The sequence below is a fragment of the Ursus maritimus genome, unplaced genomic scaffold (genome assembly GCF_017311325.1).
Source record: "Ursus maritimus isolate PB19 unplaced genomic scaffold, ASM1731132v1 scaffold_20, whole genome shotgun sequence".
NCBI classification, from domain to species: Eukaryota; Metazoa; Chordata; class Mammalia; order Carnivora; family Ursidae; genus Ursus; species Ursus maritimus.
Window position 1 is genome coordinate 41,601,996 of NW_024424453.1, and position 139,197 is coordinate 41,741,192.

General features: G+C 42.7%; 1 protein-coding gene across 4 annotated transcripts; it reads left to right on the forward strand.

Annotated features, from left to right (window-relative positions):
• Positions 1–20,488: 20,488 nt before the first annotated feature.
• LRRC3B (leucine rich repeat containing 3B) lies at positions 20,489–111,103 on the forward strand. Of its 4 annotated transcripts, none has more exons than XM_008709390.2 (3): positions 20,489–20,586; positions 71,106–71,312; positions 109,844–111,103. In XM_008709390.2, exon 3 carries the CDS (start codon positions 110,008–110,010, stop codon positions 110,785–110,787), a length of 780 nt encoding a protein of 259 aa, XP_008707612.1. In that variant the 5' UTR covers positions 20,489–20,586; positions 71,106–71,312; positions 109,844–110,007; the 3' UTR covers positions 110,788–111,103. The 4 variants fall into 4 exon arrangements, with proteins under 4 accessions (XP_008707612.1, XP_008707597.1, XP_008707619.1 ...); XM_008709397.1 differs by lacking the exon at positions 20,489–20,586 and adding an exon at positions 22,069–22,875; XM_008709375.2 differs by lacking the exon at positions 71,106–71,312 and having other exon boundaries at positions 20,491–20,586.
• The last annotated feature ends 28,094 nt before the right edge of the window (positions 111,104–139,197 follow it).

The following is a 139,197-nucleotide window of genomic DNA, read 5'->3' on the forward strand; positions in this document are numbered from 1 at the left end:
GAGAGGGAGGGAAGAAAGAAAGAAAAGAAAGAAAGAAAGAAAGAAAGAAAGAAAGAAAGAAAGAAAGGAAGAGAGAAAGAAAGAAAGAAAGAGAGAAAGAAAAAGAAAAGAAAGAAAGAAAGAAAGAAAGAAAAGAAAGAAAGAGAGAGGGAGGGAGGGAGGGAGAGAGAAAAAGAAAGAAAGAAAGAAAGAAAGAAAGAAAGAAAGAAAGAAAGAAAGAAAAAGAAAGAAAGAAAGGAAGGAAGAAAGAAAAAAAGACAGCGAGAGTTCTGGTGAAAGATGGTAAGCATGAACACATGCACAGTGGAGAGAGAGGATGAATCTGAGACATATTTACAAGGTACCACTGACAGCAGCTGATGACTGATTGAATGTAGTCAGTGAGACAGAAGTAGTTGAAGATCATGTCGAAGTTTTTGTCTAAGGCAGTTGGATAGTTGTTGATGGCATTGACAGCCTTTATGGAGACAGCAAGACTTTGCGAAGAAAAACAGTTGGACGTATTATGGTGTGATGTGTTAGCACTGAGATGCCCGTGAGGCATCAGTTCTGCTATAACACTCATTTTGAAACCTTGACTTTGTTCCAGTGATAGTAATATAGGAAGGAACAATTTGAGCATAACAAGAATTTTGTGTTTGCTCCTGTGTGATTTCAACCACAAGAAGCACTCTGTGAATGCAGAAAACTCTACCCCCCTGAACCGAGCCACACAGGGATACCAACCTCCCCCCACGCACACCTCACCCATCTACCAGCTGCCATGGGCTAAACCATGTGTGTCCTGAGTCACACCTATCTGCACCTGGTGTTACAGCTTTCTGAGTAATCCCACAACCCTCTTTCTACCACTTTGCTGTAACTCACAAAGTATAGTGGTTCCAAACACCTTTTTACAGGCAAACTTCAAGTATTTTTCAATATTCCATGTAGTATTTGTGTGTTTCTTAACCATTTAACATGTATAAATTGTGACACAATTTTTATTAGGTTCCAACCTTTTGCTGTGTCCCTGATGAAGTTTTGGACTCTTGTTCTTCTAACTCCATTTTTCTCCATAAGCCTTGTTGTTTTTATTGTGTAATTTTGCGTAATGTTGCATGACAGTACCCTTAATCAGAGATCAGCAAACAATGGCCCATGGCCCAAATCTGGCCCAACAGCTGCTGCTGCTGCTTCTTCTTCTTCTTCTTCTTTTGTAAATATAACACTATTGGAACAGAGCCATGTCAGTTTCTTTACGTACTGTCTATGGCTGCTTTTGAACGACAGTGGCAGAATTGACTATCTGTGATTGAGACCCACCCCGTGGCCCACACAGCCTAATTCATTTACTATCTAGCCCTTTCAAGAAAAAGTCTGCTGGTGTCTGCCCTAGATCAAAAGCAACATGGAAGGTACAAATGAGGGGATCTAACCAGGGTTAGGAGAGTAAAGCAAAGTTTTCCAGTCCAGGATCAAGGTCAAGATCACTGATTCAATACCAACATGTTTGCAGGAAGATGAACACACTCAGAGTTATCAGTATGAGATCCACAGTAGCCAAGCTAACATTGGTCAGAAAATGTAATATTAGGTGTTTCAAAAAAAAAGCATCAGTAGCATCATGGGAAAAAATTATGACTTTCTTGGGGTTTCCTAAATTTCATATTTTTCTATCATTTTAATTTAAATTGCATATGGCGTGTGGCAGCAACTCTTCCATGCCTATGCCCTCTAAGGTTTTAATTTAAGAAAGAAATGTGCTTCCAGGACTGCACTTCAGAGGCGGGTCAACAAGGGGTTGGCAGCGGATTGTGACTATGGTTCTTGGTGTGTTCCCCTCCTCTAATCACCAGCTGTCCTTGAAGATGCTGACCTGGTTCTTCTATTTTCTAGTAGACCTTTTCAGTATAAATTCCAACACCACCATTTTCTGTTCTTTGGGGGAAATTGCTTCACCTTTCTCTTCTCCTACTTCTCATCTATAAATTAAGTCGATACACTAGTATCTATTCAGAAGATAATTCATATAAACTTGTTAGAATAGTATCTGGTACACATGTAAACATTCAGAAAAGGTTAGTTATTGTAAATACTTGCTTAAATTTTCAATATACTTTCCCCAAAGAATATTCAGTAAAAACTGATAGAGGACAAGTGGGAATGTCATCTTTTACAATTAGAAGGAATTAGGTCTTTTTTCTCTCTCAAACTTCGATCTTTGAAGTGGAACCATACTTCGTGTCCTAATTCATATAAAGTGATCCTTTTATCGCTCTTCTACCCATAAGAATGCAAAAATACTTTTTTGATGATTTTTTTATTTATTAGAGAAAGAGAGAGAAAGAACAGGGGCAGAGAGGCAGAGGGGAGAGAATCCCAAGCCGACTTGGCGCTAAGCTCAGAGCAGGACTTGGGGGGCTTGATCTCACAATAGGGAGATCATGACCTGAGCCAAAACCAAGAGGCAGAGGCTTAACCAACTGAGCCACCCAGGTGCCCCTCAAAAACATTTTGAAAGTTTTTAGTCCAGAAGGAAAGGAAGAGAACTACATACACACTGGCCAGTGTGCCGTGTTCTGTGCCATACTGCTGTTTTTCATTGAAATCATTATAGCTGTCCCGTAAGCTAGGTATTTTTCTCATTTCACATACAATTAAAACAAGATTTAGAATAACTTTCTAAAAAACTTGCTCAAGACACATAGTCTATGGCCCTGCCATGATTCCAAAGATTATCCTGAGTTTCTTTGGCTTTACCAATGGTTCTCAAGTGGGAGTGATTTTGCCCCTAGGGGACATTTGGCAATGTGAGGGGTAGAAGGGGATCAGGGACGCCACTGACATCCAGTTGGTAGAAGCCAGGATGCTGGTAAACATCCTACAATGCACAAAAAAGCCCCATATTCTCTGTCCCAACATGTAAATAGTGCTAAGATTGAGAACCCTGGACCAGATCATGCTGCTTCAGAGACATTTTTGCTTGTTTGTTTAAGAAAAACAAGTAAATGGGACGCCTGGGTGGCTCAGTGCGTTAAGCATCTGCCTTTGGCTCAGGTCATTGTCTTGGGGTCCTGGGATCCATCCCTGCATCAGGCTCCCTGCCCAGCGGAGAGTCTGCTTCTCCCTCTCCCTCTGCACACCCCCCCACACACACACTCATGCTCACTCTCTCTTTCACTCTCTCTCTCTCTCTCTCTCAAATAAATAAAATATTTTTTAAAAAGGAAAACAAGGGAAAAGAAAATATATGCAAGCAGCATTTCTAAAGCCCTTGCTGCAATGGTTTCAGCCGATTATCACTCGTAGTTGCTAATAAAATGAACTCCTTTTTCAAATCTTTAAGTTAGATGTGTTAACATCTATTCTTAACCTCCTCCACTGTTCTCTGAGACTTACTAATGTGGCTCTTTGTAAGATGCTTGGAACATTTCAAGGAGAAAAGGAGATGTTTGTTATTCGGCGTTGCAAATACCATGTCGACATCGCCCTACATTAGCAGAGCTCCCTCAGAAGAAACTCAAGATGCCAGACATGATTCTCAAGGCCACTATGAATAATGCTGTGCCAAGCATGATACTTAGAGAAAGTGCTTTGGGGTTTTTTGTTTTTTGTTTTTTTAAACTGTGATTCATGTCTCTTTCGGACTCTAGCAGACGTAAAGCAAAGGCTGTCAATGTCTCATCCAAATCCCCTTCACGGCATAGGGGCACCCCACTCGCAGCCTCTGTGATCCTTGGCTGCTCGGGGGTGCACAGCTGCCCCCAGGGGGGTCATGTCCCATCCTATTGAGCAGTCAGAGGCCCAAGACTGACTGACAAAGGGTTATCAAAAGCTGGTCTCCTTGCCCCAGGGGAACCAACTCCAGATCTCCCCGATCAGGCTGATGCTAAATCCCAGCCAAAAATTACCTCCTTGCTTAGACATCTTCCCCTAATTTGTCCAGCTTCTTATCCTGCCCTTCTCCTGAGCGGAGCCCCCAGTAAATCACTTGCACAGAAATGCCCGCTGGGGCTCTGTTTGGGAACATGGCCCAAAACACGTGGGTCAACAATTTCAAAGGGCAGTTGAGTGTTCCGGGTACTTCCTTCCCCACAACAGCATTCTCGGTGCTTTGCTACATTCCCATTGTTCTTTAGCCTGGAGGCTAACGGAGACACAGGGGGCGAGTCAGAGCTCTGAAAGATACCAGAGAGGAAGCTGAGTTCTGCCTACGGATCAAAGGGCTGTCTCTCCAAACTCAGACTTTTCCCTGAGGGAAGTTCGTTTCCTGGGTCTGACACTAGGCTTCCGGGCAATCACAGTTTTGCCAGATGCCCTGCTCCCCTCAAAGTTAATGGGGAGGAATTCTTCACCATTCTTGTTGAATTTAGATGTTTAAGATCGTCAGCAAAAAAAATAGCCCATGAAATTTTGCATCCCGTAAAAAGACTCTCCGTGATCTCTTATGTGAATAGATCTTGTTCTGTTCTTTTTCTCCATGATTTCTGAAGTTCTTAAGAAATCACTTGACCTATTTATTCTACTCAGTCCACAAAGACAGATGATGGTGACCAAATAATGAAAATAACAATTAAGACTGTTTCCTAAGTATAATTTTCCAAGCAGTCCTTGGTGAATGCAGGAGGTCCCCCCCGCCCCAGTAATGTTAGATTTTTTAAAAAATATACTGCTATCGAATTAAAGGAATTTGATGATGATTCTCTCTATTCTGATCACACATTTCCAGAGGCATGATTTTCACGCTAAGTAAAGACATACATTGATCTATTCATTTCTCAGATACTGTCCCGTCCCTTCTGTGTGCCAGGTGCTGTTCTAGGCACTGCAGATACAAAAATGAACAAAACAGACAAAACCCCTGCCCTCTTGGACCTCACTGTCTAAAGGAGAGACAGATCAGAGACAGAACGCACCGAACAATGTATATTATATAATGGCGTCAGATATTGGTAAATGGAAGGAAGAAACATTGATCAGAAACACCTCACCTTAATGACGAGGATGTTCATTTAGATAAGAGGGCGATGTACAGTTTCTCTCATCAGATGACAATTTAGCTGAAACCTGAATGAAGCGAGGAACAAGGCATCCGGATACGTGCGGCAGAGTTTTTGAGGTAGGGAGCAACCAGTGCCCGATCCCTGAGAATGAAACATGCCTGGCAGTTTCAAGGAACACCAAACACACTGGCTGGCGCACGGAGAGCAAGCTGGAGAGCCGGCTAGGCAGTAAGGCCGCCGCACCTCATCAGAGGTGCCAAACAGCTTGGGCAAGTCAGTTCTTCACGATCCTTCCTAGTACAGGGCGATACGTTTCTGCTGCCCCAGGTACTAAAGTCTAGTAACTTGCCACTTATTATGACAACCAAAAATACACCCTGCTCATTTCCAACAGCATGCTGGGATGTGGGACTCGTCCCAATGGAGCCTAAGCTTTATACAAAGAAGCGACAGGATCAGGTTCACTGTGACTGCTGAGTAGAATGAACAGGTGGAGAGTTGAAGATTAACCATTGAGAATGCTGCCATGGTCCAGGAGAAAGAGAATGATGGCCAGCGCTGGGACGTATCCGTGGTGGTGGCCCAAAGCAGCTATTTTGAGAATATCACTTGAAAGAGGAGCTGGCAGGATGTGCTGGTGTTGGAAGTGAAACAAGCAAAAGAAGTGTTATGGAAAACTTGAAGGTTTTCTGTTGTCCTTACGGTTCCCATTTTGCTTATAAACAAGTGTTAGACATAATGTAGCTATCTTGTTGCGATTTTTGTGTTTGCACGTGTTTGCGTGTGCGTGTGTGTGCATGTGCGTGTGTGCGCGTGCGTATAAATATCATTTAAATGATACTTCTATCCCTGGGTTTCTTAGCCTCATCACTACTATGCTGGGGAACTGTTTTGTGCACTAGAAGATATTCAGCAGCTTTCCTGGCCCGGACTCACTAGATGTTAGTAGTACCTTTTTCCTAGTGTGAAGACCAAAAATGTACCCAGACATTGCTCAGTGTTTCTTAGGGGAACAAAATTACCATGGGTTGAGGACCACTGCTCTAAAAGGGGTAATGAAGCTGTGATCTTAGTTCTGCCTCTAATTGAGTGACCTTGGGCAAGCCACTAACTGCGCAGCGCTCTCTTTCTTGCTGTGCATTTATCATGAGTATGAGTAAGATGTCTGTTAACCCAAATTGGAAACTCTATAAATTGGTTAACCAGCTCCTTTCTGGGGAATTAACTTCCACTGAATTTCAAATGAATAGTGTCTCAAAGAATCTTATTAATCTAAACATAAAATTAGTTTTTCTTCTGGGAGTGAAAAAATGCCCCAACAATTATAAGACTGATTTTCTCAATCTAGGCCATAATTTGAACAGGCAAAATTTGCTAATAAGCATTCCCAGATTCTGAAATAGCTTCTGCAATTTTCCTATTTGCAAAGTCAATTGAGGACTTAAAACCACAGCTGTCCATGTGTGGTTTTCTGTAGGCCTTATTGGGCAATTTGGTCCAATAAAGTTTAGCGTTCAGTTGACAATATTGAATTATGGCAGGCACAGCTAGGGATTCTTCTGCTACCTCACGTCTGTTCCTTTGCCCAATTAAAGCTGTCAGTAAATAAATGAAATTGTTGAAACAGACAGCAGAATTCAGTGAAACCTCTTCTAAATTATCTCATACAAGTTACATGAATTTTGTGAAACCATTTCCTCTAAATCAGTGTATCGCTTTTCCTATCCACCCTAAAATTTGAGATTGAAGAGTGTTCATAGTCAAAAGGATGGCACTTGTTTGAACAAACGGGCTGGGATAGGCTCACTGCTCACCTTTAACCAGCATGGAGTTGGGACCAGATCCTAAGTCTCTTCACCTTAGGTTTGGGGTTTTGCTCACCACACCTACAATGAGCGCTGTTTTGCCAGATAGTGAGGGAGCAGACCAGCATGCAGGTACGTGGTGGGCTGTGAAGGTGTGTTTACAAAATCATGGATAAAACAGAAAGTCAAACCCCATTGCTATATATTTGTGTAGGTGCTGTAAGATGACTAAAAGCTATCCGGTGTGTGTGTGTCCTCTATCTGGATGACCTATATGCAGGGTTTCTACTTTATGAAATCTATGGATGCTTTTTATTAAATGAAAAAGATAAATCAATTTTCTATATTTATCCTTGCATTGTAGCTTCTCCAAGCTTGGCCGCTGCCAGAGCCTTTTAAGGAAAGCAGAGACAGCTGAATGTGCCTGCCTCTTTTTTGGCTTTTCCTTGAATTCTGGATGGCCAGGAACTTCCTTCCTGCCCATATTCAGTGGTCAATGCTTGCTGCTAAATGGTGGATTAATCTGTGGCATTGATGACTTTAAATTAATCAGTATATGGATAAAGTGGTCCCAAGAGGGCTGAATCTGGTGAGTTGGACTGGGGCAACCCCGAGATGACTTTCATTATTCCAGTGACAATAAGACGATTAAGCTTTAGGAAGATGGCAGCATGTTATCCACCATGAAGAAGACCTAAGACTTATTTGCCTCTGAGGAGCTCTGTTGAGCAAGGCTGTGCCTGGAAAAATGGTTGAATAAGAAAACAGAACACATTTGATTGCCAAAGGCAGATCACGAACATACCCTTGAGTCCATTATAGCTACCCATTGGAGGTTCTAAAATCCTTATTGGCCAGAGGAATTACGAAGAAATGATTACTCCTTTTATCCTTTCATTCAACAAATATTTGAATATTTGTTTTCATGGAGCTTAATGCTGGGCAGAAAGGGGAATAAAAAGGTCAGTAGGATGTAGGGCCTACTCTTCAGGAATCCATGAACTTGTATGGGTCAGATTGCCACAGGTAGTTCTAACTATACTACACGTATGTGACAAAATAAAATACATAGCATGATAGAGGGGTGGTCAAACATTGTGGAAAAACAGGAGAAAGTATAATTAATTCTAGTTATAAAAGGAGCTGTGTGTAGTGAATATATTACTTAGGATGCCTCAAAGGAAAGTAACAGAATATTCATTTAAAAGTGGCTTAAACTGGTGCTGGGAATCTTGTTAAAATGCAGATTCTGAGTCAGTTTTTCTGGAATAGTGCCCAAGATTCTGCCGTTTTAACAAGTTCCAGTTTACTTTGTTACAGTTGGTTCACTGACCACCCTTTGAATATTTTTAAAACAAGGCTTTGTAGTATTTCATAGAATGAAAGTTTGGAGGTAGGTGGTTTCAGGATGGGTTTAATGCTCAAATGATATCAATAAGGAATCAGGTTCTTTCCATTCTTCTTCTCTCATATTCAACATAATGGCTTCTGTCTTCACGCTTTCCTCTCATGGTCTCAAGATGGCTGCCACGGTTCTAGGCATCACACACAGGCATGACAAGGTGCATGACCAGTAGAAGAAAGATACTGTCCCTCTTGTGATTCTTTTTTTAGGGAGAAAGACCTTTACTAAATAGTTCCTGGCAGCAAGCTTCCACTGACAGCAATCATGTCTGATGCCCACCCTTCACCACAAAGTCTGCTGGGAAAGCAGGTTTTCAGCTTCTACAGTGGAGTATGGGCTCCATTGTAAGAATGGTGGGGAGGAGAAGGGTAATTTGGTTGGGCAGCCAACTGCATTTGTCACAGGGGGGCTGGGGTTCTATTGGCCATAGAAATCTTGATGGGCTAGGAATACCCCACTGAGTTAGGACATGGAAGGGGAAATTGGAATATAATGTGTCATGTAGATAACATCAGGTGCCTTAATTTACCTTAGAATCATCTTCCTCTATAAGCACATATGTCCCATCCACCCTTCTGTTGTCTTGATTCTAACCACTGACATTTCTCACCTTGGTTATTGTCTTAGACTCCTAAATCCTTTCACTATCCCCACCCCTCCATTTATACCTCCCATCCATCTTGCATACAGCAGTCAGACTCCTGGCCTGCAAACGTGACTGTGACATTGACATACCTGTTCCAAACTCTTCAGTGGTTCCTGATAAAATATTAACTCCATAATATAGTCTTCAAGTCTCATTATAATTTCCTGTCTGCTACTTGTCTTGCTTCACCTCCCAACACTCCCCACTAAAAGTCAGTCTTCGATGCTAAGGAGAATAAGAGAATAATTTTGCTGGGAGCTATGATTAAATTCTATAGGTATAAAGTCATCTACTGAAGAATTCCTTTTAATATCTCTACAGATCATGAGAAATGATTACAGGGATTCCCCCGTTTTGGAACATCTACATTTTCGGATCCATTCCATATGCTAGATGCTTGATTAGCATGGCCAGCCTCAATATGCCAGCAGGCTTTAATAGCGAGAACTCCAGAGACCTTCCACTCACTGAAGGAATGGAAGTCATTTGGAGTCAAAGTTCTTCTTTTCCATGATTTATTAAATTTTACCCAAGACTCAAGAACTTTCTGGCTTATTGACTTTTCAGTATGCATGATTTATTATTATTAATATCTCTGTCCATCCTCTGATTATTTTTATCACTCTCCCAGATGTAAGTCATAGGCTGCTTACTTTCCCTTCCTGTCCTGTATCTCCCCAAAGTCAAATGTGGAGCCTTTCCTATCTTAGGTGCTTAGAAAATGCTCTTTCTATCTCAGCCTAAGACATTTATTGAGCGCCTCTTATCTGGTGTGGTGCTAAGGACTTGAAGATCCACCACATGGTCTCAGCCTTTAGATTATCACACTTGAATTCACCCTGAAAATGCTAGTTTGATTATAGCTATATTGAAAGAATGTACGTGGAACATTGGAAACAAGAAGGAAGTAGTCCTTAGTGAGTTAGGACAGGCAATTTGGGGAGGATGTTGGTGAGAGACACCTAAAAGGTAAGGAGACCTGGAAGCAGAATCTGGAGATGCCAGGCTGTATCCCAGCGTGAGGCACAAGAGTGTGGTGAATTTGGGGGGAACCATGAATAGCTACTGTTGGCTGGACCCTAGAAGAAGAAGAAATGCAAGACGGTGAGGCTAGTGAAGTTGGTGGACAGATTATAGTGAGACTTACAGGCTTGTGATGAAGTTCAAGTTTGGTTAGGAGCCACTGAAGAATTTTAAGCCAGGCATGTGGCCAGCACAGTTGCAGGCTAGGGGACTGCTCCTGCTGCTGAGCTGAGAGTGAAGGGAGCCGGGAGCAGAGCTGAGGACCCACGACCCAGTACCCAGGTGAGAAATGATACTGTTCTGAATCAAGACAGCACTGGAGAGGGGGCTGATAGTGTGGTGTGGACCATTAGAGAGATAGTTAGGTGGCACACTTAGTTCTGTTTGGTGATGCATGTGGAGGCTGCGGGTGAATATGTGGTGAGTAGAGAGAAGAATAGGAGTTTCAGTTTCCTTCATTTTGAAAAGCCCTTCCCCCCGTTTGCTGAAATTGTTGACTCCTTGTGGCCAAAGGTGTGTGGCAGATACACCCAACAACCCATAAACGTAACTCAATCTTGATTCCTGGTAAATGCTAGCGATGCCTCTCTCCATGTAACTCTTGAGGAATTGAGCGCTGTGGCTCAAAGAACTTTGGCCATGTGTGAATATTGCACCTCTCCTCTTGGGTATGATCTCTATTTTTATTGAACAACTGTCACTAGGCCATGCAGCATTGCCAACAACACACCGAAAATAGAAGGAAGGCAATTACCTCAGCAAAGATTAACGCAGAAAGTAAAACTGCACTTATGTAATACTCCTTTTCCAGGCTCTGAGACCAGCCTTCCATTGGTTTCTCTGTATCTGTTTCGGAATCGTAACAGAACGCCACCATCCCTGTCCATGTTGGAGGGATCCACTGTCTCCGTAATTCCCTCTTCCTATGTTCTCTAAACCTGTTCTCAGAGCAGACACTGGAACAGAGGGCTGCTCCCAGGGATGGTTTCCCATCAAGATGCTGCGAACAGATGAGAGAGAATATTAGCTAACAACGTATCAGCACTCCTCTGGTGTTTGGCAACTACTTGTCAGTAAACTTCAGGAAAATGCTTGCGTTACAGAGAATGTCAGTCCTAGGAGGAACCAAGAGTTACAGAAGAGATGATTTAGGCCGATCCTCTCATTTTATAAAGGAGACACTAAAGCCTGGGGAATTAAATGGCTTGTCTGAGGCTTCCTTTGTCCCTTAAGTTTAGAGAAAGGACTGAAACCCCAGCCTCCACTCCAACAAGGGCATTTCCCCCACGCCCTTGGCTTCTTACAATGAAACAGGGACCATACGGAAAGCTTCCTTGTCACATCCCTAACACCCCCAGTGGGTGGAGAAAACTTTAATACAAAAGAAGAAAATCAACCCCATAATTAGATACAGAACTGACTCCAGACCAGCCAGCAGAAATATTGTGCTGGCTTCCATAAGTGCTACAGAAGGGGGAAAGGAAAGCCTGCATCAGCAACTTGAGGCTTTCATGTGGGTCTGATGGAATGATACCATTTCACAAAACAAATAACAACAAAAATAGCTATGATGGGAGGCAAAAGAAACAAGAACAGCTAATTGCTAAGGAGGGCTACTTTGGCATCAATTGTCAGTGTCACCCAGCTTCTCTGTCCCCCCCACCCCCAAATCTCTGGCATTGCAAACTGAATTGGCTCATTATACCTGTTAAATTGTAGTAATAAGAATGTTAACCTCTGATCACACCTTGTCAGGCCAAATCTCGTATCCGAAAAATAACAGGGATATAGTGGGATAACAGAGATTTGGGGGCGAAACGGGATGCCTGAGACACACCGACGATTCTGCCTTATGCACCTAGGTTTCGATTTTAGTTAGAAAGAGAGAGAGGTCATTTGCCAGATATAGTAGTGTTATATACACCATCTCAGTTGATTTATGAGAAGAGTATTAGAGTACTGTTCTCCCTTAAGGTAGGGAAACTGAGTCAGAGAAGTTTTGAACCTTTCCAAGTTAGGACCTTCCCAAGTTTAGACCCAATTTTAAAAACTGTTTATTTTAAAAGTTTTACATTTATAAAGGAGTTGCCAAGATAGTACAGAGCCTTCTCATATACCTTTAACCTAGCCTCCCCTCATGTCAGCATTTTGCATCACAGTGTGGACCTAACTTCGAGAGCTTTGTTGAGATATAATTCACATATCAAACAACTCACCTATTTAAAGTGTACCTGTAATGGTTTTTAGTATATGAAGGGATATGGGCAGCCATCACTCCAGTCAATTTTAGAATATTCTTATGGCCTCAAAAAGAAACCCGGCACCCTTCAGCTGTCTCCTCCCTTCCCTGCTCCCCTCCACACACCTTAGCCCTAAGCAACCACTAATCTGTCCTATGTCTCTGCAGAGCTCCTAGCCATTGCATATGATGGAATTATATGGTATGTGATATTTTGTGGCCATATTCTTTTACTTACCCTAACATTCTCAAGATCCATCTATGTTGTAGCAGGTATCAATATTTCATGCCTTTTAAAAGCCAAATAATATTCCATTGTGTGGATATAGCATATTTTGTCTATCTATTCATCAGTTTTTGTTTATTTGGGTTGTTTCCACATGTTGGCTTTTATGAATCATGTGAATCTAATCTTGATGGAATCAAAATGTCCATATTTATATTTATATTTCTGATAAAGCTGACTGGAGAGGATGATTTTAGATCTGTAAGGATCCGGGAAGTGTCCTAATACATCACTCCTGAATTAAAATGACCCATCCATCCAGTTGCTAACTGAGGAGCTTCCCATGAAGGCAAGCCTTTAAGCCCATGAGTAGTAGTCCAAACATGCAAGTCCTATGAACTTGCCCTCTTCAAAAGAGTTGAAGTAACAGACACAGCTCAGTTCTTCTTTCAAACTCATCAGTCAGGTAATTTGACCCTCTCCCTTAGGGATGAGGATAAAGGGGTCAGAAAAATAACTTAGCTTGGGTTAACCCAGAAGCAAAACCTTAGGGTAAAGGTGAGAGTTTGAGTAGTTTATTTGGAAAGTTCTGGGAAAGTTCTAGGGAAGTGAGACATGGAAGGGAAGGAAACCAATAAAGGGTTTACTTTTGAGCAAATTAACGTTATGGGTAATTGGGGCACAATCACACCGAGGACCTCTCGGAGATAGTGTAGAACATTCCGTAGCATCAAACCAACGGAGGAGTAGTGTGTAGGGTATTTATCCATCAATTCCCATCAGTCTTGGGGGTGAGGAGTAAATCCTCTAACACTGCCGGGGTTCCCTTCAAGGGACCAGGCATAGAGTAGCAGGTGCTTGCAGTAAGAAGCTATGAGATTAGGAACAGTGATGCCAGAGGGTTGCAGTGGAGCACCAATAGCTATCAGGGACTGGGGGTGTAATGAAGTCGCCTTATGGGAAGACAAAGGGAATAAGAAGAGAACTTCCATCCTGATAGTGAGACTTTCTAAGGAGATTGCGACTGGCGAGTACTGGGAGACAGCACTGTAGACCTTCACTTACTCGTCTATAAAATGAGGACTAAGTCTCTGTTCACTAAATCCTTGATAATTAGAGCTGGAATTATATATGAAGCAATAGTCCAGTCCAACCCTATCACCTTTAAGTTTACTGCTCCAGAAGAGATCTCTGCCCTATATGCGAATATGTGAATGTGGTAAGTTAGAGAGAACACGCATTTTGGAAACTGAGCTCCTGAGTTCAAATCCTGATGCTCAACATACAGCATCTACATGTAAGCTGAACAAACTGTTTAATCTCAGAACAAGTTCTCTTAACCCATAGTCGCCCCCCAACTCCACTCCAAGGTCTGGTAATAAACTAAATGACAGGTCTGATGAGTGCGGTGGCTGGTTTATAGGGTGACTTCAATAAGTAGTCCTTTTTCATGGTTCTACTAGGAGTAAGGAAGAGATGCAATAAATAAATGCATTAGATCATTCAACAAATATGTATTAAACCCCTGCTAAGTACGGAATTCTACTGTAGTCATCAGTGTACAGAGAATCCAGTTTCTGCCCTCATGAAGCCTACATGCTAGTACTTCACGAACACTGGGATCCTGCTTTTACATGTCAGATCCTATTTTTATTATCTGGAAAAATAGCGTTCCGTTTCTATTATTCACTGAGCTTTTAACTTCTCGAAATATAAGCCTCGTCTCAAAGTGTGCCCAAGTGCTCTCTCTCCAACCTTTTAATCAAACATATTCTGAGAAGCATTTCTAAAGTCTTTCTTTGATGTTGCATTCGTTGGAATTTTTTTGGTCCCAAGTGATGGGAACTAAATTTGAACTAGTTTAAGCAAAAAGGTGATTTCTTGAAAAGAGAGGATGAATAAAAGCAGAGGATGAATGAAAGAGAGGATGAATAAAAGCAGGGAAAAGCAGAGACATGCTGAACTTCCAAACGGCTGGACCCAGGGACTCAGACCCTATAGGGACTCAGTCTGCCTCTCACATCTGTCCCCATGTGGCAGCTTTATCATTCATGATGCAGTGTGGCCTTCTCCACATGACAGATGCCATGCCTACTCATGGCTCCAATGGTTTACATCTGGCAGCGTTAGCCATTAGAGAGATGAGCCCAATCTTCCCAGTTTTCTTTTCCAAAATTCCCAGGAAGAGACTGATAGCTCCATCTGATAAGAATTCTCTATTGGATCACTTGGCTTTGTAGTTACCAGACATTTCCCACAGAAATTATATGGCTAGAGGACTAAGCGTGCAATCCTAGAATCTCATATATACCCATACTACTTGTCAAGACATAGAACCTCAAGAAGGCTGATTGTCATATCATGGGTACCTTTCTGGCAGGGAGCACATATAATAGCAGCTCTGAAAGCTAGAGAAATGAACAAACAATAGAGCCAGAAGAGGCCACATCTTATTCAGTCCACACAAGGTGTCCATTAGTAGAAATGAGCCAACAATACATTACTTCTTGCAAATTTGTTGAGTATATTCAAAACAAACACATTAAAATAGATTATTCACCATTTATGTGTCAGGGAAGTAATAATAATGTCTTTATTGCACATATTAATGTTCTCAAGTGCTTCCAAAGTACTGTGGAACTTCAAAACATTTTCCAGTTTCAGAGAATTAATTAGCTCCCCTGTGGAGCAGCTCACGAGCAATATTGCCATTTTGGAGATAGAATGATTGAATTGGAAAGGCAAGGGGTGTTGAATTATTCATCTTTTCAACAAGCATGTATAAGCACCCACTCCTTGCATGGCTTGGCTGACAGTTGTGGGGGCATACACTGATTGGAATAAAGTCTCTGCTCTCAAGGAACTTTAGCCTCCTACTATAAGTCTACTAAGAGAGGCAAACTTGTCAATAGCTAGCCCGAATATGAGTCAACGAAAGGCTCGGGTAAGATGGATAAACATAAGAAGCTAGAGGAAGCTATGAGGTGGAGCTAGAGAGAAAGTTAAATTGCAGAGGCCCATGAAAACCATGGTAGGGAATTTGGTCTTTGTTATGTGGAACCATCATTAAATATGTGTGTATACACACACACACACACACACACACACAGAAATATTGTGAATTTACAAATGGCTAGTCCTCCAATTCCTTTATTTTTATTAAACAATAAACCCATTTTTCCCATCGCCCCCAACCCCTGACTTTGACAACCACCAATCTGTTCATTGTACCTAAGAGTTTCTGTTTTTTGTTTTTTTGTTTTGTTGTGTTTCCTTAGATTCTACATAGAAGTGAAATCATACAGTGTTTGTTTTTCTCTCTCTGGTTTATTTCACTTAGCCTAATGCCCTCAAGGTCCATCCATGTTGTCACAAATGACAGGATTTCCTTCTTTTTTCTATGGCTCAATAATATTCCATAGTGTGTGTGTGTGTGTGTGTGTGTGTGTGTGTGTGTGTGTGTTCCTTTATCCATCACTAGACAGTTAGGTTGTTTCCAGGTCTTGGCTATTGTAAATAACGCTGCAATGAACATGAAGGTACAGATATAGTTTTGAGATAGTGATTTTGTTTCCTTTGGATAAATACCCAGAAGTGGAATTGGTAGATCATGCGATAGTTCTATTTTAATTTTTTGAGTAATCCTATGTTGTTTCCCATCGTGGGTGCACTAATTCACATTCCAAATGATCTCAGTAAATAGAAGAAAAGTTGATCCATTTACCTGAATCATCCAAAGGATGAGCTAGCTTCACTAGTATACTTTGCCCAGTGAATTCTGGATTAATATTTATAATATCGTATGAAATAGGCAATGCTTAACCGTTCAGGCTTTCACTATCCAGGCAAGGTCTGATTCTTATCGGGGCTCTCTTTGTGAAACTAAATGCTATGAAGTGAGGAAATCTGTGAGAAACTTTGGAGAGATGCACATGGAGACGCCATGTGGAAACTGAGGTCCTTGACCCTCAGCTCCTGTTGAACACCAACAGCCAACAGAGACTGCTAGGCATGTGAGTGAGTCATTTGGCAAGTGAATCCTCCAGTTCTGAATCCAGTGGCCCTAAGCTGACACTCAGAGGGCCCGAAGTGAGCCTTCATCCCTGAGCCTTGTCCAAATTCCAGATTCAGGCCAATAAAAGATTGTTGTTATTTTAAGCCAAGAAATTCTAGGGTGGTTTATTATGAAGAATAGTTCGCTGGAACATGTTCCACAGAGGATTCATTATATTAACATCTTCTTGCCTTGATCCCATTCATTTAAGGTACCCCAACTACTCAGATTTCAGAAAATCAACTCAGGAGCTCGGAGAAACGCATTTTCATTTCTCTCGAGAGTTTGAAATGGAGACTATGATTCAAAATTCAAGGGATTTCCTTTATATGCAAACTTACTGGAATATATGATTTTAAAACAATGCTTACCCCTGTTTCTAAAGATAGTTAAACTGAACACACAAGCAAATGATATTTTCTTCCACATTTCTGTAACATTTGTGACACACATAATAAGTCTTACAAAGGCTCCACTTCTGGCCCAGAGGGGCCACTGCTGTAGACGTGAAGGTCATGGAATCCCATGGCCCTTCAATGCGAGGCTTCCTTCTTAATTTACTAATTGAGTCACAAATATAGCTTCTGATACCTCCTCTCTTCTCTTCTCTTCTTCTTTTTTTTTTTTTAAAGATTTTATTTATTTATGTGACAGAGAGACAGCCAGCGAGAGAGGGAACACAAGCAGGGGGAGTGGGAGAGGGAGAAGCAGGCTCTTAGCGGAGGAGCCCGATGTGGGACGCGATCCCAGAACGATCTCACGATCCCAGAAGATCCCGGAACGCCGGGATCACGCCCTGAGCCGAAGGCAGACGCTTAAGGACTGCGCTACCCAGGCGCCCCTCTTTTTTTTTTTTTTTTTTTTTGATAGGCTGTCAAGACACGTCAGGGGCAGCAACCAATCAGCTCCTGGTATTAAACAGCATATTTTGCTGAGCTGGATTTGACTCCTGGTTGCTACAAAACAAATCTAAGTTTATATCAGAGGTGACAAACTCCATGCCCTGTCATTTATCCTTTTTATAGCATGGTCGACACCAACGGTCAGCAAGTCTTGATGATCACGTGAATCAACTAGAGTAGAAAGCAGCCAAGTCTAGAGGTTTCCTGTGTCAATAATTAGAAATCATTTGTTTTTAATGAAAAGAAAACTAAATTAAAAACAAATTCTTCTGCTTTTGATTACCCTATATTTTTAAAATATAACAGGGATAACCGCTATTAATACTGGAATGGATATCACTCTTGACACGAGCCTAAATATATGTAGGTATTCACATTTATACGTGTAATGATTACCAAGAGAAAAACATATTGAGATTTTACCGTGTAGTAGGCACTGTAGTAAGTGTTTTGCAAATACTATTTCATTTAAAACAACACTCTGAGGAAAACAACATCAACCAATTACAGAGTTGAGGAATTGGAAGTTCAAGTCTAAGATCGCATAGCTATCAAACACAAATGTCTAGCTCCAAACCTACATTTGTTTACTCCAGATATTAATTTTTATTATTGTATCTCCCATCTTGTGCATCTGATTTTTTTTGCATCTAAAATTATAACTGTCATTGTTGACAATATTCACTCATTCACTTACAACCACTTACAGACTTACAAAATATTTCACTATTCCTGTCTTGCTAGGCATTTCAATTTGGTTTTATTTTCCTTTTTTTTTTTCACTAGAATAAATAACACTGCAATGAATATCCTTGTGGATAAATCTTACCATACATCTACAGCCTTATTTATTCCTAATGATGAATTTCTGGGAGTAGAGTCTTAAGGACAGTGGCACACAAAAATTTCATGCTTCCAAGAGTAACATCATAATTCCCTTCAGAAAAAGTATACCAAATTACATACCTGCCATCCGTATGCACCTGTGTCTGCGTCCTAAAACTTCACTTAAAAAAAAAAAAAAAACAAAATTAATAAGAAAAACTTAAACCACAAAGAACACAACCTTTCCAATCACAGTATCATCTTAGAAACAGAAGATATCTTCGCAGTCGTTTTCTCGAATCTCCTACACATTTTGGACCCTTTCCATACAGCATCCCGATCTAGGGTATCCACCCTACGATGCTCAGGAAGTGGGCATGGAAAATAAAGAACAATTTTAAATATCCCTAAACTCCACAGCACATTTTTTACCTCTTGGCAATGAAATGCTGTTCAAACTATTCTAAAATGCATTCACAAGGACAGCCTCATTGGAAGTGGGGAAACATTGACAGGCTTTCAACATACTGGACACAGGTCTTGAAATGATCAAAGAGGTTTTGGTCATTCTCCACCTGGAATGGGTTTGTTCTAGGTGTTGGCAGCGGATTGCTCTATGCAGTTGTCCAACAGCTTGGTTTCCCTTGCCTCTGGGAATTCAGCAGAATTGGTGGGCTTGTCAGTGGGAGAAGAAAATTATCTAGAAATACAAATGAATGACATAGTTTTACATTTCTAGGTAAAGGGAGCTGAGAGTAGAACTCTCTGTGTCCTCCCCTGCCCCAAACTTAAAAATTTCATCACCCAAGTTCCTTTAATTCTGGAGACACTGGGATTTAGCTGTGGTTTAAAGGAGAAAACGACCTTCAACTGGTTAAGCTTTCCTTGAGTATCCATTAGCCACAAAACAAGGCTGGGTGTTGCAGCGAAATCCTAAAAAAGGAGAAAGAAGGAGGTAATACAGGTGAGTAAAGCAATGGAAGTCTATAAAAAATCTGTAAGTATGTGAATTCTGCAAGTGATTGGCACACATGACCGTGACATCAAAGAGAAGAGGAGAGGTAATTCTGTCTAGAGTAAGGGGTTAGGGCTGTAGAAAAGGGCTGTCAAAGAAGCTGGCATTTGTAGATGTGGAAGACCGGTTGATCTGGCCCAAATTGCTTGTTTGTTTTATTTATTTATTTAGGTGCAGATCTGATGAATTATTTAAATCATGACATAAGAACTGCTAAAATTAGTAATTTGCTTTAATCTTAACAAACACGTGCACACACACACACACACGCGCGCACACACACACACACACACACACATACTTTCTTAGGGTCTATATGCACTATACACTCCATTTTGGCTGTATGTTCAAAGTCATCCCTGCAATGGGAAGGCAAATTCAATTCTCCTAACACCTTCTGCTTTGGGAAACTGGACTGGTTGGGGGTGGGAATCAGGGGCCACGACTCATTCCCAAAACTTTGGGCTTCAGGAACTGCAGGGGATCATTCTGATATTAGGTCATAGAGCCTTCGGGAGGATATCTCACTTTATTCATCTTACCCCAGAACAGCCTAGTACAGTGCTTGGCACCCAGTAGGGAATCATTTGTCAAATAGATTTTAAGCATCCGCCTTTTCCCCATTAGAGGACAATCAACCCATCACCACGTTATGCTTCTTCTGGCAGTTTTATTCAGCTCTGATCTCAGTAGTTGGAAAAACAGCAGAAAGAATGGGGCCATAGCTTCCTGAGAGTGGAGCTATGCACCGGCGGGGCCAGGAGGGGGAAGGGGGGGTTCGAGGAAGGAAGGCAAGGGAGGCGGAGGGAGCCAGTACTCCCACCTCAGCTCTTCTCCTCCAGCAGCAAACGCTCAGCGCCCGCCCTCTCTCTCCATTCCGGACCCTCCACCCGGGAGGCGACAGGGCAGCGCGGGCGAGGCGGCGGCAGGGCTCCGACTGTCACGTTCATTCCCTGCTGCTTTTCCAGTCCCCTGCCTCCTCGCCCTTCCTCCCTTATCCCCAGCCCCGGGTTTGGAGGCGATTCCCCTCTAGTGACTGAGACGATCGCATCTGGGCGAGCGGCGCTTCGCCTCCCTCGCGTCTTTGTCTCCTCCTCCTGCGAGGCTCCGGGGCCGGGCGCAGGGTCTGCAGCAGCCGCCGCAGAAGCGGGAGCCCAGCGGTGCTCTGCACGGCTGCCGGGCCGGGGCCGCACCCTCGCTCGGCGGAGGCGCCGGAGGACGCCAGCGAGCCACGCACTGCCCGCGTCCCGCGCTCCAGTCGCCGCGCACTAACGCCGCCGCCGCGACCCGGAACGAGCCCTCTCGGCCGGCCGGGTTCGGGGTGGGCAGCCGGGCTAGCAGCGGGGTGGGAAGAGCAGCCGCTGCAGTTCTGGCAGCGCACACCCCCAGGCAGACGCATCCAACGCCTCCTCCCTGCGCCACGAGGATGGAGCAGCCACCCCGGCCCGGGACTGGCGCAAGGTAAGGTGCAGCCGCCTGTTGCTTTTCGCAAAGCGCGGTGTCGTCCCTCTGCCGGCGTGCCTAGGCCGTCCCTTCCGTAACAAGTAGAGGGGAACTATCACCCCAGGTCAGAGATATGTCCAAATCCCCCGGCCCCTTGGCGCCAACCCTGGAAGAGACCCCTCCTGGCGAGGGGGAGTCGACCCCTCTGTTTGCGTGCAGCCGGCTGCCGTGCAATAGTCTGCAAACTTTTGTGCCCCCCTCCCTGCGCGGTGCTCACCCCGTGCCATGCAAGTTGCACGTCTAGTTCTCGCGTGCGCCCTTCCCCCAGTCCTCCCCCACTACCACCCCCTGACGTTTGCATCTGCCCATTTCTCTCTCGGTGTTCTTGCTAGTCGACTTTTCACTCCCTGCAGCTCCCGCTAGAGAGGCGAGGGTTTGGGACCCAGCAGTGCTCATCCTGCCTGTGGGGGTTGGATAGGAGCAGAGATAATGAAATAGGGGTGGGACGTAGGGGGGAAGGCTGCGGCTATCGCTGGGGCTCTGTCTAGCGCGGCGGGAGCCGGTCCATCCCTGCGAATGCCACCCCCAACTCGGTAATGAAACCCTTGGAGTGGCTTGCGGCTCTGTGCCGCGGGAACTGCAAGTGCAGATCCGGGTGGGTGAAGTAAGTCATTTGGGGAGGGAAATGTTGCTGGAGGGGTGGACGAGGAAACCGAAGGTCGGGGATAGATCTGGTTGAAAGTGTTCCAAAGGGCTCTGCTTTTAAAGTGGGCAAGGGGCCAGCCCCGAGCCGTCACCTGACGTAGAGGAAAAGGGATTTGAGCCCGGAGGGCTCTGGCCCGGGTGTGTAAATACAGATGGGGGAGGGGCTGGGCACCTGGGGAGGCGCAGGGAGGCAGAATGGAGACCAGGAATGCCAGAGCCCGAGGGGGACTTGGGAAGGCAGGCTTCTGGGTGCCTGGGATGGGGCGGTCTTCCCCTCCAGGAGAAACAAACCTCCTGGCGAGATTCTGAATGCGTTGGCATCTTAGGCGGTGACTGAGTGGTCGGATCATGGACCAGGGATGCCTTTCCTGGCTCTAAGAGGACCGTAGTCCCCTCCCTTCTCCGGCACCCACTTATACACCCTTCCACCTCTGCAGCCGGGTTGGTAGACCCACGCCCACCGTCCCTGCCCCGCGCTCGGAGTCAAAGAGGTCTGCACAGCAGCAGGGTGGGAAGGGGATTCCTGGCCCCCAGGGGAGGCGTGTGTGGGGGGTAGGGGGGAGTCCCCAGCGCCTGGCGAGTAGACAGGGGTTCGAACCGGTTGGTGGAGAGCGCACGGGCGGAGGCTGCAGTGGGAGCCACCTCCCCCCCCCCCGCCCCTCTGCAAATTGCACCTGGGCGGAGCGAAGGAGTGGGGGAGCCCCACGCTGCTCCCGCAGGCTCCAGAGCGCAGAGCTGGAGGGCGTGCGGGGCAGGCGAGGGGGTGTGGGCATCAGGTGAGGGGAGACTTAGCTTCCGGGCCCGGGCCCCCGGGCAGAGATGGGTCTGTCCACGTTTGGGCCCCTAGGTAGATCCTTCTGGTTGTTCCAGCCGCTTTGGTGGATGCGGGAAGGCGAGGCTCTTTCCTCCTCTGCACCCCGGCAATCTGGAATGGAAGACCATCTGCGGGAGGGGACCTAGACTGCTGTGGCAAAGAACGGGCAGCCCCCGGGCTCCGGGCTCCGTTTGTCCAGCTGGGGAACACACTGGGCTACCAAAGGCCTGGAAGACCCTCTTTTAACCCTTCTCTCTCTGAGGAGGTGCACGCCCCTCTCCAAGCAGCGCCTTCGGCTGAGAGTCCTGTTCCTGGTTCCTCCTGGCCCATAGAAGAATTTGCAGGTTGCGTGGGTTCTGGAGCTGTTTCAAACCCTCTGGCCCTGCCTGCTCAGGCCTCCCACGTGCAGGCTTTTAGGGGCACAGCCATCTCTGCGGTTGCCCTGTGTAAGTCTGCTGCTCTCCCGTAACCAGCGGGGAGAGAGCAGAGCTCAGCGCAGTCCCCTTTTCTGGGCCCCACGCCTTGGCTAGACCCTTCCGGAAGAGACGTCGACTGGTCAGGGCTCCGCGGAGGAATCCTGAGGTCGGTCACTCCCATCCTGGGGCGCCCCGGGAGCAGCGAGCTCCCAGTCTCCGGGCTGCAAGCTTCAGAGCCCCAAGGAGCGGGAACGGGGATTCCCTCAGCACAGACTCCGGGTGCAGCTCCTGAGCACAAAGGCCACACCCTCACAGGCCGGGCATCGCGGGGGATAGAGCATTGGCTTCGGCCGAATTACCTGGACACCAGAGGTAGGATCCCAGAATGAAGTCCGGCACCCCGGGCGCGTTAGCTTCCGACACCCCAGGGCCCATTTCTTTCCAGATGCTTATTACCTGGGTTTGTGCTCAGGCCACTTCCCTTTGCTCTAGAAACAGGTTGGAACATGTCCTTCATGTAACTCTTGAAGGAAGACTTTAAATCCACTCCAAAGTGTCTCTCGCCGCCCCCTCCGCGGCTGCTGAGCTATCCTGGGGAGACAGGTAGTAATAATAATCAGCGCCAGGATTTATTGAGCTCGTACTCTGTGCCAGGCACTGTTCTTGATATTTTGCGTAAACTGTTTTAGTTTTAGTCCTCACAACAACCCTGGACGGTAAAGTTGTTTTTCCCCGTTTTATGGATGAGAAAACTAAGCCATGGAGAAATTAAGTTATTTGCTCTCGTTGTCATCTGGCCAGTAAGCGGTGAAGCTGGTTAGCTCTTGTGGGGAGGGAACACTGGATGTGCTCCAAGCTCTCAGCCCTATTTGGTACTAAAGACCTATTGTCCATGAGGAAGTATGGGTGAGGGCCCCAGCCTTTTACTCCAAACTCCAGGGGCATACGATATAAGTGCCTGTTCTTGCCTATGGCACTAGGGAAACTGAGGTTGCATATCGCCCCTCTCGGAGTCTGTCGAGGTGCATCTTGGTAAGATGAGATCCTGGTACTGGAAGTAAATTTAGGGAATTGGCAGCTGGCAATGAACTTCTTTTCTGGACCTTTTGGTAGACATTCCCTTTTTAAATATGAGGAGAAATGGCAAGGGGGAAATTCAAAGGTGCACAGAAATTCTATAGTCACAAACTGTAGAAACTGTTTTTTGCAAATGAGTCCCTTTCTTGTGATTGAATCGCAGAATATTAGAGCTAAAGGGACCTCAGATAGCATTGCTCCCAATCCAGAGGCAGGGAGGAGATTGGGTGATGTGCTCAAGGCTACTCATTGTGTTCCTAGCGTAACTAGTACTGGAAGCATTGTCTTCGGATTCTTGGTCAAAATAAACTGTGTTGATGCCTAAATAGATTACGTCCCCTGCTGTTGTTTTTCAGCTTCTCCAAATTAATTATGGAGAAACTTATTTATTAAAAAAAAGTTCACTTTTCTGTGTTTCATAAATGCCTCAATCAGCATAACCAGGAAAAGTAGCTACGTATAATGGATAAACCATCACAAATGTGCCTCATTTGCAAAAAATTGCAACCTAATACTTATACACCTTCAGATCAACAGAATCTAACTAACCATGCAAACCTTTAGATGACTCTAAATAAAACTAAAGGTATTTTCAATCATTTTAGCAGTCTTTTTGTCAACTTGAATAGCTCTGTCTGGCCTCATGCCCAAGTATTTGGGAAAATAAGAGAAATCCTCTTGAATACAATGAAATGATTCGGTATTATTTCTTCTGGATTTCTGACCCTTGGGTCAAACCTCAGGCTGATGCAAATCTGAGGCAAAACAGTATCTTTTTAATGGCTATACTTGGGGCTCAGAAAGGGGAAAAATAGTCCTTTGCCACTCTCTCACCCACTGAGCCCCTATAACAGAGGGACCTTCTCCAGCAACGTAGGGACTCCATATACCCCTAGGCATTCTTGTAGGGCAGAATTCTGGTTTCTAAGAACATCCCCTGTCTTTTCTCTGTAGCTGTGGTATCAGGATGTCTTGCCCCTGGAGACAAACCAAGACAAAGTCAGCTGGAGTAAACAGGGGGACTGGGAAAAGCCTATTTCTCAAAACCACATGAGGGGTAAGAGTTACAGGCAGACAGATGGTGGAAACTTGGTGCCTTTATGTAGCCTGGAATAGGATTTCCATCCCTGCTACTGTGGCAAGCCAGGACAGAAGCCCTCAGGCAGTGAATGGGGGTGGAGGAGGATAAGGTGGAGGTGGGGGAACAGTGCTGTCAAGAACCTGGGGTGGGGGTCGATGGAGGCTTGGCTGATAAAGGGCTTTGGGATGACAGGAATGGCCACGGACAGCCTGTGCTAAGAGATGCTCTTCTTCCCCCTTCCGCACCTACCCACCACCTCAGTTTGCCATCTGTGTTGGGTTGACTGATCTAAATCCCAGAGTCCCCAGTTATCTCAAAGGAAGCATTCACTTTCTAGAGAATTTATTAGAAATGAATATTGTCTTATGTAAGTCAGAAAAAATATGCCTAGTTACCCTATTTTTCAGGGAGAACCATGAAAAATCAAATTATCCCAGAAGGGTAGCCTTCTCAAGGCGGGGATGCTGATTCAGTTAGATTATAGCAATGTGAGAGGGAAAAAAGATGTAACGTTGAAATCAGGTATGGCAAAAGCCAAAAGGAAACGGGCTCCCTTTTAGGAACCACAGGAAGAAGAATCCTTTTTGATCTGGGCAGACATCCTGGTTCCCAGCTCCTAGCTTTTCAGGGTTGGAAGGAGGCTTAGCTGGAGCCTCACCCTGTTTAGCTGGGCATGACAGCCATCCTCTCTACCTAGTTTGCTGTGGCTCCTGTGTGGTGGAGGGCTAAAGGGCCCACACAGCACTTCTGCTGGGACACTTCCTTTTGCATGTATTTATCTTAAATCATACATTGATATCAGTTTCTTGGCAGAATAACAATTATTGTTAAACAACATGTTCTGGGGGAAAGGTTCTGAAAAAAACAAAGCCCTTTTATTCAGAACACAATGAATAAACTCATTTATGTAATACATTGCATGCAAACTCTCAGTTTGGGTTAGATACTTGAAAATAAAAACATAATCAAGGACCGGAGCATCTGAACTTGACCTACTTTTAGTAACAAGAGAAGCCACATAATAAGTTTCTGTGGAGTTTGAAAAAGACGTTGGCAGGGGACAAAAAAAGGAGCACTAAGTAGAACCTGAGAAGCTTTACTCTCATGGATTTTATTTTAAATAAATATATAATATCTTAATTTATATTTAAGTTTGAATATTCCATATAATCAATAAAGATGGTGACTTCGACGAGCTTTATTCTACAAGTGGTTGGGAACCATGAGGGAAGCTCTTACATCTGTCATACTTGTATATAGCTATACATGGTTCCTAAAAAGCTAGTGAATTAATACATTGCAACATGACCTATGAAATGGCCATTGTATGTGAGAATGAAGTCTGCAATCTTCTCAAGAGCTAAGCAGCTTGGAACATACGATTTTCTCAAAAGGGATGAGTTCATCGTAAGGGTGATATAATTCATTTAAAATAAACGAACAAATATTGCAAAAGAACCATCTTGATAAAAATAGATTTTTTTTCTTTAAGAGGATCAAAGAACAGATCAGCTAAGTGTACAAAATTTGTGGTTTCAATTTATCCTAAGTTCTCTGAGCTGATTTTTATGTTAGCAACTGTCCAATGGAAGTGTCACTACACTTTCAGTGTTTTTTTAAAGATTCATGCCTTGTCTTAGAAATATAATAGAAACAAATATAAAAAAATAAAATATTGTGAGCCATATGACAATATGTGACAAAACGAAGTATATTTTCAAATGCAGATTAGGTTTTTTGTTTCTCTTTTCTTTATTTCTTTCCTTTTTTTTTTTTTTTTTCTTTCTTCCTTCCTTTCTTTTTTAGGCTATTGATATAATTTTCAGTCTGCATGTGAGTATTCCATACCTTGCCGGGTGAGTTGGCTGTTTCAGGACAGATATTTCCCCTGGTGAGGGCAGGGAGGAGGTACAGTGCACTTGTATGTTTGTCCAAAGCTAAAGCACAAAGGTCATGAAGTCACACTGGCTTTTCCTCTAGTCTAACCTCATCACTTCTGATTTAGAAAAGCGCTGCTGGTCTAGGCCTGCTTACAGAGGGCTCACCCTGTTAGCAGTGACTAAGCAGTATACTGGGGATTTACGCACTGAGAAGACTCCTGGTCCAGTCTGCTGACCTTCCCTAGGCATCTGGTCATCAGGGATTATCAGGCAGGAATGTGTTGCATCCTCCTACAAATTATATTTAAGCTTGGGTTGGCAAAGGTAGGTACCCTCCTACTATGGAATGTTTTGTTGTCATTTGTCCAGGTAGTCAGTCTGTTTTTTGGTTGCCTTTTAGAAACACATCCTGTAGACAAAGTTACCTCCCTTCCCTAATGCAAGGTATAGTGTAGACTCTTGGTGCCCAGAGCGTGCACTGCAAAACCCAAAAAGGAGGGATGACTGATAGCCAGCCAGGTCAGGAGAGAGGTAACTGAGCTGCAGTGGAGGCTGGGGGAGGAGAGAAAGGGGGTAAGGGAGGCAGGCCAAGAGGGAAAACAGACCACCTGAAGGACGAGAACCCAGCCATTAGTACAGAAAGACTAAATAAGATTTGGTAGTGAGCCAGACCTGAAGGATAAGATGAAAAAGGCATAGAAATCAGACGCTAAAGAGAGGGAATGGGAATGATAAAGAGCTCAAGAAGTGTACAAGGAAGCAATAATGTACCCAAATAATTCCTCCAGGTCTAGGTCAACACAAAGGCAGGCAGGCTAGCCGCTCCGCCAGAGGGCGTGGTCTCATACTCACACTCCCTGTCCCTTGTTAATGTGGCTCCTCAGTCGCCTGGCCAAGGGCTCTTCATCTCATTGATGCCTTGCAGCACTTTGGCAGTCTGCCAAGCGTAGGGACCCCAGAATGATGTGTTTAAATGCTTAAAATGCAATGCAGATGATTATAACACTACACACACACACACACACACACACACACCACTGTGACCTGCTACTGTGTGTAACAACGAGATCTATTGGTGGGACGGATGGCTACCATCTCTCCTGAGTAGGGATCAGCAGCAATGCTGCTTCAAGATCACTGCAACAGCTGAGTTCTGATATGAAAATATCTGATTTGTATCAGTGGCAAAATCGCTGGTTCCGCTACTACATGTCAGGTTTGCAGCCGGCACTTATGATGGAATGAAATACTAAATTGTACTTCAATGTTAGTAAACACAGTTGCGACTTTTTCCCCATTCAAGTGTGTGGCTCACTTGAATTCTATGGATAGATGCCCAAACGTCTGTGACCCCAAGAACCCCAAACCCATATACTTCAGTATCTGCAACTGACACTGTAGGTGTGCATTGGAACAGGCGTGGGCAAATTGTACCAGGGTCCTCCTAGCTGCTTTTATCTCTCTGGGATCTCTCTCTCTGGACCAGTTTTCACTTTTCTGGCCCAAGGAACTGGCTTTACCTGCCCTATTCCCAGGGATTTGGTGGTAGATACTGATGGGCATTGGCAAATAAAAAACACCATTAGCAAAAGAGAGTCATAGATCAGGGGCATAGGCAGGCTACGGGATGCCTTAGAAGACGGGCTTCCTTGGAGCAGCAGCAGCCTCTGCCTCCTGGAGAGATGAATATTGGCCTGTATTTCAGTTCCCAGTGGCCACCTTGGCTCTGTGCCCCGTAGCCTTGGCTAGTTTCACCTGAAGTGAGGTTGAATTATCAGATTGCATTGCATTTCAGCTGAAAGTATTTAGTTCCCCCTCTAATGATTTTTTTTTCTTTCCCCAAAGCAGAGCTGCCACAATGGCTTTGAAAGGTTCACTTCCTTTCCCTGCCCACTTCCTGGTTATCAGGAAATGGCCTCCGTGCAGGCAGGTGGATGGAGACCCATGGGAAAAGGTCCAGATCTGGAGAATTCTTAAGCTGGATAATAAGGCCTGAGTGATAGAGAGGGGACTGTGGTCATAGAGTGTTTTCTAAACAGAGAGCTCCTATTGTCCTGCATAGGGAGAAGGTGACAGGATGTCACTGATCTTGGAGATCACCATGTTTCTCCCTGTTCTATTTGGTGAAGTAGAACAGGCTCAGTAGAAAAAGCTCTGCCAAGAAAACCTTTGACTCTGCAGGGGGAGACTACGTGGCAGAAAACATCCTCTTTATACGCAGGTAGAGTATTTGGAAACCAGGCAACCTTATTCTGCTTCTAGCTTTGACCTTAACCAGCTTAATGTCTTTGGGCTGGTTGAGTTGACTGCCCTCTGCTCTACTGACCAAGTAAACTCAAAGCTTTCTAGAGCCCCTGCCAGCTCTGTGGTCTACAATGTCAAGGGTGCAGCTGGCATTGTTTTATTTATACTCCCTATGATGGCTTTCCTGTTCAGCTGGTTCAAGCTCACTTCGCTTAGGCCTTCTGGCCCTGACATGCCACAGAACCAAGAGTGAGAAGTAGACACTCTACAGTCCTGAGAGTCTGTTCACACCCGGAGCACTTCCAAGAGCCCCGATGGTGGTGGTTGTCAGGGGTAGTGGTAGAGGGAAGTTTTGCTGATGGGTAAAGGCATAGAGTAAGGAAAGCATAGAATCATCGATAAGTTTCCTTGCAGCCATAACTGTCACCCAGGAAAGTTGTAGGACAGATGATGGAGATGAAGTTTTGACTGTGTACCCATCTTCATAACCATTGATGTGTCATTTCCTGCTAAAAACTTGCAAGTTACTCCTTGTTGCGTCTAGGAAGTTACATCCTTAGTATGGTTTAATGGCTCCTTCCTCACCTGGTCCTGCCTGTCTCTTCCTCGGTCACTTTCCTGGGCACGTCCTGTGCCCTCCTGTGTTCCAGCTGAGGAGTTAGTCCGGGGAGTACGGCCAACTGGTCACATTTCCTCTTTCCAACTCTGCATTCAGTGATATCATGTTGGTACCTCGAAATCCCCTCTGGTAGGATCATTGACACCACAGAAACGCACAGAGACTACAAAGCAGGGCTTTTATTCCCAGGGAATCTGTTGTTAAAATTTACCAGCACACACAGCTGCCCCCGCCCCCACTGACAGCCCTGCAGTTCCTGCCACCGAACGTGCCATTCCCTCTTCCTGACAGTTCACCTGCCTGGCTCTCCCTCCTTCCCTCTCTCTTTCCTTCCTTCTGTCTCTCCCTTCCTTCTGTCTGTCCATCCACCCCTCTATCCGGAGGTAGCCAGACTCGGTTCTAATTCCCCATCTGCAACTTAATAGCAAGATGAGTGACTCCCGAGAAAATGTCTTAACCTTTCATAGGCCCCCATTTCCTCTGTGTGAAATGTTGTGAAGCTTAAATGAGTTCCTGTGTATAAGGTGCTCGGAACAGTATCTGGCACATGATGATACTACTTCTTTGTTTTTAGTAATGATCAAAACCTTGTTCATTGCCTACTCTGTGCCCAATACTGAATATGCACATAGGAAAATAGGTTCGATAAAATAAACGCAAGAAAATATTCGAGAGCCCTGGACAAAGGCCTGTTAGTTCTTCCAGGGATACGAAGAATTGACTTCAGGGAGCCAGGGGCCTTTGACCTGAATCCTGAAAGACTGCTCACACACGCCTCCAAACCGGCAAGACAGAGGCATCCCAGAGGAGGGAAGTCACGTGAGCACAGGCATGGAAGCAGGGAACAGCACGACCTGCTATGGTCTTGAGTAGGGAGCATGAGCCCATGGAGGGAGAGGGAGTCTTTGATCAGGTTTGGGTTATGGGTTATCCGCAGGGAAGTGAGCCTCAGTCTCCTTTTAGCTCCACTCTTCTGTTGCCTGTGTGCGCATGGATCTGAGCTTTGATTTTCCCAAAAAAGCCAGAAATCCAGATTTTTATGTGAAAGCTCCTGATGTTTAATGGTTGAACTAATTCAATTAAAGACAGAACAGCACAAAACACAGAACACATCTGCAAGCTGTATCCAGCCTTCCACAGAAGAATGGAGTTCTAGTTCCCAAGCTTGTGTGACGGTGACAACATTTGCCCTTGGAATTACTGATTTTGAATAGGATTCTGCCGTTTGCTGTGTGACCAAAGGTGAGAGCCCATTCAACTCTCTGAGCCCTGGGTTTCTCCCAACTGGCTATCATATTTCTCATCCTGCGTAACTTGCTGTGAGGATCCTTTTGGACTATGGAGATAAAAGCCCCTGCAAAGAACCAGACGTGCGTTAGAATTATTCCCAGACACCATGTGCTGTGGGAGAGCCACACATTCAGCACAGCCCTAAGCGTGGGTTCAGCCACCCAAAGATACCTGAATGTCCTTACCTGCCTTTTCAATTTTGACACTAGATGGGGGAAGAGAAATGTAGGAGTGTTTTTTCCCCTTCGTTCAGTGAAAAACATGAGGAGCTTGACGTTCCATTTTGGAAGTCTGTATGGCAGAGATCCAGCTCAAAGTTATTGGTTGCCTCTGCGTGGATTCAGGACCACGGGGAAAGGCCACTCAACCTCTGTGATGTGTGCTGACTGTCTCTTTGAGGTGGTGGAGGATTGTCTGAAAGGAAGTCAGCTGCACGAAGTTTTAGGCAGAGTCAAATCCTGCACTTGGATTTCTGGGATTTCTCCTCTTTGATCCCTGTCCATTCCAGGCTGGCTTTGATCATATGGGCTTTTAAGGAAGTGATTGAACTCTGGAAGAGTCAAAGCATTTCTAGTTGAGAGGCCGGGCTGGGTGGATGTTGGCTTTCCCATAGCAGAGGGGTGAGTATGCAGCAAGCCTGCTTCCTCAGGCCTGGTTAGAAGTGCTCTGTAGTTGCAGCTCTGTGAAAACCTCAGTCCTAGTATAATACATTGAATCTTGCTATCATTCTGATTTTGTGTTATTTTTCTTTGTTTTGCTGTATTACCTGATTGAACTTGATCATGAGAAGCTTCAAAGAGGCAGGCAAGCCTTGAAGACACCTGGTTTTTAAAAGCATATCATTTCCGGATTTTGACCTCAGCGCAGAGATCTTACGATTTCCGCTTTAGATGCTGACCTGAGTTTATTTTACTCTCCTCTAAACCCCAAACCACCTGGGTCCTCAGGACTGAGGTGCCTGGTCCCGCTCTAGCTCTCATCTGTTGACGTCTGGGCCCTCAGCCCTAACCACTGCGGCAGCCAAATCACAGAGGAGCCAGAGTCCTACTCTTCTGAGATGCATTTGAAACAGTTAAGTCTACTGAATTAACATTATAGGTGACATAGCACATTTGATATTTAAGACGTCTTGAGGCCCTAACCCCTAATGTGACTGTGTTTGAGAGGTAATTAGTTTTAGGTGAGGTCATGAGGGTGGGCCCCTCATCGTGGGATTAGTGCCCTTATAAGAAGAGATACCAGAGAGGTTGCCTCCTCTCTTGCCAGCCACACCCACTGAGGAACAGTTTTGTGAGGATACAGCAAGATCAAGGCCATCTACAACCCAAGGGGAGCTCCCTCATAAGACATTGGCCATGCTGTCCCCTTGGCTGTGGTATTTTTTACCGCAGCCCGAGATGACTAATACGGGAGGTTAGTATAAGTTAGGCTGGCCTCCTAGCCACCCTGTGAAACATTTCTTGAGCAAAGACATGTCTGGGTTTATACCACTGTATGTGATGTTCGCCACCAGCCAGGCACATAGTAGGCATTCATTAACAACGTGTCAAAGGAAGGAACACTAATGAAGGGAGTGACAAACATCCAATTTAGAAACAAACATTTGGAAAAAAATTCATTCGAGTATTGGGGATTTTCTGCAGTCATGGTTTGAGATGAAGGAAAAATAAATTCTTGTAGAGTATACTGGGTGGGGGGTGTGTGTGTATGTATATACCAAGCTGTTAACAGCTTGCACTTTTTTACTAGCCCACCCCATGGAGACATAACGATAGTAAAATAAATACGGTCAGCATGCTTTCCTGTTTACCCAGCGTGCAAGCAAGCGACTATTTCCAAGCATTTGCAATTTCATCAAGGTCTCCTAGAACCATTCTCCATAAACAGATGCCGAGTTAGGCTGCTGACCAACCAAAACCTAATTACCTAAAAGTTAGTAAAAGAGAAAAGTCATTTCTTTATTAGAAAGGCACAGAACCTCAATATTGGAAAGGACTTCTGAGGTCCCTTTGGATTTCAAATCCCCAGTGGGCAAGTTGCCATGGAAGGATGTGATTTTCCTGACAAAATGGTGTCTTTAGGGTTTTTTTCTCGTTCCTCTGAGAAATCCCTCCGATACGGTGAGGTGTTTGCTCCATGGCTTTTGCCATTTGAGAATGGAGAAGCTATTTCCTCAAGATGCTATTCATCTTTATTCATATCTGGGTGCAGACGAGTTCAGAATGTGTGGGTGTGGGATTTGAAGAGTGAAGTGCTTAGGTAACAGTTGGTGGGCCAGTTGTGTAATGAAGAAAATGTATTGACAATATTAAATTGTGGGCTGAAGCTGGCTTTTGGTGTTGAAAAAAAAAAAAAAAAAAGAACAAAATTTCCAAAAGTGACAGCATTGTTTTTATGCCAGGGTTGTTTCTAAATGTTGGGACAACAGTGCTGAGAAATATGGGTCTTCAACTTGCGTCGCTTTCTTCTGCCTCGCCTGATTTTACCCTATAAGCCCCACATTGCTTTCTTTTAAATTGGAAGGTGTTGCAGTGCTTCCAAATATACATTCATATTTTACTTAACTGAGGGAAATGGATTCAGTAATAACAGGCAAGATTTTAATTCACTTTGCATATTGCAGGTGGAAGAGCCAACTGGTTTCTAGAAAAATTAATGGTAATTTATTTAGTCACTAAGAAGTTCACTTCCCAAGCTCCAGAACCTCTCACTCATCATCAGCTTCTAGGGTTTTAATAGGTGAAATTGTGCACCTTTAATTCTTTTTAAAAAGTTGTGGTTTTTTTTTTTTTTTTTTTTTTGTCTGCTTTACCTTTTTTTGGTGCTGATAACAGTAGAGACTAATACAGAGAAACCTTCTTTCTCCTCAGTGTGGGTGGAGTGGGGGGGGTGAACATTGACTGTGACCAATGCCAGGTAACATTTGTGGATTCCACCTATAGCAGGTGTTTCTAGTAAATACACATGGATGTTCAGGGTCCTTAGCAATGCAATGCCTGGTTCAGGGGGTTTTAGCCATTTTTCTCACTATGTATTCTGTTGGAAGTCAGGTAAAACCTATGTACTCTTTCTTATTTTTTTAATGTAAAACTAACATTTTTAGTTTGTTTAAATTAAATATAAAAATATTTTAAATGTAAAAATTAAAGTACATAAGATCACAAAGAACTGTAACAACAACAAAAATACCCACAGAACACTGATTCTCAGGGATTCCTAGAATCTGTCACACTGAACTTACAATATTATGCATGACCTATATCACTGCCAAATCTGTCATCCCTATTAAAAAAATCACTTTAAATAACACACTTCAGTAGTTAGCTTCACCATCAGATATATTTGAACTTGCCTGGTCTAGACTTATAGCCCACATACCTGTCATATTTCAAAAGACAGTGCTAACTTATGAAGAATTCAACATTCTCATTTAGACTGTTCAGTTTTGCAAAACAATAACAAATAATTTAAATGGTTGACTTCTTTCTATTTATCCATGAAGAATAAATAAGTGTAGATAGGGGCAGCTATTAAGCAGCCCAGATGTCTGGATCACTGGGTAAGAAGATGCACCTTTTCCCTTTTGTGGCTGAATGACTACCAGATGAGAAGTTGACCAATAATTGTCTCTCTATATTAGGAGGGGCTATGGTCAGGAGTAATTAACTATCATGACTTTAAAGTTGTGATATACATAAATGATATTTCGGAACTGTGTTGCCATATATAAAAAAAAAAAAGCTGTGATTTTTATTGGTGATGTCACAGATACTGAGTGTAGTCTGTTGCTTGTCTTTAAAATTGAAGAAAATGCCAAATTTCATTTGTTGATCGGTGGGGGCAAAAAAAGTAGAGAAGACCTCCCGCAGTTGTGGATCCCCTGCACTGTAGTCATGGCCTCTCAATGGGGGCCATGGACCCCAAGTCAAAACCCTCTGTCTCAAGGTGTGAGTCAATGCCTGACAACATGGAAAATAACAATGAGAACAATTTTCAGACAGATGAAACCCACAGAAGGGGTTAGAACAGAATGTCACTATCCAGTGATCTATTTAACAAACATGCTAGAATTCGACCTGAAGAGCGTGGTTGGCTTAGTAACTAGTCTCTTTGGAAAGAGACGCGTTGCCTTCATTCAATGGGGCGTTGGGTCTTCTCTGAGAGCCAGTGGCATAATGTTGTGAATGGTCTCATCAGTGTGAATTGTTAAACCGTTTAAGGTGGGTGTGGCATTTTGAAATAAGCCAAAGTCATTTGAAGTAAGGCTCCTGAAGGTAGAGGTGATCAGGTGTGTAAACACCAGACTGGAACTTGAAAATTCTGAGGCTGCTTTTCAGAAGGGACTCGTTAGCTGTCCTGGAGGCTGTTCCATCGTGGGGGAGGCAGGTAGGGATGAAATCTGGAAAAGATCGGGTTTCCAAAATGATAGCATCCTTGGAATCCGCCTGCGGTCCCTGGGGTGACTAATTTATAGAGGAACACTCATTTCCCTCTATAAAGTAATGTTCCAAGATGGTTTCATAATATTTAATGACAATATTCAGTAGTCACATTCTATACATCTTGAATGGAATGGTAGTTACTTGGGGAATTTAAAATTTTCCAGGAGCCACATTAAACATGTAAAAAGAAAAAGGTGAAATTAAGTTTAATAATGTTTTTTTTACTTAACCCTATATATCCAAAATTCTCATTTTAACATATGATCGAGTTAAAATATTGAATTTTTTTTCATACTGAGTCCATGAAACTAGTGTGTATTTTATATAGCACATTGCACTTTGGACACTGAATTTTCATCAGAAACACTTGACCTATGTTCAGATTTCACAAAATTGACAATTGCAAAAGCAGGTTCACATATCCTTGTTGTTTCAAATATACTTGAATGTTTTCCAATAACTGGCGTATTGGGTTTTAAATTTAAATGAATCACAAATAAAATTCAACATTTAGCTCCTCAATCATGGGAGCCACATTTCAGGTGCTCAGTATCCACTGTGACTGGGGGTTACCATAGCAGGTGGTGCGGGTCTAGATTATATGGGGAAACAAGGGGAGCAGGATCCATAAGCATAGTGTGGACGTTCAAACTCGGGAAAACTTGAGAGATCTTCATCCTTCCAGTGTTTTTATCCTCTCTATGAAACAGTTCTTTTGGTCTTTTTGTTAATCCAGTATTTTCCCCAAAGCTCCCCATCTTCTCCTTAGACTCCCTTCATATGACCCTCCAAAGGATCTTTCCTTATGAGTATTTAGCATGTACATTCCGGGGGCACCATATGGTCTCTGCTTCATAGATGGAGGTTCAGGGATGAATGGAGATGATTGGATGAAGACAAGAAGTTAATACCCCTGCTCCAGGTTCTTATGACTAAGCACTTAAACCACAGGAGCAAAGTTTCCTGAGACTCTAAGCCCCACTGGATGCACCTCTGATTCTGATTCTGAAGACTTGGGTTGGGGGGGTGGGGCTCAGGAAACTGCCTTTTCATCAAGTCTTCCTTGCTGTCCCTACCTCAGGTGATTCAGCCCAGCCTGATCTAGTAGCTACTGCCCTGAGCAGCCCTCCCCTCCACTGTATTATTTTTGCTAGTGGTTCCTAACGTGTGTTCCGAGGACCCCCTTCATCAGAATACCCTGTGTTTTGTTGAACTGAAGAGTTCTAGGCCCTGCCCCAAACCAGCAAAGTCAGAATGGCTGTGTCTGTGGAGCGAAGAATCTGCATTTTTAACAAGCTCCTTAAGTAATCCTTGTGCCTAGTGGCTTTAAAAAGCACCGCTTTATGCAGAGCCCTCCCCAGCTTGGACGTATGAAATTCTTTGATCCCACCCTTTCTCATTCATTCTCTTTCCCTGTGTCTGATGTTTAGAAGTCCACTGTCACATTGATTCCACCTCCCCTGTGTTCAGGTCATTTCACAAAGATGTAGATTGTGAGATTCTGTCTCTGACCTCTGAGAACTTGTGGACGTGGGAGGGAGAGAGAAATCTATGGGAAACTGAGCTCGTAAAGAAAGCATTACAGGCAGAGTGCAACATGTATGTGCTGGGAGCAATGAGCTCACAGAGAAGAGTCATATTTGCTTGGGCTGTGAGTTGGTGAGAATGGCTTCAAAGGGGCTTTAGAGACCCTGGATGGGTTTAGGGCAAGATCAGACTGATATTGCACCTGACAGAGAGAGGAGGGGCAGGAGACCTGGAGACCTGTATGAATTAGGGTATGAACAGGGAGGAAGAGCTATCATGAATGAGGGATTTACTGTATGGAGGATCCCAAACAGTTTTTGTTTATGTGGATTATATGATCCTTATGTACCATATTAGAAAATAAAACTGAAAAATCAATAAAATGATTACTAATTCATTAAAATAACAATAATAAACTCATTACATACTAACATAAAAACACATTTTTATGAAAAATAACTTATTTTCCAGAATGAAAATTCAGTGAGAAGAGTGACATCCTTGTACATGTCTGTACATCTCTAATGTCTGGCTTATTAGAATGCAGTCGGATTCTCCTATCTGCTTCTGGATTCACTCTGTTGTAATATCCCATGTCAGAAAACCTTTGGAAAACTCCCCAGTATACTCATGATAGAATAAGCATAGGAAAGGCAAACCACATCTTTAATATTATATCTGTAGCGTTACAGAAATAATCTATATCATATCTACAGTCAAATCATGTCTACAGTATCACGGAAGGAGTCTCATCTTCATGTAAGGGTCTCAGGGACCCCAGGTGTCCCTGGACTACACCGTGAGAGCCATTGGTGTAGAGGGTGGCTTGGTGGGCAGGCAATGGGCAGGTATACCAGGGGGGAGATCTTGTAACAGTGTAGGGGAGGAAGTTGAGGGCATGCACAAGACGTATCAGTAGGGAAGAAGAACGAATGGAGGAGACAGACTCTAGGGAGACAGATGCCATAGAACTTAGTAACCAATTGGGTGTTGGGATGAAAGACAGGGGAGAGGCCCTGAGAGTGTCCTGGGCCAATGGATAGCTGGGTATCTACCAGCCACCAGTACAGGTGTGGGCTCTTCCCCAACATATCCCTGAGCCACCCAGGCCTTCTACTCCACAAGGCTTTCACCTGAGGTAGAAAAGAGGTGGGAGGTCTAGCCCTAGAATAACTTTCTGGAGGTCTAATGCTGATTTTTAATAGTATGATTGTACACTGGCCAAAATTAAGATGAGTAATACTATTAGAAGCATTTGAGTGTGGGCTGGGCTACATATTTCCCATATGAAGGGACACAGGGAAAGATGATTGTTCGGTGATTAACCAAGATGACAGGGTGAGGTTCAGAGAATGCCCTTCTCTTGGGGACTGGGAACATTTGTGGTTAAAAGAGCATTTAGGAGGGATTCAGGAGGCCAGAATATGGTTTTGTGTGTGTGTGTGTGTGTGTGTGTTTATGTGCATATATGTATGTGGTTATATATATGTGTGTGTATAAATATGGTTTTATTTGTGTAATGACATATGTATGGATATGTAATGGTATATGTATGGATGTGTATATGTATGTGTACACACACACACACACACACACACACACACACTATATAGGTTCGGTCCTGAGCCTGAGGTATGGAATAAACTGGCCCTGGGGATCTGAAGTTGTAGTTGAAGTTCCTGGTTTGCCACCAACTAGCAGTATGACCTTGGACAAGCCACCCAGCATCCCTGGGCCTCAGTCTCCTCTGGCAGACGTAGAGGGGTATGAAACATCAGGAATTCTATGATCCAATGTGCATATTTTACAGGCCACAAAGAGCGATATTCTGGAGGACACAGTGATTCCTTCCATCAGTGTCTGAGTTTGCCTGAGCAGCGTTTTGCTGAGCCTGTTTTCAGTCTCGCCTATTGAGAGCCTGGGAAATGAATAGAGAAGCAATCAATCTGATGTCAGGGGACTGGGGATAGCAGCTGTGCCTCTCAGGAATTGCAGGACTTGCCATTTGTTTGGGTATTGTCCCTGGCTTGGCCCAACAACCTTGGCACCTTCTTGTTTCCTTAGTTCTTGAGAAAGCCTTTTATGCCAGCTCTGTCTACACACACATGCACGACACACATAATCACAATAGGACCATACTCTACTCAGTATTTCCCCAAGAAGCCCACTGTGGTATGGGCAGTCATCTTAGATGTGCATAAATTTGCTTTGGGTATTTTTGTGTACTTTGATAGGTATTAGAAAAATACAGCAAGCATAGCAAAATCATTTCTATGGATATTATTTCTTAGGATGATAGTTTAAATAAAGAAATTAAATTGAAATAGAAGATTGCATAAATGCTAACACAGGTTGAACCTGGGTGTAACAAAACTCTTGAAGGCGGTATGTGAGTGACCGATATGTTGGAAGCACTAACTTGATTGCACTGATGAGACTTTTAACAGATGGAGGAGACTCTTGTATCAGGTGGACCTGATACCTATGTCAGAAGGGTTCTTATTCTTCATTGGCTTGGTATTTCAGCCTAAACATCCCTTTTTGGGAGCCATAATTATTTCACATCTACTTTATATCGGTCATGTTAGGTATCTAGAACGAGAGACTTTAACCTGGATATAATTAGAGGAAACAATCAGGTGAATTACAATGAAAGGAAATTCTGTAAACCAGCTGACCCAGGACCCTACAAAAATGTCAGTGTCGTAAAGGGCCAAAAATAAACAAATAAACATGGCTTGGGAACCATTCTAGATTAAAGAAGATTCAAGGAAGAGGACAACTAAATATAATGCATGATATGTGATTGGACTCTGGATCAAAAAGAAGAAGTTATAGAGGACTTTTGGGGACATTTAAGGGGTTTGAAAACCAACTGCTTATTAGAAAACTGTATAGTTATAAAGTTTACATTTTCTGAGTGTGATAATTGCAGTAGAGGCGACTGTTCTTGGTCTAAGGAGATTTATGCTGAAGTATTTAGGGATGAAGTACATCAGTGTCTGCAATGAACCCTCAAATAATTCAAGCCCAATATACATAGATAATGCCCATGTGTACACATATATAGACGTATACACACACCACACACAGACATGTGCACACCCATAGACACGTTTGCACACATTCACACATGCATGCTCACGTATGTACAAGAATAGGGAAAACAAATATGACAGTCTATTTATGTTTTAAAAAGATTCATTTATTTATTTATTTGAGAGAGAGAGAGAGAGAGAGCAGGGAAGAGGCAGAGGGAGAAGGAGAAATAGACTCCCTGCTGAGCATGGAGCCCGATGCGGGGTCGATCTAAGGACCCTGATATCATGACCTGAGCTGCAATCAAGACTCCAATGTTTAACCAACTGAGCCCCCCCAGGCACCCCGTGACAGAATATTTAACAGCTGGTTAGTCCACCATGTTCATTGTGCAATTCTTGCACCCTTTCTGAGGTCTTAGACCTTACAGTTGTTCAAAATAAAGAGCTGCAGGAAAATATCAGACTTTCAGAGGTAGAGAAGTCTCAGAGATAATGTGCGATTTTTGTTGTACGGCTCAAGAAGGAGGTGCTGAATAGTTGGATGGCATCTGTCTTGAGCTGACTACGGGGCGTGCTCACTTTGGTGTGGAGAACCAAAATCGCCCATGGCTCTTCCACAGCTAAGGTTACCTCCACCAACTGGTAGACATACAGCCAGTCTCTTGTCAGCAGATGGTTCATGGTGATTGCCTGGATTCTTGCTTGCGTAGACGTCACTGTTACAGCTGATAAAACAACACTCTTGCACAGAAAATAGCCCCTGCTCTTGTATAATGAGATTTTTGTGAAGTCTAAAGTCTTTCAGTTCATATTTATTGAGTGCCTAGTATGCTGCCGGCATTGTTCCTAGGGCTGGTGGAGGGTGGTTAAAATTCTGCTTCTCATAGAGATCGTGTTCTGGGATGGGAGGGATGGAAGTAGCCAGGCAAGTAATGAAAATTAATTGGGTGATTTCAAAACTTGTTTCATCTTATAAAGAAAGGGTAACATGACAGGGAGTGATGAAGCAGGGGGAGATAGGATGGTCATGGAAGGCTTCTCCAAAGAGATGGCCCATCATTAAGATCATGAGGGGAGAGTATTTTATTTTATATGTTTGTGCTATTTATTCCTAATTCTCATAGCCTTAGAGTTGGATGTCAAGGTCAAGGGTCTTCTGAAACCCGACTGTTCTGCTGGGCTGCCACAGGGTCTGTGTTTCTGGCATTGGTCCATGCCAAGTGACCAGAATGGAGCCAACACATGGATGTGCTCTTGCTCTCACATGTGTCCTCTCTCTCTGTTTGGTGAGTGCAGGTGTTCTGCGTACTCTTCTCATCTGTATGGTAGGCTTTCTAAAAGGTTAAATCCAGAAGCCACAGAAAGCCCATCATTTGCTCATACTGACACGTGGTGATGAAAGTGAGCTACTGTCCCCAAATAATCCTGCAGAGGAAGCCTTCCAGCCAACAATTTTCAATAATGCCACATTGGCACCCCTCTGAATTACTATCTTCTTTTGCTAATTCAATATGACAGGTTTCTAAAGCAATTTGAGCTCAGGTAAAAGCAGTGTCAGAGAGAGTATTCAAACTTGCTTAAAGGAAGGTGGTGGAAAGAACTTATATTGCATTCTCCTTGCAACACTAATCAAGATCCATTTGGATTCATTTCCTAGAGGCATTAAATATGCTTTATTTTTTTTCTTTTCCAGTCAACCTTTTAGTTTCATCTGATAACTATATTCTATGTTTAGTGCTTGAATTTGCCTCAGAGTGTAGAGACAGTCAGCTGATTCTTTAGACCAGAGGCCACCAAAGATAGGAAGTGAAGACAATACTCCTTTGCATTTCGAGAAATTGCAACTTTTAAATTCCGGACCAAAATTATGCCCCTCCCAGGAAATCTCTCAGGACATAGGCCAGCAGGTGAAAAGGATCCTGTGTGGGATTCAGAATATTATTTTTCCTCATCTTTCCCATTTCCACCTGGGTGAACCAAAGCTGGCCTTCCAGATGGCAGGGTGTGGGCTGGGCAGCATGGCATTAGTATAACACATACAGGATTTGAGGATTTGGACTCAGGGAACCTGGTGTGAGTTCCAGCCCCCACCACTTATGACTGTGAACTTGGCTGAAAGCCTGGCCTCTAGTAAACACTCAACAAATATGAGCCCCATTTCCTCCTCCTCCTCCATCTTGTTTCTTTATGCATGGTCATGTACTTCCAAGTAGGGAGGCCCTTCCCACCTCTCCAACCCACCTCTTATCATTCTCTCCAAAGCTCCCATCCATAGTGCTGGCCTTCTTGCTGTTTGTAGGACACGCCACGCAGGTCGCTGCTTCAAAGCTGCTGAACGTGCACTTCCTTCTGCTTGACATGGCCCTCCCTCAGATTACTCCATCGCCGGCTACTCACTTCTTTCAGTTCTCAGCTTGAACAACTCCCCTAAGAACAGCCTCCTCATCTCTAACATATGGACCTCATGGATTTTCGTCATGGCCTCTCTCACTATCTTATCTAGGTGACACATTTGTGTTTGATGTTTATTATGTGTCTCTCGCTCTCAGCCCTGAGCTTCTCGGGAGCAGGGGCCTTGACTGGTGTGGGCATAGCAGCACCTGGTTCATACTGGTCACTCAGTGTGTATTCATTGCATGAAAGTCACTGGGGACTCCCTGAGAGATGGACACCATGCAAATAACATTATTATCATTAAGCCTTCTCCATCTCATGCATGAAGTACCCCTTCCATTGCCCCCGCCTGAAGTATCCTCTTCATATTCTTACAGCCTTCTCTGTAAAGATCTGGTGTTTGTAACATTGGCAAGAGTTTCACACAAAACCTAGAGGAATTCGAAGCACGAGAAACAAAAATTCCTCCAGCTTGGAAATTGGTGCTCAGCGAACAGTTTACAGGTGGAAGCTTCAGTTCTCTAGAGCGCACCGAGCATGCGGCATTCAAACAATGGCCAGCGTCCGAGGGAGACTGTATTAAGAATTCAAGTTACACACAGCTTCCCTGGGCCAAGTTTAGCTTCAAGAAAATGGCATCATATGCCTGGTTTGGGGGAGACAGGATAATGCAGAGGTTTCAGCTTGGAGGCAAACGTGGTGGTCCCCGGCCCCTCTTTGTTCCTTGTTCTCTCATGACATCAGCGCGGTGATGAAGGAGGACAGTGTTGATAATGAGCTGCGAGTACATCTTGCCTGTGTATGGTATAAGGATTTTTTTTTAAATCTACCTACCTTTGTGGAAATTTTTCACCCTTTACTATTTATAACCTTTTCAGGCTTCAATCAAGATGTAGTATGTTGGCTTTGAAAGAGCTTGATTTGAATTGTGGAGGGAAAGGAAGGGGTTTCAGAAATCTCCATCCATTATTCATGATGTTTAGAAAGATGGGTTTTTGTAAGTGTGAAAACCGTCCTGATAGAGACTGAATCAGGCAGCAAACGATGAATTTCACGGTGAAAACCCCTTTCTCTTCGCCACCTAATTGTAGACACAGTGTACAGGGCTGCCTGCGTTTTCCCCTCCTGACTCTTTCTCCATTTCCCCAGGAAATTAAAAGGAATTCTTTACGTTTCAGTGGAAATTCAAATCTCCAGCTTAAGAAACTGAAACCAATCTTGACAAATGTTGGGAAAAATTACTTCACCTGTGGCTCTCAAAATGGATGTTCTCCCTGTTTCTCAAAGTGCAAGGATTTTGGTAAACTGAGTCAGAAAAGGAGACTGAATATCCAGTCTGTTTCCTCCTCTTCCTTCCCCAGAAGATCAGAATCCTGACCTCACCTCCTAGGATGTAAGGTCTTTTTCTCCCAAGAAAAACCCTCAGACAAATGCTCCCGTCTACTGAAAAAAAAAAAAATGTATATAGCACAAGGACTTTGATGCTTGATGTAAAATATTTCAATTATATTATTTTGAATTTGATGACTTGAAGAATGGACATGCAATTTGTAATATGGACCATGCCTTAAAATCAGAAAATTATTTATAATAAAGACCAATATACCGACTGTCTGGACTCTCTTAAACTTGCATCTCTCCCTTAAGACAACTCACAAATGAGAGTGGAGCATTTTTTCTCTTTTGAAGAGCTGAAGATTTCTTGTAGGAAGCTTTATTTAAAGAGGAGAGGTGAATTAAGTAGCACAGGAGAAATCTTAAATTAAGTGCAGCCCTGAAATAGAGCTCATTTGGAGGATTATTTTTTTTATTTTTTAGTGTTTATAACTGAAGTCATTTAAGTTTTCAAGAAAAGAATCAGAAATAGAAAGTAGATCTTGCATTCTGAAGGGTTTCATATTGTAGTGTCTGGTGCAAGGCCAGGCTGTCCCAACAGGGGCCAACCACCAGACAGAATTTTACTGGAGCTTCATGCAAGTGATTCTTTGGTTTGTTTCCTTGTGTTTGAAGATGGAAAGCGTCTACTGGCTTTTGTAGAGAAACTAACATCTGAGCTCCAGCATTTGAAGAGAACTCTTTCCCCTCTGACTTTTCTATATTGTTCCTTTGGGAATGTAGCTCCGAATCTTTAGCTCAGAATACTAGGTCAGCAAATATAAGGGAATTTGACTAGATGCCAATTGTGTGACTATTTTCCTCAAACCCATATCTGCATGCTCCCCAAATTAAAATTTAATCCAAACTCTGAGTTTTAATTTTGTGATGTTTGACCGTGTGTCTAATGTCATACATTCCATTATATTTGAAGGAGAATTTCCTCAAGTTCTTTTATCACTTCATGCCTGTATGCAAATTTGCTCCTTCTTTACCCCCTTCCTTTACCTCAGTCCTTCATATTACTTCATATTACCAGCAGATTCATTTTCCTAAAATACCACTTTGGTTTGGTTATCCCCTTGAGTAAAGCATGTGGTGACCCTCGGCTGTCAATAAAGTCAAACTCCTTAACCTGGCTTTCAAGGCCACCCGTGGTCCCATTCTATTTCCTCTAATATATTCCATGGTGCATCTCAATGCTCATGTTGGATATCATCCAAACTGTTGCTTGACTGCTTAACACACCTCATTTTCTACACCCCTGATGTAGTCTCCACTGAAGACTTCCTCCTTCCTCTTTCTTCTACTCATCCAATGTCACTGTATCCTTTGTTTTAAAAATATTTTATAGGGGCGCCTGGGTGGCACAGCGGTTAAGCGTCTGCCTTCGGCTCAGGGCGTGATCCCGGCGTTATGGGATCGAGCCCACATCAGGCTCCTCTGCTATGAGCCTGCTTCTTCCTCTCCCACTCCCCCTGCTTGTGTTCCCTCTCTCGCTGGCTGTCTCTATCTCTGTCAAATAAATACATAAAATCTTTAAAAAAAAGATTTTATGTATTTATTTTAGATAGATAGATTAGATAGAGAGAGAGAGAGAGAGAGAGAGAGAAAGCACGCGCACAGAGGGGCAGAAGGGTGGGGAGAAGGACAAGCAGGCTTTCCGTTGAGCATGACATGGCCTCCATCTCAGGACCCTGAGACCATGACCTAAGCCAAAATCAAGAGTCAGACACTCAACTGACTGAACCATCCAGGAGCCCCTCATTGCATCCTTTGGAGGCTTGGGTCAAACCCTAATGCAGACGTTTGCCTTGACCACCCCTGATTAAAGTAATCCCTCTTTTTTAATAAGCTTCTATCTTTGAATTTATTTACTCTATGTTTTTTGCCTTTTATAAGCTGTGTCCAAGCTATGTCTTAAGTTCCAAGACCATGTCTCATAACTTTGCAAACCCCTATTCAATGCCTAGCTTGCCACGTTACACATTATAAATATTAAGTCAATATCTTTTATTTGCTCTCAAGAGTGGGGCAATGCTCTTTCTAATAAATGCAAAGGTTGGGTGGCTCCATTTCTATGGGCATCAAACAGGCTTTTTTGCTGAGCTTCTGTAACTGTGTCCTATCACTTTACTTCCAAGATACGGGCTGCTGTATTCTAGGCCTGTAAGGGGTCCGTGAAGGAGAGTGTGAAACATATTTAGAAGGCAGGATCACACTGAGATTTGGAAATGAGAAGGGAGGGGTCACTCAGCTTACTCCATCAGCGGCATGTCTCGGGTGGGATGGGGGAGTCACATACCCTGCAGGCAGGCAATAAGCAGGTGCACAGAGGATTCAAAACTGTCATAAAAGCCACTGAGTGGTTCTGCTTCTTATTATCACCAAACACTAGCACATCTAAATAATGTCAGCATTAAAGTACTCTTTCCTCCTAAAAATATGTGTTGCTGTGGTGACTTAAATGTTCTTAATATATGTAAACTCCAAATTAGGACATTATTTATTATTATCTAATAAATGCCGGATTATACATGGGTGTTCATTTGGAGAAGTCCCAATAGTCTGACTAGCACACGTGGCCTCAGGTGTCCACTTAATAAAAAGGATTTAACAGATCCGAGATCCTTCCCTTGCTTCAGGCAGAGCTTGTGTCCCCAGTCCCTGTGGTATCTGTATTCTTGCATTTAAATCGTAGATTTGGAATTAGCAGTGGAGAACTAAAACTGAATAGAACTTGAGTTACATTAATTCTTTCATCCTCTGTGACCACTTGTGGTTTTTGTTTGTTGGTTTGTTTCTAATATTTGGATACTTTAGAGTCCATGATTTTGTTTGGTCAATGCATATTTTAATGCATATTTACATGAAATAAATATATTTGTCCCCTTTCATAATTATCACTGAAAACCATTTTTTTGCATGTAGGAAAGGGGTGTGATCAGAATGATTTAGTCCACGAGTCATACATACTGAGGATTCTTATGTGTCAGTTGTGTTTGTTTTACTGAAGAACAATTTCCTGGGAGGTCCCCAGAGAAGGCTGTACTGAATGTCACCTTATTAGAGAAGCTTCCTCTGAGCAACCATCTGCAATATGCAGTCCCTCCCCAGCCCCCACTCTCTGTCATGCTTACCCCAGATTGATTTTCTCCATAGCACTCATCACCCCCGACATAGTATACGTGAGCATGTTGTGTGTGTGTGTGTGTGTGTGTGTGTGTGTGTGTGTGTATGCCTACTCACTTGTTGAGTATTTGTCTTCTCTGCTACTCTCAATTTCCATGGGGCCAGGAAATTTGCTTTATCAATGTTGTATCCTAGACACCAGTAAGATAGTCTGACATATAGTCAATGCTCAGTAAATATTTGTTAAGTGAATGAATGAATAAAGTGTCATCATACACCCCACAGAGACCTTTCATTTATTTTCTTTTCTCTGGAGCTCATCTGTGGGGAGAATGAGAAGACCTTCAAACAGGTTACAGAAGTGCCTTTTTGCCTAAACTTGATGTCAATGGAAAATTGCCCCCAACTTTTCTACCCATTGGTTCAGACTGGAGGCCTAACTCAGAAGGGGATATGTAATAAAAATTAACATATATTGAAAATTTACTATGGTTAGGCCCTTTAATATGTATTATCTCAATGAATTCTAAAAAAAAAAAAAAGGCAATTTAATAGATGAGAAAATAATAATACCAGTGTGATTATCTGGACCTGCCCTGTCCCTGGGACCAGGGACGAAGGACAGCTGGGCCCTGTGAGGCAGAGCCCGACCCTTCATGGGGTCCTCTCCATTTCTCCCAGTCTCTACTGCTTTGGCACCTGCTTCTGCCAGCATATGCTGCCGGGAAGTGTTAGATGTCACTGCACAGCTGTGAAGTGGGGTGGAAGACAGAAGCAGAAGGAGTAGCACAGAAGAGCTAGGGAACTAAATGCAGGGCTCCAGAGGGTTAGGAGAACAGCGTCAGCACCAATCCTGCGAGAATAAAAGAGATGGTCCTTGGGGGGCAAGAATGTGTAGAAATGCGTTAGTTCACAGAGTCTAGTGTGCACAAGGAGGATGGGTGAATTTCCTACGTCCGTGTACTAAGAATGCCTCCACAAAGATACTCATTATTTTCTGTCTCATTCTTTGCATTACCCACCCCTCAATCCCACATTTTTTTTCAAACAACTCATAGACGTTTTAGAGACTTGAAGTCAACTTTTTAAAAAGTGCATACTTTTTTATTTGAAACTGTAAATTTCTGCTATAAAATACTGCCATAACAAAGTTATCACAACACTAAGGGAAGTAAACAAAGTGTCTCCTGAAATTTCACCATGCTAAAACATATTTTCAATTTTTTCTGGGTTTTTCTCTTCCCAGTTCTTGTCCATCTGCATGCACATTTTTATTTTGGCATAAGCCTGCATCTGGAATGTGCTGGAATCTGTTCCTGGAGGGCATTGCAGTTTCCACTGCCACTAGTGCAGGACATGGTCAGGGTCAAGGAGCAAGTGAAGGGATGACAGCATCCCCCATAGAGTCACACATAGGGAGAGGTCACCCCGAAACCAGAGGCTGAGCTTGTGAGATTAAAAAAAAATGAATGAGATGTCAGGGAATGGACTAAGGAAGAGAGAACAAAAATGCCTAAAAGAGTGGATTAAAAAAAAAAAAGAACAATGATAGGTGGGAAAGAAAAAATGAGCTAAGAAGAAGATATTAATGAGAATTAATGAAAGGAAAATGACTTGCATCTCCCTGACATTTAGTTCAGCCGACTAGTGTTAGCCACAGCCTGTATCTGGACAATTTCTCCATGAAATCTAGAATGCCTGTCATTTTTCTTCAGGCAGAGTAACAAAGACGGTGGAAAGACTGATTTGAAATATTTTCAAAGATGGGCTTGGATTATACATGTGAGTTCAGATGTTGCAGAAATTGGTCTGTCATTAATAATGTTTTAGGAGAAACTGACATGCCATTTCTCACTGATTTAAGCCTCTGGGAGGATGAGAGAGATGGAGTATAAAACAAAACATGTAAACTGTCAGAAAGAAGAACTCACGGAGAAGAAAGCTGACAGTGTCCGTTAAACAACAGTCAGATAACCTGGAGTCTTGCAGAGATTTTGAGAACGTTTGATCGTGCTGCGTGTTTTAGACCCTTAAATCATTTATCGGATTACCGCTCAGGGCCAGGTGTTAGATTTTACTACGAATTATAATATAACCCACTCTGAACTGTTTGTTTTCGAGAACAGACTATACCCATGTGTGTGTCATGAAATAGTTATGCCCGACCATACTGAAAGCCACCATATTGAAAACAACTGTTCATCTCATGGGTGGCATTTAGTTTAGTAAAGAGGCAATTTATATCATGTGGATATTGGAGAAAAAGTTTGTAATGTCCATACTTGGTGGCACCAGATGGCTGTTTTTTCCATGTCTAATGAAGAACCTAACATAATCTGCATGATACATTTCCTAGATGCAGAAGCAGTCCCCAGCCTGGCTGAATTGCGATGCCTTCCTATTCCTGGTGGTCTGTTTCTAATAACTGCACAATAATGTCATAGAACCAGACCGAAAATCCATCAGAATTGTAGGGGTCCTGGAACAAGACCAGGGGAGGCTTTAGCAAGCCCAGGCCTGGATCCATTCAGATTGTTGAAATGGAGGGCCTCCCATCTCTCTGTACCAAGACGGGCAAACAGAAGAAACTCACGGTCCAATAGCAGAGGCCTAGAGAAGACTGTAAGAATGTAGAGCGATGGTTCTCAAGCTTCACTATGTGCCAGAATCTTCTGGAGGGCTTCTAAAATCTTCCAAGTTCCAGGCTTTCCTCCGCACACATGAGATCGGAATTGCTAAGGCTAGGGCTAAGCCATCAGTAGTTATCTGCCAGGTGGTCCTGATACACAACTATATAATAAGATTAGCATAATAAATGTTGACGAGAAATGTGGGTGCACTCTAGATGTACTTAAGAGGAAAGAGAAATAGCAAAGACTTTCCTGGCAGGGGGTAAGGAGAATGTTCCAGAGAGCGGGAACGGCATAAGCAAACAGAGATGAGAAAGCCTGTAGTGGAAAAGTGCGAAGGTTTTTTTTGTTGTTGTTGTTGTTGCTTTGTTTGGTCTTTTCGGCTGTGGCCTGGAGGCATAAGGGAATATACAGCAGGAGCTAATATCACCGAGTATCACGATATGCTGTAAAGGGGCTTGGCTACCAGGTGGATGAAATCTAATATGCAGTTTCCTAGGAAAAGGTAACCATCGGAGACAAATGGTTGTTCGTTAGTTTTCATTCATTTTTGGATGCTTTATTTTATGGTCTCACTCCATACACCGTTTGTTCCTCCCTGAGAACCACAAGCACTTTAAAGATAACGTCTAAATGTTTCTTACAATATTCCATTGATGTTCGGGTCAGATAAAAGAACCCCACTTTACAGGTGACAGAATTGAGGTGATTCTCCAGGTCACATATTTCTTAAACCATTGAGAAGTGGCATCTGGTTCACAAGCCTTTCTATGGCTGGCAGAACTCATTTTTGTTGAAAAGTGGGACTATTTTGTTGTATTTTAACCTCCCCTCGACTATGCAAAAAGAGAGGAGAAGAAAACGCTTTCTTTTCTTTTTCAGAGCTGGGCACCTTGTGTCCTGTGTATTTGCCTGTGGGCCCAATCCCTTCCTGATGAGAATGGGGTCCTGGGAACGGGAGGGGGTGGGGGCTGAGGCTGCAGCAGGAGTGAGGACACGGGGTAGACGCGAACTTGTCATTTGCAACTTGGCTGGGCAAGCGGTACGTGTACTGCCCTTGCCGTCCGGGGAACCATTTTAGAGAGAAAAGAAAACAACCCTAACAACCAAACCTGTTATTTTTGACCACTTAAAAAAATTTGCTCCACATTCAATACAGCTGAGAAAAAGCACATTTTCCTTGGACAAAGCAGCTGCCATTTCTTGCAGAATGCCCCCGCGTTGAAGACGGGCTGCCGCAGCCACGGCCACGGCCTGTGGCGCCTGACCCGGTTCAGATGGGAGCCCGGGCCAGATGCAGCCTGCCTGCCAGCCACTGTTTCCGCTGAAAAAGAAAGGAGAGGGTACACTTCGGGACTCACTTATCTCCAAAACGCTGCTTCCTAACACTGCTAGTTGTGCATGTTAAACAGAAAGCAGAGGCTCCCAGCAGCCTCTCCGACTCCTCTTTGCAGATGTTTTATTCTATCGTTTTTTAGTGAACATAGCACGGGTGTGTACCAAGTACCTGCAGGAAAGCCGAAACCCCAACCCTCCATCACATTCGGAGGCTCATGTTGCTTTTAAATGGCATTTCCTAACTTTAGTCCTTAGCTTACATCTTCATGATTTTTGAGTATAATTTCCTGGTCTTTTTCTTTAAATGGACTAATTTTTTAAAAAGATTTTATGTATTTATTTGAGAGAGGGAGAGCGTGAGAAAGAGAGAGAGAGCACAGGAGCATGGGGGAGAGGTAAAGGGAGAAGCAGACTCCCTGAGGAACAGAGAGCCCTGAGCAGGACTTGATCCCAGGACCCAAAGATCGTGACCTGAGCCGAAGGCAGACACTTAACCGACTGAGCCACCCAGGCGCCCTAAATGGACTTATTTTTTACTTAAATATATCTATAAAGAATATTTACCTATATGTATTTCCATCAATACTTACACAACTCCCTTAATGGAAAACTAGTAGCACTTTTCGTAAATAGAAGTTTAACCTTAGGATCCAATACTATAGAAATAAAACAAAGGCATTTCTTGATAGTTACTCTCAGCTGCCAATGATCCTGACTTTGAGGCCCGGACTCTTGGTGAAAGAGGTGTTAAAGACAGAACAGCACCAGACAGGGCGGTGGCCATGAGTCTGGAGGAGAAGGGATGGAAACGAGATAGCTCAGAGGCGGAGACACCCAGTCTTTGGCAGTGGCCTTTGTTGGCTCTGCCTGGGGGCAATGGGCATTTTGTCAGTGTTCCTTGCCCCAGAGAATGCATTCATGGCCTGCCAGGTGTCAGCTGGAACACTGAAATTCCTACAAGGGATGTCGCTGAGAAACATGGTAAAAATCACAACAATAAATCTTTGAGGATTCTTTCAGATCTAATCATTCCCTTTTATTCTGCCTGCAGAAAAGGCAGCTCCCGATGGTTTGATACTCCCAGGAAGACTGTACTTGCTGTCGGTGTGAATGAACTTAACTGGTAACATATAATGTAACTAAATACACTTGGATTTAGTGATTGTCATTTCTTTTAAAGATTTATTTATTTATTTTAGAGAGAGAGCGCACATGAGTGGGGGCAGGGAAAGAAGGAGAGGGGGAGGGAAAGAGAAAATCCTCAAGCCGACTCCCTGCTGAGCACGGAGCACCACAAGAGGCTCAGTCCCAGGATCCTGAGATCATGACCTGAGCTGAAATCAGGAGCCGGCCGCTTAACCGACTGAGCCACCCAGGCGCCCCATGATTGTCATTTTTAAAATGCAGTACCAGATAAGAGAATAATGAGAATTTGGAATGCCATGGAATTTGAAAATAGCGTACTGCATGGCTATAGATTTATATGGGCACATTTTATTTTCGTGAAGCGTCGATCAGGTTTGAAGCAATGGTAACACTGCAGTGTCCATATATGTGTCTGTGTCTGTGTTCTGTATTCACTAAGCGCTACGGTAAATGGAAACTTTCCAAAGTAGTTTCAAAATTCCTAGGCAAAGAAAGTAATAAGAGAAATAAGTCTGCAGTCATAGAGCAAACATTATGACCCTATCTTTTTTTTTTTTTAATGATTTTTTATTATGTTAGTCACCATACAGTATATCCCCGGTTTCCGATGTAAGGCTCAATGATTCATTAGTTGTGTATAACACCCAGTGCACCATGCAATACGTGCCCTCCTTACTACCCATCACCAGCCTATCCCATTCCCCCACCCCCCTCCCCTCTGAGGCCCTCAGTTTGTTTCTCATAGTCCATAGTCTCTCATGTTTCATTCGCCCTTCTGATTACCCCCCCTTTCTTTATCCCTTTCTTCTCCTACCAATCATCCTAGTTCTTATGTTCCATAGATGAGAGAAATCATATGATAGTTGTCTTTCTCTGCTTGACTTATTTCACTTAGCATTATCTCCTCCAGTGCTGTCCATGTTGTAGCAAATGTTGAGAACTCGTTCTTTCTGATAGCTGAGTAATATTCCATTGTATATATGGACCACAACTTCTTAATCCAGTCATCTGTTGAAGGGCATCTCGGCTCCTTCCATGATTTAGCTATTGTGGACATTGCTGCTATGAACATTGGGGTGCATATGGCCCTTCTCGTCACTACGTCTGTATCTTTGGGGTAAACACCCAGTAGTGCAATGGCTGGATCGTAGGGTAGCTCAATTTTTAACTTTTTAAGGGACCTCCACACTGTTTTCCAGAGTGGCTGTACCAACTTGCATTCCCACCAACAATGTAGGAGGGATTCCCTTTCTCCACATTCTCTCCAACAATAGTTGTCTCTTGCCTTGTCTATTTTTGCCATTCTAACTGGTGTAAGGTGGTATCTCAGTGTGGTTTTGATTTGAATTTCCTTGATGGCTAATGATTTTGAACATTTTTTCATGTGTCTGTTAGCCATTTGTATGTCTTCATTGGAAAAGTGTCTGTTCATATCTTCTGCCCATTTTTTGATTTATTTGTTTCTCGTGTATTGAGTTTGAGAAGTTCTTTGTAGATCTTGGATACCAGTCCTTTATCTGTGGTGTCATTTGCAAATATATTCTCCCATTCCGTGGGCTGCCTCTTAGTTTTTCTGACTGTTTCCTTGGCTGTGCAGAAACTTTTAATCTTGATGAAGTCCCATAAATTCATTTTATCTTTTGTTTCTCTTGCCTTTGGGGATGTGTCATGAAAAAGGTTGCTTTGGCCGATGATTATGACCCTATCTTTAAAGCCAGTGACCAATGGAGAAGGAATTGTAATTCTTGCTAACCCTCTGGAATTCTCTTAAAGCCTTTGAGAGGCATAATGATGTCCTTATCTTGAGTTACATGCTACTTTGTTTATGTAGACTATTAGTAGAATCCAATCTAGAGCCTGCTACGATTGCATGACTAAGGCATTCTGCTGATAAATAGATTTACTTGACAGGTTGACCTAGGATTATGAGTAAAACCCAGTAGCGCTGGAGACAAATACACTTGGGTTAATTTCACTAACTCATCTGCCCTGTTTGCCTCAACAGCAGCTACCTGTATCTTTTTCATTGTCTTCACCGTCCTTTGTGGCTGTGTCCTCTTTAGAATACCAAATGAAGCAGAGCTCGTATCTCTGCTTTTCTATTACTAATTACCCGTATTACCTTCAGCGGCAATTCCAGCTGTGTTGTGGGGACCGAGAAGCCCCCCCAGTGCTCATGCTAAATATTCACGATGCCTGCTGCTTACCCGGTATCCTTTATGGGATACCAGGGTCTGTGCCAAGCGTATCACTTAAATTGTGGCATGGCTTAAACTTTACCGTCACATGATTGTTGCTTATCATCACCCTTTTATAGATGAGGAAACCAAGACTCAGAACCTGAAGGACCAGCCAGGCTTGCATAGCGAATCAATGAGAGAGCGAGCCCCAGACTGAGGATTGCTCACAGTTCATCTCCTCTCCTTCTCTACACTGCCTCCAAATGGCCGTGCCCGGGTGACCCTCTCCCCATGTTGCTTTGGCTCAGTGATTTATGAGCGTCCTGAACAATCACTGCGGGGAAGGATTTGATCGTCTCTGTGAAACAGAGCAAGACTCACGTTGCTGCCGCTGCTCCCCAGATGGGCTGGCAACCAGGGAGGCTGCTTGTGTACCCTAGCCAAGATAATCTAACCGTTTGACCAAATTGACCCAAACATGTCATGACTCAACACAACGAAAGTTTTATTTCTTAATCACATGGTTGTCCAGGGCAGTTTATAGCTGATGGTAAGGTGGGAGGGAAAGGTGACTTTCCTCCATAGAGTCATTCAGGGACCTCAGCTGCCTATGGCTCTGTTACCACCAACACATGGCTTCCGTGTTTGCCATCGTTCCCCTCTTCAGGAGCAAAGAGGTTTAGAGGAGTGTGCATGGAAAACTTTCATACGCCAAGCTTTACGAGGGGTGTGCATTTCTTGCACACACATTCCATTAGCCAGAATTCAGTCAAATGGCTCCCCCTAATTATGGGGAAGGCTGTGGAATGTAGTCAAGCCAGGTTTCCAAGAAGAGGAGGAAATGAATTCTGAGAATACTCACATCAAGGGAGCAGAGGAAATCTCCCTAGTCTGGGAACGCAAAGATTGGGTTTTCAATCCTGATGACCCATTACTAAGAGCCACTTGACAAGTTTCTCATCTGAAAATCAGAATCAATCTCCCTGATGCTTTCCACTCCACAGGGTAATTTAAGATCAAAATTAGAATGAAGTAAGGTATGTGGATATGCTTTGTATGCAACTTAGCACTTAGCATAGGATAGTAGACAAAGACCTAGATTGAGTTATGGAATCCAGGTTCACATTCTTTTTTTCTGCCAGTTCCTAGCTATGTAAGCATGACTCACTCATTTGAGCTCTCTGAGCTGCAGAGCCTTGTCTGTTCAGTTAGGAGGAAAAGCACCTCCTTACCTTCTTTGTAGGGTTCCAGAACGTAATACAGATCAGAAGCTTGTATGAAAGTGGCTGAAAAACCCTTAAATGTCAAGGAGATAATTAAAGCATTTAATGTTTTGTTTTTTATATCATCGAGGACTTCTGCTTAAGGGCCTATTCCCTGGCGAGTGCTTTCTGAACCCCATACTCCATCTTTTGCCCTTTCCCTGTTGCCTGAAGTAGGGCATTTATGCATGAAAATTTTTTTTTCCCAAAAGATTGAACTAGATGCTCGCTGTGAACGCACACCACGAGTAACTGTGAGCTCCTGAGGGAACAGCATGAATCACCTCCATGTTTGAAATCCTTACCATCCGGGTATATAGTTGCCACCCGATTGGTGCCTATTGAATTACATTCAATTTTAAAATACACTTTCTGGCCAAAAGACAGAGTGACCAGGGGCTGGTACAATAATAGTTAGTGACCGACTCCCCCGGGATAGAATGTGGACTCTTGCAGCTCCCATTTCTCTCTTTGCGAGTACTTTATCCTGAGTGATCACATTCCAACTTTCTTATCTGCAAAATCATTTTTTCTGAATTGATGGTATCAGTCGTTTAAACAGACTCAGACTTTCTTCCCTGAATTGAGTATTGCCACAATTAGAGTGAGTCATTAAGTTATTTTCCTTTTCCTCTTTTTTTCTTTTTTTCCTTGTTGGAATCTCTTGAAACTTCTTAATTCTGGCCAAAAAGTTCATGACGCCATACAGTATATCCTTAGTTTTTGATGCAATGTTCCATGATTCATTATTTGCGTATAACACCCAGTGCACCATGCAATACGTGCCCTCCTTAATACCCATCACCGGCCTGTCCCAATCCCCCACCCCCCTCCCCTCTGAAGCCCTCAGTTTGTTTCCTAGGGGTTGCTTTCTGAGCTGAGTTTCACAGAGGGCTGATTGGACTGGGCCTTTCATTCATTCCTGGGCTCACCCAGCTACGAATCGACGAGCAGCGTGGCTCTTCTAACCGTGGAAGTGGGACGACTCACTTTTATGGTTCTGAGTTGTGGCAGGTGAGGCCGAATCTGCTCTTTTAAGCTTTCATAAGTAAATAACAAGAGACAGTAGTGCAAATCAGGGAGAGACCGGCTGTCTTTAGTTCTAGGATGGTTGCTGACGTGGGTCCTAGTACTGACTCTCAAATTCAGCCTAATCTTGACCTTGCCTGCCCACTGAACAGCTAGCAGAGAGTCATTCCTTGAACAGCCCCTCCAGTAAAAGAGAAAATTGTAAGTAAAGGTCATGCATGGAGGTCGCCCTGGGCTTCTCAAACTTTCACGTGCATGGGAGTCACCTGGGATCATCTTAAAATGCACAGTCTCATGCAGTAGATGTGAAATGGGGCCTTTGGCATTTCTAACAAGCTCCCCAGGACTGCTGCTGGTCCAGCTACCACACTTTGAGGAGGAGGGAAGAGTTGATGAGGCTGAGACCATTCTTACCAGGCCTTTTTGCGGGGGAGGACAGCGAAGAGGAAGGAATAAGCATTTACTGAGCATTTTCACTGACGGGGGGTAAGCTAGGAGCATCACATAACACCTCATTAATACTTAATGCATACAACAATTACTATCTGTATCTTAAACCTCTGTCAAATTAAGTTATGATAATTCCAAAAGCAAACTCTAAGCTTCAGCTTTCAAAGTATGTTTTTCATGTAGCACATTTCATTAGCTCGTACAGTATGGTTATTTCCTCGGAATGTATTAAAATTTAAAGAGAATCACGGCCATTCATCAGAAATAGCAAGTGACAATGAGCTCTCCAAGGAATTTTTTGTTTCCAACACTCAACTTGTGGGAGTTGAAATTCAGGGTGATTGAGATAGCCAAACTGGTAAGTGCTGCCAGGCCTCATTCTTCATACAGAATATTTTCAGATGATGTGGTCTCTGTGATAAGGAGTAATAGCCAGGTTGCACTTGTGACAGTAGATAAAAAATTGCAATCAGGAGGAAAGTAGGATCTTTTATGTTTGTTTGTTTGTTTGTTTTTAGTCTACAGTATTTTACAAAGTGCCTCTTCTGGGTCTGAATGAGTTTACGTAATTCAGGTAGCTCCAGTCCTTTTTTTTTTTCTTTAAAGATTTATTTATTTATTCATTTGAGAGAGAGCGACTGAGAGAGCACAAGCAGGGGAAGAGGCAGAGGGAGAGAGGGAAGCAGACTCCCCACTGAGCTGGGAGCCTGATGTGGGGCTCGATCACAGGACCCTGAGATCATGACCTGAGCTGAAGGCAGACGCTTAAACATCTCAGCCACCCAGGCACCTCCAGGCAGCTCCAGTTCTAAGATTGTGTCTACACTGGCAGTGAACAGGAAGATAATGGATCCCATTCCATCTGAGCAGTACTATGAGCACGACTACAAACAATTATCCAGCAGAAGGGATGGTGAACTTTGAGAGCAGGGGGACATCAGGATCACAGAGAATTAAGGATCTGGCTTGGGATCAGATGCTAACTTGCTAATGATGTTGCATAGTACATTGGGAGTTTGGAGATATCCAGATATAAATATTGGGGACATAATTTCATAAGTACATTTTTATGTTTAAAAAGGGAGGAGGAACTAAGTATCTGTACCTAGTTAATGATAGCAACCACGACTGTGGTGCTTACTGGGCTCCAGGCACTTTGCACTCATTTTATCCCCACCATAGCCTTGTCCTTGTCTCCACTTTATAGATAAAGAAACTGAGTCACAGAGAGCTTAAGTGTAGTCTCCAACTCAGCAGAGCTCAGATTTTGAATCTGAGCAGGCTGGCTGCCGAGCGAACGCCCTCATCATGGTTTTTCCTGGGCTTATATTCGGCAAGGACATGAGGGTTCAAGTTCAGATTCTGCCATTTGCACCTGTCCTTTGACAAGTCCTTTGGTCTCTCTGTGTCGGTTCCATCATCTGTGAAATGGGCCTAATGAGGTCCTGCAACCTCCCAGGATTGTTGGGAAGTTGAGATGAGATAATGCATCGGAATCGTACGGATCATGTATGACTGTACAGACAGTTCAAAGATTAGATGGACACATTCGAATAACCCTTGGCATATTTTAAATACTATTGTGTAAAGACCCAACTTATGCTTCCTGAGTCTCTATTCTTATATTTTTGTGGCTTCCTCAGGAAGAACTAGTTTTGCCTGGACACTTAAACAGAAAACAACAAAAAGAAGTCTTTTTGGACTTGCTTTCTTTAGGTTTTCTGAAAATAGAATATTTTGCAGAGGCTAAAAACCAACAGAAACCCCATCAGCTGATTTCACTCATTCCTGTTTTGTGAGATATTATCCCCTATAGGTTCTTCTCTGAGGTGTCGGCCCATCTGGATTGCAATGATTCTCCCAGGCCTCCAGAATTTAGCTCTTCATTTGGAAAGGTGTTTTGTGATGAAATCCATTTCACCATAGAATTTTGCACTCAGATTCAGCCCATGATTTTTCTTGTTGCCTTGTCTCGTGCCAGCATTGTTCTCATTCTGCAAAAGCCGTCGTTTGGAGTTTTCATGTTCCAGCTGCACACATATTTCTCCCTCTGAATTTTAGTAAGAGATAATGTAGGGCTCCCCTCATAGTTGTATTACTATATCCCTCCTCCACCCAAGAATTCGGGGGACTTGAGAATCGAGATCACAGGGGCTTTGCTTGTGTTGCTGGGGCCAGGATTTCTATGTCTCTGGTTCCTGGATGAGTGTGATGGAGGTGCCTCCTGATTATTAAATTATAAAAATTATAATTAGAGATTAATTTTCTTTTCTTTTCTTTCTTTTTTTCTTTTTTCTTTTTTTTTTTCCTTTTAGGTCAGAAAGCCACGGAAGTCAAGCAAGTGAATTTTAAACCAGAATGTTATTCTATTTCATTTAATTTTCCCAGATCAGAATGGGTTTCCTTTTGGGCAGCAGGTCATGATAAGTCTTTCAGAGTAAATGTTAGAGTTAGATACGATTAGCTGTCTTAAATAAATTAACAAATTCGAAACAGGACAAGGATGGAGTGAATTCTATGTGTGCAAGGAGGTAACATTTTAAAGCTGATTTAATCAAAGGAGAGCTATCAGACAATGACATCATCATTTTCCTTTAACTGTAGCTTCTACGATAGGGTTCATTCAGATTTCTGAAGTGGGCAGTATAAGAAACTCCAATAGTTAATACGTATCTGTGAGTTCCTGAGTATGGCTTGACTTCTCTGGTATTGTTCTGGAGCAAACATTGACCGAGAAAAACGGTCTTTGAGGACTACTGACTTCCAGGATATCTAGGTGCATATTTCTGTTGTCAAAAAATGCAGACAATATAGGATATGGTCAACAATACAGAGCTTGGGGGTGCCTGGGTGGCATAGCGGTTAAGCGTCTGCCTTCGGCTCAGGGCGTGATCCCAGTGGTCTGGGATTGAGCCCCACATCAGGCTCTTCTGCTATGAGCCTGCTTCTTTCTCTCCCACTCCCCTGCTTGTGTTCCCTCTCTCGCTGGCTGTCTCTATCTCTGTCGAATAAAAAAAGAAAAAAGAAAACAATACAGAGCTTGATGTCAGAGAGCACTCAGTTCAGATCCTGCTTTTTTTCATTTCTTGCTGCATGACCCTGAGTGAATTACTTATCTTGCCTAAGCCTCTGCCTCATCCGTACATAGAGGGGTAGTAGTTTCCACCTTAGTGGTAATGGTGGCCACTATGGTCATGTGTTGTGTGGAATACCATATGTTTCTTTAAAAAATAATAAAACTTGTCAAGATAAAAGTTAATTCTGTGATAATTTTATCTTTGGCTTGCTATTAATCCACGTAGGACCCTAACAGCTGCCATAATTTGTCTTAGACATTTGAACAATTTCAAAATCACCCTGAATGAATTGCGAATGCCTTTCAAACCAGTCCATAGAAATGCCACCCCAGCAATGTGTGCATCTTTAAGAGAAACCCCGTTACTATGCAACACACACACACACACACACACACACACAGACACTAACATTGGCCTTTGTTTGGGGAAAGGTCTCCTGAGAAGAGAATACAAAGTATTACAACTTCTAATTTGGAGCCAAAGGGTAACTTCTTCTCAGAAGACCACATTTACTACCTATAGAATCCATGTAAGTACATACCCTTCATCCGACGCACATTGTTGTTTTTAATTCACTGTGTTAATACATGCTTATTTAAAGTAAACTGGGAAGATACTAATAAGGAGGATGAAGAAATGCCATGCAAAATCTCAGTCCCCACACCCGAATGTTATTAATATTTTGGTGGTTTTTATGATTTCCGGTGTTTGGTTGTTAGTTGCTGTCATACCGTACAGGTAATTTTATATCCTCCCTTTTCATTATGTACATTAAAAAACATTATTACAATGTCTTTACAAAGATTATTTTAATGGCCATGTACCATCATCGCATTGAATGGATGCGCTGTCGATTGTCCAACCACTTTGGTAGAGTCAAACATTTATGCTTTCCCATTTCGTTGCTGTCATACTGACCGTGCAGCATTTGTGACAATGGTCATGTGTGTCCTGCATACACCAGATCTGTCCAGTCATGAGAGTTGGAACTTGGTTCATGCAACTGCCATCAATTTCCCACGCTGTATTTCCTGATGTTCTTAGATTCCTCCAGCTCAAGATCAAAGCCCAAAGTCAGTCTCTGACGTTTCTGTGTCTTTTAAGGCTAGAAGGTCAGGAAAGTGCAGAAAGGTCTGGAATGGCGAGAGATTACTCATCTTGCTCTGACAACCATGTTCTCAGGGTTACAGGCTGTGATCTCTGTGACCCCCAGAAACTTTTAGTAGGTATCTGACGAACCAGACGCTCCTCTGAGAAATGCTGCTGTCCTTAACCTATCACCCCAGCATCCCGTCACCTGTCCCAGAAAACCAGTTACATTAACTTCCCCTTATAGGAAGATGAATTTCAGATCTTCTAGCCAAACGCCTTCTTTTTCCTTCTCTTGAGTTAGATAATTTAAGTCATTTCTTCTAGCTATTAAAGCTAGCCTGCCTTATCCTTTTTACCCTTGATCATTTTAGTCAATTTAATTAATTACTGTCCTTAAATTCTCTTTCAGGCCCTACCTGGGCTCTACATTTTGGGAGTTAGAGAGTTTAATACAAGAAAACTCTTCTTGTTTGCCAGGACTGATAGTCATCTGGTCTCCATGGTACTAGCACACCAGTCATTGAAATATTGAATGTACTAGTGCTGAGTAATAAATACTTTCTACCACTGAGTCCCCTCTCACTCCTTAACTTTCTCTGGCTCCCATTGTACCCTGGCAGCCCCAGCCCCTCCTCTGAAATCTCCGTGCCATGCAGCTCCTCAGCTCTGCTGTAGCTGTGGCATTGTCCGTGCTGACAGGTTTCTGCTTAGGTTTTAAGACAGACAGACAGATGCCTTTGCTTTATTCAAATTGGGATTGGAGTCTTTAACTATGAATTTCTTGGAAAAAATGCAGCTACTTTGGTGGTAGGGACAGCACTTGATTCCCACCACTGCCTCTCGCCCTCACCGACCCAGACTGCTTCTTAAAGGAAGCCTTTTCTCAGATTGATGGTAGGATGATGAAGCCAACTGACATCTCTATTATTTTTACGAAAGCCTGAAACTGGTCTTTCCCATTGCTATTTCTCTCGCTTTGCATACCACGGAGTTGAAGTCAAAAGAGAGCAGAGAGGAAGGAGAGGTGTGAATCCATGCATCTGTATTATTACCCAGGGGGCCTATCTAAGAGCCCGGACACTTGGGCAGAAGGCGAGCTGCGTTCTTGTGCTGGCTTTGCCGTTCCGTCACTTTTGCCCCCAATGCACCATGTGCAAGAGGATGGAGCTAGACGGGGTTACTCGGCAGGCCCTCCCAGGTTCAATGGCATCAGTAAAAACCTCTCCCAAGTCAGTTCTACAAACTCCTGCGCTTTTGCAGGCAGGAAGCTCTGGCTTTGAGAAAAGGGGCATATCTAATGGTAATATTTCTGTACCAGAGTTAGGTGTTATGGTTGCTTCTGTCCAAGTAGTAATTTGTGGAATTCATTTTGCGGGTTGCCTTGTTGACAGCTCACATTGATTGTGTTTTTGCTCCCCGTACCCCAACACACACATACATCTTCATTTTACTGTTGGTTCTCTAGTAAACGTTTGCTCTACGTCTAATTCTCTGCAGACTTAGAATTTTATTAATTACTTAAGAAATCCTGGGTAATTTCATAAACTTTCCATTTAAGTAATCATGCCTAAATTGCATTTAACTGGAAGGGCTTGTGTATTAATTGTGCCTGGTGTTTTTGTTGATGAGGCAATTCTCTATCTATGCTAATCAGAGTTGCCTTGTGTCTGTCGGCACTGATGAAGTTTTCCGTCAACTGTGTTGATGTAAAATATTAGTTGTATCTTGCTTTCCCAAGGTAGGGGAGCAGTTCTCAGCGTGACTGTTTTAGTCCGCACTCTGAACTGACAAAATGGAAATGATTATGACTCGACGTTAGTTGCATCACTTAAGCCAGAAACCTGGATTTGTCCTTGCTTAGTTCCTCCCCGTCATTCAGTACAACATTTATGCCGTCAAAATCCTGCCAATTTCCCCCCTTAAATATTTCTTGCGTTACGTATCCTCCTCTGGCTCAGGCCCCTGGTATGTCTTGCTTGGACTATCTCTGCAGTCTTTGACTTGGTCTCCTAATGAGGGAATAGCCCCTCTTAATTCAGCCAGAAGGATCTTTCTATGCACTTGTGAACAAGTTACTCTCATGCTTAAAATCATCATGTACAGAAAAAGGCTGTGTTGCTTTGCAGGGCACGGAAGTTTTCATGTGTTTCATCCCATTTTTTTTCAGCTTCATCACCTGCCCCTTTCCAGTTTGAACTTGACACCACACAAACACCAAATCATGTGCTTTTTTCTCTGTTGCTCATTTTCATGCTTTGGTCCGTGGTTTAGGCTGGGATATTTTGTTCACTTTCCATATCCTGACTCACGAGTCCTCATCCACACTTCAGCAGTGAACTTGGCCTATTGTCCCTTTCGAGAATTCTGGGGAAAATGTATTCCTAGCATTGTTGAATTTCAGTATTGATCTGTTGACAATATCCGTTCATGTGTCTGCTTCCCATCACTACTGCCAATCGGCCTAAGTTCTCTGAGGCAGAAAGAGCTGTATTCATCTTGCTATCCCCAGCCTCTAGTACAGTGCCCGAAGTCTAGTTAACAATGGACAATGTCATTCTGGGACACCAGGCTATAAACGATGAAGCTGACTTTCGTTTTCACTACAGGACATATTTTTGTATAGTTCCCTAGTTGGGTCCCACCTTCGATTTGTTCCCACCAGGGTGGGGCACCTGGGGTGTTGGGTGTACTCACATCTATCAACATTGGCCAAAGATCGCCTCTCCCCAAAGACATAAACCCCCAGTCACTTGGCTTTCAATGTATATAGATAGGTGAGTGGAGCTCCAAACTGCTTGTGTGTCAGAATCACCTAGAAGGCTTATTCGAATACAGTTGTTGAGCCTTCCCCCTCAGAGTTGCTGATTCAGTGGATCTGCGGTTGGGCTTAAGAACTTGCAGTTCCAGCAAGTTCCCAAGTGATGTGATGCTCCGGATTTGCAGATCATACTCTGAGAAGCACTGATTTATGCAAAGCGAGTTACAGCGGCCTGAGGCCTGAGGGTCATGAGTACAAGCTGTCAGGAATGAAACACACCAGAACCATCAAGGGATCCAGGGGAATAAGGATAGAGCATCAGCAGCATCTGCTTCCAGGGATTGGGCCCTGACTTATACCCAAGGTGATTTGAGCTGTCCAGAGCAGAGGGCTGCTGGCCCCATCTCTACTCCAAGGCCAGATCCCATTTGAAGGACTGGCTAATGTGAGTATTTAACTTCTAAATCAAATTTCACGTTGTTGTCACTGAAGCTCACCCTTACTAAACTATTTCTCCGTATCATCTTTGGTTCTCTTGTCCTCCTCATTAAAATCTGCTAAAAGTACTTTCTGGAAGCACCGTTGGACATTGTCTTATTGACATGTCTTTCTTCCCAGCTGACTTCTTTGTGTGTTCTCTTTTATATAATTTACCAAAACAAACTTCAAAATGTTATCTAATCAGAAAAGAGTAGAGTGTAGTAATGTAGAAAAGAGTTGAGGCAACAAACTAAAAAATACAGTGTAAGAAAAAAGTGTAGTGTAAGAAATGAATAACCAGACACTAAAATAGGCTAAATCAGCAAGAAAGGACCTAGACTTAAAAAATAAAAAAATAGAAATTAGTTTGTTGACTTGCCAGATGCTCTTTGGAAATAAGTGGAACCTTGGCGATTGTGAGGAATTTTAGTCAAAACTTGAATATGATTTTATTTTACTAAAAGAGGATTTCCTTCACTGTTTTTATCCTGGTTGTTTGAAAGAGTTCATGGAGCTCCCAGAGGCATCTGATGTTCACAAGGGTAGCTCATGATGTACTGAAAAATCTGTCTAACTTGGTGCTTTGAAATAAATATGAGAGCGCTAAAAGTTTAGTGTTGTAATTAAATCTGACATCATGCTGGAATCTTTGCAAAGGTAATAAATCACTCAGGAATCATGAAATGGTCCTTTCACTGTACTCCTTGTTTATTAATTTAAATCAATTTAACAGAAACATACTGAGAACCTACTCTGCGTAAAACCCGGGGAGGGAAGAGGGGGAGAACCGTGGAGAAGGAGGAGCTTTGACCTTACAGAGCTTGCTGTCAGATGCCTTTGTGAGAGCACTTAGTATGATTTGGATCCTAAATTTAGTCACATGTGTAAAACTTGGAAAGACTACAAAGGAAAAAGTCTTCAGGGAAGAAAAGAAGTATAAGAGGAAAAGCCGATGGCAAATAGGTAATTGATGGTGAAGAAAAGGATAGAAAAGCATAACTATCTTCAAATTTATGTAAGTTTATGATAAGACAATAGTTTTTTTTAGGTATGCCAAGACAGAAGAAGTACATGTCGAAGCATTTGTCTAATAATGAAAGGGTTGATGGGATTTTAAAGGTTTACTTGGAAGGAAGGATATTACTACTTACCGGATCCCTCCTACAAGTCCATGGTTTTATACCAGTTATCACAACCAATCCACCAGACTGTTGAGCAATAGATATTGCCATTTTTTAAGTAAAATTTTAAAATCTAGAATGATTTTAGATGCACAAAATATTAAAGATAGAACAGAGAGTTCCTGTATACATACACTCACTCTGCCCTGTTCACATCTTCTGTTAGTCTGCTTTATTTGTCACGATGAAAATTCCAATATTGGCATATCACTGTCAGCCAAACTCTGGACTTGAGTTGGATGTCACCACAGTGCTTTTCTTTTCCAGGATCCAATCCAGGATCCACACTACCCTTATCAACTCCTCTGGTCCGTGACAGTTTCTCAATCCTCCCTTGTTTTTCTTGATCTTGACAGTTTTGAAGAGTACTGGTTAGGTATTTTGTAGAATCGAAATTGCTGTTTTGTAATAGAAATTTATCAACTATAACAATTTCATCAAAGATAGGATTTGGCCTGAAAAGAAAGGTATCAGTAATAATTTTTGCCAGCAACAACATTAAAAACTAAGATTGAATTGTTTTTTAGCAATGCCTAGGCCCCTTGAATTCTAGGAATGCTCCCTCTGTGATTTTTTTCACTGTTACTAAAGGCCCCCTTTGGAGAAAAAGAAAAGCACCTTAGTTTAGACCAGTCTACCCAACCCCATGGTCTTTCAGCTCCTAGATTTTGATGAGGATGCTAGCATTCAAAGTGAATTCTTAAGGATCACTAACACTTGATAGTCACTAACTGAATGTAGTGCATGATTACGTTTATTACGGGTTCTAATTCTGCATTCTGCTAAAATGTCTGGTTGTCACACAAAGCTTCATATATTCTTTAAGATTAGGTTGGGCTGTAAGGACAGAGATTTGAAAAAAAAAAATGGCCAGTAAATATAGAGACTTGAAGAAGGTAAACATTTATTATTTTCTCACCTAGAAACAATTCAGAGTAGACAATCCAGAACTGGAATTAGAGCTAAAGAAATTATTCACTCAGGGACATGGGGCTCCTTTAGCTCACTGTTCTGTCATCCCTAGAGTGTGGTCCCATTCTTAGTCACATGAATACTCCTAACTACAAAAGAGGCTGGGTATATAATTTTTTATTGTAGGTGGTCATGTGCCTAGCAAAAAGAATATCTCTTACCAAAGAAGAAGGTGACACTGGAAATTGGGAAACAAATAGTGGCCAGCACCACACTTGGCAATGTTGTACAATCCCTCCTGCATACGGAGACACAGATCATTGGGTTACTAACAATTTTAAGTTGTACCACCAGTGGTTGAGTTTTGAGACTCAACATTGGACCTATCATTAATTTTTGCATAAACAGTATTTTGGACCTGTAAATTTCAAATAACTAGATGATGGGGATGTATGTGGATTGCGGTTAAATCCTAAAAAAAATGGATTTGCTGTCTTGGGAGTGCATAGAGTAGTGGAGCTGTCTTTTTCCCTCTATAAATGAATTGGAGAGCCTTCATTCCAGAGGAAATGCACTGGAATGGGTGAGGAGGACTTGATCTTTTGCCTGGGAGCCACTGTGCACCCCCAAGTAACAGAACTGAACCCAAAGAAACAAAACAAAACTAGCCCTGGGAAATGACTAGACGTCTTCTTTCAAGAAGTAGCGAGCAGGATAGCTCTGAAAGGCCATGCCCGAGCCAGAATTGGTTACTCAACAGAGTGGTTAGGCATTAAGCTAGAGAGGTTGGGGGGCAGGATCAAAAAGCTCTGAGAACTTTGACATTTTCCTCCAGGTCAATGGGGGGAACCATTGAAGGATGTAAGCAGAAGCATGACGGGATTATTTTTGTGCTGAAGATGCAGTCGTTCTTAATCAGAAACTCAATATTTGTGAAATACCTCATGGTAGTAGAATTCACATTTACATTCTCATGGTTTCCCACATTGCTTTGCGGGACTGGGTCCCCAGGAGAGAGTAGGAGCTGCTATTAGGGACATTTTCCAAGAATCTGGGTTTTTAAGTTTACAAAGGACAGCTAGGGACTTCCTGATATCATGGCATGGGGACCTTTTGTTAAGTTTTTGTTTGGCTTTTTTGTTGTTTGTTTTTACTACAAAAGGGATAAATAATTACTGTTGAAAATTTGGAAAATACAGAAAAGCAAATAAACCTCCCTAAACCATTGTAGCCAGCAATGAATACTGTTACCATTTTAGCGTATGATACTCTGGCTCTATTTCAATGCAGATAGACTGCAAATTTTTGCAGGATAACATGCTGGAATGCCTTCTAAAAGTCTATTTTTAGTCCATGGAGTCTTTAGTAGAAGAGAAAGGGTTTAGTAGTTCCCATCTGGCAGCTGAAGAATCCTAGGGAGCCACGAATTACTCATAAGGGTCCTCAAATCTGCACGCTTATCAAACATTGTCTGTAGGTTGAACAAATTAATATGTCACACACACATGTTCAACCATTGGGTAAACATACAAAGATGTTATTCATTGAGATTAATAAATGCAAATTCATTCAAAAGCACTACTGAATTTAGAGTAGCTTACTGTCATTAGTTATTTTTTCAGTCAATGAATATTAAATAAACTCAACTATCTTATAGTGGGCCCACAGATGTACTGATGTTCCAAAGGGGTCCTTGTGCTCGTGATGAGGAATGAGTGACTTGTGGAGCCATCACTGCTTCCACCATGACATACTTCAGTCCGTGCCAGTCACATGCTTCCAGAACACCTCCTTTGCCTTTACTTTTCTTACTTTGCTCCTTACCTTGAGAAGAAGCAAATTGTTTACATGGTTGGAAGGTCCTTCTTCCTTAGTTGCATTAACAAACCTTACTGGCTTAGCTAGAAAATTAAAGATTTGATTGTTGAAGCAAAAATACTGTCGAAATGTTCCAACATTTGTAAAATAAGGAGACAATTTTTGCTCTTTTGCCCCTGATGACCCCAGGAGTGATGAACCCCGACTTTCACTAATTGCTTGATTCTCATTCCTTACGATTGACTTCCTTAGTAAAATCTGCCCTATTTAAAGAGAGTAAACCAATAATTTGGAAAATAGAGGAGGTTTCTTATTTGCCATCCTGAAGAAAAAACTATTTCACACTTCATTACTTTTCTCTCGCCAAAGTTGAATCTTACTTAAAGTCCTACGGTTGCCGGTGAAGGATGATTTCTTGGATTTTCCATAAGCAGGATGTGTTAACAGATACCCTTGCCAAGCCAATTATTTTAGTTTTGCTTTGTTTGTTTGGGTTCGGTTCTGTGACTTGGGGGTGCACAGTGGCTCCCAGGCAAAAGATCAAGTCCTCCTCACCCATTCCAGTGCATTCCAAATGTAATCACATTTCCCAGAGCTTAATAAAATGCTTTTTCCCCCTCTCCACCCCACTTAGCCTTCTATTTTAGGTGGTTTGAATTACTATTCCTGTCCCTTCTGCCTCTGATTGAGTTTGCCATCAGTTTAGCACTTCGTTCTAATCATTTCTTTCCTTTGTCCTGTTCATTTTTATCCGTGGGTGCTGTTAATTAATCTATTTCTTTCATCACAGGAGAAGTGAGGGTGGTTGAGGAAAGGAGCTACATTTCCTGGTGGATGCTCAGTTCTGAAGAGAAATCATTTCATCACTTTGCCTTTCACAAGTGAGAGATGTGAAGCAGTCTTCTAGAATATGGAGAGACACATTAGTGCTGTGTTTCCCAAAATAACTGAAGGGATTTAGTTCACCCACCCCACTGCTTGATAGAAGGTCGTGGTGGGTGATACAGGGGAATGTTCATTGTATTACTATTCCGGAGGCTTGAATTCTTGTTCACTATGCCACTTAGATCCTTGGGCAAATTAGTTCTTCTTTCTGAGCTTTGGGCCTTTTAATAAATCTGTCAAATAAAGGTCCTGCTATTCCAGAGTTTTCTGGGAATCCCATGAAGTACCGTATGTGCTATAAAAATATCAGGAATCAAAGCTGAAGGCAAAAGTCATTTGTTCCTTATTTGTTTCTTTATTGTGTCCAAAGAGATAATAAGCCTGGGTATGAATTTCCAGTCCTACTCATGGGTCACCTTGAGCAAGTTACTTGACCACTTTGTGTCTCAGTTTCCCCGAGCATAAAATAGAGTTAATCATAACTACTACCCCATTACATTGGGCAAGTGGAAAGCAATAATTCACAGAAAGAGCTCAGTGTGGTACTGGGCACATCATAAAAACTCAGTAACCATTCATGTCTTTATCAGCACATACAAAGAGCTAGCGAGAAGAATTCTGATATCTCAGTTCTTTCATTCGGGGGGTGTTCATCACATCCTGTGCCAAGGGCATCATAGTGCACTCTGCATTGAGAGAGGCGAACAGAGTCCTTTTCTCATACATCTTACAAAAAGAATATCTCTATTTAAAGGACCCAGGCTAGCTCCATTTTACTGACAAAGGAAACTGAGGCTCAGGGATGTGAAGCAGATTATTTTAACCAGGACCATTTTCTAGGTCTTCAGATTGCGTCCTAGAATTCTTTCTTCTGTATTTGCAAACTTGAGCTTGACATCCTTTCCTAACAGAAAACTCTCCCAGAAAGGCCAAGATATAAACACTGTGGATTTTAAACACAAGATCTGTTTTGTTGTTAGAAGATTGAAAAGCCACTACAATAACAATGATTCATTGTTAAACTCATTTTATAGACTTTTCAAACACATGGTGTTCTGTGCATGCCCCTCCCCACCCCTAGCTCTAAGCTTCAACCGTTTGAAAGAAATTGCTGTCCAGTACCTGAGATGTTCACCCCCTGAAAAAAACCTTGGCGTTTTTATATGTGACACAACTGTGTCGCTCTGTATATATTTTTAGATTTACAGGAAAAATATTGAATATAAAAATATCCAATATATACATACACATTGACATGGCAATGTCAGTCTTTTTAAACAGAATCCTTAAATTTAAAATTGAGTAAGGTTTTTGGAAGACAAAATGCATTTTAAAGAGAATATTCTTGATTTTTCAAAGGGCAAAGCTGAAGATACATCAAGGAAGAGGGAACACAGCTTTTAATTATATGATATCCTGGCAATCACAGTCAGTGATTTGGAGGGAGAAAGGTGGTGATAAGTCAGTCCATTGCACCAGGACATGAAGTTGCCCGCCTGATTTCTTCGTTTCATTGTTGAGTCGCTAGGTCAGTTCTTAAGTGTTCGAAAGAGTTGTGATGCAAGTGTATGGAAATGTCTTCCTATAATGTCCAGTTAATTGTAAAGAATCAAAAAGAAGACCCAGGTCACCTTGGTGGCTCGGTCGGTCGGTTAAGTGTCTACCTTTGGCTCCCGTCATGATCCTGGAGTCCCGGGCTGGAGCCCTACATCGGGCTCCCTGCTCAGCCAGGAGTCTGCTTCTCCCTCTGCCTCTCACCTGGCTCGTGCTCTCTCTCTCTCTTTCTAATTAATAAATAAAATCTTTAAAAAAAGAAAAAGAAGAAGAAGACCCTTCATTTATTGGTTACATTGGGAAGACCACCCGCCTTTTGAAAAAGAACATTCTACGTACCATGCATTTCCTGGATGGGCAGCTCATACTGAGTCTCTGTTCCCAACCTCCAACCTGGTCAGCCAGGTATTAACATTTTTATTATTAGACATAAAATCTCAAATTGATTATCCAGTTTCCATCAGAGGCTAAAACCTCAGCCTCAAATCCATTGTTCAAATTACAGTAGCGGCACTAGTAGCTACTTAAGATTTTTGCATTCAACATAGATGATATTTTCTCCTTTTTCGTGTCTTTGAAATCAATCCATTTTGAATAGAATATATCCAAGTCTTTTTTGAACGTCTTAATTCAGAAACAGCTTCATAGCATACTATTTTTAGGGGCCACTCTTTGGAACGTTAACAATATTCTTCGTTTTTCACCACAGTGACTCTACAAGCTGACTTGAGGAACAGCAAGGCTGCACAGGAGATGAGAATGCTGGGTGGCAGCTGAAGTTTACTCACTGTTCTAAAGTTTCACTCCACTTGCCCAGCTTCCTAGCATTTGCAATTCCAATTCTAGCTTCACCAAATGTAAACGTTGCCCCGTGAAATGAACCTTGGAGATCCGCTCTTGAACAGCCCAAAAGAAGGTCTGTTATAGTGGTGAGCAGTATTTTTTGCACAAATGTCAAATCAAGAAAAATTAAAGCATTCATAGATTGCTTTTTTTTTTTTGTAGAAATCCTATCCTTAAAAAATCAGAACATGAAGTATCTACTGTGTGAGCTTATGCAGTCTTTATTTCTCTTATGCTGAGGTTTCCATTTCCAGCAGCAACTGTATAGTGCTGCATCTTTAGATAGCCTTTGTGTGAGATGAAAACCCAATGATATCGAAGGGGTTATTGCCAAATATGTAGATAAGAAGAGAAAAAGACACCAGAGTTGAGCCACAGTGCAATGAAAATGTACTTCTATTAAGGTTTTCTCAGCTGTGTAGGGCGATTTGGAGGGGCAGTCTTAGAAAAATGGGACAGAGCAGTGGGGATAGGGGTTGGATAGACACTTACTAGTGAGGGCTTTCCTGTTCCATACGTACTCCCAGCCTGTAATCCAGACAGAAGAGAATTCCCCGGAGCAGTCCCCTGGCACAGGATGGGGTAAAAGCTCTGCCCTCAATCTTGCTTCCTGGCTTGGGTCTCTCTGGCTGCTTTGCCTTCTACTGTGACTGGCATAGAAGAAGATATGCAGAGGTTGATAGATACCATACAGGTAGGAATTTAAGCCATTTTATTAAAATAAAAGAGAGACATTCAGGTCTAGCACGTTCCTGAAAATGAACCGTGGATTATGCACCAGATTGGAAAGCTGGCAGGCTGCAGGAGACCCAATCTCATCTTCTGGCCTCGTGGAGATTATAAATAACAAATAATAAATAAATAACAGAGAAATGAATAGGTTTGCTGCTGATGAGATTTTGGACTAAGTCAATTCATGATTTAATAGAAGTCATTTAAACCTCTTGAAGTTTTGAAGCGAGCATACTCTGCAGTTTACAAGAGAGGTTTGTGTTGGGGTAGTTTGCGGATTCATGACGGAGCACTATCAGGATGTGGCTATGGGGCGCCTGGGTGGCTCCGTCGGTTAAGCATCTGGCTCTTGGTTTCGGCTCTCGTTGTGATCTCATGGTAAATCGAGCCCCGTGTCAGGCTCCGTGCTGAGCACAAAGTCTGCTTGAGATTCTCTCTCTTCCTCTCCCTCTCCCCCTGCTTGATCTCTCTCTCTATATAAATAAGTAAATAAATAAAATCTTAAAAAAAATAAATAAATATGGCTGTGACTTCCACCGTCTCCCAAAGTTAATTCATGGAGGTATTTTTGAAGCCATCCAATTTTTTTTTGCACCATCCAATTTAACAGGTTAACTATGAATATTTGGTAAATATATTTTGTCATACTGTCATAGGACAAAAGCAAACACATTTACTCATGAATGTGAAAAATATTAAGATGAAATTAAATGGACTGAAATAAAATGTAGGCTCTTGACTAATTTAGCCAGATTAAAATAACAAAAGTAAAATGTTGGAATTATGCAAATGTGACAGCACTTGACTTCGATTCCTGTTTTCTTATTTAAAAAAAAAAAGAAGATGGGGTGCCTAGCAGGCTCAGTGGGTAGAGTGTGTGACTCTGGATCTTGGGATTATGAGTTCGAGCCCCACACTGGGTATAGAGATTACTTTAAAAAAATAAAAAAAGGATGCTCTTTAAAATTTCCAAATGAATTATATATTTTAAAACAATTTTTTTCAAAGAGTAAATGCATTTTCTCAGTTACTCCAGAAATTGTTACTATTCAAATGTAGGCTCTTTGTGGAAGCAGGTGCCATGTTCTTGTTTTAGTCCCTAGAGCCTCGCACAGGGTTTGCAATCATTAATCACACAGTTGACCCTTGAACAACATGGATTTGAACTGCCTGGGTCCACTTACACGTGGATTTTTTCGATAAACGCCGTAGGTTACTGTAAATGTACTTTTCTTCCTTATGATTTTCTTAGCATTTTTTCTCTAACTTACTTTATTATAAGAATTCAGTATATAATGCATAACAGATACGAAATATATGTTAATCAACTGTTTATATTCTCAGTGAGCATTCTGGTCAACAGTAGGCTATTCGTAAAGTTCTGGAGGAGTCAGAAGTTACACACAGATTTTCAACTGTGGGGGGCTTGTGCCCTAAACTCTGTATTGTTAAGTTCACCTATATATTACAAATAGTTTTAGATGATTAAATGGATTGTAAGTACCTATGAGACCTCACAACCTGAAACTCCCACAGGTGCAGCAAACTGAGCATTCCTAGAAAGGAATTCAAACTTGCCCCTTCCTTCTCCGCTCCAACCCACAAACTACTCCTCTCATGTTTTCTTTCTCAGTGAAGAGTCACCAGGTTTGACCTGATTGTCAACATGTTTTGAATCCTATTCATCATCGCTCCTGATTGTCTCTCAAATAGCATGTGCTTAAATATAACCTAAAATGGATTGAACATCATCTTTTACTGGGCTATTGTGTTGACATTCCATGACTCGAAGTAATTGGAAACACCCTGGGGTATCACAAGCAGAGAGGCCAAGAAATCCTTCTCTTGATGTTTTCTAATCTTTGATGTATGTTCTCTCTGTACTTTCATAAAGTGTCTTCCCTATGGAGTTTTCCCACCTAATTTCTATTGCACATAGGAAGATACCGGTGTAGGTAGATGGAAACCATACAGGTAGGAACGTATGTCATTTTCTTAAAATAAAATGGAGACATTCAGGAATAGCATGTAAACACAGCCAGTGATTCTTAAAATCAGAAATGCAATGCAAGTGCCTGTGATACCCCAGTCAGATGATTTGCAACAGGCAGGGTTGTGAGCCAGGCCTATGCCATCAGCTCTGGGTCTCGGCAGCGGCCCCAGGTGCCGCAGCCCCCTTCCTGCAGTGCTTGCCACCTTCAGCCAGAGCCACGCCCTGCCAACTACCCACTGTCTTCCTGGAGTTCCAGGGGGAGAGAGAGTCAGAAAAGCGGCTAGTGGCATAGAAACAATTAATTCTCAACTTCTTTCAGTTTGCCCAGAATATTCCGAGGTGTGTGAAGAAGCCCTAGTGAGTGTCATTTCCATTTTTACGAAATAGTATGTGAAACTGGGTGTTTGATAGTATTGACAGAAATGAAGTTAATTGAAATAACTGGTTTTTCTTGCAGTGTTGAATGTATCTAGAGAGACACACTGGGATTGACAAACTGTGTCAATAATAATTGCATATAAGGTACAGTTAAAGGAAAATTGCTTTCATTTTGTCTGCATTTTAAATGTGAAAATATAATTTTTTAAAAATAGAGTGGAGTGGTATAAAATGGTTTAATGGTTGTTTCTTAGGAAAGACTAGCTCTTATTCTAAAATGTTTTCCTTTCTGTTTTTGTGGTGAACGTGTCACTTCTTTTATGAAATAATGGTGGTATCTGGCCAGATAAAATGTGGCAGCATTAGATCAATCCTTGGTTTATTTCATGTTTATATTTTGGACATCTATGAGCACTGGTCTAGAAGCATGGTCTTGGAAGGTGGGTATCTCGGCTTCAGTGCGGGCACTGAGTGGATGGGCGTATAGAATGGACATATTTGTGCTTCAGAATCACAGCCTGAAGTAGGACTTGGGTGTGGTGTCATGGTGGAATGGAAAGGGCATGAGTCTAGGGGTCAGAGAGCAGACTTCTCAGTCTAGCTTCATCACTGACTAGTTGTGAAGATGAGTCATTAATCTTATCTGCAAAATGAAGATAAAAGCAATGTCTACCTTACTCACAGGGATGTTGAACAATCAAAGAAAATAATGTGCATGAAGCACTTTGAAAATTGTATAGGACTATATAAAAATAAAGCATCATACAAGGAAGCCATATTTTCCTCTGGGGAAGTGGGAATGTGTAGAGGTTGATTTTGAGACTGTTAAACCCCCAGTGCTGTGTTCTGCAGAGACTGCACTTCCCATAAGCTTCCATATGAAGGCAAATATGAGGGAGGTTTGGCCTGTGATGGGCAATGGTCACAATGGTGGGGTGTGGTTGGGGTTGGGTAAGGGCTAGCACTACTGCCAGGAGACAGGCTCCTGCACTGTGGTCCTGGCCCACTCTGGAGGAGCTAGTGGGCTTGTATGTGAAGAAGGGATGGTCTGTGTGGGTGAAAGCAGATTGGCTGGTGGGCCAGTTAGTTGAGGGGTGCTGGAAGCACCCCTGTGCCAATGCCATAAAAATGTGAAGGTTATTTAGAGCATGTAAGAACAATAATGCTATAATGCTATATTTCCAGAGAAACACAGGAACATACATAACACATTCTCATTGTTAGCCAAAATTGAGCTACCAAGATGATAAATGGCCAGATTAAGATTTCTAAAAATGTTTTAGGGATATACAAAAGCACCAGAGAGGACTCCTTAATGAAACTTATGAACATCTGGCAGAAGTAGGGATTGTTGGTCAGTGTTGGTGTCTGAGGAACCAGATTTTGCACCTAAGAGCAAGGGGACCCTCAAAGCCACATGCCAGTCATGATGCTGATTCTTGAAGATTATTCTGAAAGAAAGGTTGGAAAAGCACCACAATCAGAGAACATAAAATCATAGATTCACAGAAACAGAGATTTAAAAAAAATAACTTTGAAGGTCATCTGATACCCAATTCACATTCTGTTGAAGGTTACTATGAAAGTCTTTGAGATAAGGAGGGGAGACAACCTTCCTGGGAGGAATTTCTTTTTTAAGTTCTGCCTATGAGAGAAATGTGTATTTTCCATGGTCTCCCATTAGAAACAAAGGGAAATCTGGAATTCTCTAAAAAGCTCAGATCTTCCAGAAATATCTGGATGGGCTTTCTGCTGACAGTATATCTGTTATCCTATAGCAAATCAAGATAGATATGACAAGGAAAGAACTTTATGAATATGGCATAGCATAAGATTATTTGCTTTGGGGTAGCCCAAATCAGGGCATCAGAACCTTTCACTCACTCATTCAGTTTTTGACCCAGTCATCAAATATTTAAACAAGGAGGTACAAAACCCTTAGGGATGGACAGTCTGTAGCATCGTAGGTGCTTCTGCAAGAGAGGTGATGGCCAGTGGCCTTGGTATGATCACAACCAGCTAGAGCAATCTTCTCAATATATAAACCAGACAAACTTGCTTCTTTGCTCACAATCTTCCAGTGGCTTCTCATCATGCTTAAAATAAAATCTAACCCCCCCCCCACTGTGGTCTTTGAAGACCTCCACAGTCTGGCCCCTGCTGACCTCTCCAAACCTGTTTCTACCGCTGTGCCCTTGCCCACTTTGCTTCAGCTAAGCTAGACTTTTCACTCTTCCTCAAAGAAGCTGGGGATGTCTCAGGGTCTTGGCACATGCTGTTCCTCCTGTCTGGAACACTGTTCCCCCACTCTCTTCAGAGATGGGGTACCTTACTTCAGTCAGTTCTCTGCTCCAAAGTTAACTCCTTGGAGAGGCTTCTCCCAACCCCTATCTGAAATAGCACCATCCCACCATAACATGCTTCTCTTATCCTGGTTTGTTATTACTCAGAGTTACTCCCTGAAATGAAGTGGTTTATTTCTGTGTTTGCCTCCTGTCCATCTTACTCTCCTCCACCCTCAATGAAGCTTTATGAGGGCAGGGACCTGGTCTGTCGTGTTCACTGCTGTACCCTCAACACAGACGAGGACAGTGCCTGGCACCTAGGAGGCTTCTAAGAAAATAGGAGCCTTGTTGCTCTGTTGAATGAACACATGAATGAAGGAAGGTGAGTGACGCAAGGCGGGAGGTGGTGAAAAAGCAAAGGAATGCCACATTTAGGAGAGAAGTGGGTCCCTGAGCTTCATTTCTTCCGTGGTCACGACCCACCCCTCTGCAGTGCTCATGCTCTCTCCTCCATCAGCCTGCAGGTGAGGCCGAGGTAGGGCAAGTCACACTTTCAAGGGCAAGAAAATCACCTGGACCTTGTGACAGTGTAGGTCCTTATGTAGAAGGTCTCGGATGGGATCTGAGATTCTGCGTTTCTAAGAATCTCGCAGGTGCCACCAGGGCTGCTGGTCCATGGGCCAGGGGAGGCCAAGGGTCATCAGAGCTGCCCCCCAACACCAGGGCACAGGCCCTTCCCAACCGTCCTGGTGCCACCCAGCCCTTTTCCCCACATTTGGGTTTCTGGAGAGGTGAGGTAGAGTCTTGCACAGTAGAAGGCAGAAGGGAGAACCTGAGGAAGGTGGGAATCTGCTTCTCACCCCAGGGCGGTTAAGGTAAATTCCCTCTGAGGGTCTCATTGCACGCTCTTTGTGATTTTTAAGAAAGTTATTAAAGGTCAAGGAAACTAACAAAACACAGACAAGCCAGAATGCTGGGATTTATTTTCTTGACTCTATGTATTAAAAAACATAATAAACCGTGTTTTCCCAGGTGTTGTTTTGCATTTCAAGGGGGAAAAAAGCTCTTTTGCTTATCCTAGGTCCTCCTCCTTCTCCTTTACAAATTGCATAATTTCAGCTTCCATGTGTCTCATCTTTGCTGAAGAATCAAAATAACATAAGAGCTTTTTAGTTCTTTAATGCATTTTGACATCAATTTATAAAGAGTTATTTATCCTTTTCACTCTGTTGCTGCTGATGGTGGAAATGATGCCCCCTGTGACAGTCTGGTTACGCATTCGGTATCGTGCTAGCGTGACTAGATAATTTCTGGAACAGTTCGGAGTCCTGGGGTAGCCAGGGAAATGTGATGGTGCGTAATCTCCTCTAAGAAATGATGACTGTGTGCTAGATAGTGTTAAGGATCTTCTATCTGTGGTGTTAAACATCCCATATTGATAGTCCTCCTGAAGATTTTCTTGCCAGAATAAGAAAGTAGCTTCTCTCTGCATTTTGTTTATAATTAACAGGTAGAGACTAAAGAAGATACAGTAGAGACCATATGGTTTTGCTTTCATTTGAAAATAAATTCACAGAATTTTAGGAAGGTTAAGTCGTCTGCCCCGAATCACACTGCCAAGCCTGGACTCGATCTCTTTCTTCCTCCCCATGGCGCCTGTTGTCACTAAGATTGAGATACAGGAACTCATGGTCGAATAGGGAGGTGGTGTCCATCTCACTCGCATGGAGTCTGTGGTCCTTGTTGTGAAGTCAGGGGCTCATTCCGTTGTCTTTATTTCTGCATCCATGGCACTTTAATGGGTCCTTGGGACGTAGCAGACCCCCAGTAAATGGCTGCTCAATGACTGAATGTCATTACCATTTGCTAAGGTGAGCAGCCCATTTAGTGGAGACTTGTCTGGACTCCCAGGATGCGGTGACATCCATGCTAAAGAGAGAGTGGATGTTTCCCTTGTCACCTTCTTTCCCTCCAGGAGGGTTTTACAACCTCCTTGTCTTCTACGGGTTTATTCTTTTCTCCACCCCCAACTCAAGAGGCACAGAGTTGTGCCTGGCATCCTCATGTAGGACCTCTTACTTGAAATCTCTGGTCCTTCCTTGACCACTACCCTCCCCAACCTGATACATAGAAGAGATACTCTATGAATGATTTAGAAACTAGAATTTAGAAACCAGACACCAGTCTACCATCTACCCATCACAATCCAGAGGGGAAGTCTATACTTGTATAACTTTAAGGATGTATTATTACATTAGTACAGGTAATGACCATGTTATATGTGACAGGCTCCAGGAGAGAATGGCTGCCCTGAAGATCCATTTCATTGCAAGTTATTTTCTTTAAAGATTTTCTTTATTCATTTATTTATTTGAGAGTGAGAGAGAAAGAGCAAGAGAGCACAAGCAGGGGGAGAGACAGAGGAAGAGGGAGACACAAGCTCCCCACTGAGCGGGGAGCCTGATGCAGGCAGGGCTTGATCTCAGGACCCTGGGATCATGACCTAAGCTGAAGGCAGACGCTTAATGACTGAGTCACCCAGGAGTCCCTCATTGCAAGTTATTTTTTTCCATTTTGGAAGAAGGGTGTTCTGAGCACTACCTTTGCCAGAGTATCAAAGGTTACTTGGCAAACATGACGTTCTCTTCCGTTTCACCTTCGGGCTTGGATCACCTGTCATTATTCCACCTAAGAGTCAAATGGAGACTAGTAGAATGAGACTATGGAAGCAGATAAGCCAATCCTGAGGTAGGGACAATCAATGTCCCCATTTTATAGATAAGGAAAATGAGTTACAGAGAGGTTAAAATAAGTTGCTGAAAATTACAGTTGATAACTAGCTTTGTTTTTATACAAGTCTTGTTTTTTATAAAACAATTTTTTATACAACTTTGTTTTTATAGAAGAAATGTCAAATGTGCTTGATATTTAAGCCTGTCTTTTTCTTTTTTTATTGAGAAATGAATGTGCAGAGCTTTAGTATTAACTGAAATTGATGGGAGATCTTTGGGAAAATTTCTATAAAAAGCTGAATCTCCTGCTTCTTGCCGTATCAAAGATTTCCTTCTTATGTTAATCCAAGGGTGTCAATAAATCGTGATGGTTGTCCCACAGTTTCAAGAACTTTCCCAGTAAAAATATTCTCTGAGGGAAAAAAAAAATTATGTGGTAAACACTCTTGAAGTTTCTATGTTTAGGAATTCCACTAAGTTGCACTTTTGAAATATACGCCTTGTTAATCTACTTAGAAACCCACCGTGTCTTTCTTTCACAAATGAAACAAAAGAAGATTCTGATAGGATTTCCCTGGATGAAGTCTAATGCCGTGGGCAGAGACTGCAAATTTCCCAATGCCTAAGAAATAGGATTTTCTATCTTATCCAGTTGCTGGAAGATTATCCCAGAAATGTCACACATAAGGCACTTCTATAGTTCCTTAAACTTCTGTGTCACCCCAACTCACAAATGTGCTGTTCCTGCCCTGCAGCCCAGAACTGATTTCTTACACCTTCAAGCAGAATACAGAGAGCCTGTGGCTAATATGCACAAATTGCTGGGGCACTGGGATTGGTAGAGGAAACTAGCTGACTTCTCCTTCTTGGGCTCAACATCTTTTGTTTCATTGTGGTTAAAAGAATCAAGGGTATAGTTCATCCCAGAGAGGGGACCTATCTTGGTATATCTTAAAACACAGATTTCCAAATATTTCAGACAAGTATCCAAATCCAGAAAGATGGCTTTATCCTTCCTTTTTTTTTTTTTTTAAAGATTTTATTTATTTATGTGACAGAGAGACAGCCAGCGAGAGAGGGAACACAGCAGGGGGAGTGGGAGAGGAAGAAGCAGGCGCATCGCGGAGGAGCCCGATGTGGGACTCGATCCCGGTACGCCGGGATCACGCCCTGAGCCGAAGGCAGACGCTTTAACGACTGCGCTACCCAGGCGCCCCGGCTTTATCCTTCCTATTTCATTATTAATCTTAGGATTTTATTTTGGAAGCTAAAACCCAAAGGCACCATTGGACAGAGAAAAGAAAAACTTTTATTTTTTTCTCCCAAATGTGTATTTTTGTGACATACATACTACACAAGACACTTTAAATACTGTGGTCTGGGTCAGGCTTTTAAAAGAATAGCTTTTGAGGGAGCAAGAAAGCAGTGGGGAAAGGTTGCAAAAGAAATAATTAATATATAGTTTCAGTTCTCGTTGGCATTTACTTGTCCTTTTTTTGTTGTTGTCGTTCTTTTGTGTTCATGGAAGTTCTTTTAGCCTTAGATAATCTAAAATCTATCCTTTGGGATCCCACTAAACTGCGTTAACAAACACAATTATAGGTGTTGATTTTTATGGTTAATAAAAGGGTAATATTGGATAAGTAGTTATAATGGGGAACTTATTTGAAAAGCTGATTAAATATATTTATGAGAACATATTTGTAGCACATGAAACTCTTCCGCACAGTCTACTGGAAGGAATAGATATCAACCCCATCAGTTCTGCCCAGCAAGAGATGAGATCCCATAATGTTCATGAGCTCAGACTCTTGAATTGGCAGATCTGGGTCAAAATCCAGACTGTGCACCTGACTCAAGCACGCTTGTTGGAGCCCTGATTTCCTCGTCTGTAAAAGGGAACCAAAGTGGCTCCCACATTTCCGGGTGGCTCTGCATGTGGAATCAGATGATATGATGTGTCTAAAGCATATAGTCCAAAGTAAAGTCTAACTAACTGTCAGCCACTACAATTACAGTCATCATTCTCATCACCATATTTTCATTAACGTCAATCACTGTCTGGCAGTAGAGTAGCAACCAGATGGTTGATGAACTTGGTATGAGTAGAAGTATTTCTGAAATGGACAAAGGCTCTTGAATTGAGCTTATCAACCAAAAAAAAAATTCATTTAATAAATCACTCTGTGCAGTGTGTTTACCAGATTCAGCCATTAACCAGATCCATTATACGTGATAGCCAATTCATACAAGTGAGCCCCAAGCCCTTCTCACTCAGGACTCCCCAAGGGTGGTGTAGCCAGCATCTCCTCGTTGTCCAACCCATTTATTTCACACTTCCTTTGTTCTTCTTGCATAATGCCTAGGGTTGAGACCCCTGGACACATAATGTGTGTCTCCTTATCGTCACCTTTCCCTTGCAACCTCTCAAGTTCACTCTCTCTTTCTCCTTTGCTCCAAACCCACCAAGCACACACACATTGTTCCCTAAAGAAGAAAACTTCTTTGGCTGCTCTCTTGTCATCTGGTCTACTCCTTTACTTCATTTCTTTTGCTTTTGTTCCTGGTGGGCAGAGCTATTTCTTTACCCCCAGGAAGTCCTGTCATTGAGACGGGAAAACATGTTTCTTGGCCGAGTGCCACTGAAAAGACAGTCCCCAGCCTAGAGAAAAAATCAAATATTCCTTTTGGTGGTGACATTGTTCACTTTCAAGCACCACTGGACCTCCACGCAGCCCCCACATCAGGGCTCTCACACCAGGGGCATTATTACCCCAGTGGGATGGTGCTTCCCCTCCCCCTTACGCAGCACATGGGGCATTCATCCACAGAACATTAGCATCAAAAGATTGCTGTTTTTCCTTCTTCTACATCAATTAGCTCTGTATTTCCTATTTCACTTTTCCATTGTGTTTACCCAAAACAATGCAACATCTGAGATTTCCTAATTTACACCCTGTATTTCTCTGCACAGGCATTCTGCAGCATGTATCAAGAACGACTCGCAAAAACAATTTTGCCTGCATTTTTTCATACCAGTTAAACCCGAGCAACTCAATTCTGAGGTCTTTTATATTCTAGTCATGCTTAGTTCGCAGGCCTGCGGGAACTTCAGGAGCACCTTGTGGATACGGGAAGAGGTGAGGAAAGGCCGGGATCCAGGAAATCGAAACTAAGGCAGCTTTGGTGCTTCCCTTACCCCATCTGGGAAGGGGACAGCAGTTCAAATCACACTTCTAGGGGCGTGGTAAAAACTGGCTCGATATAGGCTGAATCAGCACCCAGCTGGCATCACCAACTGTTGGCAAAGCCAGATTTGAACAGTTGCAGCATTAGAGTTCCTGGGGCCCCGCCGGTATAGACTACGCAGCAGCTCTAGCAAAGTCTAGAGAAATGAAGAAGGGCTCGGTGACGATATGCATGGAGTTGGATCCCCCAGGAGCAGAGAGGTTCGTGGCAGGACCCCACCAGGGGTTGTACGATACAGATCAGGAATGAAGGCGCAGCAGTTTTCAAAGGCCTGATCCAACATGGAAGGGCAGGGACAATGTGGACCCACACGTGACCGAGACTCAGCAGTGAAACTAATCCCAGATTCCACCCCTGAAATACTGCCTACTCAGAGCAGTCAACTTCCGCTGGTCTGTCAAGCCCGGAAGTTATCTGTTCTTCCGGCTCAAGAGAGCAGCCTCTCCACATTTCCATGTTGTATCACTCTGCTTGTTTGTGCAGAGCTGGGCTGCTCACTTTTCCTGAGACGCCTGTAGCAGAATTTCTTGTGACTAAACCTCTTCTTAATTCATAGCACTTTGCCAGGCAAACCGTCGTGCCAGCTCTTTGGACTCTTTCCTGAGTGTAAGGCATGCTGATGTCTGACAGAGGCCGACCCGTAGTCCTCAGGGCTTGTTCCTCTCAATATTTCCTCAAGATCCTTCTGGCTGAATTGTCCACTGTGGCCTTGCCTCGTTTCTGCTGGTGAATCAGCCAATTTAGATGGTTTCCTCATTATTCAGTCAGGATCATGGCAGGATGAACAATTCCCTTGGAAGCTTCCCCCCCCCCTTTTTTTAAAAAACAAAGTCAGGAAAGTTCACAGCCCTCTCTGTGAAGGCTTTGCATTTTCTGATGGCAGCAGAGGAACCAAAGGTGAATGCCGCTTGCATGGAACTGGTTGAGCCAGCTGGTTCCCAGGAAATAGAGTCAGAATCTCAGTCTGCGTGGTATTGAAAGGACTGTGCAGTGTCAGCAACTGGGCAGGTTGTAGCAAAATCTTGATGATGTCCTGGCCTTGATGGTTGTGTAAGCTGCATCTGTGCTCACACTTTTCTGTCTCTCCTCTTGACACTTTCCGGTCCTTTGCTCCAGCTCTCTTGCTGACTTCCTGTAAACATATCTAATAAGTTCAGAATGAACTCGTTATTCACTTGGCATTCGGAACTCGGGTTTTTACTTTTCCTCCCATCAGAGGTGCTCTCCGTTCAAAAAAAGAAAAAAAGAATACTTGAAATTGTTCAAATATACTTTTTTACCTTCTTGACTTTGCTAAAGTTGGTCCTCCTTTCTGAAATAATACTGCCCCTCACTCTCTGTTTGTCAAAGTGCTTCCCATCTTACTAGTATGTGACTGTGGACAAGGCTGAGAATTCTCTGAACCTTAGTTTCTTTATCTGTGGAAGGAGGATAAACAACTGTAATGAACCCGTATCTCAAGGGGGTAAAAGAACAGAAGTTGATTTCTCATTCACACCACGTGTCTAGCATAGGTCAGGGAGGGGGTCTGCACTGAGCCAGGAAGATGGAAGTAGGAGGCCTGAAAAACTCAACTACATTCTGCTCAGAATTCACTAGCCAAAGTGATCACATGGCCACAGCTAGCCTCAGAAAGGATGGGGAAGTGCAGTGTTACCACTTTCCAGAAGAAGGAGCCCCGAACACTTTGTGAAGCACTGAAATGGCAGCCGCATCTCCCTAAAGCACATGATAAACCCATACAGATGGCATCACTATAGTTCCTCTTGGCAAGGTCCAGCTTCAGTTTGGCGAGAGAGAGAGATTTTTTTAATTAACCCCTATTTGCACTTAATATATGCAGGCATGATAAATGAGAGAAAGCCCCACATAGTGGTTAACATAGATTTTGGTTCATATCCTGGTTTTTTCCTTTACTAACTCTGTGACCTTGGGCAAGTTAATTAACTTTTCTGTTCTTCAACTTCTTCACCTGGCAAATGGGGACAATAATTGTACATTCCTCAAAAAGTGTTATGCATGTTGAGCTAGTAATTGTGAAATTATCAGCTGTCGTACCTGACAACATAGAAGGATTTGCTGATTCAAAGGGAATCATACCATTACACATACTGTTCTATAACTGGCTTTTTTTAAATAGTAAGATTTGTAGACTTTACGTGTGTTCGTGTGTATGTGTGTGTGTATCTACCTTGTTTTTAAGAAATAGTTACATATTATTCAATTTTTGGCTGATCTTAATTTTCTTAGGCAGTTCAAGTGATGAAAAATTCCTATAATATAATTCTGGAAGACCTTGGTGTCATGAATCTCCACTTACTGAGCTGTTTCCTACTTTATTCCTGTCAGATGGAGGGTCCAGAGACTGTGTCTAATGCCATTCAGTGGGGAAGTACGTTCAGATCTATCAGTCATTTAGTCCAGTCTCTCTGTTATGATCTTATCTGGTGGCAAGGATTCTCTGAGACTGTATTGCCAATAATTCTCCGAAATAAAAGATACCATGTTCTTAGGCTTAGCAAAAAAAAAAAAAAATTACTTTCCCATTAATGGACTCAGCTATGGTATAGGATTCACACAGACTCTGCCTCTTGCCTTGCTCAGGTAAACTCATGCTGTCCCCTTCCCTGTTCTCTCCCCAGGCTCCCCTGGTATGGATGCCATACACCTCTCCTAAATAATGTCATTGTGACTTCCTGGTGCCCAATATTTTGTGTGGTTGTTTCAAAACTGCTTCTTTAAACATTGAATTTGAAGCCCAGTCTCTTTATTCTACTCCCATTTGGCTCATTCATAGGCTTGTTCTCTCTGACGTCCCCTCCCTCTCCAACCTGGGTCTCTTCTTTGGTGTGTTTCATAGCTTCTCTTCCTGTGTACGCCAACCTCATACAGAAAAGTAACTGTTTAGCTCAGAGAAACTGATCAGCTCTACATGCCAGGCAGGGTGAGGAAAAAGTAGTGACCATTACATGTTGAGCTTCCCGAGTAGAAGTCTCTGGAGGTAGGATTCTGTATGGGGGAGGTTCCTTAAGAAGTACCCTGAAGACCCACATTTGTGGGTGGGATGGGACGGACTAGAGAGAGGGACAGACTGAGCTGTAATGCACACCCAGCGGCAACCTCGGCCAACCCCTTAGGCAGCTGTGATCTAGAATGGCCCTTTGGAGCTGCCCCATATAGAGCTGAGAAGGCCAGGCCTTTGTCCTCCTACATTGCTCAGTCACTGGACGTGGGCTGTCCCTGGAGGGCAAAGCGACCCTCTGCCACAGAGACAAGCCACCAAGGGGCTGACAGCGGAGAGTTCTCTGTCACCAGCACTCCCAGCAGCTGGGACAAGCCGTCCATTAACGGTGACACCTCCCAGTGCCCACTACAGGGCAGGACAGGACATTGACAACCGTAGTCCTGCTCCTTCCTATTCCCGAAGCTTAGAGAGGAGGGCATTGCCTTCTGCAGCGCAGTTCCCTCCTCCTCCTGCCATCCTCCGTGCTGGGGTTAGCAGGTTGAAAGGTCTTACTGCGGTCTTCTTCCCGTTCAGTATCCATTAAGGTTTTGATACAGTCCTTGCTTGTTTCTGCCTTAGCTGTCCTTGGCATCATCTTTCAAGAATACTTTCTCATTTTCTTTTTGCTGCTATGACAATCAGTGCATCCTCTGCATTATAATGGCTCTAAATATGGTCTCAGCATCCTTTTCCTCCAGTTCTGAGGGGAGAAGATGCTTCCAAACATGAGTTTGTTTAATAAAATTTGGGCTACTCTGTGTGGCATGCTGCCACTGAGCATATAATTCCTTTTCCTCTTATTCGAAGAAGCTACCGTTGGAGGCAGCTTCCCCCCTCCTTTCTTCTTTCATCCCACAGATCATTTCCATACAGCCCACTCGATATTGCCTGGCAGCACGAGGGACCAGAATAGCACAGAGAATTGAAACCCACAGAAGAGCTGCCGCCTCCTCCCACTTGTATACTTGCGAGCTAAGCTATTAACAAGTGGCAGAATCGATTCATTTGAATTTCATCTCCCTTCATTTCCTCTGCCTTCCCCTCTGGTGCTCGTCATAACGAGCAGCAAAATTGACCCAGGACCTCGGAGGCAGACGAAGTGGGGGAGAATCCAGGGTTGAGCTGATCCACAGCCTGAAGACTCAAGAGTTAGCTCTGGTTCCTTCTCCCACAGCTTTATCTCATGTGGCCACGCAACAGAGCCACTGAACAAGGAGCCGCTCCACAAGTGGCCTCTGGAAAGATTTCTGTCCGATCCTTCTTTCTGTTGACACTACAAAGACGCCTCATCGAAGCTTTCATCTCGGTCATCTCAGAGAGAGGCTCAGGTACCACGAGTGCACTTGGGAAGAAATAACGTGGAAGTGTTACGATCACAGGTTAATGAAAAGGAAGATGACCCTTCAAAAATCTCTCCACAGCCCTTTCCAGACCCCCGGGCATCTGTCTTTCTCTGGTCAGCACATAAAGAGTAATGCACTCACCTGCGGAGGAGAACAGGGAGAAAAAAAGAGTACTTGCTGCTTCTTTGTGGGGGAGGGGAAGGGAAGTTCAGCTTTGTGGGGGAGTATTTGTCAGCACCAGCGGAGAATAATGACCATTCCCATCCTTCCCCCACAATTACTGTCTGGAGTACACTTTCCAAGCATTCCCTCTTAGCTCTGGCTATCACAGGGCAAGAATGGCCTCTGCTTGGGATGCCTGGGGGGCTCAGTTGGTTAGGCGGCTGTCTTCTGCTCAGGTCGTGATCCCAGAGTCCTGAGATCAAGTCCTGCAGAGGGGAGGGAGGTGGGGGATTGGGATAGGCTGGTGATTTAAGGAGGGCACATATTGCATGGTGCACTGGGTGTTACACGCAAATAATGAATCACGAAACGTTGCATCAAAAACTGGGGATGTACTGTATGGTGACTAATATAACAAAATAAAAATTATAAAAAAAAAAGTCCTTCATCAGGCTCCTTGCTCAGCGGGGAGCCTGTTTTCCCCTCTCCCTCTGCCCCTCCCCCCTGCTTGTGTGCACTCTCTCTCTCTCTGTCAAATAAAATCTTCAAAAAAAAAAAAAAAAGAATGGCCTCTGCTATACCCAGGCAAAGCTTGGTGATATCGCGGGGTCAATTCCAGACCATGGCAATAAAGCGAGTCGAATAAAACTTTTGGTGGCCCAGTGCATATCAAAGTTATGTTTAGTCCATATTGTAGTCTATTAAGTGTGCGGGAGCATTGTGTCTGCAAAACAGTGTACATGCCTTAATTAAAGGACTTCCTTGCTAAAAAAAAAATGCTAACCATCATCGGAGCTTTCAGAGAGTTGTAATCACCGATCACAGTTCACCATAACAAATATAATGATAATGAAAACGTTTGAAATATTGAGACTTCCCAAAATGTGACACAGTGGCACGAGGTGAGCAAATGCTGTTGGAAAAATGGCACCGATAAATTGTCTTGATTCAGGGTGGCCACAAACCTGCAATTTGTTAAAAAAAAAAAAAAAAAGAAAAAAATTAAAATTTTTTAAATATTTTTTTATTATATTATGTTAGTCACCATACAGTACATCCTTGGTTTTTGATGTACAGTTCCATGATTCATTAGTTGTGTATAACACCCAGTGCACCATGCAATACGTGCCCTCCTTACTACCCATCACCGGTCTATCCCATTCCCCCCTCTCCTCTCTGAAGCCCTCAGTTTGTTTCCCAGAGTCCATAGTCTCTCATGCTTCATTCCTCCTTCTCATTACCCCCCCTTTCTTTATCCCTTTATTCTCCTACTGATCTTCCTAGTTCTTATGTTCCATAAATGAGTGAAACCATATGATAATTGTCTTTCTCTGCTTGACTTATTTCACTTAACATTATCTCCTCCAGTGCCGTCCATGTGGCAGCAAATGTTGAGAACTCGTTCTTTCTGATAGCTGAGTAATATTCCATTGTATATATGGACCACAACTTCTTAATCCAGTCATCTGTTGAAGGGCATCTCGGTTCCTTCCACGATTTGGCTATTGTGGACAATGCTGCTATGAAAATGGGGGTACATATGGCCCTTCTCTTCACTACGTCTGTATCTTTGGGGTAAATACCCAGTAGTGCAATTGCTGGGTTGTAGGGTAGCTCAATTTTTAACTTTTTAAGGGACCTCCACACTATTTTCCAGAGTGGTTGTACCAACTTGCAAAATTAAAAATTTAAAAAAATTTAAAAATTCAAAAAAAGAGCAATATCTGCAAAGTAGGGCAAAGTAAACTGCAGTAAAGCAAGGTATGGCTGTATCCTTGTTGGTTGGCTGGATCCCCCAAATGATGAGAATCTGAAGTGTAGCTAGCAGAAGAATCAGCGTGTCATGTGACCAAGGCCTCAGTTTCTCCAGCATTGGAGGAGGGCCAGTTGTTTCTGCAGGCGCGCAGAACTCTGTCCATAGCTCTCCCATGTTTTCCTGGACTCCAGAGAGTTCTCAGCAGCGGCCCACAAGCCGGCTTTGTAGACGCTCAGAGGCTCCATCTCCCTGAAGGTTGATGATGATGGCTTACCTTCTAGAGCTGAGAGAAAGTAGAGGCCAAAAGGGAAATGCTGCACAATTCCAGTGAAAAATCCAGTTGGTACAGAGTAGTCAGTCTCTTTCTGCCACTCACACCCCCTAAATATTTTACCTTCGTGTTTTGACAACGTGTTTCTGAAAATCACGGGCCAGGCCAGTGTCCTAGGCCCGAAGAGAGTGCGCCTGGGACACCAGGATCCACCCCTACATGGTCAACAATGGCGAATCCTCCCAGAACCTGACCTCCTGTGACCATGGTCATCTCTGGGTGGCTTGTGGGGAGCACAGGTGTCACCCTCCTGTATCTTGCTAGATGTCAGATTTTCTGAATTGGATGTTGCCTTCTCCATGTCCCCAGTGTGAGAAGCTCTGTTTTTATTCTGAACCCGATTGCATAAGAAGCAGCTCATAATTAGTGGCTCTTTCTCTCTGCCTCCATTTCCACATGGACTGCCGCGGAGATAAGTGGAAAAGTCTGCAAAGGTAAGGGGAAGGTGACTCATCCCCAGGACTCCAGTCTCCCCCGACCCAGTCCCCTGCATCAGGGGCTTAGGTTCTTCAGAAGCTTCCGTGTGTTTTCAGCCATCCGGCCCTTCATTGAGCAAACATGTCCCGAGCACCTGCTCTGTCAATGAACTAAGGCAGCTCTGGGGATGCCCACAGCTGAGACACTCAGATGGTCCAGAGGCCTACCACATAGGGGAGTTTGGCTCTCTGCTCTGTCCAGCCCTTCCCTCTGTGACTTGAGGAATTGCTGAAGTGGGAAGAGAGAAAAGGAAAAGAATGGCAGGGGCGGGGGTGAAGGGGCTGTGCACTCATGCTTAGACCAAGTCTTACTAAATCAGGGAAGCAGGGAGACCAGTCCAGCCTCACCACCTCCTGTTATCACAGCCTGAGACTCTGTGCAAAGCAAAAAGCAACAGGTTGGGTAAAAATAATACATTCTTTCTCGACCAAACATTTTTTGAGCCGAACATGTATAATAATTGGTTAATACAATTGCAATTTAGTCACAATTCCTGAAACCATGCTGCAGGCAATGAAGTTTGTGACTGCGTGTCAATATTGTGATGGCCTATTTTTTAATTTTTTAATCGTGCAAGCATTTAGAGGAAACAGGATGGGATTTTATATTATCTTTTTCTGGGAATGGCTGTCTCTTTTCTGTTTGACTTTCTTAGCTTCAACTGGACTGATTCTTACCTTTTTTTACTTTTCTTAACCTGGCTGGTTGGTTCACCGAGATGGAGTAAATGCTGGGATGGAAAATACCAATTCAGTTTTATTTAAACTGGCATATGATGTCTGAACAAGGAGATGAGGGAAGCCTTACTGCATCCTGCAGACAATTAAATGAGTTTGGAAAGTTTTATTTGGTTTGTTGTTGACAAGAGCTCAGTCCCTGGGTAGCTGTTAATTTTTCCGGGTGATTCGCAAAGGAATATCAAGCCAACTCAGGGCTACACATTTCCCTGTGGAATTTCAATGAACTACACGGTATGGAAAGAGAAAACCGTAGATCTCAGTTCTGATTTCCTTTTTTTGTTTTGTTCTGATTTGTGGAGTTCTGTGGAGTTTTGGGGTTTTTTGTTTTGTTTTGTTTTACATTTGAGAGAAGCCTATGTTTAACTGGAAAGATAAAGGGCTCAGGTGGAGAACAGGAAGAGGCAAGAACATTTCTAGACTAGATACAACCCATTGATCTGAAAAGGGCTGCCTCTTTCATCCATTGGTGTAATTAGGTAAATAGGAGGCAGCTTGTCTGATGATCCTCCTGTTAGAATTATCACCACCAACAGAATCCGGGCAAGTTCTTTTGTACGACTTTATTGTTCTACAAATACTGGTTTGTTTTGCCATTCTGTCTTCTTCTTTAGGGAGGACTTAAGTTCTTTTGTTTGTTTTTTTAAAAATACATACCACAGGATAAAATCAATGAGGACATGTGTATCTTCCATGATCCCCAGGTGGTCACTGAGAAGATGAATTTGAAACTGTACATTAGAGAGCTTCACGGAATGAAGACTCTGAGTCGGAAATCAAGGGCAGATTACGTGAAGATTGGGGTGATCTACATACCACTTCGTTTCTGCTAACAGATTGGAGGGGCAGCAATTCCACTTGCTTTGATAAAACAGCAGTTCTGGAAGGGAAAGCCTGAGGTTCTAGAAGAAGGATAATCCGAGTGCAAATAAATTGTCTATTCACCTTTAATTGAAATCAGGGTCCAGTGTCAGCCTCAGGTCATCAGCCTAGGTTATTCGGTGAGAAATGTCTCTGAGGTCCCAGGTCTGGGCAGGCTCGTTAATGGCCAAACTGAAATGAGAGGAAGTGGAGCCTCAGGGTTCTGCCCTTCAGGACTGTGTATTGGCGAGGGGGTTCCATTCCGTGGGAACCTTTTGCAGACCAAACAACAGGTGAGAACCTCAGAGTGTCCACATGCCGGCAGAGCTCCTGAATTAATAAAACAGGATTTATTTCAATTCTGTTTCATCACGATTGCTAAAACATGATATTTCAATTCTTCACTGAATCTCTAGAAACTTGGCTTTCTTTGTAGTTGTCTCTTTGATGTTGGCCTTTGTGTTTGCAGGACAGCTAGCTTCTGAGAGCCTGAGAGATCCAGCAAACACTAGGGTGGCGACTCACATATGCCCAGAACTGCCACCCCAGGCTCTGTGTTCAGGAATATGTTTAAAACAAAAATCACCCAACAAAGAGAAATAACTAACATGTATTGTGTACTCACTAGGTGCCATGTAGGTACTTCACCTAAAGAATATCACTTCATCCTTGCTACAAACAGAGGCAGTAAATTCTTCTGTTATCCTCATTTGCAGAGGTGGCGACAGAGGCAAGGCAAAGTTATCGAAGGAGCTGGGATTCAGACTGAGCCCTTGTTCCTAACCACTGGCCTGCAGTGATAGAGCCCTGAGTCCTTGCTAGTCCCTGTACCAGGCACTCGCAATATGTGAGCTAACAATACAAACGTGTAGTATTCACATTAGATCTAGGAACTGGCTGGGTATCTTCCATCTATGTATCAGTTTTTCTGGGCTACTTGGAGGGTTACCATAACAATCTGGACTATGATTGACTATCACAGTCAGCAGATAGAATTACATAATTTGGTTTCTATTGATAATGTAACTGCTGATGTTCTTTAGCTTTGAACAGTTATAACATTCTTGAATCATGTCCCTAGGACACTCTTCTATTATTGTTAGTATATATACATTAAACAAATATCAATCAGTTGTCATGATAAGAAACATAAATATATTAACTTTCTTAATTGTTAAAATAGTCATGTATATCAGCTGACTTTTAGCTAACGAGCACCCCCAAACTCAGTGTCGTTTGTGTTGCCCACAAGTTCATGGGTAGCTGGATGGTTTTTCTGGTCTTGGCTGGGCTCACATATGAGTCTGTGGTCAGCTGCAGGTCATTCGTTGACTCTGATGATCGAGGCTAGACTTTCTCACATGCTGGAAGTGTGGCCAGCTGTAGGCTGGAGTTGACCCGGCTAGGACAACTGCCCCTCTCCTCCTTTATCTGATTGCTAATCATCCAGCAGGCTAGGCAGGGATTGTTCACATGGTGGCTTGAGGGGGAGGGTTCCAAGAGCAAAAGCAAGAGCATGTGTGACCTCTTGGAGAGATGTAAGCGTGGAAGTGGCATAGTGTCATTTCTGCCTCATCTGTGGTCAAAGGAAATTCCAAGGCCAGCCTAGATTCAAGGGGTGGGGAAATAGACTCCACTTCTTTTTTATTTTATCTTGTGGTGTCTTATCTTATCCTGTTTTATTTTATTTAGAGAGAGAAAGGGAGTGTGCATGAGTCAGGGGAAGGGCAGAGGGAGAGAAAGAATCTCAAACAGACTCCGCACTGAGTGCAGAGCCTGATGTGGGGCTTGATCTCACACGACTCTGAGATCATGACCTGAGCCGAAATCAAGAGTTGGATGCTTGGGGCGCCTGGGTGGCACAGCGGTTAAGCGTCTGCCTTCGGCTCAGGGCGTGATCCTGGCGTTATGGGATCGAGCCCCACATCAGGCTCTTCCGCTATGAGCCTGCTTCTTCCTCTCCCACTCCTCCTGCTTGTGCTCCCTCTCATGCTGGCTGTCTCTATCTCTGTCAAATAAATAAATAAAATCTTTAAAAAAAAAAAAAAAGAGTTGGATGCTTAACCAACTGAGCCACCCAGCTGCCCCTGAACTCCACGTCTTGATGGGAGAAATTTAAGGTTACCTTGCAAAAGGACATGGATAATACAGGATGGGAAATACTGGAAACTGTTTTTGAAACAACGTACCGCAGCACACGAAATTAAGTATTATCAGGCTCATTTTGTGGATTAAAAAAATTGAGGTCCAGTGTTAAGTAACCTAAAAAAACAAACTGATAAGTAGTAAGTTACTAGCACTAATTCATAACTAGTAAATGGTTGAATAACAAAATTAGGCAAACTTAGGCATGTCTAACTCTAAAGGCCTTTCTTTGACTACTCTATAAGGTTTTCAAGGTCTTTAAGGATCATGTTATTCAATGATCTTGTCAAAAATGAAGGTGGTGCCTGAGGATAAGGAAATAGGAGAATATGTAAATCAAATATAGTAATAACCCATTCATTTTCATTTACTTAGAGGCGTGAATAGTTTTAATCAAGGGCCACTTCTTTAATTAAAAAAAAAAACCATCCTAGTGATAGTTTATGGATTATTCATTTTTTCATCTCTGCCTATAATGGACATTAGTTGTCATTGACTCTTTCTCTATGGTAATATTATATAGGCTGAGAGGGATTGAGTGCAAATGGAATTCTCATTTACAAAACTTGTCACTATATACCCCTCCAAATATTCGGGTAAAGTGATCGTGTATTAGTAATAGCAATTGAGGTAGAATTAAATGTTGTTTATTAGATCTGAATTTAGCCAATAAATTCTGTGGGTGTTTATGCTATAAGAATAATGGGGTGTGGGGAAGCCTTCGTCAGGGGGACCAAGTATGTTGGCAAATTCTGAGCTAACAGGTTGCTTTGCTGTAACTTCTCAGAACCTTTCACGGGCTAATGCCCATTGTTACTCTCAGAGAGGGTAGTTCTCAGACTCAGATGACTGTAGAATATTCATTTGCTGGAACTCTTGGATACCTGGTATTCCACAGGACCCTTGGGAAGTCTGAACTGGATTCTCATCCCTTTGAAAGTATATTCAGAGTTAATAGTATTTGTCAAGCGTCTGCTATGAGATAGGCACTATCAGAACCAGGCATTATCAGAAACCCATGAAATAGGTGGGTCTTTTTATTTATAGTTGAGGAAACTGCACAGTTAGCTTGCTTGCCCAAGATCCCCCAGCAGGTATCGTAACTGGGAGTTGAATCTAGTTGTATCTAATTTCAAGCCTGTAATGTTTCCTGGACACTCCGCTGAGACTGAGAAAGTTTAAATGACTGCCCATGGTAATTCAGGTGATCAGAAGAGACACCATGTCTCACATACTTTTGTAATGCCTGTAGCCCCTGACAGAGAAGAGATTATCTCTCAGTGCCTACTGGCCACTCCCTTTATTACCTAGTTATTATGATCATGGCAAAAAAATGGCAATAGTAAAAAAATGTATAAGATAAAAAGTAAAAATTCTTCTCCATTTCTTCAGCTCTAGAACCATCCCCTAGAGGATAAGACTATCATTTTTTATTGTTCTCCCATAACTTTTAATTATACGTGTTTGTTGTGTGTATGTGTGTGTAAATCTTTCTATTTTGTTTTACACAGATGAGATCAGACATGTACAGTTTTCACCTAATATATCTTTGACATCTTTTTTTTAAATCAACATATGTAGATTGCTTCTTTCTTTTCTATCAATGTACTACTTTTAACCAATTTTTTGTGATGGTTTTTTGAAGTATTTCTGGTTATTTTTTTAATTCCTCTTTTTAAAAATTTTTCTGCTATAGCAAACAGTGCCTCAATGAAGAAAAAAGTCTTATCCAGATATCTTTGCACAGTTAGGTTTTTCATGGAAAACACAAACCAAAAACCATGCAGGGCATCGTTTTCCCCCATGACTTCTCTTAGGAAAAATAGAGGACTTTTGCCAAGAAAATGTTCTATGAGCTGTAAATAAACAGTTTTTTAAAATACAAATATTGGACCAAATATAGTATTCTACTTCTTTGGTCTCTCTGTTCTCATCAGGGAGCAAATGGACTGAGCCAGTTGTCCTATCAGATGCCTCTATGACTAAGATCCACAATGACTAACCAGGAGAAGGTGACTCAGACTTCAAGCTGCTACCTGGCCTGTGGAACAACTCTACATATTTTGGTTTTGATGCTATGGACACATATTCAGTACAAAGTGGACAGACGCAACCAACCCTTAGCCATTTAAAGACTAGCCCATTATTTTATGCAGTTGGCCCTTTTGATGTTGTAATGAACAGAATTCAGATGAGAAGCTTGACTCTCGCAATTCCATCTCTAGGAATTTATCGTAAGGAAATGATCCAAAAAGGAAAATGCGTTGACTCGAAACATTTATTTCAATTCCACATTATTTATGATAAGTTATTAGCAAAAATGGGAGAAAATCAAAATATCTGGCAAAAGAATAATGTTTGGATAGATCTAATATATAACTCCACTCACTGGGGCGTGGTGCTGGTATTAGAATCATGAGGATCTTAGGGTCCTGGGATCGAGTCCCAGATTAGGCTCCCTCTGCCTCTGCCTCTGCCTGCAGCTCCCCCTGCTTGTGTGCTCACGCTCTCTCTGACAAGTAAATAAATAAAATCTTCAAAAAATAAAATAAAATAAAATGATGAGGATCACGACAATTTAGAATCTTAAGAAAGGAACAAAATTGCCACCTATGCTAAAGGGGAATTATAAAATTACCTAGAAGAATAAAATATTTGATATGTTATGTTTGAATTCTAGGCAGTCTTTTTCATTTATAAAACATTACATCTATTTTATAATATTATTTGTAAATGTAGTAAGTTAATAGATCACAGAAGATAATTTACGTGGACGTCTAGGAAGAATGTGAAGTTTGAACAAAAAGTCTGCTTTAGTCTCAGTCAAGGATTGACATATTCTTTTAAAAAAGCATACTGTAGATTTGACTAGGCTCTCTCCTAACTTTTAAGGATGTTGCCTATAAGCGAGATAATCACATGTCTCATTTTGTCGGGGACAATTTCTGTTTGAGCGTGTTGTCCCAGCACAATTGTTAGCAGCACTGCTTTTCACTGTCAGAGGGGACTTGGTTTGTATGATACACCCTACAGACCCTCGCACTATAAGGGACGTGCTAATCATCCCCCTTTTATCTTGCATCTCTAGGAAACATCATTCTTATATGACAATTTAGCTTTCTAGGGCTTAGGAAGTCTTCACAGAGCAGTGACTTACATTATGCCTAAAACCAAGGCAGAATATACATATATCATCTGTGAAACGTTACAGATCTTGCCCACTATATCGTGTGGCAGCCCTTCCACAGGATCTTTTAAAAATTCTGAATTTTTTTTTAAAGATTTTATTTATTTATTTGGCAGAGAGAGAGACAGCCAGTGAGAGAGGAAACACAGGCAGAGGGAGTGGGAGGGGAAGAAGCAGGCTCCCAGCGGAGGAGCCTGATGTGGGGCTCGATCCCAGGACTCTGGGATCACGCCCTGAGCCAAAGGCAGACGCTTAACGACTGAGCCACCCAGGCGCCCTCTAAAAATTCTGAAATTTGAAAAAGTTTCTCTCTGCTTACTAATCATCTTTCACTATTTTAGTTAGTAATCATTTTGCAATTCGACATTTTTGTCTTCTTCCTTCGGCTGCCAGGAAACTCGGAGCTAAGCCAAGTCTTTAGTTGAAGCAAAAATCCTTAATTCAGTGTAATGGAGAGTCAGCTAGAAGTGATTCTGTGTTCTATTCTCCACTTAACTACGGTGGTGTTAGTTTCCTATGGCTATTATAACAAATTAACCACAAACTGTGGCTTGAAACAACACACGTCTGTTCTGTAGTTCTGGAAGCCAGAAGTTTGAAGTCATTTTGCTGGACCCAAATCACTTTGTCAGCTGGGCCCATTTTCTCCAGAGATTCTAAGGGAGCATCTGTTTCTTGCTGTTTCTAGCTTCTGGGGGTGCCCGCATTTCTTGTAGCCACATCCCTCCTATCTCTACCTTGGTAATATATTGCCTTCTCTCCCATATCAACTCCACCTCTGCCTCTTTCTGATAAAGACATTTGTAATTACATTTAGGGTTCACCCAGATAATCCAGGATGACCCCTCCATCTCAAGATCCCTAACTTAATCACATCTTCAAAGTCTCTTTTTCAATAAAAGGTAACCTCCATGGGTTCCAAGGATGAGGACCTAGATATTTGGGGGGAGGAGCATTTTTCAGCCTACTACAATCTACGTTCTGGTCCCAAAGATTCACATCCATCCTCCATGCAAAATATATTCATTCATATCCAACATCCCCCAAACTCTCAACCCATTACGACATCAAATCAAAATCCAAAATTTCATCTAAGTATCATCAGCTCAAAAGTCCCAAATCTCATCAGCTAAATCATCCAAAGTAGATATGAGACAATGCTGGGCATGATCCATCCTGGGACAAAATTTCTCTCCATCTTCAAAGTAAAGTGTTTGGTCCAGGGCTTTGCACATAGTAGATGTCCAAGAAATGTTAGCCACCATCGGAGTTATTCCCTTTATTGCATGAAGGATAGGGTCACACTCTGGCCCTACACTCTCTTACCAGAGAGAAGACAAGGTGTAAAATGATGGTGGTGAGGTTAGTAACAATACTAGTAGTGGTAGAGGGGACAGTAATAGTAAACTCGTATGGAGACTTTATCGTGTAACAAATTTTTCTAAGTGTTTTATAGGTGCTACCTCAATTCATCCTCATGAAATCCCTTTGAGAGAGAAACTGTTACCCCCTTGTTCAATTGAGAAGACTGTGGGGTAAAGAGGTTATATAATTCATAAGAGGCTAAGCCGTGATCTCCATGCTGCCCAATTAAAACCAGGTCCACTCTACACACGTGTTTCTGTCAGTGTGCTAGTCCTTTCATAGTCCTGGTGTACATGAAATACAATTTCAAAGAATTGTTTCTCATTTCACCTTGGATTTCTATTCTGTGTCGCTATGAGGAGATAAGCCGTACTCTAATGAGTATTCCTAAAACTCTCTTGCTTTATTAGGAAGGGATTTTTCTCTTGAAGTCCTTTTGTTGTTTTTTATTTTTTAAGCATAGAATGTCCCATTCAGATTTTCATTTGAGAAACTTGAAACTTTCCAACAAGTTGAAAAATTGGTACAATGAATAATTTTATATTCATTGTTTTACATTTAACAACTGTTAATCTTTTGCCACTTTTGTCTCCCACTTTCCACGTAAAAATATAGTTTTGTTTTTCCTGAATATTCTGGTCCCAAACCAGGCCCTCTATCTGCAGTTTACATGACATTTTACCCCAAAATACTTCAGTATGTGCCTCTTAAGAACAAGGAGTCTCTACTTCCTACTCAAATCATGAAAAGCCCAAGAAATTTATATTTCATACATTAATATTTAATATAGAGTTTGTATTAAAAATTTTCCCTAGTTGTTCCAGTAATGCTCTTTTCTAGCATTTTTTTTACATCCAGAAGTCAGTCTTTTGCATTCCTTTAGTTGTCACATGTCTTTTTCCTTTAATTGATAATAGTTCTGCAGACTGTTTTTGTTTTTTGTGTCTGTTTTGTTGTTGTTGTTCTGTTTGTTTCCTTTCAGTGACCCTTTGAAGCATCCTGACCAGTCACCTTGCAAAGTGTCTCAAGTTCTGGATTGGTCAAATCCTTTCCTCTTGATTAGATTCAAGTTAAATATATTTTGTCATGAATACTATTATAGGTTATGTGAGAATCATATCCTCGTCAGTTATGCTTAAGAAAAATACATGTACATCTCTGGAAAAGGAATGATCTGATATTTTAGGAAAACAGCCAAATACTGAAACCCACAATAGAACATAATTTTTACTTTTTATTTTTTTTAAGATTTTATTTATTTATTTGACAGAGAGAGAGACAGCCAGTGAGAGAGGGAACACAAGCAGGGGGAGTGGAAGAGGAAGAAGTAGGCTCCCAGCGGAGCAGGGAGCCCGATGTGGGGCTCGATCCCAGGACTCTGGGATCACACCCCGAGCCAAAGGCAGATGTTTAACGACTAAGCCACCCAGGCACCCCAGAGCATAATCTTTAAATGTCCATTGATGGTTTCTGATTTTTCTGATATTTATTTTATTTTGTCCTCATAACTATGAGACCAATGAAGTGGATATTATTGTTTCTAGTTCTAGGACAACAAAGGCTTAGAAGTGTGAGTGATGGGGTGCCTGGGTGGCACAGCGGTTAAGCGTCTGCCTTTGGCTCAGGGCGTGATCCCGGCGTTACAGGATTGAGCCCCACGTCAGGCTCCTCCACTTTGAGCCTGCTTCTTCCTCTCCCACTCCCCCTGCTTGTGTTCCCTCTCTCGCTGGCTGTCTCTATCTCTGTCAAATAAATAAAATCTTAAAAAAAAAAAAAAAAAGAAGTGTGAGTGATTTGCTAAATTCCTGAAATTCATTCCGCAGAATCTGGAGTTTGAATTCAGTTTCTAGATGTGGTTTGGATCTCAATCCTGTACTTTTCCCACCAAGTCAATGGATAGGGTTAATCAAAACAAGGTTTAAAAAAAAAAGAAAGAAAATGGTAACAGTCACTCATCCTACTCAGAAATGCAACTGAATTCAACATAAGTTAGTGTTTTCTAAAAGCAGCTTTCAGGTTGCTTCAGGACCCTGGTGAGTTTTAGGGAGCCTACATTTATGTAGATTATGTGTTAAGAGCTTGCAAAGCTCTCACTGTTAAATGTCATAGGCACTTGCTGAGAAATAATAATAGAGAAGCAGAAAGAAACTGAGATGGATAGGTTCCCACTCAATCTCCCTATAAACTTGCAGCATGTTGAATAATAAATACAGATGTTTGCAAAGACAGTTTTATCTTTATTCTGTGTTTAGTCTCACAGAGAGAGAGATACTAGGTCCAAAAAAAAAAAAAAAGTGATTTTTGTTTGTGTGTTTCTTTGATTTCCTCTGTTTTTCCAGTGGGTTTCTGGGTGGGAAGAATGTTTAAATCCATCCTGGAGACCTACGGACATTAGATCATGTAGAAAGGAGGCAATGCATTCATAAGAGTTGGGTTTTCCCCCCCAATAAATTGAGGGTTTGCTTAAAGAATTATTTTGTGAAATAGGCTCCAAAGAGGAAAAGCAGTACCTGAATTGACTGAGATCTGGGACAGATGGATATCATGTCATTTTGATAAAAGTTTTGTGTGAGTAGCCTTTAAGAGATTATTATAAGAAAAGGAGTTTCTCTTCTTGTTATTGACTTTCCTGAAGTTTGTAGGAAGCAGTTAACAGAGGACTGGTTTGGCATTTAAAACTCAGTACTTGTGTTTACAGACCCTCCATATCAAAAAGTGGCCAGTAGGAGAGATACATAAGCCAACGAGTGTTGAATGGGACCTACTGTGTAAGACACTTGTGTCCAGGTTCTGTCCTGCTACCCAGCTGTGTGACTTTAAGCAGTCTCCTCCATTCAGTGAATTCCTCAACTATACTAAAATAAGACCAATGATGTTTATAATGTGCATCTAAAAGGGCTGTTTATAGATAATTGCATGAGATCATATCCATGGACTTGCCCCCACAAGCATCTAATGTAATGGTAGTTCACAAATGTAAGGCAAATGTAATGTTAGAGCTTTTGGTTTAGAAGCATAGGGGAGGCAATTTCTCTCTACATTTGTAGGTTCATTTGGCTGGTCTGTTAATTAAATTGATATAAGATAGATTAATAAGAGAAAAACAAATTTAATTACATACAGGGAGCCCCACAAAGACAAGGAGGCTCCCGGACAGGCAATTGAGGTGTGCATGCCATTCTGAGCAAAAATGAAGGGGGTGGGGTGTGAGGCTTCAAAGGGAAGGAAGACCATTCACAGAAAGATGGCAAGAGCAAATGTTTAGTAAACATGTTGTGAGACCATGCAGAGATAATGGGACACAGAAAGGAAGCTGAACAAACAGGCCCTGCTGACCTCCACCCATCTCACCACACCTAGTCCATTCCCTTTGTAGTTACCTCTGGTGCTAGCTCTCTTCCTAAACCAGGCCCTGTATCTGCATTCTTAGAGGCAGCTAAGAGGGAAGTATAAAGCTCTTCCTGAGTCTTTTAGGACTTGATTGTCTTCAGCTCAAAATAATCATCATGCCAGAGTGGTGCTCTCTGGAGAGACTTGTTCTGAACCCCTTCAGAAGCATATGTCAGCTGTTCTCCCTCTCTCCTCCCATCCTGCTAGTCTTCCTTTCTAGCAATACTTCCTCCAGTGTAAAACCCATCATGGTCCTTGTTCCTCATCTTAGTGGAATCAGTTGAGAAGAAGGAAAAAAAATATGGTAGTTTCTCTGTAAAGCAGTGTACCGTGCCGTGTTTGACCACATGAGCTATGGAAGCCAAAGGACCTGAGTTCGGATTATGCCTCTTTAACTCAGCATCTATGACAAGTGCACAAGTTACCTCACCTCTTTATGCTTCAATTTGCTCATCTGTGCGAGGGTCATAATTGCCACCTTTCACAGTGGTACTGAGGATTATACAACGTGATACATGTATATCCAGAATAAAATGCAACTCACTTTCTGCTTCCACCATTCCTTTCATCTCTGTTCTGTGCAGGCAATCATCTTCCTCTAGTCCCTGAATGACATCAGTCAGCCCCATGATTTTGTGCCAGTCGCAGGTAATAGACTGTCCTACCATTACTTTAGGTCACAAGCTCAATTAACTTAAACCAAAGTAAAAATTGAATATGGTAATGTTAATGTCTAATTCAAGAGATTAGCCAATACTCTGAATTTCTTCTAATAGCCAGCTGTTCTCCCCTCTTCTTTGTTTCAGGCATAAAGGAAAGGGGAAGAAGGTATGGTGGGTAGCTCGATTTCTCCTCTCTGCCCCTCTCTCCCACCCCTCTCCCAGGCCTTCAGCATCACTGGGTATCAGCTGCTCTGCTCAGAGGCTCACTGGAAGCTAGAATGAGATGGGCCTGGTGCCTCTCTCCCAGGGCCTCTTCAAGCCCCCTACTCACCCATATGACTCCCCTGGCCCCTGTGGCGGATACAGTCCAGATAGCCACTTCCCCCAGATCTAAGCATCTGCCCTTCCGTTTTTTGTTGCTCAGACCCCTCTGCCTTACCAAAGAATCCTATGGGACCATGAAAAAGGACCTGAGATACTTTTCACTGGGGATCTCCTTCCCGCAGGTGGCCATATCTGACCCAGAGGAAATAGTTTTCTATCCCTTTTCTGACAAAGTCTGGGAGTGCAGGCTCAAAACATTACCCAATTCTACTGCCCAACAATAGGCCAACCTTGTTCTTGTTCTAAGATATTCTGCACCTCCACCCCAGCTCCAGGAATCCTGTAATAACTCTCTCCTCTCCTTGGGGAGATGACAGCATAGGTACCTCTTGATGCTTTTAAAGTGGGCAAGGTCATACGTGTTAGACTCAAAGAACATTGTCAGCTAACCTTCACATGGCAACCTGACCCCTCACATTGGAATTCTATATCCATTTAACCAGGAACCTAGTCAGAACTTCAATTTTATCATCCATTACTCATGTTAGATGAGTTCATCACTTAATAAATACCCGGAATGTAAAAAATGCCAAGTAAACAATAGCTGTTTTAATGATGAAATGAGAATGGATCCTAATGATTTCAAGAAGTATTTGTTAAATTTTTACCATGGGCAATAAGAGCATATAAAAATGGGTAAGACATTGATCGTACCCTTTGAAAACTCGTAGTCCGGTAGCGAAGATAAACATAGCTTTAATTACAAAAGCAAGAGTTTCGAGATTTCAGGAGCTCCTGATTTTAAAAATTATGGGTCTGCAAGCAGATTAAATTCCTTCTAAATATAAGGATCCTCAGTTCCTCCTGTACCCGTCAGCCTTATCAGTTCATATCCTTAACTAAATGATGATAGCTGCTGTTATAAAACAGCCCCCTAAATGACTCCTGGGCCAGATCTTCCTCTGCAGGAAGGCAATTCCAAGCTGGAGAGGTCTTCGGTTGGGATGACTTCTGGTAGATCTCATGTTTGTGGAACAAAACGCTGTTCATCATCAGCTCTGGAATTGGTGATCTCTATTTATTGAGCTCAGGTTTCTGTGTCTGTGTGAGAAGTGTAGTGGGACACAGGACTGGAAAAGGAGGATTGTTATAAACAACAGGGGGTCATAAAAGCTTTTCACCCGGTGGAAATACATGCTCAGATGGTTATTTTAATCCGACACTAAAAGAGCGGAAGCTGCACGTGGGCCGTCCAGGAAAGATGCTCTTGCTTCCTTTCGGAGCAAGAGGATGGAGGTTTGAACAGGAAAGAGGCAGTGGGGACCCAAAGCACAAGACAGGGGGCACAAGGAGGATGAAAATGGAAACTGTTCTCAAAAAATCAGGAAGAAAGACTAGGTGGTGTAGGGCAGAGGAGGAATGTAGTTTGGGGGAGGGTGTGATAAAGGGTAAAATGATTTTACTTTTAGGGATGCCCAGTTTGAAGCCTGGGTGGAATCTTCTGGTAATAGGTGGTTGTGAATGGAAGGTAGAACTGAAGTTCCTGGCAGAGCTCAGTGCTAAAGATGTGAATGAAGGTGTTTGTCTCTGTGAACATGATCTCAAAGAGCAGCAGTAGAGAAAATTATCTCTACAGTTCATTCACCTCAATAGCTCAGATCCCAACGGTCCCTAATTTTTTGGTCAGGAATTACACATTGATGTCTTCTGCAACCCAAGCTTAGTCCGTAGAAAACCTGAGCATATAAAGAAATTCTTATATAATTTCTATAATAGGTTATAAAGCTAATTTTGGAAATATTACATTGAAAATATCACACACTCAAACTGTAGTCTTTGTGGAAGTAAATGAAAACTACCCAAATGAGAACAAGCAAAGGCCATTTTCCCCAAGCTTTCTATAGCAAGGGAGCCAGCTGCCATCCCCTGCATTTGGCAGAGACTCACAAGCAGGCAGGGGAGTGGAAAAGCTGGATAGAGGGGAAAATTCTGAAAGGCTTCAGAAGTGCCCTGTTGGGTGGCTGTTGGCATAGGGAAGCTGGAGGCAGGCTAGGTAGAACCAGATAATCCTATGCAATTGGTGAGGGGAGCAGATTTGTGTTTCCATGGTCAGTCCTGAATTAGAAGTAGGAATGAAAATTAGGGAAGCTAGCGGTTACTGATCTGGCTGAGTTGGGACAACTGCTACAGAGATTGGAGCTTGACTTCCTGGGCTGGTTGCAGCAGGTTGGGAGTTCAAGTTCTATTTTTATATATGGTCTCACCATGGTCCCTTTGCATCTTCAGTCTCTCATCTTGAAACACGTTCAGCTTCTTAAAATTTATTGTCTTGTTATTTACTCAACCTTCTTGGCCACCATTGTCCAACTATTTCATGCGTTCAAAAATTGCCTTCTGAGACATTATGTTCAGACTGGTTTTTCAGTTAGTCTCTGGTTCTTTGTATTAACTTTTTTAACTTTTTATGTAAACAAAAACAAACAGAACTCCTTTATACCACAGAAAGTTAAATCCATCAGAAGGGTATAAAATAAAAAAATAAAACAAAAAAACCCCCAGCTCCTTTTCTCCCCATTGGCCCCCAAAATTCCACTCTTCAGTTAAGCACAATCAATAGTTTCTTATACATTTCCCTCCATGCAGATCCTTTCAGAAACGATCTATGCATATGTGAACATATAAATTCTATACCTACAGTTGCACGGTTACTTCCTCTTTTTAAAGAATTTTGTACAAATAGGATGATGCTATTAGAACCCCTTCTTCCAGGCTGTTTTTTGAGGTCATCTTTGCAGACCTTTACATCAGTACAATTCAGTCTAACTTGTTCTTGTATTTTAAAATTTGAATAGATATTCCTAAATTGCTCAGACAAAAGGAGTGCCCCAAGTATCCCCTTGTCAGGTTTTGAGAGTGCTCTGTTCTTCACATCTTCACTGACAGTAGATATTCTTCCTCATTTTAACCAAGATGTTAAGTACTTTAACATGAATTTGTTTTACTGTCTGTGAGATCAAGGATCTATTCATATGATTTATTGGTCATTTGTATATATTGTTTTTCTGTCCATTTTTCTGTTGGATCGGGTTCTTATCCCTTTGTGAGAACTTCTTGTATACTAAAGAAATCAACCTTTTATCTTATCATCTATCCTTTCATGTTGAGTATGGTCTTACTTTGTGCCATATGGAAGTTTTAATTTCAAGTACTTAAATTTATGAGATTTTTTTCCCCCATTGATTTGAATTTTACTTCCCAGATCGAAAGACCTTCCTGTGTTGCCATGTTGTGCTTTTTAATCAAATCCTTGTAGGTAACAGAGTTGAATGGAATGTAATTGGGAGAAATCGGTGTGTCTGGTATTTCTTCCTGAATTGGTACACTCACTTATCTCAGAAGAGTTAATGAAAGCTTTGGGTTAGAAGCCCTGAGTGTCCCTGAGTGTCCCCTAATGATGAGAAGAAGAGAACAGGAAGCAAGATAGAGTTGTTAATCAACCACTGAAAGATCTGTCTTCTCAGGCAGTCTGCTAAATGCACTTTTTTTTTTTTCCTTTCTGTAAACAGTACTTGATGGTTGCCACCCAATCCAGGCATTAATTGCTCTGGCTCAGAAACCTGTGTGATAGGGAAATGTGAGCAAGGCATGGGTCTGGGGATAAAATGGCCCCCTTTAGGGAGCCCAGCTCATACCTAAATGCACACCCCAAAATACCGTAGCTTCCTGCCCCAGACATATTTGAAGGGAATGAGGGAATGAGGATAGGGTTGTGTAATGAGTTGAGAAGTGGAGAGGGGGTGTCAAGAGGTAGAAGAGATGCTGTTTAATTTGCTCTGCCCCTTTGGCTGGTCTTGTTCCTTATCAGGAGGACAGGCAGTGATGCTGCTTCTGTCCTTGCCATCACCAGTGTGACCGCAGGCCTTCTTCGTGCTCTGCATCCTCATTCTGAAGTTAGAAAGGAGGCACTCTCTTTTTCCAGCAGGATAGTTAGTTTGCTGCTTTGCATTGGTGGGTGGACCCAACTGAGACAGAGCAGGAGGAAGTTTGGGATTTAGAATGTTAGTTTCAGGGTTAGCTGCTCTTTAGATTTGTACTATGCTGGCTAGTAACTGATGAATATCCACATTTTTACTGAGGCATGTCTCCCCATGTCTTCCTTTTCCAAGAACCCCTCTTGACCTATCCACAATATAAGACAATGTCAAGCTGCTAATCCCTTTGGAAAATAGTAATTCAGCATAATAGAGTGGAGAGGCAGTTCTTCCATCCTCCCTGCTGAAGATGACCTTGACTCGATAATTTTGGCCCTCTGTCTGCCTCCTAGACATCGAAGGGCTCAGTTCTCTACTTCTTGCATCTCTTCTCACTTCGTCTTGGCTGAGGGAGGAGGATCTAGAGGCTGAGTCATGGTTGCCCAGTCATCTAGCCAATCCCAGAGCTTTTCCTTCTCTTTTATCAAACATCATAGAAAGAAAATGAATCTTTAGTTTGAGTCCAACCTCTCTGAACCTGAGAGATACTCTGTATTTGTGTTCCTAATAGGCCTTCTATTTGGTGTATAGATGGATCATTTGGGCATGAAGAGGTATTGCACTCTAATGTTGAGAACCCAAGATGTGTCCTAATCATTTCTTGGCTGTCACCATGACCATTGGACTGATCATTCTGGAAAAACCAAGATTAAGTCTCAAGAAGCCTACTGAAAAGAAGCTCCATTCTTCCTTCCATCGACTAGGAGCCTGCTTGATTTTTTCCAAAGACCGCCATGTCAACTTATAAAACCAATAGACATTGGATGAGCCAATGTATATATTAAAAATAAAAATACTCACCCTAGGGAAGAAAAAGCACAGCTAGATTCCTCAGTATTTTTTGGGTCATTCATACAATAGATATTTATTTAGCCCTTACTACATGCCAAACACTGTGGTTGCATTTGAGAATGTATCTGGGATAATAATAGTAACTGTAGTCAACAAGTATTGAACTCTCACTGCTTTCATAGGCATTGGGCTAAATGCTTTATGTGGATTATCTCATAGAATTCTCAAATCAGCTCTGTAATTGGGTACTTTTATAATTTCTATACAAAGATAAGGAAAATGAGGTTTAGAGAGGTTAAATAACTTGCCCAAGAGCATATTGCTAACAAGGATTACAGCTGGGATACAAACCAGTGTACTTTTCACTTTTTAATTGTTTGCTGCTGTTTCTGCATGAGGCGGAAACAAGACCCTGCCCTCACAGAACTATTAGTCTCAATTGGTGAACATTTTTCTTCAGATAGACTCTGACTCAGTCTCTGGAGAGATGTGGAGTATCCTCCAGAGAAGACTTCCCACTTTTCAGCANGATCTAGGCCAGTGGTACATACTCAATTGACGGGAGTTGGTTCATTATACAGACTCTTTTTATTTTCTCTACTCAAGTTCATGTTTCCCGTCTCTTGTGTCCTTCTCATGTCCTCATCCTAGCATCCTTTGCCTTATCCTTCTGCCACCCTCTCTTCTGTCTGAGTTCCCTCCCCTCCACGCCTGTTTATTTTTTTCTCTCTCCCATCTAGACAATCACTAGAGCCCCAAATGTCATGCAATGCAGTATTGAAGGAAAACATGGAAGGGAGGGAAACTCACTGCAAATGAAATGAGCTATTGATGGATGGCTTTGTAAGCCTAGGGGTCCTTCTTTAGCATTCTCTGGCATTTAAGGGACTCAGGATTCCAAAAGCACATCCACTCCATTCTGCTGGTGCTAATCTCATTTTTTCCATGATTAACAATCCCGTTCATTATGTTTTCAGCTCACATTAATCTTCTCTTCTGTGAGTTTGGTAACATTTGGAGTCATTTCCCTCTGTATTTATCCATCTGGGATCTTTAGAAAAGATAAGTTTGCAGAGAGTCATTTGTTGCTCACTGCAGTGAGAAGAAGGAACATTCTCCTTGTTTCTCACATCTTGAAAGAGGACCCTCTGAATTCAGGCACAGAGCTCCCTTGAACTCCATAGGGTACTCAATTTGGGATTCAACTGCTGCGTAACAGCATCAGAAATCACAACAAGTGATGCTCCCTGGATCCTGACTGTCCTCCTAGAGCGGATGAGATTGGGAGAGAGTTGTGGGGGTAGTGGAGAGAGCTAGGCGATTCATAAGTCAGAACAAAGCCTTTGGCCTGAGTCCTGTCTCTACCACCTACAAGCTATTCGACCTTGGGCGAATCACATAATCTCTCCAAAATCCACTCACTTTCTCCGTGAACTGGTCTCAGATCTCTGTCTTCTCTAAATGAAAAAGTAGTTTTGAGGGTTCACTTATATTCTCATCTCTGTTTTTGAGTAAGCTTATATCCTTATGTATATCACTTAATTTTTGCCATTTTGGAAGCCCCTTCCAACAATATTATATATATATATATATATATATATGTGTGTGTGTGTGTGTGTGTGTATATATGTGTGTATATATATATATATATATATATATTTCAACAATCATATATATATAATTGGAAAGAAAAAAGAGGCTATTGGGAAAGTCTTAGAGGCTAATATATTTAAGTTCTTATCTCGTATTTTAAAAAGTCATAAAGGCGGGCCTGGGTGGCTCATTCAGTTAAGCGTCTGACTCTTTCTTTCAGCTCAGGTCACAGTCTCAATATTGTGAGATTAAGCTCCTTGTCAGGCTCAGTGCAGAGTCCGCTTGGGATTCGCTCCCTTTCCCTCACCCACCCTGCCTCTTTCCCCGCTTGCTCTCTGTCTCTCTCTCTCAAATAAATAAATAAAATCTTGAAAATAAATGGATAAAAAAAAAAAGTCTTGGAGGTGTGTGTCATATTTGAAGATCTATTGGGGGAGAGGATATATTGTTTGGAAAACAGAGAAAAACAGGGAGACAGCTCTTTTGGAGATCCTGGTCTATCAGTCCCTAGCAACATTCTGTTGTGAAAGTTGGAATGCATTTATTCATTTCTTAATTCAAGTAAGATGTTTCTTTAGAGAAAATATTCCAGTTGGACATCCATTCAAAAGCCATGACAATTATTGCTATCTACGGTCATTAGCCATGAAATACCGGTGTTATTTCTCATTGCTGCTCAAGAGCAGGTCTAAATTGCATTAATGCATCTGTTACCATAGAAAGGGGGAAGGTCTAATTAAATTTTATTGCTGTCTAATTTAGAAGGGGTTCAAGATGTTGAGAGGACTAGTAGAGACGAGAGAAATCTGGACCGTTTGCTGTAATTCTGCACAACTAAAACCAAGGCAACACTATTTAAAAATGTTGTCTTTTATTGACAGTCCTTTCGCCCAACACCTGGGATTTGAGCAGGAGACTCCCATTATGCAGATAATTCCCAGTGCTGTCGATGAAAATTAACTACATAACCAACTCTCCTGCCCACATAGAATGCCAGACGCCTGAGAGCACTTTTAATTGCAATGTACCTCCCTCTGCAAAAAAAGGTAATTGCATCTGCTTCCCTTTTCTTTAGGTACCCAAGCAAGGACAGGAATAATGAAGAGACACGTGTGTTAGCTGCAACCTTTTGAACCAAGCAAGAAGGAAATCAACAGTGTGGACAGGGCTGGAACCGTTGCCACGCTTGCTTATCGGAGTGAATGAGGAATGGGCTTGTGATTATGCTGACATTCCAGCATGAATCTGGTAGACCTGTGGTTAACCCGTTCCCTCTCCATGTGTCTCCTCCTACAAAGTTTTGTTCTTATGATACTGTGCTTTCATTCTGCCAGTATGTGTCCCAAGGGCTGTCTCTGTTCTTCCTCTGGGGGTTTAAATGTCACCTGTAGCAATGCAAATCTCAAGGAAATACCTAGAGATCTCCCTCCTGAAACAGTCTTACTGTATCTGGACTCCAATCAGATCACATCTATCCCCAACGAGATTTTTAAGGACCTCCATCAACTGAGAGTTCTCAACTTGTCCAAAAACGGCATTGAGTTTATCGATGAGCATGCCTTCAAAGGAGTAGCCGAAACTCTGCAGACTCTGGACTTGTCTGACAACCGGATTCAAAGCGTGCACAAAAATGCCTTCAATAACCTGAAGGCCAGGGCCAGGATCGCCAACAATCCCTGGCACTGTGACTGTACCCTACAGCAAGTGCTGAGGAGCATGGCATCCAACCACGAGACAGCCCACAACGTGATCTGTAAGACTTCTGTGTTGGATGAGCACGCCGGGAGACCATTCCTCAATGCTGCCAATGATGCTGACCTTTGTAACCTCCCTAAAAAGACTACCGATTATGCCATGCTGGTCACCATGTTTGGCTGGTTCACCATGGTGATCTCCTATGTGGTGTATTACGTGCGGCAAAATCAGGAGGATGCCCGGAGACACCTTGAATACTTGAAATCCCTGCCGAGCAGACAGAAGAAAGCAGATGAACCCGATGACATTAGCACTGTGGTATAGCATCCGAGCAGACTGGCGCTGAGAAAGAAAGTCATTTGCAGCTGCGAGAGAATAAGTGGTTTACTTTTCCCATCCATTGTAAACATTTAAAACTTTGTATCTCCGTTTCTTTTGAATTATGCCACTGTTGAACTTTTAACAAACATAACAACGTAATGAATCATTTTAGTTTAGGCGACCCACCCCTTTCTTGTACCCCCAGTGGTATCTTCCTGAGTAAGCTACTATCTGAACATAAGTTAGATCCATCTCACTATTTAATAATGAAATTTATTTTTTTAATTTAAAACCAAATAAAAGCTTAACTTTGAACCATGGAAAACAGAGTGACTTATTGTTCCAGAAAACAGTATGGCCATTCCGTTGCTTTCAAGAGAAATGGACAACCTTATGAACCTAAAGAACTATCATAATGAAAGATGTGTTATTAAGCCCTACTGTACACCAGGGAGCCATAGCTGAAATATCGAGCAAGGAAAGTATCTGTCAGACCTTAAAATACTGAGCCAAACAACCCCGAGCGATAATACACAGTGTGGCATCCTGCAGAGGCTTCAGCTGGGATGCTGCTAGGTGTTGCTACCCAAAAGTGGGTGTGTTTAGCTATTTATATATAAATATATATTTATATTATATTTTATATAATTTATGTAAATAATTTATATAAACATATAATTTGTATGATATAAATAATATTTATATATAAATAGCTAAACACACTACTTCTACTCTATACTAGAAACATGGAAAAGAAAAAGACAGCCCACATTCTGTCCTTAGGATCACCTTTTGGTGGGCAAGGGTATGTGACTCACACAGAAACAGTTACGCTGAAAAAGAAGGTCTAACAGTCACGTAGCATCAACTGTGTCCGAGGCATTTTTATACTATTATTATGTGTCTCAACCCTCACCACAAAAGTAGAACGTGACAACTGCCCCATTAGAGGAAATTACAGGTGGAAGGAGTTCAGCAGCCTACCAGGTAGAAAGTACTAGAACTTGAATTTGAAGCACATCTTTCTCTCTCCAAAGGCTGAGACCTTTTCATTATGTTCCTACTGGGTTGGTTTGTAGAGGAATGATTTACATGCTAAAAAAATGTGGCCATTTTAAGTGTACAGTTTTGACGGATGTATATACCTGCATATCAAGATATCGCGTCTCTGCTACAGTTCGCAGATAGGAGAAAGCTCATTCAGTCCTGGGAGTAGGGAATTGTGGGTTTTTGTTTGTTGTTTGAGGTGCCGTCACAGATAACGCTTGGAACTTGGGTGGGATCTCATCAGGTAGTGATATAGGCAAGGAAGATTGATGAACCAGAGGCTGGGCGCGGGGGAGCAAAGAGGTAAAAAGTGTAGGGTGGTATTTGGGATGAAGCAGTCTGTGTAAGGGAGGAATAAGAGACAAAACTGGAGCCATATCAGGGTGATCTCAATTCTTAGGAATAAGAATGACTAATAGAATTTACGGAACACTCAGGACACACCAAGTACTTTCTTTGGGTTGTATTAATTAATCCTTCCAATTCTTCTTTTGTGAATGAGGGATCAGAGACACAGGAGTTGCAGTAATGAGTCCAGGATCCTAGCCTTATAAGAAGTATAGCAGATACTGAAATCCAGTCAGTCAATTTTAGAACCTAGAAACCTCTTAACCACTGTCCTGTATTGCTTTACAATCATACACTCTACTGCTGAAGTTGCTGGTTCCCCAGAAGAAGAGGGTTGCAGATTCCTACGTGATAGTCTCATTAACAAAGTAATAGCAAAAATAGCCCTTTGTGAGGCTTCAGTAGGAAGGAGGGATCCTTTGCAATTTTGGCCCACAGAGACTTCTCCAACCCACATTAAGTTGTCTTTAGGCCTCCAGGAATCACATTTCTGCCCTTGGAAAGCACAGCAGTTCCTATCCATATCAACAGTCTCTTTAGGGGTTACTGACATGGACCATGAGGGTCAGCCAACCTAAGACCTGCGGGAGAGCGTTCAGAACAACGTGGCGAGGCTACACTGGCATATACCCCAGGGCCGGGGGATTGGCAGACCCACCCTGGCCTTACTGAATAATGTAAGGCCTCGTCTGCAAGTCTGAGATGTGAAATTCGGAATAAGAGCCCTAGCACTTCTGCATCCCAGTGAGAAAGAAGCCAAACTGTCTGCTCTTGCTAACTGGGTTTGAACGCCTTCCAGAGAAATTGGAGCTTGGCTGAAGATTTAACGCCCCCTGGAGGACAACATTATAATATATCTCAGTAAGTACTACCACAGAGAGATGCCCAACTGCGACTTTTTATTGCGCTCAAGATTAGGAAGTCCAGCCATTGCTAAGATAACCCTTGAAAAAATTAATTGCCTTTATTTGAGTGTGTGAGTCACATTCGTTTTAGGAAAGCATTCACAAATCACATAATCCATTTCAGTTTGCTGCTTCCGAAATAGCCTTCCTATTCGTACTAATAAGAGTTTATTTTCCTAATGGCCAATTGCATTAGTCAAGTGAAAGTACCTATAAAAAAAAAATCTCTGAAAAGTGTGGTAGGGCAGTCAGCTGCTGGTTGAGGTGGCAGTGTGAATTCCCACTTTTGGGTTGGTAACTCACTGCATACATAGAGCTAAGAGGGGCATCCTAGGTTAATAATCGTTCCCCTGCCTGGATTCCGTGTGTAGGTTTTTAGTTAAGAGCGCTGTAAGTGCGAGAGCTTTAAAAAACAACTTTAAGGTAGGTTGCCATGAATTGGAGTGGTTAAGCCATTGAAGGAGAAAATTAATTCTTTAAAAACAAACCAATAACAGGCTATAAGACCCCTTCATGACCAGAACTGGAAGGAAACACACTTCTCATCAGCTAGTAGGATGTGTCACCCTACTGGACCAACAGCACATGATTCCAAGGAGTGGCTTCCTAAGGCCCACAGCTGGCTGAACAGAAAAAGCCCTAAAATGCCTGCTTCAGTTTTGATGCCAGTATGCTCCCTAAGTTTCTGAACCCTCGTGCGTGTTTATATACATGGAAAGCTACCTATTTTAGGACTGTAAGGTTTTTGAAATTCACTATCATCTTATTATCCGAGGCGCATACACACCATCTTGCCTTTTAAATATTTTAAATAACAGCTTCTCTGCTCAACCCCCCTCTTTTGGCCTCCCTCTGCCAATCTCAACCTCTTTGGTTCAAAAATACCTGGGAAGTTTCATCTAATCATTGACAGTGTGCTTATCTCAGAAGCAAGGCAAATCATAAAACATGCCAGCCCAACTGGAACATTTTTAAGAAAGTGATAAAAAGTTATGTAATGGAAGATGTAACTTTCAAGAACACTTTGGCAAATTGCAATGCACTGATATACAAATTCTGCCAGGTACGCGTTGTTCTTTTTTACGTCCTTCGACGATTACCCACAATAATTCTTGTTCTGGCATCAACAAGCATAAGGCAGTCTGAGATGTGGGTAGGTTTTCCTTATTGGCTCCAGACTTCCAATTCATTCAGTAAGTTCTCTCATCTATCTGGCACAGCTAGAGAATGGAAAATTCTGCCTAATGAAATGTTCAGGTTACTAGAAACAGATGAACTCCTAGAATCTCAGGGCTGGAAGAGTCCTAGAGATGATCTCACCCTCCGATTTTACAGGTGCTGAAATGGAAACCCTCAGCCTTGGACACTGGCATGAATGTGCCCATACTCTCCACCGAGTGTCCTTCATGGGACACCAACTGCCTCTCCCGATGCTCCGTCCCCCGGTCTTCAAAGAAACAGAGCAATGTAACAATATAGAGAGCATGAAAATGTCCTGGCTCTCAGCAGCGGTTTCTTTGAGGATTCAAAAGGCACCTGAGGTGCCTACATCATCACAGAGTTGTCATGAAGAATATCCGTGATTGTAAAAAGCTTCTTGCTCCCTCAAGATAGGATGAGATCATCTGTTTTCCTTTCACAAACAGCCCCCAGATAACATGCTCAACACTAGGCAAGATCTGGCTTCTCCAGGGAGAGATGGAGAAAATGATTTGGTGCAGCTTCCTGGGGAGGGAGGGTTGATTAGCATGTGTTTCCTTGAGTGGCAACATAAACCCCAAGGAGTCAAGTGCAGCCCTGCTGGCAGGAGGGGAGTCCCTGCCTCTACCTGATGTTCTTCTGGCTTCCCGAAGTGATGTCACTGATTCATCAAGTTGGCTGGTCTGACCCAGACAAAGCAGACCAAAAGCAAACTCATTTGCCACACATTTGTCAATGCCCTCCCCAACCCTCTTCCAAATCCAAATAGGTGAGTCAGGATTTAGGGAAGAGGGAGACCTGAATGCCTCATCCCACATTTGCCCACACTCTCGTGTGGATGGTCCCAGATGCACCAAATGAATTAATGGGACACGTGCATCTGGCAGGGGGCGCTCCTTAAGGTCTAACACTTTTTCCGGCCAACTCAGGGAAATTACCATCCTGAGGCCACGAGACGGACATAGGGTCCAACTGTATCATGGGTGGGAGACAGTAAAAGAAAACCCACCCCTACTTTATGGCTCTAACTGATTTAATATTAAAAGAACCAGAAGCTAGTGTAATTGTTTAAGGTGTGTGTGTGTGTGTGTGTGTGTGTGTGTGTGTGTCCGTCCATGTGTGCATTGGGGTAATATGGTAGGGAATTGGGTCCTGAAAGCATCAGGAAAAGAGGTAGTGAGATCACTGAAAACAAAATCTTGCCATAATCTGATCTAGAGATGACTGAGCTTTGGGATTTCCAGGGAAATTATTAGATGTATTTTCAAAGCTGTCCCCATGTATGGAGAAAACATGTATGCTTGTCACTAATGGCAAGGTTTGATTTGCTCGGGTTTGAGTTGCTCAAGTTTGAGAGTTATGGTTTTTCTTTGGCTGACAAATGTTCTGCACTTTGCTCACTATTTTCAAAAAAGAATCAATGCGCTTACTTTCTTTGCCTATAGATATACAAGCATCCAACCGACAAGAATTTGCTGAAGCTGACCTTAAAAGCTAGGCTTGAAATGAATATATTGTGGGTCTCCCTGGGGTTGGACTGAAATTCTTTTTCTTTTTCTTTGATATTTCATTTACTTTTTTCTTCCGAGAAGAGTTTGCAAAATGGAAGGCAATTTAAAATCTGGCTGTTGGTCTAAAGATTAACAAGCCATCTGTTGAGCTAATGGCATTGATTGTTGAATAGATTTTAAAATAAAATGGCCCACAGGGAGTGGGATGGGGCTAATTTACACAAGTCCAGCTTCCTTAGGCTTGTCCACATTCCTTCTAGAAGAAAGATATATGAAAGATGTTGGTCTGCTCTCAAAGTCTTTCATCCTCACAGACTGTCTTGCCAATTCCCTGGCTCTCCACGGAGCAAGCTGCAGTGACAAGAGGAGAATGTGAAATGAAGAACTGAGGAGAAAAATCAGGGCGAGCACTCCCTGGAAGAAGGCTCTGGGGAAACAAACAGGACTGACCTAAACTGACATTTTCAGCCCTTTACCATTCACGAGACCTTCTATCTTCACATTAAAACAGGAACTGAGGAATCCCTGTGTATCAGTCACAGATAAAGAACCTTTTATCAAATAAAAGAACCTTTTGTCAAATAAGTCCCCCTTCCCTAACAACAGTTATCATTTACCTGGCATAGTACCAGGTTCCGTTTCTACCTTCCCTAGTTCTGACAACAGCCCTGCCAAGTAGATATTATCACTGTTCCCATTTTACAGATGAAGAAACTAAGACTCAGAACGTATCCCGCCCAAGCCCTCACAGCTAACGTGCAGTAGTGGAGCCGGTCTAGCTATCTGCAAAGTCCTTTTCTCCGTGTAAGCCCCACTGCCTGGTTACACTTCATCCTTTCGTTTTATGAAGTCTTGTCTTAAGTCCCACAATAATAAATGAAGAAAGACAGGGCAAGTCATTTTTTTAATTTGCACAGGAGAAAAAGGAGGTGCAAAAGAAAAGCAAGCCTTGGCTCATTGGGCCAGGTCTCAGCGCTGGTGTTTGGGGACTGCCTTGATTCATCGCCATTTTCCACCCATCCCTCTGTGCCCAGCTCTGAAATCCCACATATACATAAAGTAAACCACGCTCCTGGGCAGGGCAGATGTGATTATAGCTCCGGGTCATGGGGATGAGGACCACAGTTCCACAGTTGCTCCCAAGAGGGTAGTGAGTGGGTCTCCATGGTTTTGTGGCCGCCATATTTGTCCTCAACCCTATCATTTTCATGCCCACCCACCAGATTTCAGCCCGGACTTCCTGCATGCATTTACCTAAAGGTTTACCCAGGCTAGCACTCACGAAGAAGGCTGGGGATACCGGGGAGTGGCCACCCTCTGGGAGCAGCCCTGGAGCCCTGACTACTGGGCACTTGGTGCATCAATGCCGAGCTCCCTTGCTCTCAGAGGCATGTGTCCCATTCCGTGTTACTGTTTCCCCAGCAGGATGAAGCTCCATTGCCCTACTGTGCTCACTGGCATCGTGACGCACTACCTTCGCTATCTTTCCTCTCTTGTCTTATTTCTCCACTACCCTGTCTGTGTTTCCTGCATCTCCCAAATCAACACTTTGTACTCCAATCCTTGTCTCACCATCTGCTCACTGCAAAAACTGAAACTAAGACCCCTGAGTAGATCCTACGTCCATGCTTTCCAAACCTGGCTCATGATCAGCCCATTGACCGAGCTCTTGAACAACATAAATCCGCTGCCTGACTCACACCTGCTGAACTAGGATCCTTGAAGGCTGGCCTCTGGCCTCTGAATGTTTTGGCGGCTCCTCTCGTCCCAAGAGCTCTGGAGTGACCAGTCAGGGTAGTAACTAGAGGACATTCTGCACTGGAAATGTCTTCTCAGACGTTGTGCTTGGTGACACTTTGCAGCCATAGAAAAGTGAACAGCTGTCCCCTCACAGAGAATGAGTGTCCAGCGAACCCTTAATAAAGTTTCCAGTTTTTGCCTCACATGCCAGGAAATTAAGAGAAACAGAAAGTCGGCATTTCTAAGTGAGTAACCACATCTGATGTCCTAGTCCATCCAGCTACGGTTTAATTGCCTCTGCTTTTAACCTGCTGTCACATGTAAGTAAGCGGCGATCCTGATTGGTTTAAATGTATTACTTGCATGTTTCTATTTTATTCTAAGTATTTCTTCAAGACCCCTCAAACCCTTCATTTAGTGACACAGGCAAAACATCTATGTTTATTTGCTACCTTTTACATTGCCCTCAAATTTAGAGATTGTTTCCAACTCATAAACCTATTTAGTACTGCTTAAGTTCCGATTTTTTTTTTTATAATTTGTTTCCCCTCACTTTTATGTACCCAATCATCCTTTGCTATGAAAGTATGCCTTAATCAATGAGATTCAGGATCAAACACAAGTTCGAGCCTCAGAATCCCACAGCCCCCCAGTGGCCTCTGATCATGCGATCACCCCAGCCACCGTGGAAAGAAGGAGGTGGAGTGTATGATCGCGTCATTTTCCAAATGTGGGGACTGAGACCCAGAAATGCTAAGTGACCTGCCCAAGGTGTCTTTGGGTAATAATTGAAAGAGCTCAGACTTGCAAGAAGTTCTCTTGACACCAAAGCTCGTGCCCTGGCCACTTCTCATTTATGAGGCATGAACACTTTTGGAGAGGTCTCGGATAATTGTAAGGAGAAGGGTAATGATCTGATTCCAGAGGACACTTGGTTGTGGGGATAAAAAAAAAAAAATCCTGCATTCATCTCTACTCAAAGTTGGCAGATAATATTGTCACTCTTGCTGACATTATAAAACCACAAGTAATAGTTTAGTGCTTTACTGGTTTTTTTCCCCCTCTGTTTACTTTTCAGCTGTGTCCCCCTTGAAAGTTGATATTGAACTCCTAATCCTGGTAACTCAGAAGGTGACTGCACTTGGAGGTAGGGACTATAAAGAAAGAATTAAGTTAAAATGAGGCCTTTAGGGTGGGTCCTAATCCAATGTCATTGGTGTCCTTATAAGAAGAGATTAGGGCACAGAGACACCAGAGATGCTTGTGCCCAGAGGAAAGGCCATGTGAGGTTACAGCAACAAGGCCAAGGGCAGAGGCCTCAGAAGAAAGCAAACCTGCCGACACCTTGACCTTAGACTCCCAGAACTGAGAGAAAATACATTTCTGTGGCTAAGACACCCAGGCTGTGGCATTTTTTAGGGCGGCTCTAGAGCACTAACACATTCTGTTAACCCTTGATTTCTAGGGAGCATTTTGGAAGGTTTCCTTAGGAGACAATGTAAGAAAATTCTAGAAAATGCAATTAATTAATGCCATCCCGTATCTGGATCTTTCTGTGTTGCCCTAAGTTTTGGAAGACAATTTTGCTTTTGAAAGGGGTCTACCTCTTTGCTCTGGAAATGCCCCGTACTGAAAAGTAAGTGTAACAACTCTGAAAAATGAGGACTTTCATGTAGATATATGAGAACAAGAGAGACAAAATGAATAAATGATCAGATAGGGCTTCATTTCCAGCTAACTAAGACTATTTTAAAGGGGAAAAATGGCCATAGGTAATAAACCATCTTAATTGGAAATGATATAATTATCAGGGTGCCCGATATTTAATTACAGCCCAGTCCCTACTCCACCCCCTGCCCCAGCTTCCTTAGGAATTTTCCTCAGAGCAAACCATCTCGACTACTCCATTATAGGGGTTGTTCTTAAGAGCAGCGGCTTAAAACTGGGAAGCTTTATCAATTTCTTTCCTGCAATTTCACAGTAGATGGGCTCAGTTTACAATGCAATGATCACTTCAATGATTAGGGGCTCTGAAAACTCGGACCAGCACGGTAAATGAGGACTCTCGCCTCTCACCTTTCAAAGAGCAATAAAAACACTGTAATTAGAGTCGGCTTGCCCTTTGGTCGCCACAGCACACAGCTGGCTCCCCTCAGTGCGCAGCGACCATGGTTCAGCTAGCAACAGACTCAAAAGACTTCTGGAGGCAAGAAACTTCGAAACCAGCGACGGTGGGAAGCCTATTAGAACGCGGTTCGTGGTGCCGCAGACCCAGCTACTGTGAGAGCCTACCGTGTCGAGAGGCCCAATTAACCCAGGGTTTTAACTGGCCTTGCGATGTGGTTAAGAAACAACAACAACAACAAACAGGACACGCTTTAATTTTGCTTGCAAGATGAAAATAACCTCAACGCTTAAAAACCTGAGAATACAGAATCATGTAGAAAATGAGAGTCATTTAAAGGACACGAAGAAGAAATATATAAATTCCTTCAAATCTCGCCACTCAGAAGTAACGGCTCAACGTTTTGAGCTTTCTTCTGGACCCTTCTCTCTCTGTACATACATATAGAAAATTCTACTTAAAAGGGACATCCTATGCACCCTGTTCAGACACACTTAACGGCTCCCTATTTTCCCCTCTGGAATGCCCAGGCCAAACCCCTTGATGCCCACATAGCTCTTCTTGACCAGTCCTGTCCAATTTTCCAGAATGTTCTCTTGCCTCCACCCCCACCCCCTGACTCCACGAGGTTCCTGCCTCTCCTATCATGAATTCCTGAACACTCCCCCTGCCTCTCATGAGACTCTTTGAAGAGTTCAAAGCTGGTGTGAGGGTGTAATCAGCCGCACATTTCTGCAGATGCGGTCAGGAGGAATTGCAGGGGACAAAGGGATGATCGGAGGTGAGGAACCCAGATATTTGTTGCACTAAATTCAGGTGGAAAAAGCTCGTGTCCTGGGCTGGGATTGCGGCAGGGGAGCCAGAAAGCAGGCAGATTTAATGGATGTTTGGGAGATATGTTCAGGTATGTAGTAGATGTTGCCCCCCTCCTCCCCCTCCTCCTCCCCCTTCTAATCTTCCTCCCCTTCCTCCTTCTCATCCTCACCATCTTCAAAGTAGCCGTTATGGCTATAGCCGTACTCCATCCCTAATGTTTAATGATTATACATGAAAATAATGGACTCAATGAAAATACATGGAATTAACGACGCTTCAAAAAACTCGTCTAACTGTTCTAACCAGGCCACACTGTTTCACTGGCAGGCGCGACCTGATGTAGCCAAAAATAGGTTGGATTTCAACCGCATCGCAGATGAAATGATCTCATATCTTTTCTTCTGGTTGTCAGAAACAGATAAAGTTCATTTTATTTGAAGACCTCTTTTAATGAAGGCTTTAAATAAAAAGCTACAACCGCTTATCACATTGCGGGGAAATGAGTCGGCTCACATTAATGCGGTTTTTTAAATGTCTTGTCTCCTCCTTCACCTGAGAATAGTAATCAGCTGGAATCTCTTGTCCTTCTGTTCTTCCCCTATCTGCACATATGCGGAGAACTGTTTTTTGGGAAGCCCGGGCAAACTCCGCACTTTCATTCAGGAGCTTCGGCTGCGAGATGCTTGTACCTTGAGCTCACAAAAGGAGATGTTCTTTAAGGGTGGGTGATAACAACTGGAATATTCTTTCCCATGCCACTCAAATGTCACATCATGGAGTCCAAAAGACCAATCTAAAATGTTATATTGTGAAAGGGTTATTGTCTAGTCGTCAAAAATAAGATGAAGTATATTATTTTTAAGACTCGGTATAACAAGATATTCTCTGGGACCCTCTGGTGTTGCCGAAATTTAACACGTAATTCCACAAAATAATGAAAACAATCATTTTGGTTGATGAATGTATTGAGGAGTTACTATGGGCCAGGTTTCATGCTTAGCACTTTTCATGATTTTCTTGGCTATTCTTCAGAGGTTGATACTATTATGATTCACATTGTACAGATGAGTAAACTGAACCATGGAGGGACAGCGAATTCACGTGTTGTCACAGCTTCTCCAATGTACAGCAGGGACGTCAGTGCAAGCGATCCCACATCCCCTTGGCCACAGAGCCAAGTGCTAGCTTCACAATGCTGCTCCGTGCCAGGAGGACACGGTCCGTGTTTTCATCATCATGATAATTAACACTTGGGTTACTCCATCTAAGCCTGAGAACATTACGCATCATTATTGTCCTCGTTCTCTAAGTAAGAACGTATACCAGAAGAACCTTCAGTGAGTGACCAGCGTCCCTGAGTTGGTAAGGGAGAACGGGGACCGTGACCTCAGTCTTCAGGTGCACGGAGTGCTCCTGCCCTGCATCTCTGAGCGTTAAGATCACATAGCCCGTGCCAAGCCATCAGCACTGTCACACCTGATGTTAGCAACCCTCTGCCACCGGGAGGTGAAGCTGGACAGTCTTCAAATTCAGAGACTTTGGATTTCATCAAAGTTAATCATTTGTATGTCTTAGCCAAGCTGCCATGATTTAATAACTTGTTCATCGTAAGTAATAGACTATGCAATTTAATAGCTACATGAATGTCTGGTGGTCACCTGGATTACAGTGCTTTGCCAGCCCTGAGAAGCTACCAACCATTTTCAGAGTTAAGGGCTCTAGGGGCACCTGGGTGGCTCAGTCGATCAAGCATCTCCCTTTGGCTCAGGTTGTGATCCCAGGGTCCTGGGACTGAGCCCCGCATCAGGCTCCCTGCTCTGTGGGGAGCCTGCTTCTCCTTCTGTCTGTGCCCTCCCCCTGCTTGTGCTCTCCCTCTTTTTAAAAAAAAAAAAGTTAATAGCTATAGTTAAGGTAAAGGGTCTTCCTTAAGACAATAAATTATAAAGTATCGCATTACAGGTAGATGTTGAATTCAATTCATGAATGTTCCAGTTTCGTTCTTCTCTATGACAGGTTGGGTGCTTTAGCCATAACATATACTCTTCTCTTTGAGAAAGTATGCAGTACATTTTTCTTCTTCTTTTTTTTTTTAAGATTTTGTTTGTTTATTTATTTGACAGAGCGTGAGCCAACAAAAGTAGGGGGAGCAGCAGGCAGAGGGAGAGGGAGAAGCGGGCTCCTCGCTGCGTGGGGCTCCATCCCAGGACCCTGGGATCGTGACCTGAGCCGAAGGCAGATGCTTAACCATCTGAGCTACCCAGACGCCCCTGCAGTAAATTTTTCTTACACATGAGATTTTTTATTTTTCCTAAACATGAGAGATGTCTCCAAAACACAATTTTGTGATTCATCTGAAAAAAAAATCAAAAGTAAGAAAAATAGCAGCTTTGGGAATGAAGTAATCCTGTATGATTTTAGTCTTTTTTTTCCCCTAGAGATTTAGCCCTGCCTAAATTAAATGACATTTTGAAGTGCCTTTTCATATATATATATTCATAATTCATATGTATATTCATAATTCATATATATTCATAATTCATATATATATATGAATTAGAAGGTACAATTTCAAAAGCTAATAGGAGGAAAACAAGTTCTCCTGTAATAGATTGGTCCATGCTCCCATCACATCTTATCTAGTGCCAAGTGACTTGCAGTACCTCTTTCTGGACAGAAGTAGCAGAGCCCAAGCCTCCAAGGGGCATCAGATGCTTCCCTTCACCATCCTGTGCTTCTGCCACCTCCTATGAGAAAAGCATATCTCAGCCATGGGGCTAAGGAGCATGATAGACCCATGAAATGGATTTCCTGAACTTCCTGAAACAGATTATCTGGTAGTTTGAAGCAGAGTCACCTCTGCTGACTTTCAGAACTGTGAGCAAGAAAAATAAAAATGTTTCCTCCTTGTCTCAGTCTGTTCGGGCTGCTATAACAAAAATACCACAGACTGGCTGGCTTAAACAACATGCATTTCTTTCTCACAGTCCTGAAATCTGGGAAGTCCAAGATCAAGGCGCCAACAGATTGGGTGTCTGTTAAGAGCCCACTTCCTGATTCATAGATGGCCATCTCCTGGTTGTGTCCTCCCATAGCAGAGAGCAGGAAGAAGCACATTCTCTCAGGATTCTTATAACAGCACCAATTCCATCCATGAGGACTTTCCCTCATGACCTCGTCTCATCTTAATTATCTCCCCAGAGCCCTACCTCCCCAGACCATCACAGTGGGGGAGGGGGATATAGAGTCTCAACACATGGATTTCAAGGGGACACAATTTAGTCCTTAACACTCCTTTAAGGCACTGAGATGTTTAGTTTGTTTGGTATACAGTATGATGGCAGCGATCGCTGACCATTACAATCCATAAGGAATAACTTTAAAGTACACCTATAGGTAGGTAAAGGGATAAGCAAAAAAGTGCCCTCAAGGCTTCTACCTACTGCTATAAGCGAATGGCCCCAGCATCGATGGGGAGAAATAGACCAGGGTTACTGCATTCTAAGCCGGGAGGGCACACTTTATTTCAAGAGAAAATGCACTGTGTGTGTGATGTGCATAGAAACAATCCACATTCTTCCTTCGTAAAAATTCTTTGGGCAAACCCTTCATCAATACCAAAATGCCACCTTCGTGTGTCAATCTGATTCTCACATAAAAGGAAATGACCGTAGGCATAAATATCAGAAAATGTTTAGCTTATTTCCAAAAATCACCATACATAAGATTGATTAGAACCATGCCAAATCGTGTGTATACATTTTGTTGTAAAATATCTTCCTGAGATTGGCTTGAACAATTCATAAAACTCAAAGGACATATAATCCATGGGGAATGGAATGTGTTGAGGTTTTGCAAGATAATTAGCACTTTGCTTAAGAACCAAGGTACTCACTGTACCCAAGGGCTTTCCATCCGTGGAGCTGCAGCTCATTGAGAAGATAAGTATGTGGCAGGAGAATCAAGAATTTCCATTTCACTTTCTTGTTCACATCCTGGTGTCAAAATTCATTGTTAATTGGAAGTATGGCCTGTTATGATTTGCAAAGTATCCCTCACAAGCTGAGTCACCGTGTATGTCGCAGCTATAGAGTAAGACAGAAACAGCTTTGAATCCTGAATTTTCCATTTCCTGGGAATCACCTGGGGTGACTTAAATACTATGAACTTCAGGTTTCTTTGACTGTGAAGTAAGAAATAATAATAACTACCTCCTGGGCTTATTATGAGGGTGAAATGAGATAGATTGCGTCAAATGCATGGTATGATACCTAAATAGAAGATCTAAGATTAAGGTTCAGGGGGCCTGGGTGGCTCAGTCATTAAGCGTCTGCCTTCGGCTCAGGTCACTATCCCAGCGTCTTGGGCCCGAGCCCCGCGTCGGGCTCCTTGCTCGGCAAAGAGCCTGCTTCTTCCTCTCCAACTCCCCCTGCTTGTGTTCCCTCTCTGTCTCTTGCTGTTAAATAAATAAATAAAATCTTTAAAGAAAAAAAAAAAAGATTAAGGTTCAATATTGTGCGTTGCTTTGAGATCTGGTAAAATGGGGAGAGATATGAATAGCCTAAGTGTTAGTTCCCCTCTCCACCACTCCACTCCCATGGGCAAGATCACCTGGCCAAACAACACTTCTTATCACGGGGACCAGGCACAGTCCTTGCTTACCCTGAATAGTGAGCTACAGTTTCCTGCTGGCCCTCAGAATTATTCAAGCAAGCCATCACTTCCTCCCATGGGAATGAAGGGCACCTCACCCTCTTGAGACTTCAAAACTTGCCTCCCACAGCCCCTGATGTTTTACTGCATCCCTAAGCACAACACTGTGTAACCCTGCATGGCGTGCAGTGTTCTCCTCCCCTGGGTGTGCATATATGCAGTGAATAAGCAGCTGCTGACTTCATCTGTTCAGTGTTGGCTGTCTTGTGTTTGGCCATCCCCATAGCGCAGGAATCTCTCTCTTAACAATATGGTGAAGAAACCATCAAAACAAATGCATAACCCATTGCAAATAACGAGTGGTAAATAATGACATAATTTTCAAGAAAAATAAACCTTAACATTGTTCTCCAGCCTCTTAGAAACCCCTTGAAGTTGTTTTCCCTCCAAGGAGAGAGGTGATCATCCCCTGTCTTTTGTTACCCAGAGATGACATTTGGATGCTGAGACCAAGGGAGAGGAGTGAGTACCACAGCTGGAAAGAAACCAAGGAGCCTTTGGCCTATATGATTCCTGCTCAGTGTGGCCCATAAAATAAAGGAAACAGGAATGGTAAGTCAGGTTCCACAGTCACTATAATTCTCTCAACACTTCTAAGCTGTCTCGCCCTGCTCTGAACTCATGGGATGGCCCACAGACACGTCCCACTTGTTGGCTGTGTCTCAGCACTCCAGGAGCTTCCCGGGCAGCCCACTGGGCGAGGAGAAGCTTGAGTGCCAGAGAAGACCTCTGAGAGCTCTCAGGAAGCCAGAAATGAAGATCTCACATCCTCGGTTGCTGGCTGCCACTGCTTCCTAAGAACCATTTCACCGTGAGCGTTCAACCATTACACTAAATAAGATGGAGTGACTTCCATTCCCCATTGCCTCCGTAGCACTCGGTGCAATACCTCACATTTAGAGGGCTACCAAGAAACATGGTTGAATGAATTATTGACTGAATGAACGAATGCAAAAGTCAAATGAATTTACTATGCACCTAGCACACGGTAAGAGTGTAAGGATTAGAAAATATGGTCTCAAAGAAGCTTAAGGAGACTACAGTATATTTGAGAAGACAAAATCCAGAATCAGGGAGCAAGAAGGAGCTTAGTGTGAGAAGAAAGAGTTGGTGATGGCTCCGTGAAGAAGGGGGTGGGGGGGGTTGCGGTAAGAGGAGTCTGAAACAAGAATGGGACAAAAAACGAGGAGTCAGCTGGGAGTGGAGCCCAGATGCCTGGGCTTTCTCTTTGTAGAATAACTTCCATGGTTCTTGCAACTTATTTTCAGAAGAAACAAGCAAAAATGTAGACGCCGAGGCACATGATGTCCTTCAGGGAATGCTTGTGAGCATTGAAAACGAATGGTCATACTCCAAGTATGCAAATTAAATCAAAGGGTTTCCTGTGAAAAGGAAGAGCAATTTTATCCCATTTAGCATTCTTTTGAAGGGCAACATGATCAGTTTTGTGCGTTCTCGTCTGTGAAATTTAGTGTACTCAATGCGCTTCTGAAATATCGTTGATGCAATGGAAATGAAGCCCTACCTTGGGATAAACTCATGAAAAGTGTCAGTTTTCCCTTGACGTTCTTTTTCATTATGTGCAGAATGAAAAGGGAGCCATGGTGTAATGACAAAGCAATGTTGAGGTGACAAGTATCTGAGGCACAGAAGTTGAAATGTGACATAAAATACGATCACTAAAAGAAAATAATGGTACCTTTCAAACGGGCAAAAAAAAAAAAAATCCCATTATAGAAATAGGAAACCAGGAGTCATGCTTTTAGGGAAAGGCTTGAAGCCAAATTCTTTCTCTCCTACTCTGGGGGTGTGGTTCTATGTCAAAATATTAGAATCAGAAGTTGAAATATAGTCTGAGAAGCCTGGATTAATGGACAAAATCACATTAGTAACCTAAAAAGAGTCACTAGCCTTAGAATGAAATAAATTTTTATGTTTTGAGAAATCATCCCAACTCCATTATAGATAGCAAAGATATAAGCCACTTACTGATATTTTTAAAATGTTTTATGGCTGATGTAAATAGCTTCTGAGTACCCATTTTTAACCTATGCACGCACGTGTGTGCGCGCGCGCACACACACACACACACACACACACACACTGTTCCCCAGTTTTATTTTGAAATAGAGGCTTCACTTTTAAGCCAAACTGACAATATCTGTTGATATTTGATGAATTTGCCTCAATATCTCACAATTTCTAAAGAATCTGAAGTACATAATTCCTTTCTTCAGCTAGAAACCCGAGATGACTAACATTGTGTGGCATTGACTGAGCCTTTTCAGGTTTTAGGGATTTATGATTTGGATTTAGAAAGTCTCATTGTCATGGTAATGTGAGATGCTTTTATATATATATATAACTCAGGGAAAGTGTTGTGTTCTTTGTTAGTCATTATAAGACCAAGTTGTTAGTTTATAAAGAAAGAACGTCAAAGTGAAACTAATATGAGAAATAGGGTTTTTTTTCTTCAAATTGTCCAAACTTGAGAATCCAAGAAGGAAATTCAACTTTGCGGTTTTGTGACAGGTTTGGACTTAGATATTCCTGGAGAGAACTATCCATTTCTTGGAATAAAACATTCTCTCAACCTTTCCCTCCCAATTTCCCTGCTCCCCCCACCCCCGGCCCGAGTGCCTGGGAGCCAAGCTCAGCCCCTCACCGTGGGAGCCTTGGACACCAAAACCAGAGGATAAAGAACATTACCAAGCAATGCCCAAGACTGTAAATTGTGTGGGACATTAGGAGAGACAGATGGAGACTCAGATTCGATCAGATTCTTGGTAAATCTGGCAGTTCCCAAAAGAAAAAAAAAATGGACCGTGGAGACACTTGAATGAAAAAGTGTTAATGGGAAAAACTGGAGGAAGTGGGAAGAAAACAAAAACAAACAAGTAACAAGGAGGTCCGTCACTGGAGGTTACAGGGTATTTATTCCCTGTTTCATGTACATTACCTACAAGTGGATGCAGGGCGGGCTGCCTTGCCCCCACCTGCCTACCTCAGCTCTCTATTCCTTTGGAGTAATCCCTTGAACCCCTTCAGTGAAGGACTATTTAAGCCCTCTTCGGATCCACTGAGTGGAGAGGGTATTCTCTTTCTTCCTGATCACTGGTGGGCAGAAACAGCACCCTCAATGCCAGCGCTGGGTAGAGGAGCTTTCTATCTGAGACCAACCACCCAGTGGAAAACGCAGGAAGGTTCATTTCCTCCAACCTGCCAATGTCTCTTCCCACAGATCACAGTTAGAGGGCCGACGTGTGAGCAAGGAAAGGAGGGGGAAGGAGTTCCTTCCGTGGTTAATATTCCAGTTATGCTTTCAGTTACGGAACAGGCTGGATCGATGTGAAAAAATAAATAGAGGAAATCAATTTGGGCCTGGTATATAAGATGACCAGTAAGTCAAATAGAGAATGGAAAACGTCCTTGTGTCAGGCCCCGTGAGTCTGAGGCCCAAAGAACGGGAGCTCACCTTACTCCAAAGAGAGGAAAGTCTCTGTGGCAGGTCCACTTTTCAGCACCTGCAGAAATACCACAAGGAATGGAGGTGGGGAAGAGGCAAGAAGGGAAGAGGGGCTAAGGCGAAATGTCCTGGGCTTGGTGGACATGAGAAAGTCCAGGGAGTCTGGATCTTGCCAGCACGTTAGAATCACCTAGGGGAACTTGAGAAGTCTTGATGCTCCTGCCACACCCTGGACCCGTTAACTCAGCATTTTGGTGGGTGGGACCCGGGCGTCAGTCCAGGTGGAACCAAGAGTGTGAGCCCCCGCACAGGTGCATGGCCATGTCGGGCAGCTCCTAGAAAACACGGATTCAATTCCTCAGAAGCTTGAGAGTTCGGGGCAGGCCTGTAGTAACACATAGAAACTCTGCTATTGATGCCAATGGTTCTCAAACTGAGCTGCATATCAGAAGCACCTGGGAATTTTTTTTTTAAATCCCACCACTCAGGTCACAGATCAGACCAATAAAATCAGAATTCTACAGGGATGGAATACAGCCATCAGTGTTTTTTGAAGTTTCTCGGGTTATTACAAGTTGCATTCCTAGAGCTCAAGTGCTCCTCACAGTTTACTATGCAGAGAAATCACCTGTGGATGCTGATAAAATGCAGACTTGGGCTCAGAAAGTCTGGGCTCGGGCCATGAGTCTATATTTCTAGCAAGCTCCTGGGTAATGTTGATGCTGCCAGCCCACGGACAACACTCAGAATAGCAAGGTTTTAGTCCATTTTCTTGTCAGAAAGCCACCAGGGGGGGCGCCTGGGTGGCTCCGTCAGCTAAGCCTCGGCCTTCAGCTTGGGTCACGATCCCAGGGTCTCGGGATCGAGCCCTGCATTGGGCTCCCTGCTTAGCGGGGAGTCTACTTCTCCCTCTCCTGCTCCCCCTGCTTGTGCTCTCTCTGTCTCTGTCTCTGTCAAATAAATAAATAAAATCTTAAAAAAAAAAAAAAAAAACAAACACCGGGGGCATATATATACGAGTCAGTAACTGCCTTAGGAATTTTGGAGAAGCTCCTGTACTCTTGCCGATGATGACAGAGAGAGAGAGAAACAAAAAAAAAACTCACCATTTCACAATACATACATTATCAAATCACACTTTATTACAAGTTATGTGCCAATTATAGGTCAATAAAACTGGGGGAGAAATCAAGTCCCCTCTCAATACCACACTCTTTCATAACCAGGTTTAAATCCCCTGCTTACAAGAGATAAAATGCGCTCCCATTTTTGTGGTCTGCGGATCCTTGTAACATTTTTGTATTTAGGTCCCACTTTGCCGGTTATTCTGTGGCCAAAGAGCAACTTCTTCTCTTTAAATGACCATGAGGACTGTGCGGCAGTGAGCTTGGAAGTCCTCTTTCAGAAGGTGTTTGTAAGTGCACACAGGAAACATAAGGGAAGGGTAAGTTTCTCCAGAGCGGAGATGTGCGTTCATAAAACAGAAATTAAAAGGCAATTCATGGTTCTCTAGCTATCAGCTCTCCCCAGGAACATACTCCATGCTATGTCCTGCTTCCTTTGATAGAACTGTGTTAAGAGGGACACCGTGGTCCACACTTGCTGAGCCAATGAAAGGGGTTAGAGAATTTGGATCGATAATAAATGGAAAATTCCACAGCTTAAGTCCAAGAAATTAATTACATAAGGTGAGGTTGGGGCGATTTGCTATAATAAGAGTAATAAAAGTAAGAAGTGTACCTATTTTCTCTGAATGCAAGTGCAAATTAAGTCAGTGGGGTAAGGTTGCTGCCCTTTACTCATTATATTATTCAAAACACCCAGGTCAAGTCCAGTGCTAGACTCTGCACACAGAAAATCAGACAGGGTTTCTGGCCTTAATGAATTTATAATCTAGCCGTGAGGAAGTTATAACTAATGTAATCAGCTACAAAATGAAATATAGCGTCTAGAGCCAAAGCCATATTTGTCTGCCTCTCCTTCACTGTTTGGTTTTCATCTGGAATATGTTCGTCTCTGGGACAAAGACCTTAAGCAGAACATTAACAAAACATAGATATTTAGGAGGGTGCCATTGGAACAAGTCTATAAATAAGATTAAGTTTGAAAAAGAGGAGAACCTAGGGGAAGCTTTGCCGTGACTTTCAAATATGGGCAGAGTGTTTATTCAGAAGTCAGTTGGGGCTCATTTTGTGAATCTGTGGAAAGATGGCTCAGGGCCACTGGGTGTCACTTCCCAGTAGGCCGGTCTGGCTCGGGAATGAGCGGCCCCAAAGCGGAACGCATTGCTCAGAAAACACCACGCCACACGTGTTTTGAGTGTTCACTAGGCCTGGTGAGTCCCCACCTGCTGGGGACCGTCAAGCTGGTGCTAGATGGCACTTTGTCAGGCAGGATATAGGAAGGATCGTGGCTATGAATAGGAACACAGAATGATACCCCGGAGAAAAACACAATTTCACGATGCCCTCAAGTCTGTTAGACCCCTCTTTTGGCTCTAAACCTACACATCTGAAAAAAGGCAGGGTCCGAATGTGCTCAAGGTCCCAGCTAGAGAGTGGGCTGCAATTGATAGGAGTCCCCAAGAGCCTCAAAAGTAAAATGTGCTGGGGGACAGCCAGAGTAATCGACAGGGGGAGACTGCAATCAGGATTGAGGAATGACAAGTAACACTGAAGGGGGGGTGGGGAATGAGGCTGAGAAATAAAATGTAAGAGGCAGAATAGAGCCTTGGACACATGATCTGTCCCATCTGGGTCCATTGACTGGAAGATGATGGCGTGTAGAGGACGGTTCAGAGTAAAGGATGTTGGACTAGACCCGGGAATATCCTAGGGTTTCACAGGTACCTGCATGTGCTAGCAGCTGTGATCGAAGCCATCCAGTCACCCTGGGAAAACAGACACATCACCTCAGCCCAGACCATGGGACTACCCGGTGGGCCTTGCGCCCATGAAATGGGGACAGGAGTGAACTGCCTTTTCTGCTCTCCCTCCAGCGGAAAGATGAGAGCACAGCTTGTGGAAATGCCCCCCCCCCCCGCCCCCCGCCCGGGTTCAGTGAATGACAGGCCTGGTGAATCTCAACCAGGTAACTAAAGCTGGATGATCCAGAGAGGACAAGGCATGGGGCTGGCCTGGGTGAGCAGGGAGAGCCAAGTTTCCTCAAATTTCTAAAACATCTTGTCTTATAAATAGCATCTCTGCTAACTCAGAAGGGAAAAGATTTTAAACTTTAACAGGCTTCTTGTCATTTTCATACTTCACTCATTCACGCAAGTGAAACTCAGGTTCCGTTTCCTAATGAGATCCTATTTCATTTTATTTCTCCTTATAATTACATGCGGGTTTCTAGTGATGCTAAGAACCATTTGTAAAAAATTTACTTTCCTTAAAATCACTGTCATACCATTCTGGAAACAGTCCCATTCGCGCTACAATTAATAGCGAACCCTTTACCCATCTGCCAGCCTTTTTAAAAATTCTTACTGAAGCCCAGATTTGAGTCCAAGTCATTGAATTTTCCTCCTTTAAATCACCAGTCAACAAATTCTACTTGAACGTTGTAGGATTTGGGTTTAAACATTAGGTTTTAAAAAAAATCAGGGTAGGAGAAGAAACCATTCCTTGGCTCAGCAAGTTGATCCAGCCAATTCAACTGCAAATCCTCCCGGTAGGGGCAGATTTGCAAAACCTCAATCAACACAAAGGGAACCTTTCACAGAAGCTCTTTGCCACATAGTGTTTGGCTGCCTTATTCTCGAAAAGTAGGTCTTTCCATCAAGATGCCTAGCACGCCTCATGATCTCAATCTTTTTATCCTGTTTAAAAATGTTGCTGCATTAAAAAGGAAAATCAAGGAAGAGTTGCCATCACAATAACAGTGCGCACATACAATTTGAAAAAAATATTGATCGTGCCTCTAATTGCCTATTTTGCCCTATTACTTCCTTTCTGTGCGTTTATCATTATCTTTTTCTATTTTCAGCCTCTCTCTTTGCTGTCTCTTTCCCCAGCCTATCCTTCCTTTTTCCCTTTTGCTTCTCTGTGCAGACCCACCGTAGCACATATTCCACACAAAATGTCTTGAGAAATGTTTTCTTTCTTCTGAATTTTCAAAGAGACGGCTCCTTCTCATGCAATCCTATCTCCTTTGCAGTGGAATGTGGCATGTGGGTTACAGGATGCTTCAAGACTTCTCAGCTTCTTTGGATCTGGAGAGGAAGGGGGAGAATGGGAACTGGTGACTGATGGTAAGTTTTCTATTTTTGTCTGAGAAACTTCTAGTCGACTGGCTCAACTTATACACAATTTTTATCACTTTAAAAGTTTAGGGAAGACGAGGATTGATCCACTTGCTTTTGAAAGAAAAAGATCGACAGCAATTAGGATAATGGTGTCGAAATAATGCCCTCTCAGGGACAAATTGTTTTCATTTGAGAGGTTTCTGGGATTCTATAGCATTCTTCTGACAGAATGAATAGGTGGCCAAAGGATGGAAGTTGATATAACTCAACTGGAGATCATCCACCAGGAAAAATAGTGGTCAGCTCCAGAAAGATTCATCATGATGGAATTTGGCACTGGTAGTCAACTTCCCCAAGAGCTGTCCCTCAATTCAGGGTCAGTTACAGCCAATCTCCCTCTATGCTAAACCATGTTGGAAGGAATTATTCTTGTCAACTAAATATGTTGATTGGGTTATTCTTTTCTCTCCCTCAAATAGCTGTTCATTATTTAAAGTCAAACACTATTTTATGTTTATCTATGTGGGCTCATATCTGTTATGTAGGCGACATGAGCATGAGTTAGGCTTTTTTAATGTGGCAAGTGGTGAAAAATGCAATTCAAATTGGCATAAACATAAAGGAAATTTGAATAATCTAGAGGTAAGCCTAGCTGCAGGTGAAGCTTGATCCAGAGACAAGGATGAGGTCTTCAGGTATTTAGTTTCTTTCTGTCTGTTCACTCTGCCTTTCATGGTTCAGTTTTAATTCCAGCTATGGTTTAGAATGAGGGCAATAATTCTTCTCCCCATACCCTAACAAGTAGCATTCTGAAAAGTTTTCCAGGAAAGATAAATAAGCATCTGTGTCCAGAAGCCCCAATAATAGTCTCCTTTCCTGTTTCAGTCACTTGCCCATCTCTGAACCAATAAGGTATGGGCAGTGGAAAGGGATATGCTGTAGGGTTTAAGCCAATCAGAACCCTCCTTCTGGAGTTTGGTGTGATCAAATTTATCCAAGTCACATTCCTCAAAGTACAGAAGGAGTGAATTTCAAAGGAAAACTAGGATAACTACAGTAGACAAAAGGGGCAATGGATGCTTGAGTGAAAAACTCAAAACACATTCTCTGTAGCACCTAAGAAGGGCTTGTTGATCAAGGCAATCATCATTTTTCAAGTTAAGAATTTTCTTTCTCAAAGTATTAGAAACAACACAAACTGTTAACTAAACACAAACCTGTGAATTATTGAAGTAATGTCTAAAAACAACCCGAGTCTTCATGGTCATCAGTGTGACTGATTGCATTTTGCAGGTATAAAACACAGTTTTCTATTTGAGCTTTGAGCTTGCTTGAATTCTAGATAAATGTACTGGTTTCAAAAAAGTTTAAAAACAAACAAAAAAATAGGGAAAAAATGTATGAAAAGTACCCAAAATTTTATGCAACAACAAACTAAAGTCTTTACTAGTAGGCTTGGATCCTAAAATATGTAAAAATTATTCACTAGTCTATAAGCATTTCTTTTCCAGGCCCATGTCCAGGGATACCAGAAGAAAGATGACCAATTACTTTATGTCATGTGATTGAAAGAGGACTTGAAAGGGTCTCAGTGCCTTGACACAAGTACCTTCCAAACCTGTGTCTATTAGTTAAAAATCCTTTAATAGTGGATAAGGGTGTTTGTTCCAAAGAGACAAGGCTTACAAAGCAAACATCTTTGGGAGAAAAACCAAAACACACCTTACCTCCAAAAGATACCTTCATAGTCAAACACATTCCTGAATGATAGAGAGAAACTTTGCAAGAGAGAATAGTTGTATTCTGGTCTGAGTGGAAGTGGGGCTTGTAAAGAACTAAACTCACTGGTCTGGCCACTTTGAGATGTTGTCTTTTCTGTTCTCCTCATAAATTCCTATTAATCCTTTAAAACCTACTCTTATTCTTTTGTCCTCAGTGCCGACCTCAGAGTCTGGCTCAAACCAGGCTCTGAGTAAACATTTGTTTAAAAAGTGAATAAATATTTGTGGCGGGAATGTTTACTGGGACTCATTCCATTGTAAAGAACTAAAGAGGACACCATTCATATAAGTCCAAACGGTAGTGGTTCCCATTGGCAGTGAAATTAGCTATGATGGTCTCAGGTCCATATCAAGAGTAACTCTTTGAAGACACCCAAAGCCTTGTAAAGCAGGACCCCCAGCACCTTGCAAAATCTGTCTCTGACATAGAGTACATGGGTGGGACATGGTCTCCAATATATGAAGAAGGCTTCTGATGGCTTTTTAAAATAGAAGCTTACTTAAAATTTGAATTGTATGAACACCTCAAGGGTTTAAAATAGCAAGAAAAACTTTTTCTTTTTGTACCGAGTTGTGGGTAAAATGTTACTACTAAAAGGGTTAAAGTTGTCAAAACAGTATTGACAGAAAATATGTACAATAACCACAGACCAACAACAAACAGAAAACATTAGTCAGGATTCTTGATGGAAATAATTTCCCTGTAATAGGAAATTACAGGGAAATCATATCCCTGTAATGACATTCATTATACACGTCAGGGTGCTTTTGGAAGTGGGAGAGGAAAAAAAGACAGTAAAAATAGAAACGTACGTTACACTGACCTCACTTTAAAAAGATACCTTAGATATTTAAGTTCATGTGTTAGGTAAGGGAGGAGAGATGAAGTACTCAAGCTTTGGCTTTACGTCATTCATTCTTTTATTCATCTTTTATTCATTCGTATCGTGTTTCATTTCAGAAATGATTCTAAAGCAGCTTCAAAATATTGTTTAAATTACCTGTTTAATAATTTACTTTTGGGGTAAATCACCACATAGAAATGACTGAGTGAGGTCGCTGTCAACAAAGAGTTCCTGAAGATAGGTAGGGGAGAGGGGGTGTGAACACCTACATCAAATAAAATAAAGCTAAAATTTGGCTCCTTTGTTAAAAAAGGCAGTTTGTTTGGTTTTCTATAGAGTATACCATCCTATTACTTACAGCCAGGCACAGCTGAGGACTCCGTTATCTTCTGGGAAGGGAAGCTCATAGGTGACAAAAGGGTCCGTAGGATACATGGAGGTGGGGCGGCCCAAGCATTCAGCAGGCAGGCTCATGAGTTGAGGAGTATGAGACAGATCCTCCTTCTCCTGGGACCCTACAAGACTCTGCTAAGCATAGGAGGCTTTCTCCAACAAGGCCTGAGGCTGGGCAGAGGGTAGAGCAGAACAACCAGTTAGAATTAGGCAGTGTCTAAATTGAACACAGAAGGTCAATGTGGAGGGGGCCAGAAGGAGCTGAGGCTGGAAATCTGTGGACATTTCAAGGAAAGCCACATTTTTCAAACTCTCCAGTGGAAGAAAGGGCCCAAGTGATATCTGGGTTCCATATGGCTGCAGAATCAACAGTAAATCACTGTCTGCTCTCCTTCCCTTACTCTTCATTTGCCCCACTTGTATCAACTCTTTATCGCCATTCCCATGTCTTCTGGCCACTGATAGGAGGTGTTCTTCTGAAAGATTACTATGTGATCCTTTCCATTTGGACTTCATTCATGGTCTCTCTACACTTGACTCACGGAAGCTAACACCTACTCAAGTCCTAATTTATTTATGCATCAGAATTCTTGCACTGCTTTAAAAAGTGATTGACTTTTCTCTCCTGGGGAGAACATTTTTTAAATTGTGTTAAACTGTACTAGCTAGATGCCTCTGTCTCATTGCTATTTTTCAGTTCTGCCTGAAGGTCTTGGATTGGGATTTCAGTAAATTCCATTTTTCAGTCATTCTTGAAGGAGATACACCACTAGATGGAGGGACTGATGGGACCAGAGCCTCCAGAGGAAATGGAAGAGCCCAGAATGCTACAGGTCACAAAAGTCCTCTTTTAAACCAGCAGACGTGATTGCAGCCTTGGGAATGTTCCTTCACCAAAAACCCAGCACCTGTTCACCAAGTCATGTTCTTGCTCCTGAAATACAGAGTAGTTTCTTTCTTTTCTTTCTTTCTTTTTTTTTTTCTTTTTGCATCTTGTTAAACCTGGAATTTTTTTTTATTATGATATGTTAGTCACCATAGAGTACATCATTAGTTTTTGTTGTTGTGTTCCATGATTCATTGTTTGCATATAACACCCAGTGCTCCATGCAATGCGTGCCCTCCTTAATACCCTTCACCAGGCTAGCCCATCCCCCCCACCTCCCTACCCTCTTAAACCCTCTTTGTTTCCCAGAGTCCATAGTCTCTCATGGTTTATTTCCCCCTCAGATTAACTCCCCTTCATTTTTCCCTTCCTTCTCCTAATGACCTCCTTGCTATTCCTTATGTTCCACAAATGAGTGAAACCATATAATTGTCTTTCTCTGCTTGACTTATTTCAGTTAGCATAATCCCCTCCAGTCCCATCCATGTTGATGCAAATATTGGGTAATCATTCTTTCTGATGGCTGAGTGATATTCCATTGTATATATGGACCACATCTTCTTTATCCATTCATCTGTTGAAGGGCTTCTCGGCTCCTTCCACAGTTTGGCTGTTGTGGACAATGCTGCTATGACCGTTGGGGTGCATATGGCCCTTCTCTTCACTACGTCTGTATCTTTGGGGTAAATACCCAGTAGTGCAATTGCTGGGTCATAGGGTACCTCTATTTTTAACTTTTTGAGGGACCTCACACTGTTTTCCAAAGTGGCTGCACCAACTTGCATTCCCACCAACAGTGTAAGAGGGTTCCTCTTTCTTCACATCCTCGCCAACATTTGTTGTTTCTTGCCTTGTCAATTTTTGCCATTGTAACTGGCGTAAGGTGGTACCTCAGTGTGGTTTTGATTTGAATTTCCCTGATGGCTAATGATGTTGAACATTTTTTCATGTGTCAATACAGAGTGGTTTCTTTACATGAATGACAAATAGCATCATCGAACACACTATGCCCAACTGGGTCACTTGGAGCGCCGGCCCAGTGCACTGCCAGCCAAAGAGTTCTCTGAGACAAACGGAAGTTCTGAGTTTGAGGTAGCATCATGTGATGATGACAGCCCCTTGGGAGCTCACTCATTTGTTAGCTCACAAGCTGTTTGTAGCCAATTGCTTTGATGGAACAAAGAGTGTAAATGAAGTAAATAGACAGGATGGCGAGGAGCCAAGGTCCAGCTGTGTCTGGGACACATCGCCCCGTAGTGAAATTTAGCTACAAACTTTCAGGCATTTGGGAAATAATGTAAAGGGCATGATACAAAGCAAAACCAGGAATCAGAGCACCTGGGTCCTACTTATAGCTACTAATTAGTAGTGTGGCCCCAGACAAATCATTGCTCCCTCGATGAAACCAAGAGACAAGGGCCTATCATTCTGGGGCCTTCTCCCTTTAGGGAGGTCATGGATTGTCAGTTCATAAGTCCTATCTTCTTCCTGTGGTTTATGAAATAAAGTTCAATTTTATGACTTTGGTTTGAATGCCCTCAACAATTCAACTCCAGCTTCTATTCATGTTTTCTTCTCCCACCTACACTCAACACACAATCCATTCTAAGGAAGTCAAGAGGTAAATACACTCATCCAGAGGTTCACAAAACCAGTGACATATGTTGGTCTCCCTGCATAAGACCGTAACAGGAACTAGGCCTTTTTTTTTCCCCTCTCCTTCTCCTTCCCCTTCCCTTCCCCTTCTCTTCTCCTTTCCCTTCCCCTTCCCCTTCCCCTTCCCCTTCCCCTTCCCCTTCCTCCTCCTCCTCCTCTTCTTCTTCTTCTTCTTTTTTTATTATGTTATGTTAGTCACCAATACAGTACATCCCTAGTTTTTGATGTACAGTTCCATGATTCATTACTTGCATATAACACCCAGTGCACCATGCAATACGTGCCCTCCTTACTACCCATCACCAGCCTATCCCATTCCCCCACCCCCTCCCCTCTGAAGCCCTCAGTTTGTTTCCCAGAGTCCACAGTCTCTCATGGTTCATTCCCCCTTCTGTATACCACCCCTTTCTTCTTTCCTTTCTTTTCCTACCGGTATTCCTACTTCTTATGTTCCATAGATGAGTGAAACCATATGGTAATTGTCCTTCTCTGCTTGACTTATTTCGCTTAGCATTATCTCCTCCAGTCCCGTCCATGTTGCAGCAAATGTTGAGAATCATTTTTTTTTGTTGTTGTTGGCTGATTAATTCTTCTTCTTCTTCTTCTTCTCCTCCTCCTCCTCCTCCTCCTCCCCCTCCTTCTCCTCCTCCTCCCTCCTCCTCATCCCCCTCCCCCTCCCCCTTCCCCTCCTCCCCCTTCTTCTTCTTCTTCTTCTTCTTCTTCTTCTTCTTCTTCTTC

Bases quoted from the DNA above. Each gene is read 5' to 3' on its own strand.
- LRRC3B (XM_008709390.2), top strand. From the start codon at position 110,008: ATGAATCTGGTAGACCTGTGGTTAACCCGTTCCCTCTCCATGTGTCTC.